This window comes from Phoca vitulina, unplaced genomic scaffold (genome assembly GCF_004348235.1).
Source record: "Phoca vitulina isolate PV1807 unplaced genomic scaffold, GSC_HSeal_1.0 scaffold9, whole genome shotgun sequence".
NCBI classification, from domain to species: Eukaryota; Metazoa; Chordata; class Mammalia; order Carnivora; family Phocidae; genus Phoca; species Phoca vitulina.
Window position 1 is genome coordinate 58,983,621 of NW_022589712.1, and position 144,179 is coordinate 59,127,799.

Genomic DNA, 144,179 nt, shown 5'->3' on the forward strand with positions numbered 1-144,179 from the left:
CAATGATGAGGTGTTAAAATGAAAATGGAAATGGAAAGTACACCCAAGCTGTAATTACATACATGTTTTATAAGTTCAGTAGACAGAAAAATGAGATCTGTTCCACCCTGGTGAACAGTGAGGGAAAGAAAAGTAGCAACTGTAATTAAAAGTCAAATGCCTTGCATTGGACTTGGCAGTGATTTCTTGGGTATGACACCACAGCACAGGCAACAAAAGAAAAAATAGACAAATTGGACTTCATGAAAATTTAAAACTTTTGTGCTTCAAAAGACATTATTAACAGAATAAAAAGGCAACCCACAGAATGGTAGAAAATATTTACAAATCATATATCTGATAAGGGATCAATATCCACAAAATATAGACAACTCCTAAAACTCAACAAAAAAAAACAACCTGATTCAAAAAGTGGGCCAATGAACAGGCATTTCCCCCATGAGATACACAAGGAGCCAATAAACACACGGAAAAATGCTCAACATCACTAATCACTAGAGAAATGCAAATCAAAACCACAATGAGATACCATCTCATACCAATTAGATTAAAATAACAGAAACTAACGAGTGTTGGTGAGGATGTGGAGAAATTGGAATCTTTATGCACTGTTGGTGGGAATGTAAAATAGGTGGAAAAATAGTATGGAAGTTCCCCAAAATAATAAAAATGGAATTACCATTTGATCAAGTAATTCCACTTCTGGGTATATACCTAAGAGAATTGAAAGCAGGGCCTCAAAGAAATATTTGTATGCCCATGTTCATAGCAGCATTATTCACAGTAGCTGAAACATGGAAGCAACGCAAGTGTCCATGAACAGATGAATGGATAAGTAAAATGTGTGTGTACATATAATGAAATATTACTCAGCCTTAAAAAAGGAAGGGAATTCTGACACACTACAACATGGATCAACCTTGAGGACATAATACAAAGTTAAATAAGACAGTCACGAAAAAGACAAATACTGTATGATTCCACTTATATGACGTACCTAGAGTAGTCAAATTTACAGAGACAGAAAGCAAAATGGTGACTGCCAAGGGCTGGGGGATTGGGGTAGTGCAGAGTTAATAGGTATAGAGTTTCAGTTTTGCAAAATAAAACAAACTGAGGAGATGAATGGTGATGATGGTTGCATAACTATATGAGCGTACTTAATAAACTTGAACTGTATACAAAATGGTTAGGTAGTAAATGTTAAGTGTTTTTTTGCCACAATTAAAAAAGGGTTATTTTTGCAAAGTCAAATATCTTGGATCAAAGATGAAAAAATTATAAGAAAACCAAATGACACTCAAAATGTTTATTAAAAATTCAGGACAATGCACTATGCAGGCAGAATACTGTAGAGCCCAAAGTAAACATTCAAAATAGAAAACTTATCAGATCATTTTACCAATTTATTTTATGGAAAATATATTTGAAAAACAATTAAATGCTGCATTTGGAAATCTTTGTTTCTAGACATCTTTTTTTAAAAATGGAGTAGACACAAGTAATTTCTATTCACTCATCCTTCACTACTCCTTTTCTTACCAGAATCCGTACTCCTGAATTAGGTCAGAGTCAGGCCTTCTCCGACTAAGAAGGTAAGTCAACATCCCCAAAACTCAGCCTAAGACTTTGCACCTACAACACACAAAAAGTTATTGGTAGGTTGATTAATGGTCCCTTTGTGACACCCACAATTTCTTGTTATCAAGAAGTCAGGCCTTCTCTTTCCCCCATCTCCCACATCTATGTTTGTGAAGTACCCAAACCCCACTCTTTGAGCCCACAGGAAATAATCCGAAAGGGTTTTTATTATTTATATTTAGCTCATTCTTTTTTATTACAAAATGTTTCCTTACCCCCCCAGCTCACCAGCCTCTCTCCTAGGACACTAGTTCACCTCACACTGCCCCTGCATAGCACATGGCCTCATTCATTAGGGGTGTTCGAGAAATATCTGTGGAACACATACAGATTAAAAAAGAATAGATTAAAGACTTGTCTGATATGGACAATGACACTAACAGACTGAAGTGAACTTCATAAAGGCTTCTTGAGCACCCACCTACGGTCATTGTCCCATCTTCTCTTAACGCCATTGGCTGAGGCGTCTCCAGTGAAGGTCAGCAGAACAAAGTGATGTTGCAGAATATCCTTCCTGCTTGCAGGTCATTAGGCAGACAAATGCCTTCCTGTGGTGGGAAAGATGATCTGAAAGAGAGCAGAGCATGAGCAAAATTTAGGAAATAAAAGGTATTTTTCAGGCAGTGGGTTCAGTGGTAAAAGCCCCTGACATCTAACAGACCCTGACGGAGAATATTTTACAGCTTCCATCCTAGACTGCTCTTTATTTAACATGTCCCCGACTAAATGTGTATTGTCTAAAAAAAAAAAAAAAAAAAACTAACTAAAAACAAAAACAACTCAAGGCTCCCCATAGAATAATTCTGGAAGGCTAGACGAGGAATTTTTTTTCTTTTACCTGGTCCTTCACAGTACGTTTCCATTGAAAAGAGATATTTTAACCTGTCTGATAAAGGAAGGAAACTCAAAATTATCAACGGCTTCAAAGGAACAAGCCCGAAAGGTTGCCCTTGGTACTGCCTTTACGAACTGATTCGACAGCTGTGTGTCTAAAGACACAGGGGTTCCATGGAGGGTTAAGGAAGAACCTCTCCGTCAAGGACAACTCTGCCAGAAACCGGGGGCTTCCCCGTTCATGCCCGTGAAGAAAGCCTCCTCAGGGCAGCAGGCGTTCTCGGCGTATTCCCCGGATGCGGAAATGGTGCAGCGGGGGGGCGGTGCTTCAGCCCTCGAGTCTTCCGTGAAGCGCCAGGACCCTGAGGGGGTGGTCACAGGGCAGATTCTTTACTGAGGGATGATTAAAACAAGGGCAGAGTCAGGGTATTATTTAGGTCGGAGATGAGGGATTTACTTAGGGATTTTTCTGGGGAAGGGGTTTTATTCTCATGCTTTTTGTACTTCAAAAAAATCTCAAGGTGATTTCTCTCCTTTCATTCCTATTATGGGTTGAATTGTGTTCCCCCCAAAAGATATCTTGAAGTCCTAGTCCCCAGTACCTGAGGGGACTGTGCTTGGAAATAGGGTCTTTACAGAGGTAATCCGGTTAAAATGAGGGCCTTTGGGTGGGCCCTAATCCATTATGACTGCTGTTCTTATTAAAATGGGAATTTGACCACAGACAGAGATATACACAGAGGGAAGACAACGTGAGGAGACACAGGAAGGATGGCATGAAGAGAAGGAGGCAGAGACGGGGGCCAAGGAACCTGTGAGGCTTCCAGAAGCAAGAAAGGACCCTTTCCCTACAGGTTCCAGAGGGAGCATGGCCCTGTGGACACCTGGATTTCAGACTTGCAGCCAACAGAACTGTGAGGCAAGGGATTTCTGTTCTAAGTCACCTAGTTCTTAGTACTTTGTTATGGCAGCCCTAGGAAACTAATAGAAACCTTCCCTGGATCTTCTGGGCTTCCAGACGCTCAGCAACCCCTGCCAGGTCTCACTGCCTATGGCCTCTGGCCTCAAATCTGACACCTTGCTTTTTGCCTCATGTTGCCCTCACCTCCACGACTTGGCTCAGCTGGTCTCCACACTGGCCAAGCTCCCCTCTCCTCCTCAAGTCTCAGCCGGGGGGCTTCGCCTTGAACTGGCAAAGCACCCCCTCCCACCCCTCCTCCTCCCTGTCGGCATCCCAACCCCCCTCCAATGCTGTGCCTGCCCATGATGCTGAAAGTATCTATGGGTCCATCCAGCCCAGTGGAGACTTACTCCCTCCATGGCAGACACCATGTCATCTTCACCTTTTATTCCCAAGTGTGCCACAGGCCTGCCACAACTCCATGAGTTTTCCTGGGCTGGACTAGCCTCTTAGTACCAGAGAACACTTAGTACTTAGAACACTGTCAGGAGAAGCAGGTCGTTTCCAACCACCTCCAAAGAGCCAACACCCAGAATCTAAGCAGCCTTGCGGTGGACTAGAAAGGAGACACATCATGGCAAGGAGAAACAAGGGCATCTGGTCTGCTTCTAGCACTTTCTATAACTGTTATTCAGCCCTGTTCACAGGCCCCATGAGATAAAAGAGCCCAGAGCAACAAATGGGAGCCCAGGAATGGCATCAGGCCTGGGTGATAAATCTGCACTGTCGGGTATTTTTACCTCCATTATCTCTCATTTGGCTACATGTGCATCTGCCTTGATTGCATTTGGTCACAAGTTTCTTTGGGCTGTCACCCCCACTTCAGACAGTGTCATTCAGTGTCCTCTGGGATCTGAATAAACAATAGCTGAATTGAAACATAAATCCATGAGACTGAACAACTGGGCAGATGTGAAAGAAGTTTCTGGAAGAAGTAGGTGGTCTCATTCCCCCACCTTATTATAAGACCAAAAGAACATGTTTAAAAGACTAATGATTTTGAAGGAATAAAAAAAAAAGAAAAGTGGGAAATAAAAGCCCTATTCCCATTTTAATAAGAACATTTTCTCTTGATCATCCACAAATTATAAGATAACATACATTAGCATGCTATTTCATTAACAAATTACAGTCCATTCTCCACAGTGAAGGAATAAAGAAAAAGTTCACCTAATAAGAGAGGTTAGCTCCTAATTAGGATCAGGCTGCAGAATTTGCCGGGTGTAATTTTCCACTACAAATTGTTCTCAGGTTGACCTTGGCTGGTATTGAGGACATGGGTTTGAAAACACATCTTTCCTTTGCCAGCACGTCCCTCCAAAGCACCAGTGCCTTCCACAGACCATTACTGAGTCTGTCTCCATTCCCCAGCCTCCTGCTCCCCCATTGCCCTGCCAGTTCCTCTAGCTTTAAGGAATCTTCTTGAAGAGAAATTAACATTTACTGAGTACTGCGGGGTAGCAGAAAAGGCACAGGACTTGGACTCAGGCAGGCCTGGGAGCGAACCACGTCTTCACTACTTATTTAATACCTGTGTGGCTTAACTGAATCTCGGTTCCCAGCTGCATGATGAGCTGCTGTGCGGATTCCATGCCAGGGGTGTGTTGGTATAAAGCAAGGGCTCACACATGTTATTTCCCTTCTGTTTTGAGTACTGTCAGCAATTCGGTGAGGCTGGCATTCCTCCCCACTCAGCAGTTAAGGTACCCAGAGAAGCTAAGTAAGTCTCTCAAGCACATGCAACCAATATGTGGTGAAGGCAAGATTTGAACCTCTGACCCTAAAGCATTCAATTCGGCCACATTGTCCATCCAAGCACACTGACCTTGAAGATTGGCTGCTTCAAGCTCACATGTGGAATGCGGACCCCGGAAAATGCTGGCGTTGAACACAGTGGCCGTCCATGTCTGCTGCCCTTTGGGGCTCAAAAAGTGAGTCTGTGGTGGAGCATGGGGCAGCCAAGGCAACCCTGGGCATAAATCTCCTCTCTGCCTCGAATCCTATCCCCATCATTGTGCTGTCATGGAGGATAGCCTTGTTACCCCAATGGCTTCTAAAGAGATTATGTCAAAGCCTTGAGAGATAAAAGCTCTTTATTTCAATGAAACCACCACCACCCACCCTCCCACTCCATCCCACCTCCTCCCCGCAAATACCCCATGAGGTCCCAGATGTGCTTGATCTGTGTGTAGCTGAGGTGGTGATTTCATAATGAGGCAAAGATCAGAGTTTATACAATAACTTCATCCATATTGATTGCTTCACCACATGAATAGGAAACCTGTGGAAAAGTTCTATAAATGCACACCAAGCAATCCAGCTTCCTAAGTCAGCACTTTGGAAAACTTTGGGGCTTTGAAAATTTTCCAATGGTTCCAGAGATGTCAATGTGACTTTCAGAGACAGGACAATGGTGGAAGTGTAGGGAAAGGATGAGGAAAGAATGATTTTGAGCTCAGGCCACTTTTGCTCTATATTACTACAGTTAATAGATATCTGGAAAATTTTATCTGAAAATATCTTGAAAATAGAATTAATAGAATCTCATAGGACTTTGGACTTGCCTTAATTCCTTTTAGGGTTTTGTTTTTGTTTTTGTTTTTGTTTTTTTGCCCTAAATGGGCTGCGCTGTTCTGGCTGCCTGAGAACTATCATCAAGAAAGGCATTTCAAGAAAATCAAACTCAGTTAAAATCTCTAAAATTTAGAGATTGAAGATTGCAATAGGTTGTGGGAGATAGAGAAACACAATGAAAAATCTGCTTTCTTAGCCAGTACTTAAGACATGACAGATGAGGGTGCCTGGGTGGCTCAGATGGTTAAGCGTCTGCCTTCGGCTCAGGTCACGATCCCAGGGTCCTGGGATCAAGTCCCGCATCGGGCTCCTTGCTCAGCAGGGAGTCTGCTTCTCCCTCTCCCTCTGCCTCTCCCCCTGCTTGTTCTCTATCTGTCTCTCTTGCAAATGAATAAATAAAATCTTTAAAAAAAAAAAAAAAAGACATGACAGATGATATAAAGTCTTTTCAAAAACACTAAGGACCTAAAAAACAGGGTTTTTAACATGCCAGTGTGTTTTAAAGGGGAAGAGAAAAGATTTTCTTCTCTTATATTTTACAAGGAATTGTACAAATTTCAACAATCTTTCTTTGGTTAAAAATGATTTCCATGAATCTGGTTTTATAAATACTCAAATTTATAAGGAATGAGCATAAAGCAATCTGACTTTTAGCTAATACCCCAAATAGCACTTGAATGAAATATTATTTCCTTCAAAGTAATCATCTTGGTAGACTGTGCTTATTTCAACAATGCAGGATTATTGCCCACAAGTTTTTGAAATTCCCTCTCAGAATTCCCTTCAAAACCTGAGGTACCTTTCTCCTCCGTGGTGGCAAACATTTCTTCTCTGAGAGAGAATCTGATTTTTGGAAATGGCCAAGAATTAACCCAGTCAGTCCAGGTAAGAACAGCTTTTGTCAAAAAAGGATGAGATTATGATTCCAGAGCAATGATTTTTTTTAAAATATTTATTTATTTATTTATTAGAGAGCGAGTGAGAGAGAAACAGCATGAGAGGGGAGAGGGTCAGAGGGAGAAGCAGGCTCCCCGCTGAGCCGGGAGCCCGATGTGGGACTCGATCCCAGGACCCTGGGATCATGACCTGAGCTGAAGGCAGTCACTTAACCAACTGAGCCACCCAGGCGCCCAGAGTAATGATTTTGAAACCAGTTCCCAAAGAGGCGTTTGAAAGGTGTTTTACACAATGGCAGCCTATTGGAATAGGAGTTTGCCTTCCCCAAGATGGATGTTCACTCAGCTATATGAAAAGTCATTCTCTTTTCTTTTCGAGCCTAAATCGCAGTATTCAGTTTTTGCTAGTTTTTATGTTTTAAGCAATCTCTACACCCAACGTGGGGCTCAAACTCACAACCCCAAGAGTTGCGTGTTCCTCCACCAACTGAGCCAGCCAGGCGCCCCCACAAAGTTGTAATTAGACATTTACAACTTGATGATACTGTTTTCCCTTCCACCTGGGATCAGTCATTCTTCTTACTTCTGATGTAGAAAATTGGTTCTCTAGAACCCATATAACTAAGTAGCTCGCAGAAGGGCCACTGTGGATTTTCTTGATAGACTTCTTGTTTTGTTTACAACATTCTCTGGCATTCACAAACTGTTAAGATTAGTGCTAAATTGAAGCTTTACCATGTTTCTGATGCCAATAGCATGTGGGGGTTAGCCAGGTCTCCTCTCCTCTCTAATTTAAAAGCTCATTAGGAGACAGTTGCCTACTTCAAAAGTGCATGAGCATCAAGGTTATCAAGTGCTGGTCTCTGCCATCCCATTACAAGAGCTGAGGAACAAAATCTCTCTACACCCCCAGTGTTTGTAAATGCTTTTTGCTCGGTTCCTATAGCACTTCTCCATATTCTGGAAAAAGATCAAAGCTGGTACCTCTGGGAAGAGAAATGATGCTCTCTGTGGACTCATTTGTGGCATCGGTACACCCCCTGTGGTCCACACTGCCCCTTTCATCCAACCGAAAAGAAAGCAGGTGGGCATCTTTCCTGGTCCATGGAATGCTGAGGCTCCAGGCACAGCAGGCTGAGATGGCGTCCTGGTGTTTGGGAACACAGTGGAGTCACCCAGGCTACCGGGGTGCCTGTTCAACAGAGGTCAGCTGTCACAAGCCCATCTAAAGTTGGCATCAGGCTATGACAGGGTGTGTGCTCCCGCGGGCCGTGTCGGAGGAGAGCACTTCGGGGAGGAGCCTCGGGCATCTTAGAAAACTCCAAGTGAGGAGGCACAGGGACCTGCCTACAAAGAGCCTTTCAGATGGCAGCTCCTAAGGTCCCGTGTTCCACCTACTGACCCAACCTGATATTTGGGGACCAGAGGGTCCAGGTTTCCCAGCTCCCCACCATCCCCCCACCCCCGACAAGAAGGAGGATGAAGGACTCTACGCCGGCCTACTATTAATGTGAGTGCTTACCTTTGTCACTGATGTTTACCTGGGGATTCTTATTTGATTCATAGAACTTAGTTCTTAATGTCATATGTGCAAGTGGAGCTCTGATGTATATATTCTTTTATTTCTTGAATCAAAGTTTTGTGCCTCTAGATGAGAAAAAGATACCATATTTATCCCTTTTAAATGGTCGTTTGGAATTACTAAACACCCAGGATAGTTTACCAAAATGGAAAGTAAAGACAGGCTATTCTTTCTAACTAGTATCAAGTGAATTCTGGGCTCAGGAAGACGAAGAATGTCAAGTTAGATTCTCAACTGAATCCCTAAGTTCGAAATGATGATTCAATACGGTGCATTCCACCGGCAAATGCGCTGCCGCTCTGGAACACGCAGAACCTGCTTCGGAAGATCGGTTTTGCGTGGAGTCAGTATTTTCCTGCAGGATCATGTGACTCGTCTCTGGCGGTTGGTTGCCTGAGAGGTATAGAAAGAGAAAGTACCAAAGAAAATTAAGGATAAACTAGAAGGTTATACCCTGTGGCCCTTCCCTCCTCTGCCCCCTGTTGCTTTATTTCTCAGTCCTCACCTGTGAAGCTGCCGCTAACTGGAACAGACATTGTTTGTGTAGGTAACTCTAATAATTTGTCACGGTAGTGTGAGCACGGAGCAAATCTTACGGAGAGAAATCTGCTTGTAAAACACCTCTCCTCCCACTCTACCCACACATCAAAATACCCTGTTTCTGACACATAGAAATGGGACTGTAATCAGGTAATACAATATAGACCCAGCAAGCATTGCTGCATCCTTCCTTTTCCTTTCTTTCCTCAGCCTCTCTGTCTCTGTCACTCTCTGTCTCTGTTGCCATCTATCCTCTTCATTTTTTATTTTTGAGTTTGCTGGTTTGCTGGGGAAGAGTAGGGGTGAGCGGGTCTTCGGTGGAGACAGTAGTGATGAAAATCTCTAACTCCCGAGTGACACAGGTCAAATTTCTCTGTACACTGGCAAAGAAACCCATGGTCACTGCCAAAACCACAGAGTAAAGTCTTTTAAAAATCCCCTCAGACAGTGATGTTTTAGAGTTAAGCCTTCTCATTTATATTTGGACAACCACCTGTTGACTTCTAGTGGAGCTAGTCAAGGGCGGATAGATGGCGGGAACCTGGAGCCGAATTAGCCCATTCAAAGGGCTTGATATTCCCCTTTGAAGAGGTTGCCATTGTTTTCAATGGAGCCTAGTCCAAGCTCATCAGATCAAAACATGAAAAGCAAAAAGGAAAGCGTTTCCTTGGGGCAGGGTCTTTCTCTCCTCCTGTGATTATCACAGCATTCTCAGGCCATCCTTTTTAATCCAGGAATCGATTAGGGCAGTCTTTATAATGCATTTCCTAGTCCTGCAATGCAGGGTTGAGAGCCAGAGAGAACACAAGGGAGAAGGGAGGAAATCCACGCTGGACATGCAGGGCCTGTCGGCGGGGCTGGTCCCACGGCTCCTGCTATGCCTGCACGTGTTCCCGGGCAAGTTCCGCTTCTGCTACCATGACAAACAGGGGAGGATGAAGGCAAAGTAAAGCCAAAGGAAAGGGGACAAAGTGCAGAGTATGCTTCACTTTAGGAAAGTCTCATTTAAATCAAATCTCAGGCGCCTGGGTGGCACAGTGGTTGGACGGCCGTTCTTGATTTCAGCTCGGGTCGTGATCTCAGGGTCCTGGGATGGAGCCCCATGTCGGGCTCCACGTTCACCCGGGAGTCTGCTTGAAGATTCTCTCCCTCACTCGGCCCCTCCCCCTGCGTACCTGCTCTCTCTCTCTCTCTCTCTCGCTCTTTCGTTTTCTCGCTCTCTCGTTCTCTCACTCTCTCTGTGTCTAAAATAAATAAATAAATCTTTAAAAAAATTTTTTTGAAAAAAAATTTAAATCAAATCTCAGATTTGTGATGGGAAAGTTGACCATTATACGGTGGACTCTCTGGTGAGATGTGGATAGTTCTAGGCACGACAGACTTGTGTGATTTTCCAGCCTGCCCAGATCAAGCCCCTTCACAAGTATTTTGTATCTACTATACTCTCAGCCCTATGGAAACTCAATGATAAGCCCATCCTAGATCCTGCCCAAATGAAAAGTGTATGTTGACCCTTAACAATCTCTAAAAGAGACAAGAAGACAAAACTCAAAACTATATGTCTGGTTTTGATGAATAAAATATTCCAGTGTCTCTCTTTGGAAATAATGTCTTGGCCAATTCAACAGCATGAATATGTCCTTTATTTACCAACATACCATTTATTGTGTACCTCTACAGGGCCAGAATCACGTGAAAGACTAGGAGAAAGACGAAAGCCAGTCCTACCCTCCTCCCAGGTGCACTGTGGCTTCTCGCTGAGCCCCACCACTTCCCTCTATGGCTCCTCTCCCCCCTCCCACGAGCCACTCGCTTCAGAGCCATGTCTGCCCCCTCCCCCTGGCCATGGACCATGCGTGTGCTCTGCCATAGCTTAGAATTCAATGCCCTTGACTTTCATCCACACCCATCCCGGCCAGCTCCCCAACCCAGCACCCAACTGGGCTTCGTCAGAGCCAGGGCAGGGCGAGCAGGCTCTGGACTGGGGACTAGGGAATGAAAGCCAAACCCAGATGGTTTGTCCTTGCCCTCAAAGTCAACCCAGTCAGCCCTAAATTTGGGTGTCTGTGAACTGCTATGGGAATACTTAGGGTATGTATTTGATTTTGCTAGGAAAGAAACAAAGACAGAGTCCCAATTGAATACAGCCTCAGCTGCAACTAGACGTGAGGCAGAGCTGGAGCAGACAATACAGGATGAGGGCTTCCGTGGCTGAATGCCTTGGGGGCAAAAGATATCACCTAGGAGGTTACTGGTCAAAGATCAGACAAGGACCCAGGCAGGGCCTTCCAAGACCCCTGCACTGAACAGTTCCTCCTTACTGGAAGGGAATTTTGTATTGCCTAGTGAGGCACAAAATGCCCTCCTCCATGAGGCCCCACACACGTCAACATTCCTTCTCACTGGTTCCAGAGACAAACCAGCCTCTCTGGTTAAACCTGCCTGCATTACCCCAGCTCTTTCTCCTTTCCCACACTTGATGCCTTGTCTTCCCCATGCCCCACTCCTCCTCTGCCAACGCTTTGGCCTGGCTGATAGCTCCCTTTTGCCACCCCCGGTGGTCCCTACAGCTCTACCACACAGCACATGCTGTCTGACAGGGCTTGTGGCTTTGACTCCATCCCATATGGAGAGTTCGGTGCTCCATATAGGTGGGATGGAGATGGATCTTAACACTTCTGTTTTGGAAGTGGCCAAATGTCGGTAAGGCCAACTTTTCTTGTTTGATTCAAACTAGCTCAACTCGTTTGTTGGACTAATTTGTTATTTCTAAAACAGCTCTCCAAACATAGTAGTGACAGCATGATTGGAATGTATGGTTAGACTTCCAACGGGGCTATATGAAAAGGGACAACACTTATTTGGATATGTAGTACAGTGGCTAAAGGCACAATGGGCTTGGGAGTCAGGTTGTCCATATTCAATTCTGCACCTAGCACTTCCTTCGTTGTAACTGGGGGGCAAGACGTTTAATTTTTCTAAGTCTCAGTTTTCTTGCTTGTAATAGTGGTACCTAGTTCATAAGCTTGTCACACAGATCAAATGAGATAGTGCTTTAGCCCAGGACCTACAGATAATATAGGCCTTGATAAGTGTTAGATATCACTGTTATAATTACTTGTAGCTCATAAAGTCTAGCTTATTAGAGCTAGAAGAAACTGCACAGAAAATCTGGTCCAATCACTTCACTCATAGATGTAGAAATTGATGCTCAAAGATCAGGCCGTGATCAGGTGAAGATCAGATATCACAAAACAAGGCTGTGTTCTTTCCTCCACTGACTGCATTATTCAAGTGTTATATATGATGGTTTATAACTATACAGACCCATGCTTTTACTTGTATTACAAGTGGTGGGGCAGAGTGACCTAAATCTGTTTTTTTTTTTTTAATTTTCTAAAGAAATACAACAGTTATCTTATCAAATCCAAACTACCTTGATCAGATGGAAAAAATACAATGAAGTATTTAAGACAAATTTTCATAAAGCAAAAGTTAGATTGGTCTTTAGTCACAAAAATCATTGCTGGTGATCCTGATTAATACCAATGCTTATGGGAATAATGAAAGCAAATATATGGAGAGTACACTTGGAGTAGAAGTCGTGGAAGTGTTTTGTGCCTGACAGTGTTTTGGTTTTGTTTTGGTTTTGAGACCATTATCTAGGTCACAGGAAAATAATTGTAATGAAAATGTCTGCCGATAGGTGGCAAACTTAGACTGCTAGCATTCTGTCCTTGAGCGTCCTTGCAAATGTCACTGGGGATGGAGATCAAAGTGAAATTTAAAGAAAGAAAACAAGAAACCTAAATGGTTTCAGCAGTAACATTCTCACCCAAACTTGCAATTAAAAAAAAGAAAAAACAACCACATGATTTCACAAAACAGTCTGATTTGTCTGCGAAAACCCCTCATGAAATTGTGCCAAATACATTTATTTTAAAATACATTTTCAGAGGTCCTAAAAACATAGCACACCCTGGCCAGGAGTCAAAGAGACGCAGATCCCTGCCTGGAGAGCCCTGATAGCCCAGTGGCCCATCTGGAGAGCTTCCAACTACAGCTCTCATTTCCCTGGAGCTGTCGTCCCTGATTTCACAGATAATGAGACAAGCTCAGAGATGCTGGGCAAGCGGCACTTGAGACTGGAGCCCAGCCCCTTGGATTCCAAGTCCTGTCTCTTTCTGCTACTTTCTACTGCCCCCATCATAAGGCAGAAAGTGACAAAATGATCCAGGATTTGGGGATAGAACTAATTCTGTTCAGGTTTATCTCTCAAAATGGGTGACAGCTGGTCCCTTCCAGAGCCTGTTATACTAGAATGGTCTTAGCTGCCCCAGACCCTGCCCCTTGCTCTGGCTAACCCAGACTCACTCCCTAACCATGGAGGTAGGGCTGTTTCCCAGACTGGGGGTCTGGATTTCCTGAGACCTCTAAGGAAGATAGTAAAGAATCTAACTACTTAACAAGAAAAAAAATCCTTCTACTCTACTATAAAAAAAAAAAAAAAAAAAAACAATTTTTGGATAAAATTCAATCTTTTTAAGTGTGTTTAATTAGAACAGTATTAAATGTCTATTTAAACATATAAAGAGAATAAACTCCTTGCTCCTTTCAGAAGCTTCCCCCATACCATTCCAGACCTATTCCTGTGTATTTCCACATATTTGGGTATGTAAGTGTGTGCACATAGAGCATCTTCTTTACCCACTTCCTATATCATTCGGCATCTTGGTTTTTTTTTCACTTAACAGTGGACCTTGGAGAGCTTTATGTAGATATGTCACTTGGTTTCATGTGGCATGGGGATTTAAGGTTTGGATGGACCGTGGTCTATAACCCATTCCCCCACAGGCGGGTTTTTGGGTTATTTCAATCTTTCATTATTACAGTTCTGTGGTGAAATCCCTTTACACATAACAGTGCACATGAGCAAGTACCTCTGAAGGATAAATTGCTAAAAATGAAAAATTGTTAGAACAAAGCATTTATACATTTAAATTTTTTATGAACAGTGTTAAATCGTCCCCCCCCCCCCTTCCCCCCCCCCACCCAACAAAGGCTGAACTGACATTTTTGTCGACTCTTTCCATTCTTCTTTTCTCTTTCTCTCTTGTTAACTTTCGGTTCTCATCCTATCCTTGGGGTTACTTTTACCCGATGTTCTAACTTCAACCCTTAAGTCTTCCTTCTCCCTCTTTCTCTCATACATAACTCATCAGAAAGCCCCGTTGGATTTACCTTCAACTCAACCACTTCTCATCTCCACTGCTGTCACCTGGTGGAAAGCACCGGCAGCTCTGCCCCGGATCCCTGCAGTAGCCTCCCACACATCTCCCTGCTTCTGCTCCTGCCTCCCTCAAACTGTTCTCAGCACAGCAAGCAAGTCAGATCTTTGAGCCCCTGCCACTCCACAGCCCGCCATAACTTCTCACTTCACTCAGAGTGAAGTCCTCACAGTGGCCTCGGAGTCCCCCATGATCTGCCCCTCTTGCCTCTTCTCCTCTATTCTCCCTCTCCCCGCTCCGCTCTGCTCCAGACACTGACCTTCTTGCTATTCCATGAACCCCGCAGGTGCCTCCACCTTGGGGTCTTTGCTCTGGCAGTCCCCTCCATGCAGACACCTACTTGAATAACTCCTTGTTCAAGTAGGCTTAAGTTGCACCTTTCAGCAAAGCCACCTGCACTCTTACTTAATACTGCACACATCCCCCTCCAGGGCTCTGCACCGTTTGCTCCTTTTTAACTTCCCACAGCACTTAGAATCCCCTTACCTACTATGTAATTTTTTTATTATGTTCATTGTCTATCTCCCCTCATCTGCATGTGCCACATGGATGCAGATCCTTGCTGTGCTGTTCACTGAAAAAGCCAGAGTACACAGAGCAGTACCTGGGACACAAAAGATGCTTAATAAGTAGCAGTGGAATTGGAATTGCCATTTCTCCTCCTGTTACAATTACGAAACAGCTTCACAGAGCCGTGGTTTTGACATGGAGACATTCCCTTGTGGATGATGTTGTCCCTATGGCTTTTTGAAAATAAGTTTCAAAAAGGAAAAATGGAAAAATTGGACATCATGAAATTTTAAAATTTTTGATATGTGAAAGACCCTGGAAAGGGGATGAAAAGACAAATTTGTAAGAAAATATATTTGCAAATCATATATCCAACAAAGGACTTGCATATATAGAGTACATAAAAAACTCTCAAACCACCCCAGTAAAAAAAAAAAAAAGAATCCAATTGGAAAATGCACAAAGGACATGAACAGACATTTCATCAAAGGGGATAGAGAGATGGCACATAGCATATGATAAGATGTTCACCATCATTAACCATTGGGGAGATGCAAATTAACAATATAAAGATATCAGACCTATCATAATGGCTAAAGTAGAACATAATGATAACACTCAGTGCTGACAAGGATCTGGAGAAACTGTATCACCCATACACTGTTGGTGGGAATGTAAAATAGTACATTTAATCTAGAAAACAGTTTGGCAGTTTCTTTTAAAACCTCAAAGTAGACATCCCACACAACTCAGCAATTGTATCCTTGACCATCTGTCCCTGAAAAATAAAAACATATAACTATAGGAAACAAACTGAGAGTTGCTGGAGGGGAGGTGGGTGGGGGATGGGGCACTGGGTGATGGGCATGAAGGAGGGCACTTGATGTAATGAGCACTGAGTGTTATATGCAACTGATGAATCACTAAATTCTACCCCAGAAAGTAGTAATACACTATATGTTAACTAAATTGAATTTAAATAAATAAGTAAAGTTAAAAAACAAAAAAAACCATGTAGTTACACAAAAAAATTATATGTAAATGGTCATAATGGCTTTATACATCTATCAAAAAAAAAAACTGGAAGCCACCAAAACGCTCTTCAGCGGATGATTAAATAAACTATGGTACCTCCATACCACAGAATATTATTCAACAATAAAAAGGAATGAACTACTAATGTATGTAACCACTTGGATGAACCTCAAGAGTCTTATGCTGAACAAAAGTGCCAATCTCAAAGGTTACATATTATATGATTCTCTGTATAAAACATTCTTGAAATAAAATAACAGAGACAAAAAGGTTAGTAGTTGCCAGGGTTTAGGGATGGGGCAGGGAGGACGGGGTAGGTGTGGCAGTAAAAGGTAGCGTGAGGAAGGCTTGTTGTGATGTTCTAGCTCTGTATCTTAATTATGGTGATGGTTACACTAAGCTATGAGCGTGATAAAACTGCATATAACTACACACGCGCGTGCACACACACACACACACACACGAGGGTATATATAACGGCAGAAGCCTGTGTAAATTCTGTGGATTGTACCAATGTTAATTTCCTGGCATCAGTATGTACTAAAGTTATACAAGATGTTAACACTGGATCAGGCTGCGTGACAAGCGCACCAGACTTCCCTGTACGTTTCTTTGCAACTTCCTGTAAATCTGTAATTATTAAGAAAAGTTTCAAGAAGAAATCCGGGCTCACTGGTAAGCATCTCTTCTTTCCGCCCAGAGATGCTTCTGCTCCCTTGATTTCATGGAGATGTTTGCCCCCTGGGTTACACTATTTTCTTTTTTTTTTTTTTTCCTTTTTTTATTATGTTATGTTAATCACCATACATTACATCATTAGTTTTTGATGTAGCGTTCCATGATTCATTGTTTATTTTCAATACACTTTTTTACTTGGTCTTTTTCTAAAAGTTTGAATCACTTTTTAAGGGAAAGTCTGGATATTAATTGGGTGAACATTATCCCTGTGTGATTCTGGGGAAGCTACTCAGCTCTCTGTTCTTCAGCCTTCCCTCTGGAAACTTGGAGAAATATCATCTGTCTCCTTCCTCATAAGAATACTGAGCATTACAAATTCACAGAGGTTCCAATGAACTCCTTCTATGCTGAAATCATAGAGCAAGTGAGAATTGGGTGAGCCTCCCCTCTACTGAGTGCTTTCTACATTCTACTCACTGCACAGATGCTTCCAACACCCTGTCTCATTGGTCAGATTTCAGTTCATTCTAGAAAGATATGAAGGTCCTCTATAAGCTACAGCCTCACTGACCACTGGATTACTGGTAGCTAATAATATTATTAAATATTATGGACCTAGTGTGTTTATATTCTTCCTCAAATTTCCAATTAGTCAGGGACGCCTGGGTGGCTCAGTCGGTTAAGTATCTGCCTTCTGCTCAGGTCATGATCTCTGGGTCCTGGGATGGAGCCCCATGTCAGGCTTCCTGCTCAGCAGGGAGTCTGCTTCTCCTTCTCTCTCTGTGCTTCTCCCACTCCCGCTGATGCTCTTCCTTTCTCAGATAAATAAGTAAAATCTTTTTTAAAAATTTTACTTATTTGAAAAAGAGCAAGCAAGAGAGAGAGCACAAGTTGGTGGGGAAGGGAGAGGGAGAGGCCAGCTCCCCGCTGAGCAGGAAGCCAACCACAGGGCTCGATCCCAGGACCCTGGGATCATAACCTGAGTCAAAGGCAGACGCTTAACCTACTGAGCCACCCAGGTGCCCCAATAAATAAAATCTTTAAAAAAAATTTCCAATTAGTCAAAGCAAGTGTGATATTTCAAAACTTACTTTTTAAAAAAATGCATAAACTTATTAGTAAATACAGTTTTAAAATAAATACATTCAACTATCTTAAAGCATTTCCCCCAGAATTTGGTCAATAGATTTTTCAACCCATTTTGCTGCTGCATGTTGATGTCAATTTTTTTGTCAAATTCTCCCTTCCATGCGTCCCACCTGCACATGCTCCTCTCTTTCTTCATCCCACTCTCCCACTTTCCCTGGAACATGCCCCCACTAAACAAATTTTCTGTGTCACTTCCGGTCTCACAGTCCCCTGGGATAAAGCGTTACTTGCCGGTCACTTACTAACCACTGAAGCCCCTGCCTGATTATTTCCAATGCATCACGATAAATCTTCCTTGACGTGTGTCACACAAGACTACTACCCACAAGGAGGGAAGTGTGGGCAGGGTGAGCTCTCCACCGTGCCAGTTATGAAAAGGTACTGTCCCCGGGGAGGACACGGGACAGCGTGCTGGCTCAGTTCCAGTCCTGGCCTGCCCGGGCGTCACACAGCCTCCTAGCTGGACCAGAGCTCCGGAGCAAGTTCGGGAGCACAAGCTGGGCTCCCCCACACCTCTACACTGACTCCATCACTGACTGTCAGTGTTTCTAAGAGCAATCTCTCTCTCTCTTTTTTTTTAACCATTTTTTTTTAAGATTATTTATTTATTTATTTGAGAGAGAGCGTGGGAGCTAGCACGAGGAGGGGGAGGGGCAGACTCCCCGCCGAGCAGGAGCCTGACATGGGGCTCCATCCCAGGACTCCAGGATCACGACCTGAGCCAAAGGCAGACGCTTGACTGAGCCACCCAGGTGCCCAAGAGCAATCTCTGACCCTTTTGTGACACATTTCTCCCTGGGTCCCAGCAAAAATCATAAAACACTTCATCCTGAGGTTTTACCAACCCATCCTGTTCCGGGTTTCTTTTTCTGTCACCGGGACAGAGGTGCCAATACTCTTTGGGAGGTGAGCAGATCACTCAGCTCTAGGAAAAGCTCCGACTATTTTGGTTTTCTTTAATGAGGAAGGGGGCCCTCTGGCTGGTCTGTGACTCACGGCCCAACACGCCCGACCCGCCATCGGGGGCCTGATGCACGCATTCTCTTGAGCTGAATGAGAACATCGGACTCTGTGTGTCAATTAGCAGTGGGACACACTTTCCAGATTTTCTACACTATGTGAGACCAGCTCTGGACACTTCTCACTCAGTGTTCATCTCCGTCAGCTAGTCTGAAAATTGGAACCCGGAACATGTGACAAATCACTGGCCACATCATGGTTGCAGGTGGTGACATATTGCTGTTGCTGCTTATTCATGAAACCGGAGGTTAAGACTCCGTGTCTGAGCTGTAAACTAGGGAAAACCCCACATAAAGCACCAGTGTTGGACAGAATATCACACAGACAATTTCCGACCAAAATGCCGGTTATTAGAAGTCATGTGGAGTCAGGAGTTGCCATGGAAGCCATTTGTTTCTAAACCAGCTCCTCCTGCTGGAATAGTTTCTGATTATCATGTCTTACGGTAGGAAGAGGGGCACAGGAAGAGAGAGGAAGCGAGGGGGAGCCATCTGATATCAAACCATGTGTTATAATTCTAATACACTCGAGCCCTAAAATGAGTAAGAAATTAAAATGTGTAAGGAGACTTAATATCAGCTTGAACACACACTTACGTTCCTGTCTGGTTTGGAGTGAAAAAAAAAAAAAATCACATTGCCATCATGGTTTCGTTTCTGGGACTTGTGATTATTCAGGGAGAAGATACACAATGGCTTGTCAGATGACATTTATCTTCACAAACAAGTTATCAGATCTCCAGGAGTAAAAATAAATATCAAAGCAGATCTAAACCACCACAGGCTGCACATTTGCAGTACACTTGTTTTCTCCCATGTATCATTTTATTTAGATTCTTAACCAGACCATTACAGCTTTTCCTCCGGTGAAACGGCTGCCAGGAAGAATCTATCCCCTGTTTCCTCCGAGTTATTTGTTTAAATCATGAGAAGTGATTGGCTGGCCTATGTTAATGCTTGAGTTGTTTTTGTGGTAAAGTCCCCGTGTGTTTGTAGGTAAAACACAAAAACAGGTTGATCAAATATCAGCTTGGGACAACTGAATTTCAAAACATACAGAATCCATAAATTAACCACTATTTTAACATATGTACAATATAATTGATTATAATTAGTCAGGAGATCTGTTAGATGAAGACACATTAAAAATATATTTGCATATTTATCTTCTGTGTTTTGCATTAAACAGTATTAAATGTTTCATGGGAGGAAAAAAAAAATGTTGATAGATGATGCTAGGACCTTGACCCTGTATTTCTCCACCAGGGCTTCAAGAAACCCTCATCTTCATTAAGAGCCAAGTCCCAGCTTTTCCTCCTGCCCAAGGACCTTAACTCACTTCAGAGCCAAGAGGGTCCCACCTTCAAACGTTTCTGGACAATCCATAGGAGAGAAACTCAAAAGGCCCTCAAGGTATGAAAAGATGTTCAACCTCCATAATTAGAGAAAAACAAAAGTAGGCTGATTTTTTTTCACCTATCAGATTGGCCAAAAAAAAAAAAAAGTTACAACGTGGTTCACTGTAAGCCTGGGAATCAGTCATCCTCATGCATTGCTGGTAGGAGTGTCAATTGGCACAGCTCTTGTGGAGGGCAATTTGTCCCTATCTATTAGGAGTACCAATCTACGTGCCCTTGCTCTAGCAGCTCCACTTTTGGGGATCTGTCCCGTGGTTGCGTTTGTACACAGGTAAATGAAACCCGTGCAGTTTATTTATTGCTGCATTTTTTGCAAAAGCAATGATGGGAAACAACCTAAATGCCCTCAATGAGTGACAGGTTAAATAAATTACACGGATATATTCTTAAAATGGAATAGTGTACAGACGTTTAAGAAAGGAAGGATGAGGAAGCCGTTATGGAAAATGAAAATACCAAGGTGCAGAACAGTATATAAAAGATCAATCTTAATGTTTTCTTAAATATGCATAAACAATCTAGAAGATAATAAGAAACTAACGAGTAGCAGAGCAGCGGACACCGGCAGGTAGCCCAAAGGTGCACTTGCTTGGTTTGCATAGCATTTTAAAATTGGATTTCACTTAATAATCTGATATCCAAGTAACGATAGAAGTGAAGCTGGCCGGATGTTTAGAAATGGTGCTGATAACCTGTTTGCTTTTTCCACCCTGTTTTAGGGTACTACCTCGGACATAACCAAAGCAGGGTGGAAGGGCTCTGCAGTGGGAGCACTGATGAGCCAACCAGTTTCATACCAGGAGTAGAGGTATGGCTCATAGAGAGAAATCCTCGTACCAAGGCTCTCGCTAGGTTTCCTAAAGAGGCTTAGGAGCCATGGCTGGGCAAAGGCACTCGAAACATCCTCATCCTCCCCGATGTGCCCAGGAACAGCACTGACTTATCCATTTGTCACAGTTGGCACAGTGCATCGCGCCCATGATAGTTTTAGAGGCTCATGGAATGTTTTAATTTTAATTTCTTTTACAATCAGAAAAAAGATAAATATGAGAATAAGGAATATATGATAATGAATTCAGCCTGAATGACACAGTTGTAAAATATAACCTTTAATTTTTTTATGGAGGAAAGGACCCATAAAAACATGACAGAAATGCCCAAGGGCTGACAAAGTCATAATGCCCTAATGAAGCCGTGCACGGGAGGGAGCCCTTGCCACTTGGGGGGAGGCCTAGACGCCACAGACCCAATGGGTACAGGCAGGGCCTCTTCCTCCAGGGACAGCCCCTCTGCACCAAGGCCACACACATCTTGGGCCCTTTATGTTTAAAGTACTCTGGCACAATTAAGGAACAGTTTCTGTGCCAAAAGGAGAACCAGAACTTATCTGCTATTTTTCCAATATGCCCTACTCCTGGTCGATTGACCCAAACCCTTTGGACTTCTTCTCTGTAGCCCAGCTAGAACCCTGGAACCCTGGAACCTTCTGGGGATGCCCTGAGCACTTCCCTGCCCTTCTGAGGCCAATCTCCCCACTGAAGTGTGGCCTGGTTGGGTTCCTGGGTCTCCTTCCCTTCATCCTGAGGCCCTTATCTCAGGATCTTTCCTAAGGAGGCATCCTAATGAACTATCTTCAGGGACCCTATCCTATCACAGCTATGAGCCTCACCCCCAGACCTCAAATAGACAGTCATATCATTTTATACCATATGCCCAAGGTCCTACTTGGTACAAGGCTATCACTTCAAATCTTTCCCTTCCAGTCTTCTCCAAAAACAAACTGAGAAAAAGCAGACTGAGGCAATGGTTCTCACCTGGGCACTTGTTAGAAGAGCAAATTACTGGGTCCCAGCCCATTTCTGCTGAATCATAAACTTTGAGAGTGGGGACCAGCAATCTGTGTTTTAACAGGCCCTCCGGCAATTCCCATGCAAGCTGAAGTCCCAAAACCACCCAGTTAGGAGCAAGGGTGGCCAGATTTTTGAGGGCAGATTTCCATGTTCCCAGGGCTCAGAGATGATGAGTGGCTGGACGGTGGGACTCACGAATGTGCCCCAAATGCCCGAGGCACTTGGTCCCTGGCCCAGGCGAGCGCAGAGGTACTTCCCGGGGATCCCCGGAGGACGTCAGGAGAAGGGTAGACGCAGGCAGCACTTACTCGAGACCCCAGACCTAGGGCCTGGAGACTCAGCGACTTCTGTGGGGCCGCGCCCCGGCCGAGTTAAGCCCGGGCGTCTCGGAACCGGCCCGCCACCCTCACTGAACCTTGGGAGGCGGCGCCCGCGTCCCTCGCTCTGAGGTCGTTCTCATCCCTGCTCCTGCAGCTCTCAGAGCTGCTTTGTCTTTGGGCCACCCTCTCCCCTCCTACAATTTACGGAATGTCAACTCCAGAGTCCAACAGAGATTTCCAGTTTCTAAATCGGAGCGGGGTCCGAAAGTCCTTATTTTTAAAGCCACATTCGGCCACCACCTCCCCCCCCCCCCCCCAAGTGACCCTGAGGCTCGGCCCGGGCTGGAAGCCGGTCATTTGTGACAGATTAGCGAGATCAGTCTCACAAGAATACCTTACCCCCTCCTCCCAGGCAGTGCAGGGCTAGGGGGTCCTCTTTAGGCGCTCGCAGCATAGTCCCGGGGTTCATAGGTGCCAGGGAATAGACGCAAAGCTGGGGCTCAGAGAAGGGAAAACTCTACAGAAGCCTAATTCAAAGGCTCTCAAAGCCAGAGGAGGGTGAATCACATGCTCTCTGGGTCCACTCAATTCTGATGCCCCTCACCCTTTTGGAGGCCACTGACCCCATTCCGTCCCCGTTCGGCCTCCCGCCTCACCCCCGCCCTCCCCACCCCCTCCCCCCCACGCTGCATCTTGGCCGCCCGCTCTCCAGCCCCGGCCTGGCATGCGCTCCTGAAGTGCAAGCGAGCATATTTTGGCCTGAAAATCAGAAACCGATTTAGGAATCAAAGTGTCTTTCAACCCAAAGTCACAAACCAACGTTCATCTTCAGCTTTTGAACATTTTGGTCGTGCTCCTGTGCCCAGCTGTGGTGAAATATACACACACATCATCCCCAGCTAAGAACAACAGTAGTGTAAAAAGTGCTGGCACCCTTAAGGCAGGCAGCCCCCTGCTCCTGTCCACAGAATGTGCATCATCAGAGTTTTCCAGCTGTTAATGTTTGAATAATCCATTTCTTTTAAAGTGGGCATAGTTTAAGAAATACTCTTGTTTCTCAGCGATCAACTCAAGATTCTATTAGACTATGGTTTCAAAACCTGAGTGGAAAATATTATCCAGAATACTTAGAAAAACTACATAAATTTCACCACTCTCATTTTTCAGGCTGGTGCCTTTCTTTTTCTTTCTTTCTTCCTTTCTTTTCTTCCTTTCTTCCTTCCTTCCTTCCTTCCTTTCTCTCTCTCTCTCTCTCTCTCCCTTACCTGCCCTCCCTTCCCTCCTTTCCCTCCCTTCCTCCTTTCCTTCTCTTTCCTCTCTTTCTTTATTTCTCCTTTCCTTCTTTTTTTCTTTCTTTGTAAATGTGTATTCATTGAAGCTAATTTTTTGGACATTTCAATGGTCAATTCAGTTAGGCGACCTCAGAAGCAGTGTCTCAGAAAAGGGCTGTGTTGTTTTGCATAAAATCTTACACTTTCCAAAACGTCCTGATCAAACAAGTGATATATACCATAAGTTTTAGAAATATTAAATATGGCTATTTTTTGGAGGTTCCTTCTCTTCTTTGTGTTCTAGCTGACTTGTCCCATCAGGTCGAAGTTGTAAGGGGCCCTTGTTTGCTTCTCAACATCAGAATGTCTAAATGTGATAATAAAATGAGGCTACAGCAGGATTCACTTACATACACCGAAGAAGAAAAGTGTTAGTATTTCCCTAGACATTAATATTCCCTAGATAAATTCTCCTTCTCAATGGTAGGGGGTGAACATCTGGATATAACTGAGATATTCAGGTGACTATCTTCAGATTTTGCATCTTGATTATAAATAAATGTATCATTCATCCTGACCTTGGCCAGTGAGCAAAATCCGTGCCTGTGTGCTTTGTACAAATGTGTATATGTGATGTGGAAGCGAATAAGAGTACATGTATGCGTTCCTAGCAGTCTGTAAAAACAAAACAAAAAAGTGTGTTATGGGAGCAAGGAAGGGGCGACAGAAACCACTCCAGTTTTGCTAAGATGCTGAAGCAGCTGGGCGCAGAGAGGAGTTACCAGAAGGCAAGATAGAAGTCCGTGCCTGGGCACGGTCAGCATCACAATGCGCCCAGGTCGGGGCCAGTACGCTGAAACCCAGCTCCGTAGTTTGCACTGGAATTCCGCTGAGCGTTCTGGTTCTTTCCCAACCCAGAGGTTTAGCTTCTCTAGTCTGGACTTTGCCTGCTGTTGGGAGGGGTCCGGCGGCCCTCGGAGGCCCCCTCCTCTTGGTTCCGGGAGCGCGCGGCGCGCGGGACTCCGCACGCACAGGCGCGTTGGTTCTCAGATCCGCCGCAGCGGGCGCGCCTTGCCCCCTAATCTAGAGCCTTGGGCGCCCGCACGTTGTGGTGTCCGAGCGGACTAAAAAGGAGGGCTCCATGCGGGCAGCATCTGGGGTCGCCTCCGTGGTAGAAGAGACGCCCGGGGGTTCAATTTTGCTGTTTGCCCTCCTTGACCGAGGAAAGGAGGAAGATATTTGTTTACAAAGAGGCCCCGGTTTCTTCCCGCATTAGGAAATCGTTCCGTGGTTGCGTAGACAGTGCCCCAGCGCCAGAGGTACTCGCACAAGGAGGCAGCGGCCTAGACGCCCTTAGGGTTCTTGTTTGGTGTTGCTGGGTCGCATGCGCCCATTTCTTTCTTTCCCGGGGCTTTCCCCCTTACTTTTTGGCAAAGAAGTGGGTAGGACTGGCTTCTTAAACTCAAGAAATTATTTTAAAATTTCTCACGCTAGAGGCGAACGCAAATTCTCCGAACACGTGGGAGGCACCTGAGGTCCCGGTTCACGCCCCTCGCTGGCGCGATGCTCCTGCGGGGCCGGCGGGCGGGGTCGCCGGGAGGGTGCGAGGCCGGGTCCCCGCACCCGGGCGGGGGAGGGTATGCAGGAGCCGCATTCCGGCTTCAGCCTAGGTTCAAAGATTAGAAAAACAGGTGTTACGTCGCCATGCTAATTCACTCACTCGGTAAACGCGGCTCAGACAGTTGTGTGCGGAGGACTTAGCGAGGGGGCCGTCCCCACATGGCCGTGCATTCACTTTGTTTATTAAACATCTACTCGGTTCATCGACTACTGAGTTTCACTGGGACGCAGGAACAGCCCGCTGGGCCCCTCAGGACGTCATCTTTGGTGTGAAGACCTACCTACTCATTTTGCCCATTTTGCTTCTGAGAGGAAAATACTGCCTTTCTTCCGGTGAAACGCTCTATTGTATGGGGAGCGGGGCACCTCCTGACGCCCCAGGGTGTCTCTGCCGTGGGCAAGGGTTTCAGATCCTAATGAAGCACTAATACACCTGCACGTTGTTGAAGGAGAGGTAGCGTTTAAGTAACCAGTGACTTAACCGACATCCTTTCCAGAACATAGTCGGAATAGAAAACTGCTTAACTCTAAAGTGCCATTGCTGCGCCTGGCCCCTCCATTTACCCGTAAGATGTGTCCAGATTTTGGGGGGGGGGGAGAAGGGTCACAGAAGGTTTTTTTCACCCTTCCCAAACACACACCCTCTCTCTTTAAATGCAGTAGTTAACTTGATCTTATCTGGTCTTCCTGGAATGTCGTGTGTAAGAGAGCCACACTACATCGCTCTCAGTATTCTTACTCCTCTCTTGTTAGGAGTGTATCACTTGGAGGTCGGAACCCTCCCAGAGCCGGGTCTCTTAAGTGTCCACAGCCTCTGGGGAAATGACTCCTTCTAGATTGGAGCCTATCAGCTTGATTCCAGTTTTGAAACACCTGTAAAATCTATATGTTTCGTTTTGTCTTATTCTTTCTATCCAGACCGTTCACCTCTTCTTGCCAGGTGCTTCCCAGATGTGTAAATATCCCCAGAAAGCTCCCGTTGTCGTTCTGTGAGCTTACTGCCATTGGGCAGCAAGGAAGTTGCAGATGTCTGTATTTTTGAACACTCTTAAAGTTGTTCCGAATATCAGAGAAAATGGCACAACCCCTCTTCAGAGTATATGTTTTCTTGGCGGCAGTTACGGCCACAAAGGAGAGGATGAGTGCAACATCACTGGTGTTCTTACTGTCTTTTACCGCCGATGAAACAACTGCCTCCAAGTGCACCTCCAGGAGGAGAATGGTGGTCACCAGCTGCACCAAAAAACAAGCGGGGAATCGCCTTTGTAGGGAGTGATTCCAAGTAGTAGTAATTATTTGGGGGGGGGGGCAAGTCAACTTTCCCCGTTGCTATCTGCTGTCTTTCCTCAGATGACAGAAGACAAGAGATTCAAATCAGAGGGTCTCTTAAATATAATTTGTCAGCGATAGTACTTACAAGCGTTTGTTTAAATGAGTCCTGTTGGGGAAACTGTGAATGTTGTAAATTTATTGATGCAGAATGTATCCTTTCGTAAGGAATATCACATTGGACTTGTGTTTCCTGAAACAAAACCCAACAACAACAACAAAAATCTTCGCTCACGTTTAAGATAACAGATTGTTGTGAGATATCTATCTATGTATCAACCACTCTACCTAACTCTATTTTGTGCTGAAATGTTCACCTCTTTTCCTCTAGAGTCCCCTATCTGCTCCCCATAGGACAACTCCACCGCTGAGCTTTCCACGGTGAACAAATCAGCCCCCAAACTCGAGCCATTTCGAAAAAGACTCTCCTCTTTGGGATTAAAGACAGGTATATATATCTTCTCTGGCGATGAATTCAGTGTCGCTGTGGTTTCAGAGAAACGTGAGAGAGAAAGCGCAACACTGGCCCCGCGCAAGCAGTGGGCCCCGCGACTTGCCCCATGGGAATGGCTCGGCCGCCAGGTCGGCCTTTGGGCCGCTCGCGCCCGCAGTCTGGGCGACTCCAGCCTCGTCGCCAGGAACCCAGACCCCGGCCAGACTTCTGCGGCCTCAGGCCGCAGCCCGCCGCTTTCGGACGCGCCGGGCACAGCGGGGCCAGCTCTCGGGGCTGGGAGCACAGCCACTCGACCCCGGGGAGAGCGGGAAGCGAGGGTCCTGCACATCACCCGCGAGGCCCCTGGAGGCCGGGAGCAGCGGCGGCTGCCGGGCAGCGCCGCCACCCGTGCCCAGGGCTCGTCGGGAGCGCTGCAGCCACGCGGGTAGCAGAGCGAGCCCCGAGCAGGGGCGCGCAAGGGGTGGTGCGGGTCGTGCTCGCGTCACTCAGCCCGGCCGGCCAATGAGAGCCTCTCCCCGGGGCAAGCCGAGCCAATTGGAGGCGAGGAAGTTTGTGAGTGGCATTAAGGGAGGGCGGGAGAGAGGGAGCCCGGGAGTGAAGTTGAAGCTAAACCCGGTGAGCTATAAAGAAGTTACAGGGGGGCGTTTTCGGCTTCCAATTAGGAATAATACTGGCTTCGTAGCAACTACCGAGGAGGAGGATTCTAAAACCACCTCACCCGTGCCAAATCCTGCATCCCCCTCGTTCTCCCACGCACCCCTTCCCCAATTCATGACCAAGAAAAGAAAAGGGAGCCTGGGCGCTCTCTGCTCCTCTCTGCCGGTGGGAAGCCGAGAGGCCGGCGGAGTTGGATGGTAGGCATGAGTACAATTAAGCGGTGCGCGCCTCTGCACCCTTTGCCGCCAGCGGGGACTGAAGGTAGGTGAAGCGGAAGACACCTTGCGCCCGCCCAGAGGCACCCGCGGCTCTGCGGCGGAGGGGGAGAGGCCGGGACGCCTCCCACCTCCCCCCTCCCCATGCCTGCGAGGGGCTGTCGCGAATGTGCCACCTGTTAACCTGGCGCTGCCGTGCCCGGCGTGTTGCCGCCCCCGCTGGGCAGGGAGAACCCTGGGTCGCCTTGGGAGTCCCGAGGGACTTGATGTGTAAGTGCCACTTTTTGAGGAATCCCTGAGACTTGAGACCCAAGTTAGAGAGGTAGCCAAATTCCAGATCTGCCCAAGTGGGGGGACTGAAAGGCGGCCTCGGCGCTGTGGAGGAATTCTGATTTCTGGAAACCTGCTTTCCTGGGACATGCGCTTGGCCTGGGCACAGGCACGGGGACCGGCGACTGAGGGTCTTCTAAGGGTCTTCAAAAATATGCATTTTGTTATTTGGGCAACTTCCCGGGGGGCTGGAGAATGTGGCTGGCATGGATGAGGGAATGGGAGCATTATTTGCAGGGGGCTCAGTCTCGCCCCTTCCTCCATATCTTAAACAAACAAACAAACAAACAAAAACACGGAGCCTGGAGAGGCGCGCTGAGGCGCGCTGAGGCCTTTTCCGGCCGTTTTTCGGAATTCGGGCGAGTGCATGAGTGATTGCGGAGCTGCAGATCTCTTACGCTCTGATGCTGTTGTCTTCACAGTGGCCTGAAAGAGTTGTCCGGCATTCCTGTTCTTCCCAAAGGGGCTCGGAGCCGCCTCAAACGCCGCGGGACTGAAGAGCAAACGTCGGGGATTATTATGTCGATTTTCTGGGGACCGGGGTTTGCCTCGCCGAACAGAAGAAAAGGCTGGCTTCTCAGGGGTCCCGCGGGCATTTGATACTCAGACGCCTAGGATTGTCCAGATTGCCGTGGATCAGCAACTTTCCTACATTCGCGTCCCCTATTTTTAAAGAAAATCATTTTCTGTTTGCTGCGTTGGTCTTTCACTGACATCAATACACTGAAGCAAAGACTTCGGTCTTTTCATTCCAAGTGTGCTTTATATTTTTGCCAAATATGATCTCTAATTGAAAGTTTATTGTTGCTTTTGGATGAATCTGTGGAGTTTATGTTGTAAGAAGAAAGGGAGAACAAGACACAATGAAAGAGAAGTCCAAAAATGCTGCCCGGACTAGGAGGGAGAAGGAAAACAGTGAATTTTATGAACTGGCTAAATTACTGCCTTTGCCCTCGGCTATCACCTCGCAGCTGGACAAAGCATCCATAATCAGACTCACCACCAGCTATCTCAAAATGAGAGTAGTGTTCCCAGAAGGTAAGTGACTCTGCCCAGATGGGATTTCAAAGGCAGAAGGGGTAAAGGTTTGCCAGTGAGTGAGCCTACACCACTGAACAGAGGCGTACGCTCACACATACATACACACTCTCTGCAAAGGGAAGTTTAGCATGGCTGCTTGACTAAGGACCTCTCTGAACTTAGAATTCCTGTTGCCTTTTTGTGGCCCTTTCTACTCCCCCATTACTACTTTCTCTCCAGTCCATCGGATATGTTTGGTTGGGAAGCAGCCCAACAGTGCTTTTGTCAACACTTCAGATACTGAGTTCCACTGAAAGTACAAGTAATCCAAACATGACTTTCTTTTCTTTTCTTTTTTTTTTAATTCCTCTTGTTAGAATTGTATCTAGCAGAAGGCAGGAACATTGCCAAAGTCTTGTATTTTGCTACATATAGACAGACCCATGTACATGGAGCTAGCTAAGCTAGAAAATAATTTCTCTCCAAGTTTATAATTCTGCAGAAGAGAAGCAGGCATATTTATGAACAAATTTGTCCTGAATTTACCAGTCTCTTGACTACTTATAGCAAATTTATTCTGAGTTTTTGAGACATTCACAGATTCTGAAACTAACTCTGGGGCTTCATGATTTGCAACTCTGAGTTTGATATTATCTCTGAGATAATAGGCTAGGACCCAAATACTTAAGGTTGACTCAAGAAGACTAGCCCGCGTGGAAAATATCTTCTAGGTGGCAGGTTGGCAAACGAGTCCTGGGAAAATTGTCTTTTAAGGCCTAGAAGGAAGAACAGCTGAGCTGGTCATGATTTAAAACATGTATTTAGATTATCAAGATTCACTGTGTGAGGACAGAGCAGCTGTCAAAGAACACTGTCCTGTATAAAATCATTTATACTCACTAGGAAAAGGATACTTCTCTCTTCCATCTCCCCATCCTTTCCTTTACCCACATTCAAATAATATGTACAGATTTTTTTAAAGTATTTAAGATACATCTTTGCTAGAGGAGAGAGATTGGGGAATATAAAGGAGAGAATACTAAACAAACAAAAAATTCCAAGAGAAAGAACCCTGTTTATTTACAAACCAGAATGTCTTATTTGACCCACAGAGGTTTATGTTATTGTTGATTTTGGGTGTTTGGGGTCTGTTGTTTTCTTTTAAGGAAATAGGGGGAAGGAAATGGCCATTATTGGGCATGGAGTTTCACTTTGTTTGATCTTGACTAGAAGTTATTATCTGAATCAAAATCTTGCAAAACGTGTCGACAAATTAGCCAGGGGCACTAAAGGAAAACTTTCAAATTATAGTTCAATTTTACCCCAGAACTACAAGTAGTGTTATAGTTGCTTTGTCTTAAAGCAGTTCCTTGAACAATCTCAAATGACCCTGGAAACCACAGGAAGAGAGGAATCAAAACCTAAAGTTCCTGAAAAGTTAAAAAAAAAAGAAAGAAAGAAAGAAAAGAAAAGGGGGGAACTTATATATTAAAAAACCATATTTCCCATTCAAACTGTGCTGAGAAATGCTGGTGGGAAAAGTACTATTATGCTACACTGCCTTCTGTTTAAAAAAAAAGAGATTTCGTTGTCTTTTATACTGTCAGCGCCTACTTTATAAAAATAAAGCTATTGCGAACTCGGCTGGCCGCGCTGTTCCTAACAGGATTATTAGCAGTGATTTGTCAGCCCCTGCGGTCTCAGTGGGTTCCCTTTCTGCGTGATTTCTAGCGGGTCTCGTCAATTATCGGTGCCGATGTCGCTCGCTGTTTGATCAGAAGAAGCATATGGTGCTGCTTGTGGGGCTGCGAGTAATCGCGGGAGGAAAAGAATAGGGGATCGGCGTTCCCGGGCGGGCACAGAACGAGGGCTAGGAGCGCCCAGGGAGTTGCCGGGCCGGGGGCGCTGGTCTTTGTCGCGCAGACCCGGGCGGGCGCGGCCGGGAGGGTTGCGGGCTGGTTTTTTGTTGTTTTGGTTTTGTTTTCTAAGAGAGCAAGCTGTCTTAAATAAGTGCTAACTCCACAAATTATAAATCGCGTGGTAAATAGGAGGAACAGAAGGTAAACTCTCTTAGCCAACTTCTTATTTTTTTAAAGAGAGCACTGGCGAAGACCCCCCCCCCCCACCGCCCCCTGGAGTCCCCTTGGTGGCCGGGCGGATCCCCTGTGGCTACTTTAACCACGACTGTGCTTTCTGCAGCCCCCTTCACTTTCCTCCGGAGCCCCGGGCCCCTCCCTCCTCTCCCTTCTCCGGTGGACGAGTGTGAGTTTATGGGGAGGAGGGGATGGACGATGTGTGAACTCTGGGCACATCATTTATTTCTCCAGCTACTGTTGAGCTCATAACTCACCCGCAGTCTCCACCCGGTGAGTTAGAAGGGTTATCCGAACAGCTGGCTCCTAGGGATGAGGTTTTAATTTTAAGGATAGATTAGCTTCAAAAACCCAAAACCCAGACAGCCTTTAAAACATTAAAGCCCTTTAAAATATTGAAGAATAACAACAACACACACACACACACACAAACACCAAAGAAAACAAAAAAACAAAAAACCCAACGTCTTTCAAAGGAGTGAAAAAACCACAGGCAGCAAAACCAGGCACAACCTGCAGAGGGTGCCAGATTTGGGTTCAGCTGTGGACTGAAGGCAGAGAGTAGACCAAACTGGGCCCATGACAGTAGGGGAAACTGGGCACTTTATGTGGAGGTGACCTTTTTTTAGTGATGAGAAATAGAATTTGAAGCTGTAGTTCATGTTTACACCTATCTTGATGCCATTCCAGCACATAGTAGGTCTTAAATTTTGTTCTAAGGATTGAGTAAAAGATAGCTATTTCATCATGGTAAGCATTCTGTCACATGTAACATATGGATTTTGCAAGGTATATAATCTAAAATAATTATAAATCTGATGACATCTTAGTTATAAGCACAAGGATGACTATAAAACTCCACTGTTTTGGCTCAGATTACATTTCATCTACAATACCCAGGTAATATCAAAAGGCTTAAATCAACAAACAGCAATCTTTCCATACTTACATTTGAAAAACATAAGAAAATACTTAAAATATAGCTAATTCCCCATCACTAAATATAGCTCCCCCCTCCCCCAGGTTCTGGTAGATTCCTGGTCTGGGGACAAACTTCAGTTTTTACTTATCTGAGCGGATAAAATTGAGCTGTTGAAAGAAAAATGAGAGAGAAAGAGAGATTGGGAACACAAGAACGGGATATGGGTGCCTGGAATAATTAAGAATAAAGCATTAGATTGGAGACTTCATACTTAAAAAAACACAGGGAAGATTACTGTGAAATCATTAAAACTGCGTATCTCCCATTGACAGCATATTCCATTCTAAAATAGCCTTGCAAAGAAAAAACTTGAGAAATGTATGAGTCTTTGGTGTTATCAAAGCTAGAAAGGCAGGATAAAAAAGAGAGATGGTGTGCCTTGTGTGCAAAATAAGACAAATTCAACTAAAAAGAAATATGTATTTGTTATCCAGATATAATACAGGTTTTAGCTGGGGGCGTAGTGGCTTGCTGAATAACCTTTGAAAGGATCAGACATGTTCTCAAATCTATAGCCATTGAGAATCTTGGTAACATCACACTACCATTTCATTGTCAAGATGTCCTGGGAAAATAAAAATAATCACAGAAATGATATTAGTCACTGTGCAGGAAAGCGAGTCTCTACAAAGGCTGGAAGGACAAGGATGATTAAACAAACCTCCACAGACCCTTTCTATAATATTCACCTCAAGATTGAAATCCTTAATCGCCTTGTATTTTTTTGAGGCCGAGAACTGAAAGAGAAAAAGAGGCCCCATTTCCCACGTGGATGGGTGATTTAAGGTTGTTTTTCTTGCTGCTCGGGGAAATGATTGAGCATTAGGTTTCCATGTTTATTTTCTTACAGAAGTTTTTCTCATTTAAAAGCCTTTAAGCCCAGTTTACGCTCCACGCTGGTTTTCTCTGTTTAATTCCAGTTTTGATGTTGACTTAAAATGTAGAGGGCAGAACTAAACTCCACACAGAGCATTTGCAAGGCAGATTTATGTGCTAGAAATTGTAGATTAGATCAATGAAAAAAATACTTTTTTTTTCTTTAAAGGGGACGGTCACTAATAAAAACAATAACAACAGCAAAATAGGGCATTATAAGCTATGGCGAGATGCTTTTAAGCAGGGTATAATCACACACCTGAAGCTAAAATCAGGCTAATTTTCCAGAGGACAAACATGATTTCTAGGGGAGTTATTTTTCAATCCTGGGGGAAATCTCGGCAGCTTGGAGATTTGCAGACGCAAATGTGGACACAATTCGAACCCATGGATTCTGGCTCTATGTCGGCCCAGGTATTTCTCAATAGAATGAAGTTTAGACCCAGCTAACACCTTATGATGTTAGCTGTCCACCCATTGCCGGTCTCTGATTCATGGAATTTTAAGTTTTGCGTGGGGAAGGAGAGCCCTCAAGTATTTAGCAAGGGGCCTGCTACTTAGTACTAAAACATAGCTGGAGAAGTGTGGAGCAAACTTTCTGCAGGTAGTCCCATCCGGGAGGCGGGTCCTGCGCGGAGTCGCTCGACCTCGGTGGCTCGGGCCAGACCCGAGACAGCGACCTTGTAGAAACCTCTACGGCCCTCTGGTACGTAACGAAGCACGCAGCTGGGAGAAGCCTGCTTGCTACCGCTCGCAGGCCAGGTCGGCCCGGCGAGGCCCATTCTGTCCCGGCCGCGGGTGGCCGCAGCCGAGAATGCGCCAGCTGGAGTCTCCGCACGGTCCAGACCAGGTCTCTGCCCTCCAAGGTTCGAAGACGTCCCAGCGCGCCTGCCCCAAGCAGAGGCCGGGCGGGTGCGGGAGTGCTCCCTCTGTCATTCGTGCTGCCCGGGTCACCGCCCCAAGGACGGGCCGTTGTTTAAACCTTAAGTGGAGATCCCGCCCGAGCGGACAGTAGTGCGGCGGTCGAGTCCCGGCCGCCAAATGGAACACAAGCGGGATACGCCTGAACAGCGGGGCAGTCTTGTCCGCCCACCCGCGCCTGCCTTTGGGGCGATGGCATTGCACCTCCCGGCCACGTTTGAAGACGTGGAGCCCTGGGGCGACACCGCCTGACGTTTTTCAGCGTCACGCGTGCACTATTGTCAACTCCGCGTGCATTTCCGTCCCACAATTTAATTGGGACAAGGCTGAACCCCGCCTGTCCTTGGTTCCTGCAGCTCCTGCTCTCTTCGCGGCGTTCTGACGCCGGAGACCAGCGTCGCCGGCATTCTCGATCCTGACCTGGAAGCCCTAGCTCCAGGGCCAGAGCACAGCAAGGGTGCAGAGACAATCAATGCTGGGACCATCAGGCTCCACCCCAGATTTATAACTAATATTTGCAGATTCCCCGGGCGCGGCCAGGGGGTCTCAGAGGCGCGCAAGGGAGAGCAGGGCACACACCGCCACTGTGGAGTGCAGAACACACAGGGGAGTGCAGGACACACACTGTAGGGTTCAGGCTGCTGCGCGGCCGCGCACAGCTACCGTCGCCCTCTGGAGGTCGGCCACACCCTCCAGGTGGCCGGAGGGCGCCTCGAGCCGAGAGGGCCACGGCGCCCGAGGCGTGAGGGTGGGTACGCCGAGCCGCGGGAAGCAGCCTTCTACCCAGTGACCGCTCCGGGCGCTCTGTCTTGTCTAAGGGCGCCCAATCTCCGTCCCTCTCTTCCCCAGAGAGCACAGCTTCTGAGGCCTCCGGAGCCCTCACAGGAAGACCGCTAGATTGCTGGACGGGGGTGGTGGAGGGAACCTAGATGGCTGACACAAGTCCCAACGGGACCCGAAGTTAGGAGCGCGGTCTCGGAGGGCTTTTCCCCACCGTAGTCACCAAATTGTGGTCAGATCCTGGGACAGCTCTTCCAGTCCCCTTCCCATCCCCATATTCCTAAAAGGTATATTGCGTTCTGTCAATCAGATGAAGCTTTCTGCGAACTACTATAAGGAGGACACATTTCTATTGAGATATAGTTTATTTATTAAAGGGAGGGGGGAAAGACAGTAGAACAAGCTCTTCTCTTTCTCCTCTTCCTGTCTGAGTGAAGGAGGTGATGATGCCAGGTCTGTAATCTATATTTTGTCAAGGGTATGAAATTCATTCCGAAGGAAAAGCTCGATCAATTTATTTTTGCTGCTTGTAATAACACAGCTGGATGATGCTTTGAGCTCACGCTAGACTGGGGCTCATCATTCATTCGCCAAGAACGGGCCTAAATTGTGCCTGTGGGATTAGGTCAATTTTAGTGGATCTACTTCGCCTCATTTGGTTACTAATTGGTTTCTTGTTTTATAAATCGAAATCTCATTTTCAGGAAATTACAAAACCCGTGCAGTCAGTCCATTGAGGTAATCCTTGGGTCAGGGGGTATTTAAATGGAAATGGCTCAACCGAGCACTGAGGGTAAGAGTGAAACTTCGCCCGGGTTTTCACATGAAATGTGAGCTAGCCCTTCAGATCCATAATAGATACATCCCTTCTAGTACTACTTATGTAAATATGATAAACCAGACTTTAAGGGTAGAGGGGGGCGGGGAGAAGCAAAATTTATCTGCTAAGGTTAATGTGGCATATCTTGGAAATCTTCCAAAATAGATTATGTTTTCCTTTGTCTTCGGCCACTTTAGCTGGGGAAAATCCTTTTGTCTAAAACCCGATTTAGTTATCGCCTCCCTCACAGAGCTCCTTTTCTCCTTTGCAAAACCCTGTTCCCTCGGCCTCACCGAATTACAAGAGAATCTTTAGATCTTGTTCCCACTGTAATCCTGCCGCAAAGGGAGCTGGTTTCCTCCTCATTTTAAACAGACAATCAAAGGATTTGTGAATTTTCTGCGGTAGGTCAAGTGCAGAAACGAAATCTCAGCTTACCCCCCTCGCCAACTGAAATTGGGTGCGGGAGCACGTCACCGCCTGCAGGAGGTGAGGGGGTCCGGGGAGAGGGGTCTCTGGCCCACTCCAGGATTTTCGGGAGGCCGAACCTTTGACCGGGGCTTCAGAAGGTGTCCTGGGAAGGCTGAAGGGCGAGCTCAGCCCTAGGATTAGGTCAGGAAAGCCTGGCAGGTAGACGAGGGCAGCCAGTCCCTTATGAAACATTAACCCAGACAAAACCGTGTGACGGAGATTTCAACCGCAAACATAGAGGAGGCAATGCTCCGTGAAAGCAAAAGTTTCCTTAAAAGGTGTGGGGGTAGGGGCAGGAGAGGGCGAGGGAGGCCCCAGTTAACCTGCGCCAGGCCGGCTGTTTATTAACCTGCGGGGAAGTCTTATTTTTCCCTCGTAGGCGCATACTAATGAGGCCGCAACCCGAGACAACAAACAGCCCAGGCTGGCGCTGGGGTTCGGAACCAGTACTTAACCCCGAGCCCAGCTCGGGGATTTTCAAATGATTCGGGTCGGGAGGCCGTTCCCGGGCTGTTTCCAGCCGACTTGGGAGAACTTCACAGTTTTTAGAATAAAGGCGTTTGTTGGCCCCAAGCGCAGGCTTCGCACCCTTCCGGAAGACAAGATTGCAGACGCGAGGAGGCCTCTGCCAGCTCCCAGGGCGCCGGAGCGCGCCGGCCCTTCGCCCCCGCACAGCTTGGCGCTTTCAGGCCTCGGCTGCGCCCTGGCGTCCCCGGCCAGCGCCACCCGCGTCCCCGGCTCTCCCAGCAGGTTCCTTTCCCCTTTCCCCAGTTTGCCCTCCTAAACCAACACCCCCGCCCCTTCCGCCACTTTTGGGGGTGTGTGTGTGTGTGTGAGCAGCGATGAAAAAATGAACGCGTCGTGCCGGAAACCAGGGAGGATAGCTTGGCCGAGACCCGAGGAGCAAAGGGAAGGTGACACGGAAGGGGTGTGTACAGGTGGCTGTGGCGGAGGCCCTCCTGAACAGTCCAGGAGGACCAAAGCGTCTGGGCAGTGGAGTCACTCAAGGGAGGGAAACTGGGGCGGGCTGAGAGGCAGGAGGGATTGACGGGAGGCGAGGGAGGGAGAGGAGTCCGGCCGCGGGCGGGGAGCCTCAGTGTTTGCAGAGCGGTGGGGAAATCGTTAGATTTATTTAGATGTGCAAACACCCAGAAAGACCCGATTCGAGCTTAAGGGGCGCTCATGGTTACTCGTTACCAGGGTTTTGATCGCTTGCTTAGGAAGCAGCTCCTGGCCAACACATTTTAAGAGTCCAACTCCATCTTTTATTCTGAAAGATCCGCCCTCACCCCCATATTACAATGCGAGTGTGTCTGTCATTGTGTACTTCATAGTGATTTGTACTTTAATGCAGTAAATCAGTAAATCATCCGCCTTTTTGTCATGTTAAACCTTGTTTATTGGTGTAAGAATAAAAGAGTTTAACTACCTAGTTAAATCAGCAGCAACACTGTTAAAAAATATTACCTGTAAGTAGTTACAGGTAGTATAACCTCTGTCTCCTCAGGTTTCCTCTGCCTTTTTTTTTTTTTTTTCATTTTCTTTCTACAAACAGGTACTATAGCAGATTCCATATTAATTTTTTTAAAAAATCAGCCACGGGTATTCAGAGAATTTTATTTTTTAGGCATCACCGGAGAAATGATTTCTGGCAAAGCCTGGAAAGATCTTAACGTGGTAGCATCGAGGAGAGAAAGGGACTTTGTTAATAGATGGTACCTGGAAAGTAGAGAAACGGAATGATTGTCTATATCCAATAAGGAACGGGAATATTGCTAAGACGGTATTAGAACCTGAAAGTAACTTCAAAAGAGCGTATACCTTTTTTTTTTTTTTTTTTGGAGTCAAAGTTAGGACGTGTAAGTCGAGGGCTGGCTAGGGGTGGGGAGGTGGGGAAGCAGAGGAAGGATTGCTCTGGGATGTTGGTGCTGGAAGCCATTCGCAAGCAAACGGATTTCTACGGAGGGAATCAAAGTCAGAGGCCTAGGGGAGGAAAACACCTGGAGAGCCCCGCAGCCAATGAGAAAGCCCATCAAGGGCCAGCTGGACCTGGCTCGAAGCCTCAGGTATTCGCCGCGGCATTCCCTTGATGTGTGGACATCCTTGGCCTCCTGATAAGGAAGATGATGAAACTTTGGGAGAGAAGTAGTGTCCCTCACCCGTCTAAGCACACTAGTGAACCTACCCAAAAGTTACCGCGGGGGTTCGGTGTCGGCCCCGTCGGGGCACAGGTGGTCCTCAAATTCAGCCACTTGGGGTACCGCCAGGAAGGGCGCTCCGCCAAGGCCCTGCCCTTCCTGAGAAGCGGTCCGGGAGGGGGAGTCTGACCTCTACGCAGTCCTTTGTAAGTGGAGAGGGCGGGGCCGAAATTTACCGGCTCGCGTCCCCCGCTGTCCTGGTGCCGGGGATCTCGGATGGTATCCAGTCATGGGCGCGAACTTGTGTGTGTGACAGAACCGCGAGATTAGGCTCAAACTGCTAGCCAGGTCGGAGTCCCATTGCTAAAGGGTGTCTCTGTGTCTCCACAGGGCTCGGCGAGGCGTGGGGCCACTCGAGTCGCACCAGCCCCTTGGACAACGTGGGCAGAGAACTGGGCTCCCATCTGCTCCAGGTACCGGCGCGGAGGCACAAATGCTTCGAGGGCTCGGGTGCCTGGCACCGGCGCCGGGCTTCTTGATTTTTAGGGAAATGGGATGAGGCCCAGACGTAGCCTTCTCGCAGCCCCTACAGCTTCTTCAAAATTAAAAAGTTGAGTTCTTAACCTCGTTGGGTGCTGATGGCACCTCTCGAGGTAGAGAGGAAGGCAAGGTGATAATGGGTACGTTGGGTTTAGAAGGGAGTCCTGCAAGGCCCCAAATCAGGATGGCTGAACCGAGGGAGGGAGCGCCATTTGACACCATTCAGCTGAAGGAACCGGAGCGCGCCGGGCCAGGCTGCAAAACCGCCAGAAATGAAGGATTTACACAGGAATAACGGGAATCTGGTAGAAATGCCCATCAATGCTTTAAGCCCCCACATTCCGGATCCAGCTGCGTCTGCAACTCTTTCGTCTCCTCCCTGTAGTTCGCGGGCCCTCTCCTCTCTCTCCATGAGCTCTCACCCCAGGCCAGCCCAACCCGTGTACAGACCCTCGCGTACAAACACACAGCTCCCCAGGTAATGAGTTTACCCAATGTGGAGGCGCCCATTACCGCCTTGTTTGCAGTGTACACCGTTTTAAATTGCCCGTTGCCCGCTTAAGTCGCATAGCAAATATTTAAAATAGCAAAACTCCCGGTGGCATTTTTAGGCTTGACACTTGTCTCCCACCCTCCACCCCCTTATTATTATCCATGTCCACCGCCAGCTCCTCATGTGGGAGCCTCAAACCTAAATAGCATGGTGGGAGTCTGAGCTGGTTCTTCCTCCTGGGCCCGGCAGGAGTGCTGTGGCTTCCCCTGTCCTACGCTGTCCCTCCCTCAGTCCTGGAGGCCAAAGAGATTCTCCTGTCACAGAGCACACAGAAAGGTCCATGTAAGCATTCCCTCACAGGCCTGGCCTCCAAACCTCTGAATTAAATAGAAAGGCCTTGTCCCTCTCCTTTCTCAGGGACACCTTTCATCAGTTGTCTCTCAAAAAGCCCACCCCCCAGTCTTTCCATGCTCCCAGCTAATTTCCCTCATCAATATAAAAAAGAGAATGAAACCCAAACAATCTTCCACTCCTAGTTCTTGCCCAGTCTTTTCCCTCTTCTTCATCCCACACTTCTGGAAGGACTTAATTACCCCCTCAGTTTCCATCACTCTGCCTGCTGCCCTCACTTCCACACCCTTGCAGTCTGGCATCTCTCCTAACTGTTGTGCTCTGTCTTGGCCCCACCACATTTTGATATCCAGCATAAAGATGCTCATCTCTTATCCTACCTGACTTTGTTCATTCCACAAATATAGGAGGGCCAACTGTGTGCCAGACAGAATGTCCTGCCCACATGGAGTTTACATTCTAAGGAGAGCAGCCTTGCAAACCCACACAGGTGCTTTACATAGTATAACATAGTAACAGGTGGTGTAGGTGCTGTGGAGAAACATAAGAAGGGCGGGGGGGGGGGCTGTGTTTCAGTAGTGCCACTTAAAATGGGGACATTATAGAGGACCTCACTGAGAAGGGGACATTGGGGCAAATACCTGACAGAGGTGGCACTGCTTACTTGACATTCACCCTCTCCCTTGGCTTCTAAAGTAGCACAATTTCCTGGATTCTTCTCCCTCTCTACTTGCTCCTCTGGTTTCCCCCATGCTGTCTGGCTGTAAATGCTGGCATTTCTCCAAAGTTCTACCTCTGTTTCTCCTCTCACAACTTCAAGGCCTCATGGGTGATCTCAGCCAAAACCATCACCTCAACTTCTTTCCCACATTTGCATGACTCCAGCTGGTTTCTCCAGTCTAGACACCCTTCTGGAGCTCCAGACCTTTATTTCTTACTGCCAACTGGAAATCTGCATAAACGTGAAGTTTAGCATCTCCAAGACAAGAATTCATTTCTTCCCTCCTCCAGACTGCCACTCATACAAAAACTCACCATGCTTCCCTAAATTTTCAATCTTGGTTCATGGTGTTAGCTTCTACTCAATGACCTTGAAGTCCCTCTCAGCTTCTCTTTCTGCCACTATAAATTCCACAGCTAGAACCATCTTTGACTTAAACTCTCCCTCTTTATCACCAACCGGTGACCACCCAGATTTAGGCTCAACCATCTCTGATCTCTTCATCCCCACTTGTTCCTCCTGTAGGTCACTGTCCACATTCTGCCATTAAAAAACAAAACAAAATGAAACACAGGCACACACACACACACACCCCTAAGTGTGCTATTTCCCTGCTTACTTGTGTAGAAACTGTTGGAAACCTGATGCCTACAAGAGCATCTCCAAATTCCTCAGACTGATATCTCAAACTCTCCAAAAACCCAGCAGTGGTGTACTTTCTTAGCCCATCTCTGGCACACTAAATCCATCACACTTGAGTAGACCAGATACACCCTCCCCCCAGTCCCTGCCTTTCTCACGTCATTCCTTCTGCCTAGGATACCCTTTCTCCCATCTCCAGTTCAAGCTTCCTCTTCAAGGCTCTGCTCAAATAGTTCCTCTGAGGCCTCTCTGCTTCTCCCGCAGGCCTCTGGCCACTCAGCCTCTGCGGCCCTACAGCACTGTCTACTCAGCTGTGTGGTCATCATATCTGTCTTCAGCCAGTCACTGCTGCGGGACTCCCAGCAACTTGAGAGCAGGATCTGACTCATCTTTATGTCCCCACTGCCTGGACTGAAGCCTCATTCACAGAGATAAAGGGATATTGAAAGTCTAAGACTTTCTTTCATGGAAAGCCTGTCAGTTTGATGCATCAACATAAACACACATATGTACACACTATACCACTACTCTTACAGACTTGCTGCCTGGAAAGCCTCTCATTTCCTAAACCCTCTCCCAGATTCTTTCTGGAGCTATTGGGCAGCTGCCTTCTGTCTACAAACTTTTCAGGCTACCAGCCCTTCCATATGGTTCAGTGCCCATTTCCCAGCCCTGCTGGTACTCTTTCCATTATAGGATGCTGCCACTATGGAGTCCTCCAAGACTGACACAGGAAACCTTTCGTTCTTTCAGTGACCATCACCCCAAGAACCTACCTTCTTATCACAGGCTGTGACCCCCTGCCCCCTGTATTTGTGTGTGTGTATGCTATAGATATGTCTGTATTGTCCATTTTGGTGAATCCCGAGTCTCAGAGGGCAGTAGCTTTGCCAGCTACTTCCTCCGGGCATCTCCCAGAGTGCTGCATGTCCCAGATGCTTACATATTTGGAATGAACAAGAGAGGGACTCTTGTGGCAAGTTTTCTACGCCCTATTTCCTATCAGCCTCTCTCTATCCCCTCTGTCCGCTCTTCCTGACTGAACATCTCTAACTTCTGCCCCCAACCCCAGTTTCTCCCCATGGCCCCGGGAGGGGGGGTCTCCATTCAACTCTGTTTCTATCTCCCTAGACCCTGGATGGCTTCATCTTTGTGGTGGCCCCAGATGGGAAGATCATGTACATCTCGGAGACAGCCTCAGTCCACCTGGGTCTTTCTCAGGTAGGTGAGTGGTCCACACCTCCAGCCTTCCATGTTTACACTGAGAGCTGGAGGCCCGCGGTAAGGGTGGGGGTGCTTTCCCACAGCTCTTATATGTGCATTTCTGGGACTGGAAACATCTCAGCTGGCAGGTCTGCATCTCCCTTTTCCTCTACTTCCCTTATCCTTACCCCTTATCCTGCTGCCTTTTAGAGTCCCTACCATAAGTCCAACACCATGGGTGTTGTTTACTTACGAATGTCTGATGTGTTCACCTGAACATTGTCAGGGCACTGCTGTACTGCTACTCTAATTACTATTATTATGTTATTATTATTTCCTTTCATAGATGAGGGAGCTGAGGCTTAGATAGACTGCAATAGGTAGCCGGCAGCAGAACGGGAATTAAAACTCAGGGCTGACTCTAAAGTTCTGGCTCCTGTCCTCACAGTCCTGTAGACTCCCTGGTCCAATCTTCTAGCCCTGCCTGGGCATTCCACCACCTCGGAGAAGGTGATACCCCCCTCTTTACAGGTAGAGCTGACTGGGAACAGCATTTATGAATACATCCACCCGGCGGACCACGACGAGATGACCGCTGTGCTCACGGCCCATCAGCCCTACCACTCTCACTTCGTCCAGGGTAAGCAGTGCGGACTGGCGACACTTGGGCCCATCTCCCCTCGCTTGTGGCTTTTCCCCAATTAGCCACTGCAGGGGCAGGGACTGGGTCGCGGCCCCACCCGTCTCACCGGCTCACGACCTGCCCCTCCCCCCGCTCCTCTCTCCCAGAGTATGAGATCGAGCGCTCCTTCTTCCTGAGGATGAAGTGCGTCTTGGCCAAGAGGAACGCGGGCCTCACCTGCGGCGGCTACAAGGTACGTGGCTGAGAGGGGCGATCCTAGCCGCGTGTAGCGGAAAAGGGCAGGACAAGGGGAGCTGGCGGCGTGGGAGGGACATTTCGGCGTCCCTGACTGCCCCGGAGGGCATCCCCCTGCACGCGCCACAGCGCTGTCTGCCCGGGAGCACCTCGAGAGTTGTTGAACTTTGTGAACACTTGGGGACTACTAAGTTTAAAGACTTAGTTTCACTGTGTCGGGTTACTGCCCGGCCGCTGGGACTCTTAATCTGGGGCTCATAATGGGCCTTGGGGGTGTGTAAAGCATCTGAAATAGTCGGTCATTTTGGCGGATCCTGGAGTTTACTCACAGCGTCAGATTCCGACCCCCAGAGGGGTTAAGAACCAGAGCTTTAGGTCGAATCCATGGTTCTCTTGTTTAATGAGAGGAAACACGATTAGAAGGCAGGTTCCAGGGCCCCACTTCCCGATTTTGAGGAGTTAGGGTTGGCAGGTGTTGCCGAGCCTCTGTATTTTTACAAGCTCCCAGGTGAGTTCCGTGTGGCAGGACAGTCATTCCCTTGAGACGCTGGAACACCAATAACTTTGGACACCTCAGTGCGGGGCGTGGCCCAGAGGGCCTTTGTGGCCCCGGGGGAGTCTCAGAATGTTTCAATCCCTTACCCACCTTTTTGGGGATGTTTCCTGGCTGTGGCTGAGTCTTCCCGCCCCCACCCCCCACTACAGGTCATTCACTGCAGCGGCTACCTGAAGATCCGCCAGTACAGCCTGGACATGTCCCCCTTCGATGGCTGCTACCAGAACGTGGGCCTGGTAGCCGTGGGACACTCGCTGCCTCCCAGCGCCGTCACGGAGATCAAGCTGCACAGCAACATGTTCATGTTCCGCGCCAGCCTGGACATGAAGCTCATCTTCCTGGACTCCAGGTGGGTGGCTCAGGCGGGAAAGGATCACCCGAGCGGGAGGGCGGCCCTGCTTAGTGGCTGAGAGCTCTTTCTTGACCTTCGGAGCCCATTTTGCAGATGAGGCGACTCACCGGGCTCTGCGAAGTGGGGGCGGGCACCCAGGTCTGAGAAGGCTGTCTGGGGGTGGGGGGCATCCCGGCACCCTGAGTTCATGCCGCGAGGATTGCTCTCCGCAGAGTAGCGGAGCTGACGGGGTACGAACCTCAGGACCTAATTGAGAAGACCCTGTACCACCACGTGCACGGCTGCGACACCTTCCACCTGCGCTGCGCCCACCACCTGCGTAAGGCGCCACTCTTCCCGGCACCGGACTAACCCCAGCGCGACCCGGGGAGGGGAGAGGGCGTGATTTAAGTCCACAGTAAGCGGATGGGTGGAAGCCCTGGTAGCGGGGGGGTGGTGCAAGGCCCTTGCCAGCGAGCGGCCGCTCCAACGCTGAGCCCCACCTTGTTTCTCTAATATCCGCGGGAAGAGTTTCTGAGTTTCTGGGTAAATTCCCCCAGAAGGGGTTTTCTGCTTCCCTCTCCTGCCCTCTGCAAACCTCACTGAAGACGTGAATAAAAACTGAGGCTAGGCCACTTGCTCACGTGCACTGACCTGCTTCGGCTTTTGATAGAGCTTTGCTTTGAACTTAATCTCCAGAAACAGGGACCATGAGCCTCGGAGTTCAGCTGCCCAGACACTACCTTCCTTAGTTAGAAAGTTGAATGGGCGAATCCCCCTATTTTAAACGTCCTCCACCGCTTTGCCAATCGCAAGGGACTGGAGGACTCAATGCAAAGTAACAGGACAATCGATTCCTTTGGGAATGCACGGGTTGTCTCTCCCTCCTACCTGGGCGCAGTTCTCAGGGCCCATAGGGACCTGCACTCCCACCGCCAGGGTTTGCATTTGAGCGGGCTCCTTCACCCCCAGCTGCCTCCTGTCTCTCCATCAGTGCTCGTGAAGGGGCAGGTGACCACCAAGTACTACAGGTTCCTGGCGAAGCACGGCGGCTGGGTATGGGTGCAGAGCTATGCGACCATCGTCCACAACAGCCGCTCGTCCAGGCCACACTGCATCGTCAGCGTCAACTATGTCCTCACGTGAGTGCAAATCTGGAACCCTTCGCCCACCCCAGGCAACCCTGGTCTCCAGGAGGGTGCGGGTGGTGGGCACTGCGGGTTAGAGGAGGCTGGGGTCCACTGGGACGCAGGTTCTGACCCCGAAGGCAGGCTGTGCTGGGAGATGGCAGCTTGAGCACTTTCATCTTTATGAAGAAGCTTCCTTCGTTATATTCTAGGGCAAGACTTGGGAGTTTTTCCATCCACAGTCTATATTTGCTTTCTGCTCTCTCTCTCTTTTAACTTTTTAAGCGAACTCTGCATTAAATAAAACTTAATGCGGCAGAAAGAAAAGAGAGAGAGAGGAAAGCGTCTGACTTACGGAGCCATTTATGGTTAACAAACAGGACATCTGTTTCACTTTTTCAAATCTGGGTTTGAAGTTCTTAATTTTAACCAGAGTCTCCAATCAAAGTTAAGAGTTCTGAGAGAGTGATTCTCACGCTGAACCACAAAGGGGGTTTAAGTGACCAGGAGGGTCTGAGTTTAACCTCCAGGAAGCAAAGGGACCCGAGCTAATGCTGCAAGTCGTGGCCGGTGCCCAGGCCCCGCGCGTTGTGTGACCGCATCACGAGGTGAAGAGCCGGCCTCGCGGTGCCACCTACGGGCACAAATGGCTGGACAGACGCGGTGGCGGCATTTGAGCCTTATTGTTTCTAGAAACAATAATCGTTTCTGTGGCCCTGCAGGCTGATCACGTGGTATGGTGTGTGGCTGGTGAAGAAAGCACCTTCTGTATCATGTTTGTGAAGTCGAATTGCTCAGGTTGGAAGCCTTTATGAAGAGCCCTTTTGTGTGCACAGTTGCTGGGTATTTTTGGTAGTCACTGACATTTTTGTGATTTTAGGGGACCTCAGGAGTTTACTCTGGAACCATTGACACACCTGGCACTTACTAGAAATGCTGTTTTCACATTAGGAGTTGGTTAAGGGGTACTATTTGGAATCACACTATACCACAGGCCATGAGGACTAGATTCCTTCCACGTTGTTTCAAATCGCCGAGTTAAAAATGTAGTACTTGAAAATATTGTGCTTGGCAATAGACTATTTACTCTGTGTCCTGTTTAATAAGATAATTTAATTCAATAGACTTGGGAAATGAATTTGGTGTAAATGAGGATTCAGTATTCAAGAATAATAGCTGGTTATTAAGAAGAATCTTTTTATTCCTTTAATAGATGGTACTAAAATAAATACTGTTAGGTTTTTGTAATAGCAAGAAAGCTGTGGATTTTAATACAGAGCAGAAAACATACCAATATTTTGGGTATCATGAAACAAAACCATCTATTTTATGAAAGCAATTTTTTATATTATTAAAATAAACGTAAGAGAAAATGGCAAAACATAATTCATAAAATAAGCCACTCTGTGAAGCAGAAGTATTAAGGAGTGAAAAATTATGTCTGCTTACCATGGAAAGGAAACGGACATTCTTTAAGAAGGTGCTTTGTATGTCTGAGACATCACAAGCATTATATATACACTCTGTTCTCTGGTGGGTGCCTGTGGTTAGTAATCATTTTTTATCAAACAGCAGGGTATATAGTCACACAGACCCATATAAATGATCAGAATGCAAGTTAGACCTCCCAATGGGTAAGCTTAATTTATGTTTGGAGTCATTTTGAAATATTCTGTTTTGTTTTCCAGTGGATAAGTGTACTTCCTTTCTTCTGTTAACTCTGTCATTCTTCACTTCACACACTTCTCCAGAGCTGCAGGATTAGGCTACCAACTTTACATCAGATTAAAAAGATGTAATGAGGATAAATGATTTACAGAAGGAAAAATAGCGTGGCTCATATTTTTCTAAATGTTTTCTACCTCCGAATGAAAATAGAAATAAACACACAGAAGCACACAAGATGAAAAGCTGAAATTGATTACCCTTTTATGAGTCTCAACTCCAATTCTTTGTATAAAAATTCTTAGGACAATTTTTATAGCTGCAAATGTGAAAGATGAAATGTCATCAAGTGGCTCTGTGTGTGTTGACGGGATTTTCATAATGAACAGGTTGCAGTTTGTTTGATGTGTATATCACACATCTGGCTGGAAGTTACTAATTTACATTGTCTTAGCAAATTAAATAGATGGCTATTGATTCTCTATGGTAGCAGTGAACTACCACATACATTTGTTTTCAAGGCTAGTTCTCTATGAAGCCTGAGAATGATAAGTGAATTCTTTCCAAATATGCCACCTCAAACAATGTACTTAAAACAACAAGCCCCCCAAATAATTTGACAGATCAGATGTTTTCCCAATTTAGACATGTTTTTTTTTTTTTTTTTAAGATTTTATTTATTTATTTGACAGAGAGAGACATAGCGAGAGAGGGAACACAAGCAGGGGGAGTGGGAGAGGGAGAAGCAGGCTCCCCGCTGAGCAGGGAGCCCCATGTGGGACTCGATCCCAGGACCCTGGGATCATGACCTGAGCCGAAGGCAGACGCTTAACAACTGAGCCACCCAGGCGCCCCCCCAATTTAGACATGTTAATAGCATACATTTTGAAGGGATTATCATATCATGAAAGTAGAGAGAATTTTAAATAAGCATTGGTTAAATGAAGGTGTGACATATTGATGGAAGCTACATTCATAAGAAACTCATTTTTCAAATTTCCTGTTGGCCAATTTATTGTTGAAGTTAAAATATGCCTAGAAATACCCGTCATTATTATCTGACAAAAGTGATGATGAATAGAAATATTCAGTAATCTTGTTCTAATAAGCAGCTGCAACTGCGAATATAGGAATTTTAGAGGCAGGGGGTAACCGCCTTTGTATGACCATCACACAAAATGTTGGTGTTCTGAAAATCTAGAGGGGAGAGGGAGGGGACACTATGATTAAATTTTAAAAATTCTCTTAGTTTTTCTCAGGGTGCTTGAGGGTCTCTAAAGCTTATACAGCTCTTCATTAAAACTCAGAAACAAAAACAAAAACAAAACAAAAAACTCCTTTCAAACCAAAAGACAGACCAGTTCATGATTTTCTATAAGACACACATATCCTGTTAGCTTTATGTTCCACCTTAAAAAAAATCATTCTTATAGGTCTTGAGTGCCCACAGGCTTTGAAATAAGTGTTAAGTATGACAGGCCACACTCCCTGATTATTTCCAGGAGGATAGATGAATGGAGATAGTGTCTAGTAATATTGAATATTGGGGAAAGTCCAGACAAGTATGGAGAGTACAAGGAATTCTGTATGAAAACTGAGTAGTTTTCCTGAATTCATATTTCCTTGAGTTTGTTTAATTAGTAGTGTTAATTATTCATTGCCAGTTCAGATGGAAAACATTAGTGCTCAATGTGAAGAAAATTGAAAATGTGGAACACCCAATAAACTACGAAAAGTAATTTCTAGAAAAATGAAGAAGAGTCTTGATTCTTTTTATGTTTTTAAACTTCATATGTTATAAAAATAAAACTTTTAAAATCTACTTTTAAGGATAAACCAATGAAGTATAAAAATCCCATTTTAAAATATTTAAGAACAATAATTTTTCAAACATACAGAAAAGTTGAAAGACTAGTACAATGAATACCCATACACACATCATCCATAATATAAGCCGTTTTTGTTTTATCTCCATTTCTACCTATATGTCTGTCTATTTGTATGTGCATTTTTCTCCACTGAATTATTTCAAAGTAAGCTACAGACATCATGATTCTTCATCCTAAATAACATTCTCCTACATAGCCACTGTACCATTTATGATGGCACATTTAAAGGGTTCAAAATTACTGTGTGTAGAAGGTTGCAAAAACATACATGAGATCTAGTTTACTGATACCATTAAAAACAATCTGTCACTGACATTCATCAAGTACTCACTGATATATGACCTCAGTAGATTGATTGATAGATGATATTTTGTGAGGGGACTTCTGTGGGACATAGTTGTAAAAGCTACTGTATTTTAAATTAGACTTCTCGTAAGAATTGTTAAGTTAATAAAATTCTGGCATTTTTTTTCTGGAAAGTAAAAGAGATTTTGAGAGTGATTTTGGTAACTTTGGAATCAGACAGATTTAATATTCTCAACCATTTTTGTTTGTAAAGAAGGCTTCTCTGCTTATATCCTAAGTTTAGGATAGAACATTGTTTTAGTGGAAAATCTCACATACTGTTTTAGAGTGATTCACTGAACACATAAAAGGAATTTTCTATGCTAAAATTTCTATTTCAGTGTTTCAAAAAGCAGAACAAATAGACAATTTACCTTAGTGGTCTATGCAACACCATCTACTATATAACCCTTTGCATTTGTAGAAGAGTTTGGGCAAAATGCCAAAGGAGACATACTTCCTTCATGTAAAAGAAAAAAAAAAAAGGTCTCTATATTGTAATTATTGCAGGTCCAATATTTTTGCTTTTCTTTTTATAAAACCGCTATAGTTCCCACATTTAAAAAGGGTCTTTAAGTGTTAACATATTCTGTGAATGTAAAGCCTTATGGATTCTTATCACAAAGCAGCAAATGTTAAAATACGCTCATGTTAGTTTGCTCTTTCAAGTGTATTAATAGTGCTGAGTTAATTTGGGCATTTAAATTAAAAATTATTTTTTTATTAATTTAAAGCCCCAGTGATATTATTGTTATTACCACCAGGAAATTTTAGAAAATGCTTTTTAAAAACTTGACCAATAATATATATAGTTATAGAAATAGATTTTATTTTTCTGGCTAGCAAAACCATTTTTAATATTATAAATAATGTCAAATGAAGTGCCTTTTGACTTAGCAAGCCATAGCAAAATATACTCTCGTGCCTTGGATCTGTGGAGCACTCGTTGCATAGAATTAATTTTTTGATCATTAAAAATAATAATCATGCACTAATGTATACCCATAAATTAGATTTGAACCTTAATTGTGTTTAATCTTTATCATAATAATATTGAACATCAAAGCCCCAGTTGTCCTTTTCAAATGATCTTTTAAGTAACTGAATGATTATAAAAATGAATTGAAGACACATTTCTATGAATGGTAATTTATAACAACTAAAACTAGTTGTTATAATAGTGATTTTATAACTACTAAAACACTTTATTAAAAGAAAGAGCTGGGACATTTAGTCTGTTTTATAGTTCATACCACCAGTACTCACTTAAATAATGTTATCCTTCATATCCTTTTTACTTATTGTAATTTTTTTTATCAAAATGAGCTGTATTTAGTTTTGAATTCATCATTTATGTTAAAATTTTGTATTATTATTACAAATGTTGATTGCAGCATCATTACAAAAGCTGAATATTTCTTTCAAAGTGCTGTCACATTCATTACATAGCTCCTTTGACAGCTCTGTATGAGGGTTAGGGCAGGGATTTTCTAGGTGAGGAAACTGACATCAGATATGCTGAGTAAGAGTAAGCGGGGAGGGGCGCCTGGGTGGCTCAGTTGTTAAGCATCTGCCTTCGGCTCAGGTCATGATCCCAGGGTCCTGGGATTGAGCCTGGCATTGGGCTCCCTGCTCAGCAGGAAGCTTCTCCCTCTCCCCTTGCCCCTGCTTGTGTTCCTGCTCTCACTGTCTCTCTCTCTGTCAAATAAATAAATAAAATCTTAAAAAAAAAAAAAAAAGAGTAAGTGGGGAAGCCAGGATTAAAGCCTGGGGTGTTGACTCCTACTGTATGCCAAGTTTCTCTACATGGAGGTGGTAGTCAGGCGTGGCTGCAGGGGAGAAAATGTCTGGGAGAGAGGGATGGATTTAAATGGGTGAGGCCTGTGGTGTTCAGCCCACCCAACTTCTGGAGAGACTTTCATCTGATCTCATGATGGAAAATTAAAAAGCTGTTTCTGTGTTGCTGCTTCATAAATATGTACAGATATTGACAATTTAGTGGTTTAAATTTAGCAATGCTAGCTTCTCAATAACATTCAATTAAGAATATATCTTTTTCCCCCCATAAGTCTCACTAAGGACATTTTCATTTTGTAAGAAAAAAAATGTGGCCTTGCAAACATTTCAGTTTCTCACTGAGTTGCTTGCCTTTAGTTTACATAGATACATTATTGCTATTCCTAATTATTTCATTTCTGCAACCAGATTTAATATTTTATGTTTTTGTTAAACGTGTTAAAACAAATGTCAGTGGATTGGCAAGCTAAATCATCCTTTTCATCAGACTAGGCACAAATTACCTCCCATGGCAATGGGGTATTTCTTAGATGGTGTTCTGCTTTTGAGAGAGAATGGCAGGAGAGGTTGTCCCCTGGGGATTCTGTTGGTGGAGGGAGGCTAGGGATGGAGAGCCTCCCAACACACTCTGAGCAGGTGAGTCATCCTTGGCCCTTTGGCAATGCTGCTCCTGGGCTTCTTCGCTCTCCCCAGTCCTTTCTGGCCTCCATTCCTTTCTTTGTTGTGGCTCTGACCTGGAGGGCATTGAGTCACAGGACCTCTTCTTTAAAAGGATCCTATGTGGAGGCCACTTGGTATGTGCTAAATGACCAGCCTGACCACTATTCTCTGGCTGTTGGGACAGAAAGGGTTCTGATCTTTGCGTCTTATCATGGAAAAACATGATCATTTTTGAATGCTCAAAAACCATACCTTCCTGAAGGCAGGGATATACATGTTATTGTGAATGGACAAATTCAAATGAAGCTTTACTTGAACTCCGGAAAAGTATGTTTTCATCTTTTGACTTCATCTATTTGACTTCACTATTTGTGTTGTGAGCACTGTTATGTTTGATTCAAGGTGTGTGTATGTGTGTATGTGTTGGGGGGGGTGGATTATGCATATCTTGATGATTTAGTAAAAGGCTGCTACTTGTTTCCACGTATCCAGTGCTTTCCGGTCTGTCGTCTGTTCTCATGCCATACTGGCTTGTGGCATCTTTCCAGGCGAGCAGGTAGTGATAGAACATTCATCTGGGTGGAAGTGCTGGTGTCTATGCCCAGCTAGTCCAGCAAAAAGGATTGGCTGGAGTTTAGATGAAACCTGGAAATGCTTGAGTGCTTATCAGTAGAGGAATTTCGTTCTGTCTTATCTGAAGGGGTAACTTGGCCACTTCCTTTCCCCTGCCTCAGGCATTCTGAGGTCTAGGGAGCTGGCTGGGGTGAGAAAGGTGGTCCATGGTGATGGCAGGGCTAAGGGGGATGAGAAGAGAACTTACTTTTATAGGGCATTGACAACGTTTAGGGTCTGGCTGAGTCTGGGCCATCTGTTTACCATCTGTGACTTTTATTCTGGGAGGTTATGTCGCAGTTGGACTGTGATTTTGTCTTTATAAAAACCCACAGTATCATTTGAAGCAACCTGCAAGGGAAAGGCATGGGCTTTGGTGTCAGATGGATCTGGTTTGAATGTGCTTTACTGCGTTATAGCTATGAGACTTTGAGCACAGCTCTACTTCTTTGAGACTGTTTCCCCATCTGTGCAATGGGGATATTTTTACCCACCTTTTAAGGATTGAGGAGGATTAAATGAAATAATGTGTATATAGCACAGAATCTGGCAGAAAACAGGTGCTCAAAATAACTGTTGTTATCAGCTCTTGCCATTTATGTGATGTCAGCTGAAATAGTTTGAAAAGAGAGTAGTTCCCTTTTTAACTTGAATTGCTAAATCTTCAAATTCACAAATTTAAGTGTTTATCTTCCTCCCCCTCCCCAGTTCCTCAACACACACATCTCCAAGTATTGTGCTTTTTGTGGGTGGTGGTTTCTCTACTTTGGTTAAGCTCACCCTGTTTTTCATTGCTGTTGTTGTGTACTCTATAGGGAGCTGAGTTTTGTGCTTGGAGGGAAGGAAGCCAATATCTATTGAGCACCTTATTTGTCCCAGGCAAAGTGGAAGGTGCATTACATGGTGCTTTGCAGGGAAAAAGAGGGATCTAGGAAACCAAGCTTTTATCACATTTCTCAAGTTAATTTAGTTGGAGCCAATGTTTTGTCGACTTTACCAATGTCAGTAATTATAATTTAAAGTGAAATAAAACATGCAGTACTGACATTTTTGATGGTGTCCAGTGGAACCCTTTGTATATTTCCCTTTACTCTGTATGGACTGGGTATGGCTAAATCAAGTGTTTCAGAGAGTATGGCAGAGTGCAATGATTTATTGCATGAATACATGAAGCAGAGGTCTTGGCGTCTCTTGAGTAGTTTACAATTTAGTTTGAAAAGTAGAAGAGTTCCATTTAAATATTTAAGAACTCAGATTAGCACAGTTTGAAATGATATGGCACACCTGGGCTATTTGTTGAGAGCAAAAATTCAGAGAAGCTTGAATGGTGGAGCTATTAGGGAAGGAGTAGAATGTAGGGGTGGAAGCAGAGGTAGGGTCTTTTGAGATGGAATGGTGACATATGCATATGCACATTTGTCTCATTGGTCTTTTTTCCATGAACATTATAGCACAATTAGTATTGCTCTTCAAATTAGATTCAGTGCCTGTCTCGTTGTTCTTATCTGACCTGGTTTTCTTTCCTTCTCTCACCTTTTTACCTTGAACTTTTTTGTTGGAACTGAACATGCTTCATCAGGTTTCGTGATTATTTTCTCTAAGCCTCTTACCTTTCTCAGATTAGTACTGGTATATATCTTGAACATGTTCACCCAGCCTTAGTAACATATATATAATATATATTTATATATATTAGCATCTGGTATATAGCATCTAGACCTAGAACACAGTTTTTAAAAAATATTTTATTTATTTATTTGAGAGAGACAACACGAGTGGAGGCAGGGAGAGAGGGACAAGCAGACTTCTCCAGGGAGCCCGACATGGGGCTCGATCCCAGGACCCTGAGATCATGATCTGAGCTGAAGGCAGACGCTTAACTGACTGAATCACCCAGGCAACCCAAGGACACAGTTTTTAAAGTTGGAAAGGATGTCAGTATTCTGAATGGAATGTAGAATCTTAGTGAAATGAATACACAGTATTGCCACATGTATAATGGTTGTATTTTAAAAATTATTTGTAGAAAGCAATGTGAGGTATACATTAGGACAATGAACATCAGCAGACTGGAGGAGAGGGAGGTGCAAAGAACCTGATTCTTTGGTTCCAGATTTGCAGGGCCAGCCAGAAGGCCTCCCCAGTGCTGTGTTTGACATCATAAGCATAATGCTATTAGAATATGATGCAGTCTAACCCCTAGGCTTTTTAGTTAGATGTTTCAACCCTGATAACCATAGGAATGCATTACAAGATACTTGCAAAACATATTATGAAATGAGATATCACTACTTTATTATGCAACATAGCATATTAGTTAAGAGCTTGGGTTATGGGTCTATTGCCTATTCAAATTCCAGTGCTGCTATTGGCTATCTCTGTGACTGTGAGCAAATTGCTTACCTTGTTGTTTTTTTTAACCTGTAAAATGTGGGTAGTAGTAATATCTATTTCAGTAATATCTATTTTATTGTGAACATTAAATCAGGAAATGTGTGAGGTTCTTGGCCCTGTGCCCTACACAAAGTAACATTGAGTAAATGTGAATTATTAGGGTGGTTATTTCAGTGAAATTAAATAAAATAATTTTTGGCTTGCCAATAAACACAAAATAAATGTCTGTGAGTCTTTGGGCTGGAGGAGGGAAAGCATGAGTCTTAGGAAGGCAGAGTGTTGCCCAAGAATGAGAAATCACCAATCATGCTGATCCATCTGGAATGGATTGTTAGATCCTACTTCAGATGATTAGGACTAGTAGGCCTTTAAGCATTCATAAATGTTTTCTTGAGCACCTATTATGTGTCAGGCACTATGCCAAGTTCTGGGGATATCAAAATGAATGAGACAGTACCTGCTGGAAAAAGAAATAAGCACAAATACAAGCTCTATCCCAGTGTGATTTCCCTCTAGGCTTGCTGATGACAGATTCCTTCCTGGAGGGAAGCACTTCCATCCACAATTAGAAGAAAGCCCAAAGTGCCTTGGCACTCTTAAGGTCACCTGGGGAATAAGCTTGTGGGTATGGTCAGACTCCCCTTGGTTAGATGGCGGGGAGGGAGTGGAGCAGGGAGAGCAGCTGAGCCCCCGGGGAGGGCTGTGCATATGTGTGTGTGAGGGAGATCAGGATGGGCTGCAGGGTAAGGAGTCCATCTTAACTCTGACAAAAACGCTGTTGCCCACGGTGGGTCCTGTGTATCTCATTATGTCAGCCAGAGAGAGCAGTTGTGTGTGCCAAGTTGATTTTTATCCTGTTGGAATGATATTGAGCTGCTTTTTGTTCTGCTTTGAATGGAGTATTTCGGTGTTTTGTGGGGTTGACTTCTAATAGGATTAGGAATCTTAGTGAGTTTTAAAATGAAGAATCACATGAGAGTCAAAATAGTCTTTGCAGATTTATTACATTAAAAAAAGTTTCTAATGATTTTTAGGTCTTTGTAATACTTTTAACTTTTCTTTTGTAAGGGGTCATTCCCTGGCTGCCCTGCCCTGGAAAGACTGTGTGATTGTCAGGTGCAAGTGAGGGAGGGTGGGAAGGTGCTCTGTTGTTGCCATACTTAGAAAGGTCAGGGAATAAGAAGGACTTACATTTGAGGGGCTGCTACTTTGTTCCAGAGGCTCAGAGAAGCCAAGTAACTTAGCCAACACAACACAGCTATTGAGTGGACATGCCAACCCAGGGACGGGACTCCAGGGCCCACCTGATTTCCTCTTTGGCATGCTATCTTTAAGTTGGTAACATTGTACTAGGGTGAACCGTATGTAATTGCCATTTATGTACATTGAAGCAGTCCAATATTGGCAATTTCATATGATTCCACCTAATACTTGGGAAGTAATAGGACACTTTGAAGAGATTTTGCAAAAGTCTATGGATAGTTTACTAAAAGAGTTCAATACGGGGTCTCCACAAAGTGACCTAATAGCTTCACAGAAGTTTTGGCATACTCAGAACCTAGTCAGCTGCCACGCAATGTGCTTAATCCCTGGGCCCGACCCCACCTCCCCTTCGCCAGTTTAGGCATCAACAGTTATGACATTCTCACAGAATAGCGATCCATCCCCACAGAACACTATTTTATTTGGAACATCTTATATTTTACCAGGATTCAAATGGGCATTGCTGTCTTTACTGGAAGGGTATTTTCCCCTTTGATTGATTGTTAAATGGATAGAGACTGTGAAAGGATCTCTCTCTCTCTCTCTTTTTCCTGGGGATTTCTTGTTCAAACAGAATTTGTTGTATCCACATCAGTAAAGCCGTGTTAATATGGGCTGCTGGCCAGACCATGGAAATAGCCTCATTATATTGAACTGGATGTCATAATGGTACCCATTAAGGTGGGATTCTCTCTCTGTTTGTACTTTTAAACCCAAGTCCCTTGCCACTTTTTACATCTCTCTGAGAATAGCAACACTCTCTGGTAATGCAATCTGAGAACGTGCTGTCTCTTGCCTCCTCCTACTGAAAACCATTACAAAAATAGAATCCCTGGTTCTGAGCATTTTTAGGGGTTTACAGCTTGTTGCTGCTCCTTGGTCATTCATTTTACTCTCTGCACTTGGGATGATTATAATGTGTTCTGGTGGCTGAAGGTAAGAACCCATGAGATTTACTTCTTTCAACACTCCCATTAATTGATATTGGTGTCCAAATGTACGACAGGAAAAGAGCAGCTTTTTTTTTTTTTTTTGAAATGAACCAAATGCAACACAAGGTTTTGCATTTTAAATTTTATAAGGCATTCAGAGACTAAGACTGTTGAAAGTCATAGCATTTCTATTAGCTGTTGAAATCTTACTACAGTCCTGGCAAAGTGAAGCATTTGTTGTGCTGGATTTGGGTAATGGAACCCTGCAGGGTTCCAGCTCAGGAATGGTGGAAGGATGAAGCCCACAAGCAGAGGGCAGAGTGAGTGTCAATTTCATTCCTCCAATTAGAGCAGTTAAAGAAATAACAAAATGCAGGGTAGCATTTTATTGTGAGAGCTAATTGAAAATCAGGGGAAAATATTTAGATACGCTACATTATCATCTCTTTTCTATTTGTGTCTCTTCCCCGTTGACTCAATAGGACCTTCATTATAAACAAATCTCTCTCATTAGAATTAGCTTAATTTTTGTTGCTATAATTAAGAGGATGGTAAGAAGTGTTGTAGAGTATAGTCCTTCCTTCTGCAAATGGGATGGTTCTTGCATTCACTCAGCAAGTCTTTCCCCAGTGCCTAATGGGTGCCAGGGTCTGTAGGACGGTTGTAGCGTGACCAACACGGACAACGTCCCTACACTTGTGGAGGGTAAATTTTAGTGGGAAGAAACAGATAGTACTTATAAACAAATAAATATGTCCTACAATATCACGAAATGAAAGGAAAAAATTAAGCAGGACAAAGAGTGGTTGGGGAAGACCTCTCTGAAGACTCCTGAATGAAGGGAGGGAGGCAGTCATGCTGAGACCCGTAAGAAGAGTATTCCCAGCAGTGGGAAGCAAATGCAAAAGCCCTGGGGTAGAAACAAACTAGGTAAGTAAGCCGATGAATGAGAAGGTCACTGTAGCTGGAGAAGAGAAAAGGAGGGGAAGGGCATAAGAAGTTGATGCTAGAATAGGCAGGGTCAGACCATGCTGGGTCTTGAAGGCTTTGGGAAGTCACTGGATTTTTGAGCAGAGGCATGGCATGAACTAATTTAAGCTATGAAAAGGTCATCTGGCTGGTGTGGAAAATAGGCTTAGGGAAAGATGGAGGGTAGAGGCAGGGGGACCAGTTAGGAAATGATTGCCATTGCCTAGGTGAGGGAAGATGATGGCTTGAAAGAAGGAGGTAGTGATGGAGGGTCAGATTCAGGATGTGTTGAAAATAGACAAATAGGGTTTGCAGATGGACTAGATGGAAGTTGTGAAAAAATGAGGAGTCAAGGTCAGCATCTAAGTTTTTAGCCTGAGGGGCTTGGGTGAATGGTGGGAAGGGGCAGATTTGTAGACAGGGGCAACAATCAAGGGTTGTGTGTGGACATATTTAGTTTGAGATGCCTGTCATTCATTTAAGTGATAATGTCAGGCAGGCAGTTGGATCTGGGTATCATGGAGTGGGGAGGTCTGGCTGGAGATGGTGGGTCATCAATGTATAGGATTTAAAGCCAGCAAAAGTGCATGAGATCCCTGGAGAGTGAGTGGTAACTGAGATGCAGCCTAAAGACCAAGCCCTGTAGCTCTCCATGTTGTGGGATCTGCAGGAGCAGGCAGTGTCCCCAGAGGAGGCTGAAAGGGCACGAACAGGGATCTGGATAGGAATAGGCTGGTGAAATATGCAGTAAGGCTGAGCCCTGGGGAAAGTGTGAAGTTTGTCTTTGGAATGTCCCCTCCCTTTACAGTGGTTTTCCATCTTCTCTTTGGGACCCTTTCATCTGATTTCTTTAGTTTTCTTATCCCACATAACAATGGCTCCAGTTTTCAAAATATGGTCCCCTGACTGGCAGCATCAGCACCATCCCCCCCCCAGGAGCTTGTTAAAAATGCAAACTGCAGGCTCCTCCCGAGACCTGCAAATAAGAAACTCTAAGGGGTGGGGCTTAGCAGGCTGAGTTTTAATAAACTCTTCAGGGGCTTCTGATGCATGAAGTTTGAGAACCACTGCTCTAAAGAAAGTAGCTGCTAAACTGAACCAATGAAAAATAACAGATGAGACTTACTCTGTTAACCTTTTCTGAGCCATCTGCCTAAAGCCAAAGAAATAAATATCTAATAGTAGATTTTAAGTATAAACCAGTAGACCATTCTTGAGATATCTTTGTGGGGGCCAAGGAAACTTCTCAAGCCCTACAAGTCATAAATGCAGGCAGCTGCCTATTGTATCTCTGGTAATGAACTCTAGTAATAACTTTATAGTCTGTGTAGTATTGTATAAGCTCTCTGATTCCAAATATAAAGGCAATGAAAATTTGGGCATTTTGGTGGGCAATCCAAAATCTCTAGTGATAATTCAGAACTTATTTTGTTTAAACACTTACTTTGTTAAAAGTTGTTTATTTTTTTAAGATTTATTTATTTAGGGGCGCCTGGGTACCTCAGTCGTTAAGTGTCTGCCTTCAGCTCAGGTCATGATCCCAGGGTCCTGGGATCGAGCCCCGCATCAGGCTCCCTGCTCCATGGGAAGCCTGCTTCGCCCTCTCTCACTCCCCCTGCTTGTGTTCCCTCTCTCGCTGTGTCTCTCTGTCAAATAAATAAATAAAATCTTTAAAAAAAAGATTTATTTATTTATTTTAGAGAGAGAAAGAGAGAGAGACAGAGAGAGAGCACGCACAAGAAGTGGGGAGGGGCAGAGGGACAGGGAGACAGAATCCTCAAGCAAACTCCCCGCTGAGTGTGGAGCCCATAGCAGGGCTCCTCCTGGGGCTGGACTTGGGACCCTGAGATCAGACCTGAGCTGAAATCAAAGAGTCAGCTGCTCAACTGACTGAGCCACCCCGGTGTCCCTATTTAAAGTTGTTTAAACACAACTTATCTACCAGGCAATTTAAAATGCCTCAACAGCAACGCATATAATAATAATAATAATAATAATAATAATAATGATAATGGCAGAACATTTGTTGAATTGTGAATTTTTATTCATAAAATACACCTCAAATTTATTTTAGCCATTTAAATAATAGAGTTTAATGTATATTTAGTCAAGCATTACAGTAGTAAGGGCTTAGGGAGATTAGAAATAAATGAATCCAATTAAAGAACACGTCTGTGAGATTTGATATGTCATAGGTATGAATGAACTGTTTGCACAGCAACTGTAAAGAAACCGTTAATGATTAACTGTCTAGAAGAGGTTTAATCAAGAATAAATGCTATAGGACATATTTTAAAACATTTAAGTTAAACAAATGAAGATTTGTGCATTTGAAAACATCACATCATGCCATCATTTTTGCTGTGTCTTTTCCTGGGGAGTTCAAAGCCTGAGGTTCTACTTTTCTATTATCTGCAGAAATGCCGTGCCTTTGTGTTGTGTTGAAAAGGGCAGAGATTTCAAAGGTGCCATGAGGTTTAGCCTTGTGGGGTCTCTCCACAAACTGTGGGAGTTTTGGGACCCTCTGGTCTTGAGTTTAGAATGCAAATTTCTCAGTGTTGTGGGAAGACTATTTCTTTGTGATTACAAGTATTTTTTTCTGTTCTAGGAGTTTGTGTGAAGTTGAAAATAGGAGGTGTGCTTTTTCACCCTCTATGCCAGGGGGTTATTTTTAGGGTTTAGGAAGAAGCTTTGTAAGAGTCAGAACTGGGTGAGAAAGCTATTCCTGTGGAGAACAGAATCTCAACCAAATATAAGGTGTTAAGTGATGGGTTCCCCATTACTTATCTATCTTGGGTATTGGCAAGTTCTGAAGGGAACATACATTTGAAAAACGTCAGCTTAATAAAATGACAGTGAAGGTGAGGGGGATGGACACAGAGCATGGGGAGGTGAAAAAGAATGGAAAGACATGGAAAGCAGGGGCGGGCAGAATAGCATGTATGCATTTTATTTGCTATTTGCGAACATTCTTAAAAGTAAGAAAAACTCCGTTAATATTAGTATCATTTTTTTCTTTCTTTATATTTGGCCTTTTTTTTTTCCCCTAGAAGAGGCCTAATTAGTGGTCTTGACTGTAGAAAAGGAGATTGGCATTTTTAAACTTATGCCTTTGGTGAAAGAGGCATCACATTTTCATTTAATTTGTTCGGATCTAACCTTTAAAGACCAATACCTCCCTAACTGCCCCCCATCCCTGGCCAAACTTTGAGAAAATAAGAAACAAAAAAAGCTATAATATCAATAGAATTTGGAACTTAGATCTGTAGGATTTACAAATACATCTAAACTTTACTAGCTATAGATATAGAATGAATTTCTGAGCATAAAAAATTAAGTTTTTCAGAACAAAAAATGTGGCCCCCAAAGTAAGGTTTACTCTATTTAAACAATGATGAATATGCCATCCATAACTCACAGGAAGCTGAACTGTTATAAGAAACTACATGGCAAGACTTTCTTTTTTTTCAATTATAAGTAATAATTTAAGTTATATTCTCCAACAAAGGAAACATAGAGTCATAGAGTTCACATGAAAGTCTTCAGAGACAGATAATTCTGTAAGGTAGGAAGGGTGGAAAATAGATCAGAAAGTAAATGAAATGTATAGGCACCGAGAGAGCGTATGAACATTTGGACATTTTAAAATTATAAATGGTGTTCATGAGAAGTTGAGCCTATGGGAAAAGAAGTTTAGGGGTGTTGTCTCTTCCATAATTCAGTATTATTCACAAAGAAGAAATCCTGGAAATACAAGGAAGAGAAATTGGGGAACCATTTCAATATCAGGTGGGAGTACCTGAAGTTTGCCTCAGTTAGAGTTTCTTTTTCACGAAATATTTTTGATTATGAAAGTCATACATGTTTATTATAGAAAGAATTAAGATAATATAGAGAGGAATAAAGAGAAGATAAAGAACATCTTTAATCTATTTTCCAGATAGTCACTGTTAACATTTTAATTTTTTGCTTCCCACTACATGTATGTGCAAATACGTGCATATATGGTACATGTTCATTTTAAAAGAGATAATTTTTCACTCTATCAATAGTATTTTTCACATCATTAGAGTAAAAAAATTAATGACTGCATAATATTTTATCACATGGGTATGCCATAGTTAAGTAATGGTTCTATTGTTGGTTTTTATTTACTTATTTACAATTAAATGTAAGAAATTATGCTAAGTACCCTTGTATATAGACTTTTGATACTCATCTCTGACTATTTTCATAAGATATATTCCTAGAAGTGGAATTACTGAATTTAAGGAATGAACATTCTTAAGACTCTTGATAAACACTGATAGTTTACTCTTTTTAGCATTAGTATATAAGAATGCCAATTTATTTCACCTTGTCTTCATTGAGATTTATTGTCATTAAAATAAAATCTTCGTTGATTTGAAAGATAAAAATGACCAGAAAATCTGATAGTTGCCTTAATTCATATAGGTTATTACAAGTGGGCTAAACTTTAAAAAAAATTGTTCCTTAGCAATTTGTACGTTGTTTACATCCTTTTCACATTTTTCTATTTCAGAGATATTGTATTATCAATTTGTAGAAGTTATTTCTCTGAGGTTTAAAGTACTATTCCTCCTCGCTACTTCAATACAGTTATAATTATTCTGAATAAATTGTTGAGGATAAAATTAATTTAGTATTTTAGTTTGTTTAAGTATCACATATACCATGCCTGAATTGTAACTTGACGAAAAATAAGTGCATTTTCTTAATTTGCATAATGCTAAAATAATAACATGATTTGTTTCTTTAAGGTCTCACAGGATATCAGAATGATCATTATCAATTATAATCTTGGAATTTAAAAATCCCTCACATAAACTTGCTTACTTAGTAGGTATTTTTTTTTTCTTACTTATGTAGAAAGGTTTGCCAGTTTTTGAATTTTTGGTCATTTGGTCATTTGGATTTGAGATGAATAAAAGTTTATTGCATTGAGAATTATTTTGTTAATCACTTGCAAGTGGGCATCTGTTCTCTGTAAGATATGGTGCTAGGCAGTCAATAGAGACTATCGTAAGAGAAGGAATTTAGGAGATTGTTGTCAGATACACCATTCACCACACTGTGTGACAGGACCTAGATGTGCTAAATGAGTGTTGGAAGCAGTGTCTGCGTAGGAGCTGAGAGGGGGGAGCAGGAAATCACTGTGGCCTGGGAGGGGAAGAAATGAATTCAGATGCATGTCGTGGCAGGTCTGGACTTAGCTATATTGCAACTTGTGTCATGGGTTTGTGCAAAGGTATTCCGTAATCCCTGCTGTGAGGATGGTTGACTTTGCTACATCTTACCAAAATATTACAGTTTTTTACTTCCTTTTTAGTTATTGTTTGCCTATTGTTTACACCCCCCCCCAATCTTTCCTTCTTGAAATTACAATGTGATGGCAGACTTTGTGCCTAAGCCATCCCTCCCCCTTGTCCTGCTATCCACTCCATAGCATGTTGGATGAGACCTACAAAATAGAGGAGAAAGATGTTTCTAGGCAGAGGCAGTGTTTATGTAAAACCAAAGACTTTTGGGGAACTACTGAAATCACCAAAGCAAATGGAGAAAACCACAAGGAGCAAACATAAATCCACTTATTAGTATGAGACTATTATATTTCCAAGGGTGCCTTAGCCTAATTTCCCAGCAGATGTCTTCGTTTGTGAGCCTCTCACAGTATGGAATCCTCCTTATCAGCTATTTCTGCTGGGCTCCATGGGAGCCTGAAAATGAAACATAAACTAGGTCTCTCTGCTGCAGAGGTTTACCCAGTGGCCAGGCGGTAACTCTGCCAGAATATAAAGAAGGTCATGCACTTCGTGTGACAGTGATTCGAGAATCCAATTAAAAAGTTTAGTATAAGACGCAGTCGTTCCTACTTAATCCGATCACAGTTTAATGCAATCCTCTGCTTATTGCAGTCAGCGCCTTTGGAGCTAAATCAATTGTATGTCTCTGTTTCCACGTTTTCCTCTGTAATTTGATCACCTTCAGCTGTTTTTTTTTTTTTTTAAATAGCTCAATTGGGAAATCTGGCAACATCTTTTAAGTATTGCCCCATAACATAAAGCCAGCAAAGACACTTCACAATAGCCAGCTTCAAAACTGACATGACAGAAGCAAAAAGTTACTTGTCTAAAATGGAAGCGCAATAGGATATGGCAGAGTTGAAGAGGAAAGGTTCTTGTGAAGAATCTTGACTCAACATGAGCTGATCAAATACTGCTGATTGCTTCTCTGTGCAATCATTCCAACTCACTTGAAGGTTGTAAATATAGTCGTGCTGCTGTTGACATCATGGACACCAGTCTCCCGGTCAAAATGATAGAAATTATATTAATGCATTTCTCTGAAGCTAAAAGTACTCTTTGTGATGAAGATAACTCTTATTTGCTTTGCAAGGGTATCACACTGAGGTTCCCATATGGAACTTACCTCGTGGGTGGTCATGGCATATTGCTGAAGGGAAGGCCGAGAAGGCCAGTGATGCAAAAATGGCCCCTTTTATTCTATTGGAATTTGAGTAATTCCAAATATGTACATGACTATTATAAAGTTTAGAGTAGACTCAGATGGTTAATTCTGCAAATTGAATGATTTCTGACTGTCCATAATGGAATAAGAGGATTACTTTGGTCTGTGCAAATACGAGTGAGATTGACAAGCTGCAAGTCCTAGTGACTGCAAATTACCCATTTCACATTGCTTTCGGAGCTGAGGTACCTGATGTCTGCAGCTCTAGTACAGGTCACTCAAGGGAGAAAAAAAAATGTAAATTGATATCAATAACCATTTTGAAAAATATGCCAAGAGGCATATGCCACAGTTCCTCTTTTGATATGCCGATGGTATCTGGGAGAACAGCATGAGCTGCCCTAGTGAGGGGAGACTGTGGAGTCCTGAACAGGGTCTAGGTGGTACTTTTCAGGAAAGCTTTAGAAGTAGAGTAGGGCTGTGTCCTGTCCCTCCTTTATTAAAGTCAGCTAAGTCAAATTCCTCCCTATACTCATTTCAGAGTCCAAGGGCTGTGCACCCAAGTATTTTATTTTGTCCCGCTCCACAGGGGAACATTGAACAGCTTTACTAGGCATATACCTAACTTTGAGGATGTGTGTGTGGTGTGTGTGTGTGTGTGTGTGTGTGTGTGTACGTCTGTGTGTGTGAGAGATACCAGAATATGCCTCACTGAGGAGAAGGGAGGGAGTGTCTGAGTTTGGAGGAGGGAAATGGAAGCCATAATGTGATTCCCATCAGCATCTAGACCTTTAATCCATACAAATGAAATGCTCCAATTTAATAGAATTCTAAAAGTAAAACAAATGCTTTGTTCTTAGTGAATCTGTCATTCAGAGCTGCTCTTGGCAGCACATCAACTGTACTTGAAATGTCTTTAAGTGGGTTTTTTTTTATTGTGCTTTTCGTCTTATCTTTGAGTTGGTAGAGGAATAGGAAGGCTGAGCTCCTCTCAGCATGTCAGGTCTGTGCAGCTCTGAAGTCCCCATTTGCTTACTTGGCCATGAAGAGCTTACCTTACTTAGTAAGTATTTTGGCCATAGTGCAATAGAGTTTACAGACTAAGAAGCAACAGAGCAAATTAATGTGAGTTAGCGGTAGAGAGGAAAGAAATACACCATAAGGAGGTGTTTGTAATAAAATGTATTACAATCGCTACCAAAGTGGAACTATTGTTTTGGGGAAATCAGGTGCCAAAAAAGCACCACAAAGTAAAGAAGTAAAGAAATAATACTTAGTATTTATTGAGCATTTACTATGTTCTAGGCACTGTGCTATGAATTTTTCATATAATACTTTTCTAAACCTTAGCACATCCATCTCTATGAGCTATAAAGAGGAAATTGAGGTCTAGATGGGTTGTTACACAGTAAGTGGCTCAAACCATGGTCTATCTGACCTCATGATCTTTTGCTGTTTTGGTGGATTCTTTGTGGCCTTTTTAGATGTGCACCAAAATATTAAATTTTTTTTATCAAAAGTATTTGCATAACTATTCTTATAGTTCTTAACATTTTCATGTGACTGTGTAGAATTTCAAATCGTTTATTGGTTTTGAATTTTTATTTAAGCCTATTCAGAGTATTTCTATCATTGGAAACTATGCAAAAACTTTGGGAAGACTTCTTCAGTAGTTGAGATACATATTTTGGGGGTCTGATGGTGTACATGAGAGAAATGAATCCTTGTTTACTCTCTATTTATCACCATGAAGTCTCTGTGCTGAAATGTTGCATTAAGAGTGTGTTTTAAAAATTATGTGGCCATATGTTCAGGGGTGCAGGGTTTTTGTTTTCAGTCTAGGTCCTGTTGGGAAGGGACTGAATGGATATACTAGTACCCATTTGACACAGGAGATACCCAAGCAAGGGAGCTCTACCTCCTGTCAGAGCCCATCTTGCTCACTGTCACATGCATGTGATCTCGGGGCAGGTGGTTCATGGGACTCACCGCCCAGGGGGGTCTTTTCCAACAGAGACATACTGTTGGGCTGCTGGTTATTAATAGTCACTGAGGAAAACAGTCCTTTCTGAGTTGCGTCTTTATCTTCTTCCTCTTCCAAATGTGTGAAATATTATGCAGTTGCCATTGGAACATACCAGAATGTCTCTTGACTCTTGCCCTCTAGGAACTTAGAACCCCTAGGAAAGATTAGACATTATCACTTGAAAAATAAGGTTGGAGATAGTTTCTGGTCCCCTCCCTACTTCCCTCAGGAACTGGCCCTGGTGTCTTCTTCATGAGCACAGCAACTTAGTCCTTCTGTTTATTGATGTCTCCCCAGGGCCTCCACAGAGTCACTCACTCAGTAAACATGTGTTGAAGGAATGAATGGGGTTAGCAGTTGGGAAGGGCTTCAGAGGCAAGTAGGATTTAAGACAGTTCTTTATTAGAGGAGTTCTATAGGAATGTGTTGGAGGTGGAAGAGAGGAAAGTATGAGGTTAGTTTGGGGAGAACTATTTTGGGTAAAGTGAGGGGCTGATGAAGGAAAATTTTCAGATACTGTCAGAAAAATAGGTGGGAACCACATTTTGGAGGGCATTGAATTTCTGATCTGGGAGTGCAACGACTCTGTGTTGTGTGTTTTCCTTGGGAGATGATTAGAGTAGTAAAGCAGACCAGTCATATGATTCAACTTCCCAAGCCCGGAAGACAAATTGCATGCCCACCTTCTAAATTTTTGTTGCTAACATAGGATAATTTTTTTTTAACTTGCACTGAGTAGATGCACTATTTGATATAAAGTCATTGTAACTTGCTGACATATACCAGCACACTGTAGTTTGTGGCAGTGATATTATTGAACCTGTTTTAGCTGATTTCTATCCCTTGTCACTTGAGGGACTCCTTGCCTGAATTATCCTTTTGCCTTTGCCTGATCTCTCTGTAGAAGAACAAATAGGGAAAAGAAAGAGAAGATAAATGAATCTTTGCTGATCCCTGGAAATCTACCAATCACTTTAACATATCTAACTTTATTAGTTTATTACATTTAATATACCTATCTTAGTATTAAAAATGCATGTACATTTTTTAGAAAGGTGAACCCATTAGAAAAAAAGGAAAAATAAAATTAGGAAAATGAAAGAAGCCAGTAAGGTTTGTTGCACAAAATGCCTGCCCTGAGGACTCGTCCACTTGTTAGAGGTGGTTACCAATCAGATTTGGGGCTCAGGGCTTTTTGACTTCCAGGGCAACGGGGGAAACATGATGGGTTATATGATTCACAGTGTCTGTGAGAGAAAAAGAAATCAATTACCCAGGAGCAGCCCAACTAGTTCTAGAACCTGAAAGGAAATTCTCCCACGAGTCCTCATAAAGAAGGCTATGAAACATTTTATTTTGGCTGCCAGTGGGAAAGGTTGATATCCTCTTATGAAAACTGAGGAGTCAGTCAAGATTCTCTGCTGCCTGGAGCGGGCTGAGGTGATAGCTGTCATCTTCAGTCACTAAATACCTCATACCACATACCTTTGTAAAGAACTCTCCAAGACATACTCTTTATCCTCTTCACATCACAGTCTGCAGTGATTATGTTTAATTAATATTTGTTCATTGTTTCTTCTTGGAAATAGATTGTAATCTGCGGAAGGGCAGGGACTCTAGGCATCTTACTCATTCTTTCATTTCCAGATAGCACAAAACCTGGTATGTACTAGGAGCTTAATAGATATTTATTGAAGATGAAGTGGAAATAACTGATGGTAAAATGTACCCTAATGTAACTGATTTAGTTAGCCTGTTAAAAGGGATTTTTAACTACTTAGTAGCCTAGTTTCACTGGTTTGCTAGCTATAAAAATATTAGGAATGTTTGCCACAATGATTGACCTTGGAACAGCTGACCTTCTTCTTGCCAATAATCCGATAGCATCAGATGGTCAGTTGTCTGTTGAATTCACCCTAGACAGAAAATCCTTTAGAGTCGATTTTATAATCTATACCTCACCAATGAGGACACAAAAGCTCAGAGAAGTTGAATTATGGATTTATTTTCTACTTATAAAAATAATCAAAAATGTGTTTTAAAATCAAAACATTTTCATGAGCATATCATAATTTGGCTGTATACAGCTACCTCTGTATACATTAGTTACATGTTAGGCGTTTCTAAAGTAACCAAGGTGTTCGTGGCGACCAGTTATATGGCTAACTTTTGCTTGCTTCCTTTTCAAATATGGATTACTGCCTTTCCTGGTGAGAGAACACATGTAGCCATTTCCTGTGGTGGCAGATTAAGGGCTGTGTCCTCTCACCCTACAGGGACACGGAATACAAAGGGTTGCAGCTCTCCCTGGATCAGATCTCAGTCTCTAAACCAGCCTTCTCCTACACCAGCAGTTCCACTCCTACCATGACTGACAACAGGAAGGGGGCCAAGTCCAGGCTTTCCAGCTCAAAGTCAAAATCCAGAACTTCCCCGTATCCTCAGGTAGGTGCACTGCCATTTTGCAACTTTCTTGTGTGTGTGTGTGTGTGTGTGTGAGAGAGAGAGAGAGAGAGAGAGAGAGAGAGACTTGGTTTGGACTCAAAGTTGAGGAAGTATTAAAACAGTTTGGAATTCATTATCTGGTTGTAATAAATTTAAAACTTCTATGTATCTGGAAAGCTTTCTAAAACTATCTTCATCCTGCTCTTCTCCTTTTAAAATAACTATGCTAGTAAAAATTTGAAATGATCTTGTGGTTTGCTGCTTTCATACGAAGACGGTGAGAGTCTCAGTTGCAGTTGGAGCCGTAACTTTGTTTTTTCAAAGAAATTGATCCTGACCAAAAAGATGTAGCCAGCATAGCAAAATACGGAAAACAAGAGCTTAACATAGTAAAACTGATTCTTAGGACAGGAACCGAAGTAGAAGGAAATGAAGAGGCAGAGGCAAAGAATCAAGGATGCATCTCGTCATGAGATTTGTGCACAGGAGGACTATCTGGGGAAGGAGGGAAATAGAATCTACCAGATGGGAGGAATGATAGGAAAAGCAACTCTCTTCTCATCTTTACAAGGTGGTGAGCTGATGAGACCCAGAGGAGATATTCCAGAAATACTGCAAGGCACAAGGATGAGTCTGTATTCTTGGAAGGAAAAAATTATTTTTCTGATCAGTCACCGAGATATAGAAACTAGACTGTGCCAAGATATGTGCAGAGCTCTCTCCTGGCCTGAAAGAAGTAGGACAGAACTGGGGATTCTCTACTCCTAGGATCTTGGGACCATCTTACCTCTATCCTTTTCCTTATAGCACCACATCACTAGAGTAACCCAGGAGATGATTCCTAGGCTTATATAAAGCCAGACTGGATTTGGAGTTATTTTGTCTAAGTGGTCTTTATCATTTATGTTTTAAATATATTTTTTAGAGTAAAACTGGCCATCTACTAGTTACAGAAACTGTTATTTCCTTACTTCTCAGAGCTATATTACTCTGTTGATTTCTACAAATGTATATACTGTTTGAAGAAATGTCATTTATTTAACCAATGATTACTAAGAAGCTACTATTTGCTAGATTATTTTAGCAGCTTGGTATATAAAGATGAGAAGATCATGGCCCCCACAAGAGACTTATGTCACACAATTTAAAATCTCCCACAGAAGGCTAGATCTCTTTACTCTGACAAAAGAGAGGGAGTTGATATGTGATGTCTAGACAGTTTTCAGTGTCCACCCTCTGTTATTAGGACTGAACACTTTACTTAAAAAGTACATTTTAGTTAAAGTCACTGTGGAAGAGGAGTTGCTTCTTTTTATTGAACATCTGAGAAGCTTTTCTTATTATAATCTTGTACCTTGGGGAAAAAGTTTTACTCTCTCTTTTTATTACTTGGAAGGATCAATTATGCCTTCGGGTAATTTTATCCTTAAATATACAGGAATGTTGAACACATAGATGAAAGAAGAATTTAAATTAGGAAATACTAAGTTAAGAAGGAATTTATCTGTTGTTATGCAGAAATTAAGCCACAAAATATCTCCCCACTGGACTTCTTTTTTTTTTTTTTTTAAAGATTTTATTTATTTATTTTACAGAGAGAGACACAGCGAGAGAGGGAACACAAGCAGGGGGAGTGGGAGAGGGAGAAGCAGGGTCCCCGCAGAGCAGGGAGCCCGATGTGGGACTCGATCCCAGGACCCTGGGATCATGACCTGAGCCGAAGGCAGTCGCTTAACCGACTGAGCCACCCAGGCGCCCTCCCCACTGGACTTCTAAAAACTCACTAATTCTGTCTTCTTTCATGCATAGCTCTAACATCTAAAATTTCTGTTAGTTTGCTCTAATGGTAGACTACTCATTTTTTTAAAATATTTATTTATTTATTTATTTATTTATTTGAGAGAGAGAGCATGCATGAGTGGGGGGAAAGCAGAGGGAGAGAGAATCTTAAGAAGGCTCCATGGCCAGCATGGAGCCCAATGTGGGGCTCGATCTCATGACCCTGAGATCATGACTTGAGCTGAAATCACAAATTGGACATTTAACCGACTGAACCACCCAGGTGCCCCTAGATGACTCATTTTTTTAAAAATGTTGTAATTGTCATTAGACTGCTCTTTGTGCATGTGGTCATACACAAAGGAGGAGGAGTTCCCTAGTTTATTTTATTTTTTAAAAGATTTTATTTATTTGAGAGAGAGAGAGAGAGGGAGGGAGAGCACATGCAGGAGCAGAGGCGAGAGGCAGAGGGAGAGGGAGAAGCAGGCTCCCCGCTGAGCAGGGAGCCCAAGGAGGGGCTCAATCCCAGGACCCTGGGATCATGACCTGAGCTGAAGGCAGATGCTTAACCAACTGAGCCACTCAGGCGCCCCACATGTTCCCTAGTTTAAAAAAAATACAGAAGATTGTCTACCTTGGACTGGCTGTTTCTGCCTTTGGTAACTCCTATATATAAATTCTCCAACCTACCAATGTTGACCCATAGGTAGGGACATCTCTATGCACCTATTTAGCAGGAAGAAGTTACAGAAGATAAGACCTTCCATCCTCAACAACTTTAATGATTTAAGGGTCAAAATTGTTCAGGGGGGAATGATGTGGAGAACAAAGGCAAGAAAAGAAATGTAGATAAAATTAAATTTCCTTATAACCTGCCGCCCATCGACAAATACTCGAGGCTGGTAGAGTAGACATTCCTCTAGGAAACTCCCATCTTAATGTTAATACTTTGCTAGAGGGAAAAACAACCTTCCTTGACAATAGCAAGGCCTCCAGGATCCCTCGCATCTTCTTTAGCATATGAAAGTTCTTTTGGAAACTTCCCTTTTTCTTTACCTTCCTCAACTCCAAAGTATATAATCAATTCCTCCTCACAACTCCAGTGCTGCCCTTTCTGCCCATGGGTCCTGTCCCCCGTGCTATAATAAAAACACCTTTTGCACCAGGAAAAAATAATAATACAGAAGAGTGGAAGGTAGAAAAAACACCTCTATTCCCTTATTTTCCCTCTCTAAAATTGAGCTTTCTTCTAGAAATATTCTAGGATGTATAAAAATCATGCACATGCAAACACGTATGTCCATATAAGATTTCTCTTGATGTTTGTGTGTTCATTTTTGTGCTTAGTACTTACATATATGTAGTCCTTAAAATTTTGGCTATATGTCTCATTTGAAATCACACAGTCATGAATTAAGTTTACTTAATGTTTATGTGCCTAGTAAAGGTTATTCTTTAATTGTGTTTACTTTAGACAATCATGGTGCTAGGTCAATCATTGACTGAGTTCCTACTATATGGGCTACTAATATGTAGAGATCAGAAATGGAACATACTGCCTTTGCTTTCAAGGAGCTACACCTATAGACAGATGAGGGAACAGGCATTTGTCGTGAATTGTCATGGGGTGAGCAGAAGGCCCTCTGGGGGCAAGCACATTGGCAAAGCATGAAATCCAGGGCAAACTCATCACTGTATCTTCTGGAAGAAAGCAATTTGGTAGCATCATCTTGGATTCCAAATCCTTAGAAGTGTTAAAGAAAAAAAATTAGCTACTCAGAAGTCTCATTTGTTTCAAATTGTCCTTGTATTATGAAGGGATACTTAACCTTTAATTTTCATGCATCATTGCTATTATGTGTCTTTGACTCAGTAGATGCTAGCTGAGCACCTCCATTGGAAAGATGCTGGCCATTGTGGTGAATGAGGGTAGGGGTTGGGTGGAAGGTGCTAGAATATAAAAAAGTGGTATAAGAAATGTCCTTAAGTTTTACGGCACAGCTGAAATGATAATTTACACATTAGAATCAGTAGTGTATAGGAAAGAGATGGTGTACACAAAGGGCTTTATGAGTGGTGTCAGTTGCAGGGACAGTGGCCTGGATGACTGGAGGAGGCATTGTGCCCGACCTGGCTTTGAGAGTAGGATTCAGGCACACAGGCATAAGGGAAAGGAGAGGACACTTCAGGAAGACCAAGATTATGAAGAAATGCAGGGATGCATTGTTACTGGAACTGGAGTGAAGTGGGGGAGAGTTTGTCCCTGTGGATGAGGACTAGGGATGATATGTTGGGAAGCATTGATTGGTACCAAATATCTGCCAGGCCAAGGAATTTAGAGTTTGTTTTGTGAAGAGCCAGTAAAGGCTTTTGAACAGGGAATGAAAACATAAGGTGGTTGAAGCAAGGCAGACTCCTCATGTGAATAGTCCCGGCGTGCATCTGTGAAGGTCTGAACTAAAGTTCTCTCTGGAAGTAGAAGGCCTTATAGAGGAAAAATGGATGAAATCCTTTTTGTCCTTGGCTGCTTGCACCAATTCTCCTTACAGAGTAATTTGATCACTTAAAGATTTATCTTGAAATTATACTTTAAAGCTTATTTTTTGTAGTTAATGACAAACTCATACTGAATTTTCCTTCATAGGTTAATAGATCCATAATAAATGCATTTTTGGTTCCTAAATGATCAAGCTTTTGCATTTAATTTTAAATACTTCTGCCCCTTTTCTCAAAAATAAAAAGAAAATCTTGTCTGTTATTTCCATGGTTACATGCTTTTAGCGTGCAAATTCTTCTCATTAGAATTTTCAAGAGGCAGTTTCCAGAGCAAAGCTGAACTCACAGGGTACTGTCTTGCTCCTCTTATTAGTTATGCAAATGGAGATTTAATGATTCTATCAATGTTATTTATTAGGCTCCTTGCTCTATGATGTGTTGGGCATATCTAGAAATTTCTCAAAGATGTCTGCTGAATGGCAAATAGTAACGCTGCTTTTTGGAATTATTTAGGCGCCCTTCTTTGAACATGTGAGACATGCACAAATTGTAATTTGCTGTCACACCCAGTTTGCAGTAATAGATGAACCTTCAGGTCCCCTCCTGATATGAGATGCTCTTGGGAATGATTTTAGACTTGATTATATTATAGCCACTTAATGAATGACTCAATCACCTTTGTACCTCTATGTATTACTCAGGACAAGAAAGGTCAAAACAGAATTGTTTTTGAATGGTTTTGGAAAAATTGTCGTAGGCACTATTATAGTTGATTTCCAAAGACTCTGCACAGAGCTACTGCGCTTTTCTGTACAGCGGCAAAACTGTTAAGGCCTGGGGATACATTATGACAGTTGTATTTTATTGTTATTGGGTTTATAGTCATGAAAATAGCAACTTGTTTTTATAGTTCTGTTGAATCAGAAATGTTGAGTTTGTAGAATTTATTTTTCACATCTTATCTATTATCGATTGTGACAATATTTTTCACCTGTTTTTATGGAAGGAGTCATGGCTACTTTAATATAGTTGGATGTTATCTTGCTATGGTTTAATCATGTCAATCATGAATAAATTGCCTTCCTATCCCATAGCCCCCCCATTCCACCTTCTGATTCCTGTTTCCTTTTAAACTTCTCATTATGGCATGTTTATAATTGTTATGTTTATTATAGACAGTGCATGCCCTCTTGTTTTATTGCATCATCCTGCCCTCCTCTTGCTTTTTCCCTAGTCAGTAATAACCAATACACCATATAATTCTGTAATAACAGCGCATGCATAAGACTGTGTGTGCTTCTGAAATCTGAAAGTATTTAATCACTCGCTACAGATACACTATAACACTTGTAGGTTTTACTACACAGCCGTTACCTTAAATAATCCCACAGAACCCTCTGAATTTTCACTGCCAGCAATCTGGCTTCCTTTTGGTGAAGGTAAAAACTCTGTTTCTGCAAAGGTTCTTTCTGACCTCAAAAATACACCAGTGACTGCTACGCTAAGAGCCTAACTTTTTAAGTTCCAGAGAAAAGAAGGACCAAGGATTTCTCAAATATAGTACTTCTATGACTACCAGGAGAGACATCCCCTCATTTCATGTTTTATATGTAGCATGAAAACATGTAATCCTTGATCATTAACCACAAGAAAAGTTTTTGATGCATCTTTCAAATAAATGAAGTTATCTTTTCAGAAATTTTATAGGCTTGTTTATATTTTCTGGTCATGTATAAATTTGAGATTAGTGTCCCTCTCCTACAGAAATATCGGGAGATTATTAGAGTGGTCCTTTGTGGTTTTTTAAAAACATCTTCATAGATGAAACTCTGAGTATTATTTTATTTTATTTTATTTTTTATTTTTTATTGTTATGTTAATCACCATACATTACATCATTAGTTTTTGATGTAGTGTTCCATGATTCATTGTTTGTGCATAACACCCAGTGCTCCATGCAGAGCGTGCCCTCTTTAATACCCATCACCAGGCTAACCCATCCCCCCACCCCCTTCCCCTCTAGAACCCTCATTTGTTTTTCAGAGTCCATCGTCTCTCATGGTTCGTCTCCCCCTCCGATTTCCCCCCCTTCATTCTTCCCCTCCTGCTATCTTCTTCTTCTTTTTTTTTTTCTTAACATATATTGCATTATTTGTTTCAGAGGTACAGATCTGTGATTCAACAGTCTTGCACAATTCATAGCACTCACCATAGCACATACCCTCCCCAGTGTCTATCACCCAGCCACCCCATCCCTCCCACCCCACCCCTCTGAGCATTATTTTAGAAAAGATTCTGCTCAATAAGATGAGACCTCTGTGTTATGGGTTTGTTCTTTGTTTTTTGCTAACTGTTATATTTAGTTAAATAACTAGTATGTACACTAAAATGCTAAAGGTAGGTCCTTAAGGAACCGTGTGCATGGTCTTGTTGGGGAGGCAAGGCAACATTTTAGAGAAGAATTATAAGATGTGGTCATTCGTGGGACCTCAAGACCACAGCTTCTGCCTTTTTATTCTCTTGGCACATGGTTGAGGCAGGGGCACAGTGGTGTCCAGGATTAATGGATGGATGAGCCCATGAAGGGGGTAGGGGAGATAGAGAAAGAAATAGGGCAGTGATGAGATGTATTAAGTTCTGGAGATACAGTCTTTGCCCCAGAGGGTTTACAGATTCATTGGGGGAGATAAAAAAGTAATGGTAATTTTTTTTAAAGAAACAAAACAGATGAACATAGGGGAAGGGAAGGAAAAATAAAATAAGATGAAAAGGGAGAGGGAGGCAAACCATAAGAGATGCTGAGCTCTAGGAAACAAACTGACGGTTGCTGGAGGGGAGGTGGGGGGAGGGATGGGATAACTGGGGGATGGGCATTAAGGAGGGCACTTGATGGAATGAGCACTGGGTGTTATATGCAACTGATGAATCACTAAATTCTGGAAGTAATAATATGCTATGTGTTAACTACAATGAATTTAAATAAAGAATTTAAAAAAAATAAAAAATGTTAAAAAGGATTTAAAAAAACTGTAAAAAGATCATTGAAACCCAGTGTAGTGGACGTGTGATAAAGGCCTGTGGTGCAGGTATGGTGGCATGGGCTGGGGGCTGAGCTGCCCGTCTAGCAGTGGGCTGGAGGTCGGAGTTGGGGGCTGACAGTGAGAGAACCAATGGCCTCGAGGCCTAGAGACCTCACATGTCATGGGGAGTTATCAGCAAGTGCAAATTTATCCCTGTTTGCAAGGTTTGCAGTGGGACTATGAAATGACAGTCAATAAAGCCCTTTAGTTTGTGGGTGCTCCCTCAAGGACCAGACTCCATGCTTGCTCTAGCAGCTGTGCTTTTTTAGCTTCCCACCCACTTACCCTTCTCCCATTGCCTGTGTCCTAGAAGTTCTCTCACTCTGGAGGATTGCAATGGTATCTTAATTTTGCCCCCACTCTGGGACATTTTCCTCTACAGTTTGCCCTATTTCCCAGATGGACCTTAAAAGACCACCAACCATGTCAGTGCGTGGAGAACTGCCATGGCCCTAGCTGTTACTCAAGGTCATCTATAATTGGGTCCTTAATTGCCTGAACCCCGTGATGCAGCCAGATCAGTCTGCTCACTATTTGCTGAATCCCTTGTCCTTCCCTGCCTCCATGCTTGTGCTTGTGCATTTATTTCTGCCTGCATTGCTTCTATTTTTAAAAATTCTGCCTATCTTCCAAGGCCTAGATTGAATGCTACATTTTTCATGAAATATAACTGGATTATATTTCCCCTTGGTTCTCTATTTAGAATAATCTACCTTCTACTGCCTTCTAGTTATGTTGTGTCTCCTCTCTTGGATTATAATCTCTTTGAAAGTAGTAACCGTGTCTATTTCATATCCACCCCAACCCCACCCCAGCATCTAGTATGGTGTCTTCCACATATTTACTCACTAAATGTAAGGGAATGAATGAATGAATGAATGAATGAATGATTACATTAAAGTGTGAGAATACTTTGTTCGTTGCCTTTAGAGATATAAAAACTCCAGGGAAGGAAAACATTCTGCTACTAAGGAATTTATATAACCTATGTAAAGAGGCAAAAAGTACACACCAAAAACAGCCTGGGAATGGTTTCACAGGTGCAAAATCCTGCAGCACAAATCAAACACCTAGGTGCTGAGGAGGAATTAGATGTGGTAGTGTAAATTAGATGTGTTGTAAGGGTGTAACTTTGAATAAGCATTCTCTGTCTCTTACTCTAGGGGCAGAGAACCATCCACATCTCAAGTGGGCTTTCTATTCTCCATGTCCCCACTGCATCTTGAATGCAACAATGGAGATGTGACAGCTGATATTTGTGCACGCGCATGTGTGTGTATATGTGTGTGTGTGAGTGTTTTGATTACAAAATAATTGCATTGACATTTGAGTGTCTGTGCATGAAATGCCATTTTGGCATGTCTTCCATCTCAGAGACCTGTCTTTGTTTACAGATTCAACCCTAGTTCTAGGGCTCAGTTCCATGATCCGTAGATACTTTCTAGATCACTCCTTTATTCTTTTAATAATCTATATGCACTTTTTGTATTATACCTTTGGTAATATTATGCTCTATGTGGGATAGATTTCTTCTATAAGAAAGGGAAAATTCTCTTAAAACACTTTTTTTGTTTGCTGGTTTGGTTTGGTTTTTGATCCTTTGAACACAAAGGGCCTTGTGAGGGTCATGTTGCTTCATGTTTCTTGGCCCTTGGCCCTTCTTCTACCTTATTCCTACTGTCTTTGTCTGGTTCCAGGCTCTCTGGAGTAGGACATCACATTTAGACTACCTCCTGTGCGTCCTTACTATTCTTTCAGTCTCTAATCATTCCTGCCAGAGCAAATCATTTTTGGCATATACCCACCTCATTACCCTCTGCCCCTGGCCCTACTTAAAAACCTACAAGTGGTGCCTGGTGGCTCAGTCGGTTAAGGATCTGCCTTCGGCTCAGGTCATGATCCCCGGGTCCTGGGGTCCAGTCCCACATTGGGCTCCCTGCTCAGGGAGCACCTTCCTACCACTCCCCTCCCCACCACTCGTGCTCTCTCTCTCTCTCTCTCAAATAAATAAATAAAATCTTAAAAAGAAAAAAAACCTACAGAGGCTCCTTGTTGGTTATAGTATGAGGTCTAGTCTCTAAATGTGGCCCAGGCTACATCTCCACCTCTGTCTGCCTTACCTGCACGGGCTCCAGCTTCCCCTACATCAACTCTCCACTCTAGCTGGAGTCCACTGTATGGACACCTTGCCTGTGGGGCCTCTCAAATCCCAGCTACCCACAAAAGCCCAGCTGCAGACTGCCTCTCATCCCCATAGATTCCTGATTATAAGGCATAATTCATGTTACACACATCTGTGCCAAAACATAGGATGGTGTGAATCTGGGGGAGAGTTAGTGTCAAACATCAAGTGGAAAGCCTCTGCTTTTGGCTTAGTGGAAGTGATAGCAATTCTGGAATTAGCAATTCTGCTCCCCAGCTGAACAGAAAGAGGGGAATGGCTGAATCTACCATCAAAATGTATCCAGGGGAATTTATTTTGACAAAAAATTTGTTTAGGGGCGCCTGGGTGGCTCAGTCGTTAAGTGTGGGGTCCTGGGATTGAGCCCCGCATCGGGCTCCCTGCTCTGCAGGAAGCCTGCTTCTCCCTCTCCCACTCCCCTTGCTTGTGTTCCCTCTCTGTGTCTCTCTCTGTCAAATAAATAAAATCATTAAAAAAAACCACAAAAACCTCTTTAAAAAAAATTTGTTTAAATAAAAATTATTAAAACTAAATAGTGAAATTAAAGACAGCAGTGCCTTATTTGACAGTTCATGGTGGGATTTGACCCACTCATAATGGGAACCTTCTAGAGTTAAGAAAGTTAGATTTGGATATCTTTAAGAAATCTAGATTTAACTCTTCCTTCTTTCATAACTTTTAGGAAACTCCTGTTGCATATTATACTGCATCGAATTGCTATGATTTTCTGGAAGAGTCAAGGTTCTGATTTATATTGTTTAACAGTTTGTGCTATTTTAATTTTCCTCATTATTTTACTGTGTTTGACTTAGCAGAAGAAAAGCTAGAACCATTTTTCCTTTTACAGATACCACTTTGAAACTGATTAACTTGGTAGAGGGCCTTTGAGCTCCAATTTCTTTTCACAAAATTACAAAGCTGATAGATCTTCTCTTTTACCAGGCAGAAAGCAGGTAATACAACTGCCAGTCTGTTGGCCCAGTTCTAGGACACTGCCAAGAGTAGCGTGGGCAGCCAGTCCTTTGTCCAGACCCAGAACAAACCAGTAGAAGACCCAAAAACACTGCACGAAGGGGTTGGAGCAGGTAACACCACCTGTACCCATCTAATTCATGCCCATCTAAGCTGCCACTTCCATGGGAAAAGTCAGAGGCTGAGTTAGAGCATTGATGAAAGAATGGAAGTGGTTCTGGCTCATGCCCGAAGCCCATCACGGAAGAACATCACCATTAAAACTAATGTTACTGGTCCTAGAAATCCAGGATTTACCCCATGGAATAGAGCTATTTCTGCATTGTCTATGCAAGTTGGGATATTCTTGATCATTTACAGCTGCATATGCCATGACATAAGGGGCTTAATTAAATGCTGCTTCTATGTTCATTACCTGTTTTAAAATCTTTGGTGCAATGAAAATGCCTGCAAGCCTTTAGGACTTTACCTTTGGATTTACAAAAGGATGTGAATTGTGGATTTCATGGTTTGGGAACAGCTCTCTCCATATGGAACGCTATAAGAGATTCCTTACAGAATTACATTGCAGGAAACCTAGCCTCGGGTCCGGAGTGCAGATTCCCTTCCAGCTGCATATCACTCTGACAGCTAATGAGATGTCAACTATGGTTACTTTTCTGTGAGAAAAAATGAGTGAACCAGATCCCAGGAGCATTTCTTTAACCGGGGGTGGGGGGGTGGGGGGGGGTGGATTAAGAGAAGGCCTATGATGTTTCAAACCATACTTGAGGCACATTAAAAAACTTCCCATGTTTCTACTTCATGAAATGTATCGGGGAACTTACAGGTATGAAAGATTTCTCACCAGAATATTCTTTGAGCTAAAAATAACTAAAATGTGGATTAAAGCTAAAAGCAATGTCACAGTAAATAATAGTTGTAAGCGGAGCAAATCATAAAAATAATGGGAGAAAATCTTGTGAACACATTTTTAAGCAGTGATTATGAGAAGTTGACAATTAATACCATTTTCTAAGTGAAAGAAGAAATGGCCAAAATATTTAAAATTGCAAATAGTAGAATTTTGAGTCTGTATTTGCTTTCTAATTGTTTATGGTATAAATGGAAATATTTATTGCTCGGTTCTTTTGGTAAAACCATCCTTGACTCTGGGATGTGACTCAATTGATTTTTTTTTTTTCTTTTAAAATGCATTCTCTAATTTTTCTTGAGGAAGTTTTTTTTTTTTAACTTAACTCTTTAAGACCTATATGTAATTTAACTGGATTTCATAGAAAAACTCTTGAGGATTCTTTTCCAATGCTAAATATTTTGCTACTTGTGTATAAATTATACTTAGCCTCTCTTAATGTGTAGCCTGTACAGAATTACTCTTGCTGTTCATTAATAAGACAATAAGTTAGAAATAAGTGGTGCAAGAAATCTCTACCTACTACTAGCAGGAATTCAGGAATGTAGAAAGTAATGTCTACTTGATATCCTCTTTGCCGTTTCAGTTAGCTATGACTTCTAGGTAGTACAATTTTTTAAGTTAGAAATGGACTCTTATTTCACTGCTGTTCTCTTACATTATCCCAGGCACGTGTTTTCACTCAGCTTCTCAGATTAGCACAAAATAACCTGCATAATTGTTTTTTAAAAATGCATTCGATTTTGATGTTAGTTTTTCTCTTCCCCTTCTGTTTATCCTTGAGAAAACCCCCGGCAATCTCCAATTTGTGTAAGCCAAAGTCATACTGAATAGTAAACACAACTCCTGTCTGAGGGAAGCAGCCCCAGCAGTGGGGGTTATTTTAATGGACATGCTGCATTACTTTAATCTAACCCTTTTACCATCTGTTCTTCCCAGAACAGTGAATGAAAAAAAAAGAACGTATTTTATGTTTCAGGGTTACATTAGTAAAAAGTAAGATAAAAGTGATTTAAAAGCATGCATATGTTCTTAGTACAATGTAGTCTGCATCTGTGATGTTTTTTCTCATGGTTCAGACACAAATCAAGAGGAAAGCTGCTCATGCCTGATAGAGTGAAAGTTTTTCATGGAAAACAGGACTTTACCATAAGAGGGTCTCTCTCTATATTTTACAGCTAAAAATGATAAAAACCTCAATGAGCTGCCAGAATAAAAATAGATAACTGTAACATCTATTGTTGGAACATCTGGCATTTTTCCTGAGTTGGGTTATTGCTGCCACATCCAGATGAATGCAGAGCACCTGTCTGGAACATACTGTGGAGGCAGGAATGAACCTCCTGACTGTTACTGAAGGAAGACTATCTGTGGGTGTAATTGTGGTGGAAGAACTTTCCTGGGTTGGGAGAATACCACCCAAAGGCGTGTGGAGATAGTTTACTGTAGCGTAGGGCTTAGAGAAAGCGTCCTTTGTGAAAACACGCTTGGGGACCTGGCATCCATTACTGCTTAGAGAGTAGGACACTGTTGTCCTCGGTATCTAAATACACACATCTAGATGAGTCTGGGGAACCGGAAGGAGCAAGGGCTCTGGAATTGAATCTCTCCTCTTAAACTCCAGTCATGTGAACTTGGGCAAATTTTTTGTTTGTTTTTTGAGCTTCATTTGCTGCATCTGTAAAGGGATTAATAATACTTTTAAGATGTTAGCATTTAATAAGATAATGTCTGTGGGATCTCAGCATAGTGACTAGCACATAGCAAGTATTTGGTAATGGTAGCTATTGTTATGGGTATTAGTTAGCATATGCCAATCATATAGTCAATTGCCTCTTAATCAGTCATAAACTCCTGTTTACCTTCCCAAGCAACTACAGTGTTTAGAGAGAGAGAGAAAAATGGCTCCCTTCTTTGAACTCCTAAACTATATTGGTTTTCTCTCTATTCAGGCCAATGCCGTTTTCTTACTTGTATTAAAGTTATGTTCTGTGCACTGTTTATGTTCTGTTCACTAGTGTGAAGGTGGAGCTGCATTTCTCATATCACCAGGCATACTGCTCTGCAAATAGTAGGCACTCAATAAATATTAGACTGAATCACAGGATGAATTATTGCAAAAAGTTCCCATTGGATGCATATTAAGCCCCAGCTGATGGTTTAAACCTGTAACCAGATGAGATATCGGTCTCTTCTGGAAGGGATGATTCTTTCGTGAACTGAATCCCAAAGGGAAGCTGGGGTACGTGGATGTCATTGACATCCATTTCTGGCAGTCATCCAAGCTCTTTGCCTGCCAGCTTTAGCCCAACTTTGGTGGGTGGCATTTGGTTTCATATTTCGTGAGAACAAGGGCATCTTTCATCTGACCTACTTTTTAATTTGCCAACATGAATGCCTTTTTTGAAAATTAAATTTTATTTTTTTATTTTTTATTTATTTATTTTTTAAAGATTTTATTTATTTATTTGACAGAGAGAGAGAGCACAAGCCGGGGGAGCAGCAGGCAGAGGGAGAAGGAGAAGCAGACTCTCCGCTGAGCAGGGAGCCCGATGTGGGGCTCGATCCCAGGACCCTGGGATCATGACCCGAGCCGAAGGCAGATGCTTAATGACTGAGCCACCCAGGCGCCCCTGTGGTCTTTTTTTTAAGTTGACTTTACTTATTTTATACTGAGAGTGGTTTCTTAGTCTCCTTGCATTTTCTCTAGTTTTTTTTTTTTTTGTACATAAGTGGTATTGATGTGTTCTTTGATGCATAGACAGAAAGACATAAAAAAAGAATGGTTTTAAGCAAGAGAGTGGCATGATTAGATAATAGTGCCAGAAAGATCTGCGAGGTGGCTAGGTTCTGGGAATACCCAGTGTTAGGGCAGTTTGGGGGTTCCTGGGATTCATTTGGTTTTCCTCTGACAGAAAGTAGAGTGGTGGTTTCCAGGGGCTAGAGGGAGGGGAGAATGAGGAGTTATTGTTTGATGGGTATAGAGTTTCAGTTTTGCAGGACACAGTGTTCTGGAGGTGGATGGTGCTGATGGTTGCACAGGAATGCGAATGTGCTGTCACTGAAATGTACGCTTAAAAATGGGTAAGAACGAAAATTTTATGTGCATTTTACCACAGTTAAAAATAACTTAAAAAAAAAAAAAGAGCACAATAACAAAGAGGACCAGATGGGCACCTGGGTGGCTCAGTCTGTTAAGCATCCAACTCTTGGTTTTGGCGCAGGTCATGATCGTGGGATCAAGCCCTGAGCTCAGCTCTGAGTCTGCCTGAGATTCTCTCTCTCCCTCTCCCTCTGCCTTTCCTGCTCATGCTTTCTATCTCTCTCTCAAATAAATAAATAAATCTTAGAAAAAAAGAGGACCAGGAAGCGGAAAAAAAGATACTGTTCTAGACATTCATGTGTAGGTTTTTGTATGAATATAATTTTCCTTTATCTGGAAAAATGTCCAGGATTGCATATGGTAGTTGCATGTTTAGTTTTTTTTTTTTTTTAGAAGCTGCCAGACTGTTTTCCAAGGCAGCTGTACCATTTAACATTCCCACCAGCAATGTATGGATGATCCAGTTTTCCTGCATCTTTGTCAGCACTTGTTGTTGTCACTATTTTTAATTTTAGCCAGTCTAATAGGTATATGATGATATTTCATTGCGGTTTTAATTTGCGTCTCCCTAATTGCTAATGATGTTGAACATCTTTTCATGTGATTGTCATCTGTATATCTATTTGGTGAAATGTCTCTTCACGCCTTTTGCCCCTTTTTTTTAATTGAGTTTCGAGAGTTCTTTATATATTCTAGATTCTAGTCCTTTTGTTGGATATGCGGTTTTGAAATGTTTTCTCCTGATCTATAGCTTGTCTTTTCATCCTCTTAACAATCTTTAACAAAGCAAAAGTTTTCAATTTTGATCAAGTCCAATTTATCAAAAAATGTTTAATGCATTGTGTTTTGGTATCAAGTCTAAAAAATCTTTACCTAGTCCCAGATTTTAAAGATTTTCTTTTTTTTATTTTCTAAAAGTTTTACAATTTTATATTTATATTTTTAATTTAAGTCTTTTATATATTTATATTTTATATTTAAGTCTGTGATCCATTTGAGTTAATTTTTGTATAAGGTATGAGACCTGGGTTGAGGTTCATTTTATTTTTGCCTGTAGATGTCCAATTATTTCAGCAACCATTTATTGAGAAGTCTGTCTTTCCTTTCTTGAATCGTTTTTGCACCTTTGTAAAAAATCAGCTGGGCATATTTGTATGGGTTCCTTTATGGGTTCTGTATTCTGTTTTGTTGATCTATACATGTATTTCTCCATCAATACCACACAGTTATGAGGGTAAGTCTTGAAGTTGGGTAGACGGATTCTCTCTCTCACTATATTCTTCTTTTTCAAATTGTTCTAAAAATTCTAGTTCCTTTACCTTCTACATAAACACTATGCATATATTGAAACTTTTCTATCTTCTTTCAACCACTTTGACCTTTTAATTTTTTCTATCCAATTTTTTTTTTAAGATTTTATTTATTTATTTGACAGAGAGAGACACAGTGAAAGAGGGAACACAAGCAAGGGGAGTGGGAGAGGGAGAAGCAGGCTTCCCGCGGAGCAGGGAGCCCGATGCGGGGCTCGATCCCAGGACCCTGAGATCATGACCCGAGCCTAAGGCAGACGCTTAATGACTGAGCCACCCAGGCACCCCTCTCTATCCAATTTTTGTATCCTTACATGTTTTCCAGCTTATCTTCAATTTCCCTCATTAAATGTTCATTCAAATCTGTACCCTTTTCACAACTTGTAACTTATTCTTCACTTATTCAATTTCTGTGAGTTTGGTCAGTTTTCACTGCATTTTTTCCTGTTTTGTTGTTGTTGGGTGGGGTTTTTGGGTCCATTTCTTAGTTTTAAAATTTCTGGTTCTGAGTGTGTGCACCCAGGTATGTCGTGTGTGCTTGTTGAAGGTACTTATTTTAGGTTGGTGTGTTGTCTTACAACTTTCCTTTGTGAAGTAGTTGGTTATTTGATGAGAATTTTTATCAGCTGAGATGATCGTATTTCCATTTCATTTTTTTTTCCTATAGGAGTTTTATAGCGAGTTTAATTTTTTCCCCTATTCCTTAGCATTTCATGGGTTGGGTTACTATTTAAAGAGCACCCTATCTTGTCAGTTTTGTGAAATACGGTTGTGTAAATGGATGACAATGGTGGTAGAAAGGGGGTAGAGAGGAAAGAAGGGGTTCACCTGTCTTTTGTTTTTCTTTCCTGTCTTCTGGATCCTTAATTTCCCCCTTTTCCTCCTTTCCTTTCATGCTCTCTCTTCTATGGACACAACCCATTCTTGATTTACATTTTTCTCTTATGAAAATGACTCTTGTCCCAGGCTGCTACCTTAGATTTTGCTTGATTTTAAGCCTTTTCCTTGTGGCCAGTGTCGTGAACTACCAGACACTGACTTCTGTTCTTATTTTGGCACTTACTTGTGGTGTATTTTTTCTTTCTGTGGACAATTTTGTCTGTTTTGCCTTTGTCCTAAACTTTTCTCTCTCTCTCTCTCAGACTTCTCTCTCTCTCTCCTCTCTGTCTCTGTCTCTCTCTTGGAGTCTCTTATACCTGCCCTTACCCTACCCTCTGGACCCACAGGTTCATAGTGTTTGCTGTTTGACTTTTTATTTTTATTTTTCATAAATTGAAATTTAGCATACTCTCTACCTCCCAGTAATGCCGATAGCATGGGTCATGGGTGATTCCATTTGTGCTCTTTGTTCTAGGGTTAGGATTTGTGAAGAGGTACAGATTCAAATGGCTGCTATTATCCTGCCAGAAGCCTCTAGAATATAATAATTTATTGACCAAAAGACATCATGTAGTCCCTATAAAACTTGTGCCGTAAGGGGACACTTGGGGAAAAATTTACGTAATAGTAAAATAAAACTTACATAACAACTTTCTTTTTATAACCATGACAATGAACATTCTTGGACTTGGATTATAGTTCTAAATAATTTACCTCCTTTAAATCAATGAAATATAAAGGCAGGCATAGGAATCCTATGTTTCAACACTAGAAATGATACCAAATAATGATTCTATCGTATAGAATTTTAAAGCTGAAAGAAAAGTTAGAGAGCATCTAATCTAATCCAATGTATCATTCTATAGGTGAGGCTAAGAAAGGTAAAGTAATTTGCCCAAGGTTACCCTGAGAGTTACTAGAAGGGGTGGACCTGGAATCAGGTTCTCTTGGCTTCCTGTCCCTATTTCCTCTTCTGTTAAATGGCCCCCATTCTGGTTTGGCCTTTGGTAGGTTAAGTATCATCACGACCCTTTTCCTGTTGGTACAAAAGAAATTAAATCACTTGCCCAAGATTGTTTATGTAGTAAGCAGCAAAGGTAGGTGTGAGGAAGACCAGGAGCCTTCTTATGCAGCAGTCACTGATTGTATGGCACGGTCTGCATGTATCGGCTGCCCGCCTTCCCTTCTGCTCTCTCTCTTGCCTCTAAGACTTGATGAACACCTGAAATTTTTCAGATCAATGTATGGATCTATAGGGTTCTCAACAGAGTTTACATCCAGTGCAATTCATTTTAAAGAGGTGAATGTGGCTCAGAGAATTGATGGTACACACAGGTGCAAGTTTACAGGTCTTGAAAAACAAAGGTTTGCATCTAGGCTTTTCCTCTGTACCAATCTTCTTGGTCTAACTCAACCACCCAACTTCCGCCTGCTTTAAGGGCAGTGTGCTTGCTGTTATAGTTTCCTGACTATTGACAAGAGGCTTATCCATCAAATTCTTCTTTGGGTGTTCTTGAAACGTGTACCTCATGTCTGCCAGGGTTGCCTTGTGTTGAATTTTCTTTGTGAGCCAAGGACAGAATGTTCTTCTCTGCTGCGCCAATAGCACTTTCCCATACACACTCAGGGAAAGCTTTTTCACTCTCAACAGGCTCAAAAGTCTTGACTGGAGTACTTCAGAAATAGGCCTGGTTTATACTTTTATCAAAACAAGCAGAGCCTGGGCAATTCCTGGCTTGGAAGAGCACTGATGATCTGAAATTCTCCTAGGCAGGTGCACAAATGGTGTTACCAAAGGGCAAGTGTATAGCACTCTGATCCCCCCTCGATAAGGAAGGGGGTGCCAACGTTCACTTGGTGAAAGTGAAGGTGGTGTCTTATAAAATGAGAGGCTGGTGTTCACGGGGAGAAAAGGCCGATGGCATGTGGAGGTGTGATGTAGGGAAATGGCACTCGGGATACGTTATGGTGCTCATCTTACAGTTCTGCAGGGAGAGAATTTGCATTTACTATTTTTTTTTTTTTTTTTTTGGTGGAATATACTGATAGTCCATATGTACATTTGGAAAATAATTAAAGTAATAATGAGATATGGTAACAGAAAGATCTCGAGCTCGGAATTCATGTAGAACTCCTTCCTGAACATGCTATGTTATTGGCATACTTTGGAGTTCCCCCAGAGGAACCTCTGCACCTCATCTCTCTGGCTCTAAGAGCCCCTAGGCAGAGCTGCCTGAATTTCTCCTGGGCCTCCCACACACCACCAGCACCATCCCTCTTTCTTCTGAGATAAGAAAGAAAATGTAATGGACTCATATTTTGGTTCCAGAGACTGTATTTTGGTCCCTGCCGCTTTTCTGGAAATGTCTCTAACACTGGATCCTTTTTTTCTCTCTCCGCTCTTCCTTGACAGTGTTTTCTCTCGAGTGTAAAATCAAGGTTGGAGTGCGGGCTTTGAGCCAGATAGACTGTGGGGTGGCCATACCATCTTATTAAAACTCTCAGTGATGCAGTTTCCCCATCTGTAAAATGGAGATATGTTACAGTCCAGGGGGTTGTGAGGATTCAGTGATGTAATATATGTACCATGGTTAGCAACTGCCAGACACAATGTAAGTTCTCAGTAAATGGCGTCTGTGATTATCATAGCAGGTAATCTCTGTATGGTACCTAGACTTGTGTTTGGCCTTAGTTAGCTAACCAAAAACTGGTAGAAATTATATTACTAATTTGAGTGGCTCGTGAGGAACTTCAAACTGAGCATACCTCCTAGGGAGGTCTGCTAAACCTTTTGCGTTTTCTTTCAACACCAGATCAAATAACTCTGGCAACAGGTGAGCAGCGTGATTCCAGCAAGGCACATTGTTGCCTGCAGCTGTTTTGTCCTATGAGCCTGTGCATACTTGGAAGTTTTACTTTGGGAAGCAAGAAACGCCTCCTAGTGAATAGGTTCAGCCTATATGGGCAAGTCTTTTTAACCATTGTATTGCCATTGAATTAGTTAAACCTTTATTAACATGGCCCTCAGAGAGTTACCAGTCTAGTATAAAGAGTGAAGATGCAGCACTTTGGGCCTTAAACCTAATTTTTGTCTTGTTTTTAAATTGAGAAAAAGAAATCTGAACAGCAAATTGGAATAAAATACAGAGCTTTCTTGGACTCTCCTTTTGGCAATACCCTGTGGGTAGTGATGGAGGACTTGGGTTTGAATCCTGCCTCTGCCGCCTGCTCACCTGTGGCCTTGAGCAGATGATTTTCTCTCTTGGGCCTTAGTTTCTCTCTTCATGCAATGGGTTACTAATCTCTTCATTAAAGGGTTGATAGAGGAACTACGTGAGGTCACTCACCTGAGGCGCTTCTGCAGCCTGCTATTTAGTTCCTCCATCTCTGGTATCATGTTTACCTCCTTTCAGCAGCCAAAAGGATTTTCTTTTGAGGCACCACGACTGATTAAGTGGTTCCAAGTCAGGGGTGCCCAGCGTGGTGCTAGAGTTTATAGAGCTTATTTTAGTGCCTTAAAGCTCACGTGACCGTCGTGGTGCTTTTTTTTTTTTTTTTTTTTTTAATGTACTTTTCTCACTCTCTTGGTTTCAGTATTCGGGATTCCACACGGAAAGATCTGAATCTGATCACGACAGCCAGTGGGGTGGAAGTCCCCTGACCGACACAGCCTCTCCGCAGCTCCTGGACCCCGCGGAGAGACCCGGCTCCCAGCATGACGCGTCGTGCGCCTATAGACAGTTCTCTGACCGCAGCTCTCTGTGCTACGGCTTTGCGCTGGACCATTCCAGGCTGGTGGAGGAGAGGCACTTCCACACCCAGGCCTGCGAGGGCGGCCGGTGTGAGGCAGGCAGGTACTTCCTGGGAACGCCGCAGGCCGGGAGGGAGCCCTGGTGGGGCTCTCGCGCAGCCTTACCCCTGACCAAGTCTTCCCCAGAAAGCAGAGAAGCCTATGAAAACAGCATGCCTCACATCGCTTCCGTCCACAGGATCCACGGTAAGGGCAGTTGAAATGAGTCCCGAGCTGGCAGCATTGGGCCCCTGGGTAGGTCTCTAAGAGTCTAGGTTTGACACTGGAGGGACCGAGCCAGTGGTTTTCTCCTTCCAACTGACAAATCAGGAACTCACACCAGTGGGATTTTACAAACCACATCCACTCTTTTTTTTTTTTTTTTATTAAAGATTTTATTTATTTATTTGAGAGAGAGAGAATGAGAGAGAGAGCACATGAGAGGGGGGAGGGTCAGAGGGAGAAGCAGACTCCCTGCCGAGCAGGGAGCCTGATGCGGTACTCGATCCAGGGACTCCAGGATCATGACCTGAGCTGAAGGCAGTCGCTTAACCAACTGAGCCACCCAGGCGCCCGACATCCACTCTTTTTAAGTGTATTAATTTTGCTCATGCTTGCTACATGCATTTATTTTTGACATGTGAGTAAAAATGATTCCCATTGTAAACATCATAAAAAGTATAGAAATTAAGTCAAAGTCAATTGTTGAGTAAGTCTATTGAACTTGTAATATGTATGCATTTAAATTTCTTGTGCATGATTTTCTTCTGTATTCTGATGGTTCAAAAGTGGACCTCTGTAGTTTTGGGGCTCATTTAGTAATGCTTCTCAATGAGGGCCCCACTGACCTGTTGGGGAGTCCAGGCTTTGCTTTATGGTCTATCACTCACTTCATAGGTGGTTTAACCCTCCTGGTCCTCTGGGCATTAAATACTGGTAACCACCCCCTTCCCCCATTATTATGACAACCCACAAAGTCTTCTGTGGGTGAAAGATGGAGTGATATATAGAACCCATGGAAATTTTCACCTTGGGATTATTATACAGTTCTATGACCACATAGAAACGGGCACTGTGGTTGAAGCCTTTAGTCCAGTAATGCTCTTATTTGTTCATTTCAAAGTAAACTGGTGAAGGAGAGCCCGTTCTATCCATTCCAGGCTTGGGTCCGGGCAGGTCTCTGACACCCTCCCTGTTTCATTAAAAGTCAGTGACATTAAGATTGATCGAACAGGGTGATATTACTCTTCTTGCTGGATCTTTAGGGTGGGAAAGGGGCTAGACAATGTTGTACTCATCCATGGTCTCTGTCAGATACCACCCAGGCACTAATGGCCTTCCACGAAGGATTTTAATTTGTTTCTGTTTTTGCTTTTTATTTTTCTACTTTTGCTTTGAGTTTCTTCAGTATGGTAGACTGGTAATGGAAACCCAGGGCAAAGGGCAATTGCTTGCCAAAGAATGGAGTGAAGCGAAAATCCTGGCTTAACCTACACGGTTTGGAAGAAAATATTAGAAATAAAATAAGAAGAAAGAGGAAAAGGAAAGCAATGAATAGTGTGATCCAGGGCTTCTCTTCTGCATTAAGCAGTTTACAGCTTTCATATGTCCCTTCCTGCTTTTCCTTTCCCTTTTTATATTGACTTCACACTGCTTTAAGAATAATGTAGCTTATGGAATATATTTTGGATGCATTGTTCCTCTGTATTAAATCTCTCTCCTTGGTTCAGAACAGATTGTTATTAACATTTTAAGTATTTATTTATTCTTCACCTTCAGAAACTAAGATACCAGAATTACCATATGAGTATATGTAAAACTGAGATTTATATCTCTAGATTTGAGGAGACAGTATTTATATTTTTGATTGTGACAAGATATATATATATATCCATGCATACATATACATATATATGTATTTATGAATATATATATGTTGAACCCTCAAATAGTTTTAAAACTAACTCTAGAGCTTTATTGTAATTCTACTTATGATACACTTAATAATTTTAACATTTTAGATGATTTATTTGGAATTGGGAAAGTAGTCCAGTCTCCATCATTGTCTTCCTCAAACCCAGTGGAAAGCATTTTCAAAGCATCAGTTTAATGTAACATTTCTCTAGAAAGTATCATAAACCAAATGCTATGCATTTTTCTTTTATGATTATTTACAGTCAGACAGGTCCAACTATATGCATACACGGAGAAGTATAAACACTCTACCATTTTGTTAATTGGCATCCAGGACCCACGGGCAAGGTTTACCTTCTAAAAAACTTGTGATAAACTTCATCTGCACTTAAAAGCCACTGAAAACGAGGAATGCCAGTACGATACATTGACGCTTTGTCATGTGAGCCTGTGTCTGTTTTAAATATTGGTGCATACATTTAAAAATGAAAGATAAATGTTTCTTTTAATAGGAAAAAGAAACACACTTACAGTTTTGGGGATGAATTTTGAGACCACTTACTTTTTACTTTTTCTAATTTCTAGGGCGAGGTCATTGGGATGAAGATAGTGTGGTCAGTTCTCCAGACCCTGGGTCTGCCAGCGAATCAGGTGACCGATACCGCACTGAGCAGTATCAAAGTAGCCCACACGAGCCTAGCAAAATTGAAACTCTGATAAGAGCCACCCAGCAAATGATTAAAGAAGAAGAGAACAGATTGCAGCTAAGGAAAGCCCCCCCAGACCAACTGGCTTCCATTAATGGAGCTGGGAAAAAACACTCCCTCTGTTTTGCAAACTACCAACAGCCCCCGCCAACAGGGGATGTCTGCCACAGCTCGGCTCTTGCCAACTCTTCACCATGTGACCACATCCAGCAGAGAGAGGGAAAGATGCTGAGCCCCCACGAAAATGACTATGACAACAGTCCCACTGCACTGTCTCGAATAAGTAGTCCCAATTCGGATCGCATTTCAAAATCCAGTTTGATCCTAGCTAAAGACTATCTACATTCGGATATGTCTCCACATCAGACAGCGGGAGACCATCCTGCCGTCTCTCCAAACTGCTTTGGTTCTCACCGGCAGTATTTTGATAAGCATGCTTACACATTAACTGGATATGCCCTGGAGCACTTATATGACAGTGAAACCATTAGAAACTATTCCTTGGGCTGTAATGGCTCACACTTTGATGTAACTTCCCATCTAAGGATGCAGCCAGACCCGGCACAAGGACACAAGGGAACATCTGTTATAATAACCAATGGAAGCTGATGTTTTTCTAAAATATTTTGTTCTTTAAGGATCTCTGAAACATATTTATAGTTTAATGCCCCATTACCAGCATTTACTATGCCACAGATGGTTAGAGAGGATAATTTAAGTTACTGGATATTTGACATGTGTTCCTGCAAAATCAAAGAGCACTAGCATTCAGGGTTACACACAGACAATGGAGTTAAAATGAATACATAAATTGCCCATCTAATTATATGGAACCAGAATAGATAAATTTTGAATTGAAAAGTACTCTTGTAGATTAAGTGAGCATATATACCACATGAAAGGACTGGTAGAAGACAGTATTGCATTGTGATGTAAACCTCATACACACAGACCGCTTATCCACAAACTGCTATGTACACTTTACATGCAGAAATGTCGACTATATACCTTAAATACAACCCACAAATGGGTAAGTTTTCTTAACCCTAGCACATTAAGCTTATTAAAGAAATTTCCATTCCTAAAATAACTAAGAAAGAGAGATACATCTTGTAAACTGGTTTCTTCGTTGTGATTTCAACCAGTCAGCTCATTTGGTTCAGGCATAAATTAGGGAAATGGTCCTGGGTATGGTACAAGAATGAGTTTCCACCTGGTATCCATTTTAAGCAATCAGGAAGTGGTGATTTTTCACTTTATTTTTGAGTTAGACAAGGAACAGGATCACACTGACATAGCAGTAAGGGTTTTCTAAGTAAAAGCACCGAGATGTTGGGACACACATCAAAAATCTGGCGTGCCCAATTGGAAATAGTTTAGTAAAGATGGAAAGGCCAGAGACAGAGAGAAATGAAACAATATCTCAACACAAACAATTTAAGCCTCCGAATATGTAATCAACATATTTCGGGCTATAAAACCAACCAAATTAAAAACTCAAACCGATTCACCAAGAAAAAAGGCTGCTAAGTGCGAGAAAGAACTAAGGAAAGCCAATGGAGGGCTATATGGCAGCAGTGTAAGTGAGAACATTTCAGAGCACAGATGTGCAAATGCGACAACATGTGGAAAGCCTCAGGAGAGAGCCTAAGATAAAAGCTCGGGCTGATGGACAAGTGGTTAAAAGGGTAAGAGTTACTTCAACTGAAGGAACACGCAAAGCGCTCGTTTTCCTTATTGTCTGTGAATGACAAAAACAACAAACTTGGTCTTAAGTTCGGGTGAGAACGGTAGAAAAACCAGCAGACTAGAAAGCAAGATCTCTGGGTTCCAGTCCTGACCCCCCTGTAACTTAGTTTGGGAATATCGATGCATCACTCACCGTGCCTGGGCCCTAGTTTCTTTGTCTGTATTGCCATTCCGACGTGCCATGGTTCTGTGGATCATCGGTGCGACAGAACTGCACTTATTAACCAGTTAACTCTCTGCTGTCAGTTGTCAAGACCGATCATTCTGGCTTGTCTGCACTCCTACAGAGGTCCAGGTCCTTTGTAACTTCAGCAGGTGCATGGGCTCTTTTAGGCATGTGTAGTTACAGTCAACTTTCTGGTCCAGCCAGAATGTAGATGGTAGAAACTGATGAGGGAGTAGGAAAATGAGGACAATTTATTTCATGCACTAGTCTCTAGTAATCAAAGCAAAGTGACACAAATGATTAGAGAAGTTTCTTAGGCAGTCTTTTCTAGGCGCCGCATGCCTGCAACTCTTGCCATCTGCAAGGAGGGGAATGTATTGGAAGAAACGGACTCATGATTTTCAGGACAGAACATGACACTGACCACTCAGGGATTAGAACTCTAGTTTCATCACTTAACAGTTATTTGGCAGTTTATAGGCAGGTGACAATCTGAATGATGATAGTCTGAGAGATGAATGGGGGGGTCATTTGTATATGACAAAAGAGGTGACATGAAATTAAATAAGTATTTCTTGGGTATGACATAGCAACATTTGTGTCATAAATGGAAAAAGTGCAAGTGAGAAAGTTAGTAGTTATCATATATACTTTCAAAAAAGTTCAAAGAACAAGAAAAACTACATATTAAACCACAGAAGCGAAAGTGCTCAGTGACTTTGAGAAAAATACTCATTAAAAACCCCTGGAATACTTAAAATAGATTTTTGATCAATTTGAAACACAAAGTCAGGTTTTAGGAATGCTAAACTTTTTGGGGAATTCTGTAGGTGGGTTAATGGTTCAAAGACACAAACATCTGAAGAATATGGTGTATTTTGGAAAGGAAATCCATACAGATGGGTTTTACTGATGGATATACATCCTACCAAAAATGTCAGGGACAGATGCTGTAAAATAAATAGAATCTTCAGAATCAAGGAAAATGAACTGATATGAAAGAAAAGAATGTCATTGAAGAGACTTCAGTGAAATCTTAAAATGGCAGATAGTTAACTGGCAAAAAATAAATTACGAACTCTACAAATAAGGGGTAATCAGAAGAAATAAAGCCCTGTAAGGTGGTATGACCAATATTTTTAAGTGAAGACAGAAGTAACTACATTACGTCCTAATTAAAAATTTTGGTAGGCTGACCCAGTTTTAAATACAAACCATTTATTTAATTTACATGTCAATAATTTTATAGTGGCAGATTTATTACATTACATATAATGCTTTACAGGCCCACAGTATTATAAGCTTACATTTTTGGCAATGTGGCATGATTATTACAAAATGCCCCCAAAATAAGATGAGACAGTTTATGACAAAGTACCTTTTTAATATACACAAAAATGTATTAAAATGTATTTATAATCTACATTATCTTGTTCTGTCCAGGAACATATTTCCTCATAACGAAGATGTAATCTGTGTCTTTTTAAAATATGGGATGTAAAATGCGCATGTTACCAATAACTTAAAGTTAAATTGGCTTTAGTTTTAATCCTGATTTCCATAACTTTGCTAAATGTTGAGAATCATGATACTAGATTGAAATAGAGAAGTATGATTTTTATATCACATTGGGGATTCATAAAAATGTGCTATATCCAATTGCTAGTATAATATGTAGCAATTCATTAGATGATACAAAGTTCATGCTTTCTAGTAATAGTAAGAATATCTTTATTGCCCATTTACCTACCTGTCATACCTAATTTACCAATTTGGATGACCAAATAAATAAATAAATATTTCCCCAATGTTCCTTGAGAAAATTCTATTAAAACTATTGAGAATATACAGATTTGATGTATTATTTTTGGGTGCATACTATTAATGTCCTAATCGCTACAGGTCGGACATTTAGGTGTCCTTCAGTTTCACAAGTCTTTTGACATACTATGCTGAATATAATGGGCTAGCTTTTCTACACTGTAATTGCCTGATCTAGGGTAATATGATGCCGTGCTGATGTGACATTCAAAATGAGACAGGATGCAATAAGTAATTAGCTTTCAGCGTTTACACAGAAAACCCACTCATTCTCTCTTGATTATATTTTATAGGGCTAGAATATTTCCATTGGGCACTATTCTTAATTCTCTCTACGCCCGGCTGCCACATGGTGCCTTTGGGCAGAGAATCCCACTTAAAATAAGCTTTAATGGGATCTTCCAGAAAAGGATAATATGCTCCATTTTCTTTTCTTTTTTAAATGGGGGATAAGGATCTATCCAATAAAAGATCATTTGGAAAATATGCATAGTTATCTTAAAATAAAATGAAAGGCTTTTTACCCCACAAGACCTAGACCAAATAAGTTTGCTAGAAGACACTGCAGCTAAAGAGACATTCTGAAGACAGGTATGTTTCTTTATAGCTCTCTCTGCCTCTCAAGAGCAGGATGTTACTAAGATATTCAGTACAATTCTATTAGTACTAGTAGTATTTGGAAGTGACAGAGTGAATGCCGATATTTGGAAAAGGGAGGGTTTGGTTATCTGGGGGTTACTTACCTTGCCCAGTGGAATAGCTTCCACTTTAATATACTTTCTTTGATTTAAACCAGTTTGAATGCCCAAATTTGGTTCTTCAGTTCATTCAAACCATAGAACATAGATCCACATTCTATTTTCTGAATGATTTAAAGAATGTAAATTCAATGGCTCTCCAAATAAGTGATTCAACTTTCACATAAATGTCAGTTTTTGTGAATAGGGATCTGACTCTAAGACAGCAGAAGCTACTGGTTAGTTCTTACTGGGACATGCATTGTGGATAAAAGATCATTCTAAACTTTAACAACTATGGACACATGCAAAGGGTATCTTACGTAGAAAATGTTCTTGGGGGAAATTACCATGTGGTGCTCATTTCTTGTGCACAAGAGTTGTACGGGTAGTGCTTAACTCAAAAGGTGATATTGTGCTCATATTCAAATGGGGGTTTGTTCAGAGTTCCTTCTCTAGGGCTGTACGCAGAGAGGCTATATGTGTGTGTATGTGTGTGTGTGTGTGTGTGTGTACACACACACACACACAGTTGTAAAGCAAGTAACAAGATTCTGTTCCGCTGTGCTCCTTAAAAACCGATGGTTCACACAAGAAATCCTAATACTTTTGAACCAAACACTTATAATTTTATTTATTGCAATTTTGCTGCATGGGACTTTGCTTTCATATACCTATACAGTGGAGAGTTTGTCCTAATTTGCTGATCTGGAACACATTTAATCACAGTTGAATTTACACCAACAACCCTGGTGTGTTTACATTTCAAAAGAAATGAAATTGGCGTGGAAAAATTTTTAGAAGTACTGTAACTTTTTTCCGTTTTTTTCCAAAGGGAAATATTTCAAAAAGTGAAACTTATGAGTAGGCATTTCAAAAAAGATAAAAGTATTTTATGTTTGTTTTTTGACTGACATGCTATAAAAAGGATTATATTTGTGAAAGAAGATACTGATTGCCAATATTTCAAATACCATCTTGCGATGTATAGTTTTTAGTGACATCGTAGTATAAATCTGTAATTTGAACTTTTCCTTTGGAATGTAAAGTAGAAGATATTAGCTATGTCAATGATATCTTGCAAAGTGTTCCCATTTATAATTATTTATATTGTAAATAGCTTTCTGAAGTAAATTTGAAGTTAATGTGCATAAAATGTATTTATTATGTGAGGAATTTTTTTGGTTTAAAATATAGTTACCAATATGCAGTTTGAGTCTGAATTATTCATTGAATGAAAAGTTTCTATAGGACAAAACAGACTGTCCACTAGAAGACTGGAACTGTAAAGAAATAAGAACCATTTTAGCTCTAGATTGTGTTGGAATAGGTAACACACACACACATACACACACACTTTGAGGGACGTAGCAATAGAAGCTTACGCATATACACAGTTAATATTAAGTAATCGGTCTGATTTTCATTAGATACTAGAAAATGGTTTCTCAATTTAGAACATCTTAGGGAGGACTCCTTTGATCTCTTCTTTGCTAAAATAAAGCAAGAAATGTAAAAGTACAGATTATATTTTTAATACCCAAGGGAAAAGAAAACCTATAATACGAGATTTTTAAATTTGCTGTCATTCAAAAACACTTTAAAAAACACATCTTGAATTATTTATTTATTTATTTTTAAGATTTTTTTTTTTTAATTTATTTGAGAGGGCGAAAGAGAGAGAGAGAGAGAGAGCAGGAGCACACGGGAGGAGCAGAGGGAGAGGGAGAAGCAGACTCCCTGCTGAGCAGAGAGCCTGGACTCGAGGCTTGATCCCAGCACCCCAGGATCATGGCCGAAGGCAGACACGCAACCCACTGAGCTACCCAGGTGCCCCACATCTTGAATAATTTAGATTTTGGAATCCAAAGTAGTTTTTAAATCTAGAATTAGTAATTTAGGTCAAACAGAAATAGATTTCTGGGTAGTTCATAGCATCAAACATGTTTTTTTTTTTCTTCCTTCAGGGTTTTTTGATATACCTTCATGTATTCTAGAAATTGTCAACCATTAGCCAATTTGACAAACTTACACAATATATTTTTAATTCAATGGAAATGTTTGTATTTCATAAAGCTTTTTTGATAAAGCTGCCCCAAATATCATTACCATTAATGTTATAGCATTTATCAGATATTTTTTCACATGATTTTATAAATAATTGTTTTAGTGCTTTAGTTTCTGAAAGTAAAATTGTTTTCACCACTTCATACTTCAAAATAACTGCCCTTTCAATTTAATCTACAACATGTATGGAATACCTATATATGCCTCAAATGGGATAGACACCAAAAATCTTCCTCATTGTAGGACATTATAAAAAAGCACATAGGGAGGGTTCTTGATTTTCCCTTTGTGCTTTGAAAGTGTAAATTCTTTAGATAATCATAAAAATGACAAACATTTATTGAGTTGCCATGTAACAGGCACTGAACCAGGCACTGTCACTGAAGGAAATACCAACATGCTCCATTTCACTAATGAGGAAAGTGAGACTCAGAGTCGTTAAGTAACTTAGTGACACAGCCAACCATGGTGGAGATGAAATTTGAACCCAGCCAGGTTTACTCCAAAACTTTACCTTACTTCATTCTGCTTTCTTTATGTAATTAAAAAAATAAATAAATAAAACAGTGTCTGCATGGCGGTTACATAAAGCAGATCACTCCATTCAGTCAAGGGCAGCTCCAGTAGCCCCATGTATGGTCTCAGGGCCAAGGATGCTGTTTCTCCCTTATTCCACTGACACATGATGGCCAGCCTGAGGGAGACAGAGGCCAGGTCCACTACCCCCTTACATAATATTTTGCTTCCTGCCAAATGAACATTCTGATGTTTCTTTTATATGAACATGATACCAAGAAAAGTCTATGGCACAATTAATTACAGGTAGAGTATCTTAACAGGATCCCTATTATTTGAAAAATTTTTTTGAGGCTTCTCAATAAAATACGAGTGGTTTAAATTGTAATTGAAAACTATACTTAAAAAAAGCTATAAATTTTTTACCCAACGTTTTCAGGATATGCGCCAAAGCAAGTATTGCTTTTTCGTAATTGTCGTTAAATACTCTGCTTTATAAAACTTTCCTTCCTCTTTGCAGAAAGCCCAGTCAAAGCCCACACCACCGAGAACAGATGTGTCAACACTGCCTGTATTAATCAAGGGCCTAGTTTCGAGGGTACTTTGAGAGTAGCGCTTACTGGGCTGTTGCAAACTACCACATTATGGGATTTCCTCATTTGAAGGAAACCGCTCAAAATTTATCTGACAGGAAGGCTGCCCCTATGATGATTCCTGTAAGATGTCTTTAAGCAACAGCAGGAGCCTGCTGGGATCTCGCTGCCCTGGGAACTGTGGTAACTCCTGGGTGCATGCAGCCCAGGCAGGCTGTTCAGCCACCCCCTGGCCCTTGGCATCTGCCTCACAGTGTCAGGAGGGTGGATCCTTTGTAGCACTTCTTGGCCTTTTCATAATTATGCTTTATAACTTAACATGTGCCATATCTACCGATGGAATTAGATCCAGGGTGGGAGAAATGTAAAACAGCCCCCGCTTTGGGAGTTTGTAAATAATCTTTGCTTTGTTCAGCTTCCCCCAGGTCAGGCTCCTGTGTGGGGAGTGATTCCATATGGGAATCTTACTTGAGTGCCATCTAAGTAAACCTTAAAGGAAATCTTGGCAGTATCTCCTGAGCCATAAGGAAATCATTCTCAGTTTCTGGTGAGGATTTTCTGACAGCTTTGTGTAGTATATGTATTTTTTAAAAAGCTGAACCCAAGGAGTCTTTTATAGGTAAAGTCTCCAGAGTTCACTTGGGAAAGAGTAATTGGGATCTAATGTGAGAAGAATCATCCAGGCAGTAATTGAGGTTCATTATTTAGTTCATTTCTACATTTCTAATTTCTAATTTCAGCCCTTGTGTTAGTCACATGGCCCATTAGTTAGGCTAGACAGGTTTATGTATGGTGGCATGCTAAAACTTTTTTCATTTAAAAGGTCCGAGACACATTTTTAATAAACATTTGCTGTTCTGTTATATAACTAAAGGTTATCAATAGCTAAGAAATTTTTTCAAGGTGGTGAGAACAAGTGGAAAAACTAGCAAGTTTTTAGATTACTTAAAAACATCTCTCAGTCACCTGTGTACCTTACTTAGATACCTACATCTGCTATATAATTAACCCTGATATTTTTTCTGCATAAAATTAAGGTATGTAGAAGGTGTCTTTTTTTAAAATTTTATTTACCTGAGAGAGAGGGAGGAGGAGAGAGCAGGAGCAGGGGGAGGGGCAGAGGGAAAAGCAGGCTCCCTGCTCAACGGGGAGGGACTTGATCCCAGGACCCCGGGATCATGACCTGAGCCAAAGGCAGACACTTAACGACTGAGCCACCCAGGTGCCTCTGTAGAAGGTGTCTTTTAATGTAAGACATAGAATGTTTTATTTTTGAAACTCATTTTTCTTTCATGGACACTGCTATTGTTCCACTTAATGTCCCCAGAAGGAAATAAGATGGCTGAAAAATTCTAGCACTCGTTCATATTCCCTTTGGTTAGTTTATGGCCAGGTCTCCTTCTTTGGACAAAGACTTCCTGTCGTACTGTATCGCTCCAAAATTTTTACCTTTTTCTCCAGCTTCCCTCATCTTACAGACATGTTATTTTACTTCAATGACCATCTCTAAATGAGAAGGACTTTTAAAAATATGCATCTATAGCCATCACGCCACTGTCACAGCTACAAAAATTAACAATAACTTCTTAATGTGACACTTTTTAAAAGGAGGAGATGGAGATCAGGCATGAAGTTCTGTCCTTATGTCTTATGGTCTTGATGCCTCTTTGGACCCTTCTTTCACCCATCCACAGCTCTCTTCATCTACTTACCCTTCTCTCCTTCCTTTCCTTTCCTTTTTGGCTCTTCTCAGCTCCTCCCCCCAGATTTTTACATGTACTAGTGTTCTTTGGACACACACCTAGGCTAATAAACACATACATGCACACACACACACACACACACTCCCAGATGAGCCCAGCCTTCAGTGCATCAGGCCTCATTCCTGCTCAGCTGCTCTTGGCTCAGTTCTCACAGCTTCTGTTTTAAAGCCTGAGAGCAACCTGAATCCTGCCCTGAGTTGAAGACCGAGGGCTCTGGGGTCCTTGCTTTCCTGAAATATCTTGATTTCTCTCCCCAACATCTCAAAATACCTCTGTATCTTTGCACTTCTTTTCTGCCTGCCTATCTCGTGAACCAGGTGACTCTGCTCTGTCAAATGAGGATGTTATGCGAAGGCTTCCTATCCCAAAAAACTGTTGTGAGCATTCGAGGAAGAATGCCCGTGGAGCCCTCAGCGTCCAGCAGATGCTCAGTACATGTTGGCTCTGATAATATGCTCCTGCCATTTTCCACTTCCCCTCATTCATCATCCAGGCAGCGTCCAATTAACACTTACCAAGTGCCCCCATGTACGATGCTCAGCTTGCCACTGGCACTACAGATTAAACACATGGGGCCCCTGACTCGCGGGGTGGTGGGGACGGAGAACTCCAGCAGCCCTCCACGCCTCCTCCACTTCCCTGAGCGCTGCCCCTTCCCTGAACCCTGTGCTTGTGGCTGAGGCTTCGACTGACACCTCGACTGACACCACCCCCCCAACCCCCTCCCACCTCAGGACTCACTTTTTCTCTGAACTGCCCTTGCTGATGTCCTGAGCCAGCTTGGCAGTTACTCCCTCACGTTCTCCAGTTCTCCAGGGTGCTTGTCTGGGCTCCTTCATTCGCAGCAAAGATCCTCGATGCAGGGACTGTTCCCTCTCCCACCTTTACCTCCGTGCCCTGGTGCCCAGAACAGTGCCCGACGACTCATCGCAGAAATGTGGCAAATATGCACCAGAAGGGTGAATAAATGCTCCCTCAGAAATGATGATGAGGTATTTCAAGTCATTGCATTTTGTTCTACAGTCCGTATTATTAAGCTTCCCGAGGCTTGTACTACCCAAAATAATACTCTGGATCCTATAAACATGATTATCGTGGCTTTGTGTTTTTTCTCTTTTTTTCTTTGGGTGAGGGGGTTTGCAACTTGCTTTCAACATTCTGATTTTGAGACCTGAACAAGTCTCATCCGTGTTCATGATTTTTTCCTATTACTTATATAGTAAAGGAGTGATATATATGTGACACTTTCTATCAGTTCCTGGCTTACTGCGAGTATGAGCACCCTTGTGTTCCACCTCTCCCCTCCCCCATCAAATCCACTTTTCCCCCTAATTTGCCCCTAAGTCTCTTTTCTGTATTTCTGATGCGTATTACATGTTACATGAGACAGATCCATTTTTTAAAACACTTTTCTCAGATCTTACTCTGTCACTGTGTGAAATACCACCACAATTTGACTTTCTTACTCTCTTTCCAAAATTCTTTTCTTCCCCCTCTAATTTCCTCCTCCTGTTCTCCACAATGTATCTCCCTCACTGTTGGCAGGGTCTTTTTCCCACAGATTTTATGCCACTCACCTGCTTAAAAAGCTCTTTTGTGTCCCTATCGCATCTGAATGAAATTTAAATCCCTTATTTGTCACACGAGGTCTTCACAACTGAGCCACCAACTACCTCCTTGGTCGTTTCTCCACTTGGCCCCCCAGACACCCCAGGGTTCTGCTGCACCAAGTTTTCCCTCTTCCTGGAATGTGCCATGCCTTTTGCTCCCCTCGGTCTTGGCACTGGCTGTTCTCTGGACTTCTTTACAGCCATTCTTTATTGGGAAAATTCCTCTTCACCCTTCAGGGCACAGAGTTCTCATGTGATGCCTGAAGCCTGACTCCCCTTTGGGAAAGTTTTATACTTCCTTTCTGGGCTCGCACAGTACTTGGTTCATATTTCTGTTACAATATTTATAGAACATACTGGGAGTTGTAGGATCTTTATTAAATTATGAAAATATTTCGCCAGTTACAAAATTGACACAATACCGAAATGTGTGCAGTCATAAAGAGAATAACATACAATTTTGTGGCCTTTTTTGTTTTCATTCAACTATGTATTATGGGCAACCTTCATGTCAATTTCTATATATCTCTTTTATTCTCCTTAATGGATATATAATATTTTATAGTATTGATGTGCCATGGTTTATTTATTCCCTTTTTGATAGAGACCTACTTCTTTCCAATTTTTATTTATTATTTTACACTATATACATATATATATACATATATATATATATAAAATAAACATCTCTGCAAATAGATCCTTTTGCATCTGTCACTGAATGGATGACAGTGTAGAACGGATTCTTAGAAGTAAAATTGCTGACTCAAAGGGTATCTTCAATTTTGATAAATACTACCCAATTGCCCTCCAAAGACATTGTAAAAGTGGACTCTCCCCCCAGTAGTATATGAGACTATATTCTTGTCCTTTAATGAAGTTTCATATAGGCCTTGTGTATTTCTTAACTCTATTCTTAGGTATTCAATAATTTAGTGATCTACTAACACATGGATCTTTTTATATAACTTTTTTTTTTTCTAATTTGGTATTGATAGCATATAAGGAAAGTGCTTAATTTTTGTATACCTTATGCTAATGACATTTTATTTAACTCTTGTTGCTTCTAATAGTTTTTAGTTGATTCCTTTGGATTTTCTGGGTAGACAAGAATCTTTATTTTCCTATATTTATAATTATTTATTTTTTTATTTCTATATTAGTAAGTTTGTAAACCTCAGTAACAGATACTGTTTTATCAAATGCCATTTTGGCATTCAAGATGATAATATGTTTCCTTCTTAATTTCCCAACTTGAAACATTCTTTCCTAATGTTAAAAAATCCTGCCTGCCTGGCCAAAACCTGCTCAAATTATTCTTTTACCAAATTCTGTATTCAGTGTGCTAATGTTTAACTTGAGAATTTTTCCTCTATGTTTTCAGTTGTCATCAATTTGTTGTGTCTGTCTCTATTTGAATATGGGCTCTTTGAGGGCAGGAACCGAATGCTGTTCAGCTGTAAACACCCCTCACCTCATAGAACACCTGGTACGTAGTAGATGCTAAAAACTGTGCCTCTATCTGTGCTTTGAAGAACTGGGTTCAAATCCCAATCCTGCCTCTTTCTAATGATGTAGGTGGGTCTCTTACTATCAGCCTGTTTCTTCCTTTGTTAAATGTGATGTTACTTCCTCTGAGGGCCCATGGAAAGATTAAATGAAAGAACATGTATAGAGTATTTATTACAGAGTTTAGAGCATAGAAAGTAATTAAGATTGGTTCTTTCTCATTTCCCTTTGAAATAGAAAAATAATCTGAATTTATCTGTCATGGGAGAGTTATCAGGGCAATCTACAAGTTTTTAATAGACATGGTTATGGGTGACCCTGAGCCTCCACATTCTCACTGCAAAGTGAAATGATGCATGTCAACCTTTGATTACTGTCATTAAATAAATAAATATTTAATATTTAAATAAATATTTGTTAGGCAGCTTATAATTACAACTTGAGAAGAAATTACTATTGGATAGGTGTCGGGGCCAATTTGGAAAACATTTATGTTGAAATTATAGTTCATCACTTCATGTTTCTACTTTACTCACGTGTGTACACCTACCACACATCTTTTTTTTTTTTTTTTACCGTTTTCCCCCCAGTTTATCTCTAACATGTTCCAAAAGGGTAGAATCGATTGCTGATTTGTTAAGTCACCAGTTTAGCAGTAAGCTTGAGAATTTCATAATAAGAATGGTCTAATTTGGGCTTTTTATTTCTACCAGAAGAGAAAAAAAGTAACTGGCCTGTTTAAACCTGAAATCTCCTTCTGCAAACTTAAATATTAATGTTTTATCATATACAGAAGAATAAATTCTATTGCCTATGCATGAAGTTGAATCAATGCCTCAGTAAAGCCCTCTGGTGTCATCTCACTGGATGGTTTCAAATAGGAATACAAAGCCCAAATGAAACTGAGATGAGATCGTAGAAATTGTGACAGGGCTATTTTTGAAATGATGCTCTTAGGAAAAGCTGCTGATTGAAATCAATATCTCAAGACCCGGAATTTGAAAAGACCATTTCTGAGACCTGAGAGGGTCACTGAATAGAAGTGTCAGTTGATGGTATTCAGACCATGCAATTGCTTTCACCAAGGTGCCTCCGTGTTTACTTAAGTGACTTGTGGTAGCTGGTGGCTGAGCATACATTGAGAGAGTATCCCTCTATTCAGGCTCAGGGGAGGAGGAGGAGACTAGAGAGGACATTGTCTGTGGTTTAAATGAGAGGAAGTCCTAGTGCGCTATATTGGAAGAAATGAATTGAACTGGATTTTCTTTTTCATTTATCCCCTGGAAAAAAGAATCGGTGAAGGATATAAAGAACATAAACCTTTTTAGTATTAAGAAAAATTAGTGTACCCCAAACTTTACAATATTCATTTCAGACCAAGTCCTATTTAATAAGTTATCATTGATCCGAAAAAAATCATTTGCACAGATCTCTGCTAATGTTTCCAATTTTCCACAAGGCACATGGAATCATTTTCTTTTTGTTAAGTGTGAGATTTTATTGGTGGTGATGTCCTGGGGCATGGGGTAGCACAGAGGCTATTCATGCAACTTCGAATTGCCTTATAGAGAAGTGGCCAGACCACTTAATTGCACTAAGGTTTGAGATAATTTGGGGGGGATAAATGTAGTTTTTAATGAGGCCATTAACCTTTCAGGTTTTTTTTACTGCATTTGATTTTAAAATTTGTATTATAGGGAAATTTGGTTTGTCTTTTTTATGTAAAAATGAGTAAATTACATTTTAGTGTCCTAGCACATGTGTATCTTAATTATTAATTTTGTTCACTATGTTTAGGATCATTCATTTTGCACAAAATTGAATACTTTTCTTTCTTTCTTTCTTTCTTTCTTTATTTTTTAAATTTTTTATTGTTATGTTAATCCCCATACATTACATCATTAGTTTTAGATATAGTGCTCCATGATTCATTGTTTGTGCATAACACCCAGTGCTCCATGCAGAATGTGCCCTCCCCAATACCCATCACCAGGCTAACCCATCCTCCCACCCCCCTCCCCTCTAGAACCCTCAGTTTGTTTTTCAGAGTCCATCGTCTCTCATGGTTCTTCTCCCCCTCCGATTTCCCCCCCTTCATTCTTCCCCTCCTGCTACATTCTTCTTCTTCTTTTTTCTTTCTTAACATATATTGCATTATTTGTTTCAGAGGTACAGATCTGAGATTCAACAGTCTTGCACAGTTCACAGCGCTTACCAGAGCACATACCCACCCCAGTGTCCATCACCCAGTCACCCCATCCCTCCCACCCCACCCCCCACTCCAGCAACCCTCAGTTTGTTTCCTGAGATTAAGAATTCCTCATATCAGTGAGGTCATATGATACATGTCTTTCTCTGTTTGACTTATTTCGCTCAGCATAATACCCTCCAGTTCCATCCACGTCATTGCAAATGGCAAGATCTCATTCCTTTTGATGGCTGCATAATATTCCATTGTATATATATACCAAATCTTCTTTAGCCATTCATCTGTCGATGGACATCTTGGCTCTTTCCACAGTTTGGCTATTGTGGACATTGCTGCTATAAACATCGGGATGCACGTACCCTTTCGGATCCCTACTTTTGTATCTTTGGGGTAAATACCCAGTAGTGCAATTGCTGGATCATATGGTAGCTCTATTTTCAACTTTTTGAGGAACCTCCATACTGTTTTCCAGAGTGGCTGCACCAGCTTGCATTCCCACCAACAGTGTAGGAGGGTTCCCCTTTCTCCACATCCCCGCCAACATCTGTCGTTTCCTGACTTGTTAATTTTAGCCATTCTGACTGGTGTGAGGTGGTATCTCATTGAGGTTTTGATTTGGATCTCCCTGATGCAGAGCGATATTGAACACTTTTTCATGTGTCTGTTGGCCGTTTGGATGTCTTCTTTGGAAAAATGTCTGTTCATGTCTTCTGCCCATTTCTTGATTGGATTCTTTGTTCTTTTGGTGTTGAGTTTGATGAGTTCTTTATAGATTTTGGATACTAGCCCTTTATCTGATATGTCATTTGCAAATATCTTCTCCCATTCTGTCAGTTGTCTTTTGGTTTTGTTGACTGTTTGCTTTGCTTTGCAAAAGCTTTTTATCTTGATGAAGTCCCAAGAGTTCATTTTTGCCCTTGCTTCCCTTGCCTTTGGCGATGTTTCTAGGAAGAAGTTGCTGCAGCTGAGGTCGAAGAGGTTGCTGCCTGTGTTCTCCTTTAGGATTTTGATGGACTCCTGTCTCACATTGAGGTCTTTCAACCATTTGGAGTCTATTTTTGTGTGTGGTGTAAGGAAATGGTCCAGTTTCATTCTTCTGCATGTGGCTGTCCAATTTTCCCAACACCATTTGTTGAAGAGACTGTCTTTTTTCCACTGGACATTCTTTCCTGCTTTGTCAAAGATTAGTTGACCATATAGTTGAGGGTCCATTTCTGGGCTCTCTATTCTGTTCCATTGATCTATGTGCCTGTTTTTGTGCCAGTACCATACGGTCTTGATGATGACAGCTTTGTAGTAGAGCTGGAAGTCCGGAATTGTGATGCCGCCAGCTTTGCTTTTCTTTTTCAACATTCCTCTGGCTATGCGGGGTCTTTTCTGGTTCCATACAAATTTTAGGATTATTTGTTCCATTTCTTTGAAAAAAGTGGATGGTATTTTGATGGGGATTGCATTGAATGTGTAAATTGCTCTAGGTAGCATTGACATCTTCACAATATTTGTTCTTCCAATCCATGAGCATGGAACGTTTTTCCATTTCTTTGTGTCTTCCTCAATTTCTTTCATGAGTATTTTATAGTTTTCTGAGTACAGATCCTTTGCCTCTTTGGTTAGATTTATTCCTAGGTATCTTATGGTTTTGGGTGCAATTGTAAATGGGATCGACTCCTTAATTTCTCTTTCTTCTGACTTGTTGTTGGTGTATAGGAATGCCACTGACTTCTGTGCATTGATTTTATATCCTGCCACTTGACTGAATTCCTGTATGAATTCTAGCAGTTTTGGGGTGGAGTCTTTGGGATGTTCCACATAAAGTATCATATCATCTGCAAAGAGTGAGAGTTTGACTTCTTCTTTGCCAATTTGGATGCCTTTGATTTCTTTTTGTTGTCTGATTGCTGTGGCTAGGACTTCCAATACTATGTTGAATAGCAGTGGTGATAGTGGACATCCCTGCCGCGTTCCTGACCTTAGTGGGAAAGCTCTCAGTTTTTCCCCATTGAGAATGATATTCGCTGTAGGCTTTTCATAGATGGCTTTTATGATATTGAGGTATGTACCCTCTATGCCTACACTCTGAAGAGTTTTGATCAAGAAAGGATGCTGTACTTTGTCAAATGCTTTTTCTGCATCTATTGAGAGGATCATATGATTCTTGTTCTTTCTTTTGTTAATGTATTGTATCACGTTGATTGATTTGCGGATGTTGAACCAACCTTGCAGCCCAGGGATAAATCCCACTTGGTCGTGGTGAATAATCCTTTTAATGTACTGTTGGATCCTATTGGCTAGCATTTTGGTGAGAATTTTTGCATCCATGTTCATCAGGGATATTGGTCTGTAATTCTCCTTTTTGATGGGGTCTTTGTCTGGTTTTGGGATCAAGGTAATGCTGGCCTGATAAAATGAGTTTGGAAGTTTTCCTTCCATTTCTATTTTTTGGAACAGTTTCAGAAGAATAGGTATTAATTCTTCTTGAAATGTTTGGTAGAATTCCCCTGGGAAGCCATCTGGCCCTGGGCTTTTGTGTTTTGGGAGATTTTTGATGACTGCTTCAATTTCCTTAGTGGTTATAGGTCTGTTCAGGTTTTCTATTTCTTCCTGGTTCAGTTTTGGTAGTTGATACATCTCTAGGAATGCATCCATTTCTTCCAGGTTATCTAATTTGCTGGCATAGAGTTGCTCATAATATGTTCTTATAATTGTTTGTATTTCTTTGGTGTTGGTTGTGATCTCTCCTCTTTCATTCATGATTTTGTTGATTTGGGTCATTTCTCTTTTCTTTTTGATAAGTCTGGCCAGGGGTTTATCAATCTTGTTAATTCTTTCAAAGAACCAGGTCCTAGTTTCGTTGATCTGTTCTACTGTTCTTTTGGTTTCTATTTCATTGATTTCTGCTCTGATCTTTATTATTTCTCTTCTCCTGCTGGGTTTAGGCTTTATTTGCTGTTCTTTCTCCAGCTCCTTTAGGTATAGGGTTAGGTTGTGTACTTGAGACCTTTCTTGTTTCTTGAGAAAGGCTTGTATTGCTATATACTTTCCTCTTAGGACTGCCTTTGCTGTATCCCAAAGATTTTGGATAGTTGTGTTTTCATTTTCATTGGTTTCCATGAATTTTTTTAATTCTTCTTTAATTTCCTGGTTGACCCATTCATTCTTCAGTAGGATGCTCTTTAGCCTCCATGTATTTGAGTTCTTTCCGACTTTCCTCTTGTGATTGAGTTCTAGTTTCAAAGCATTGTGGTCTGAAAATAGGCAGGGAATGATCCCGATCTTTTGGTACCGGTTGAGACCTGATTTATGACCTAGGATGTGATCTATTCTGGAGAATGTTCCATGGGCACTAGAGGAGAATGTGTATTCCTTTGCTTTGGGATGGAATGTTCTGAATATGTCTGTGAAGTCCATTTGGTCCAGTGTGTCATTTAAAGTCTTTATTTCCTTGTTGATCTTTTGCTTAGACGATCTGTCCATTTCAGTGAGGGGGGTGTTAAAGTCCCCCACTATTATTGTATTGTTGTCGATGTGTTTCTTTGCTTTTGTTATCAATTGCCTTATATAATTGGCTGCTCCCATGTTAGGGGCATAGATATTTACAATTGTTAGATCTTCTTGTTGGATAGACCCTTTAAGTAGGATATAGTGTCCTTCCTCATCTCTTATTACAGTCTTTGGTTTAAAATCTAATTTGTCTGATATAAGGATTGCCACCCCAGCTTTCTTTCGGTGTCCATTAGCATGGTAAATGGTTTTCCACCCCCTCACTTTAAATCTGGGGGTGTCTTTGGTTCTAAAATGAGTCTCTTGCAGACAGCATATCGATGGGTCTTGTTTTTTAATCCAATCTGATAGCCTGTGTCTTTTGATTGGGGCATTTAGCCCATTTACATTCAGGGTAACTATTGAAAGATAGGAATTTAGTGCCATTGTATTGCCTGTAAAGTGACTGTTACTGTATATTGTTTGTGTTCCTTTCTGGTCTATGTTGCTTTTAGGCTCTCTCTTTGCTTAGAGGACCCCTTTCAAGATTTCTTGTAGGGCTGGTTTCGTGTTTGCAAATTCCTTTAGTTTTTGTTTGTCCTGGAAGCTTTTTATCTCTCCTTCAATTTTCAATGACAGCCTAGCTGGATATAGTATTCTTGGCTGCATATTTTTCTCATTTAGTGCTCTGAATATGTCCTGCCAGTCCTTTCTGGCCTGCCAGGTCTCTGTGGATAAGTCTGTTGCCAATCTAATGTTTCTACCATTGTAGGTTACATATCTCTTCTCCCGAGCTGCTTTCAGGATTTTCTCTTTGTCTCTGAGACTCGTAAGTTTTACTATTAGATGTCGGGGTGTTGACCTATTTTTATTGATTTTGAGAGGGGTTCTCTGTGCTTCCTGGATTTTGATGCCTGTTTCCTTCCCCAAATTAGGGAAGTTCTCTGCTATAATTTGCTCCATTATACCTTCTGCCCCTCTCTCTCTTTCTTCTTCTTCTGGGATCCCAATTATTCTAATGTTGTTTCATCTTATGGTATCGTTTATCTCTCGAATTCTGCCCTCGTGATCCAGTAGTTGTTTATCTCTCTTTCTCTCAGCTTCTTTATTTTCCATCATTTGGTCTTCTATCTCACTGATTCTCTCTTCTGCCTCATTTATCCTAGCAGTTAGTGCCCCCATATTTGATTGCACCTCATTAATAGCCTTTTTCATTTCTACTTGGTTAGATTTTAGTTCTTTTATTTCTCCAGAAAGGGTTTCTCTAATAACTTCCATGCTTTTTTCAAGCCCAGCTAGTATCTTTAAAGTGATGATTCTAAACTCTAGATCCGACATTGTACTAATGTCCATATTGAGTAGGTCCCTGGCAGTCGGTACTACCTCTTGTTATTTTTGTTGAGGTGATTTTTTCCGTCTTGTCATTTTGTGCAGAGGAGAATAGATTAATGAGAGAACAAAATGCTAGCAGGGTAACAACGTCCCCAGAAAGTATACTCTAAACAAATCAGAAAAGACCTGAAGCAGTGGGAAAAGAAAGGGAAAGAGAGAAAAAAGAAAAAGAAAGAAAAAAAGAAAAAAGAAAAAGATAAAGATAAAGATAAAAACAAACAAAAACAGAACAAAACAAAACAAAACAAAACAAAACAAAAACAGAATGTGATCAAATATGATCAGGCTGGTTTATAGATCAGTGCCACACACTAGATTTTGGATGTATTTTGGTCTGTTAAAAGAAAGTGCCTCCCAAAATTTTAAAGAAAGAAAAACTTATATATGTACAAAAATAAGGGTTGATATGATGAAGGGATGGAATATGATTGTAAAGATGGAAATTATAAAAAATTTTATAAAAGGAATTGATAATTTGTTTGAAAAAAGAAAGAAGAGGATTTAAAAAAAAAAAAGAAAAAAGGGAGAGAATGTGATCAGGCAGGGGAGTAGAAAAAAACCATACACTAGAGATTTAGAGTATATTTGATCTGTTAGAAGAAACTATCTCAAAATTTTAAAGAGAGAACAACTTATATATATATGCCAAAAATACGGGTAACTACTATGAAGGGATAGAATATGACTCTAAAAATGAAAAATAAAAATGTTTTTTTAAAAAAGGGATTGATAAGATGTTGGTTGAAAAAGGGAAAAAGAAAAATTCAAAAAAAGAAAAAAGAAAAAAAGACAGTTAAAAAAAATAATTAACCTTGAAAGACTAAAGAATCATGGTAAAAAAGCCATGAATTCTATGTGCAGTATTCCCCTAGCGCTGGAGTTCTGCCGTTCTCACTGATGGGTAAACCTGGTCTTGGCTGGCTGTTCTCGCTGATCTTCTGGGGGAGGGGCCTGTTGCCGTGGTTCCCAAATGTCTTTGCCGGAGGCAAAATTGCCCCGCCCTTGCCGGTCCGGGCTAAGTAATCTGCTCGGGTTTGCTCTCGGGAGCTTTTGTTCCCTGCAAGCTTTCCGTACAGCTTTGGAGGCGGAGAGTGAAAATGGCGGCCTCCCAGTCTCCGCCCCGGCGGAGCCGAGAACTCGGGGTCCCGCTCCTCAGTGAGCCCCCAGAGAAAAGCAGTCAGTCACTCCCGTCTCCCCGGTCTCCGGCCGCACTCCGTGCTCTCCCGGCCTGTGACCGCGCCTTTCTCTCTCTGGCACCCGAGCCCGGGTGGAGTCTCCAAACCCAGCAGATCCCCGCGGTGCGCTCCCGCGCCGCTCCTCCCGGGGGAAGAAGGTGAGTCTCCCCGGATCTGCCGCTTGTTGGGTCCCTGCTGGAGGAGCAGTGGCCCGACTGTGCCGCGGATCACGGTTTATGGCAACCCCGAGCTGAGAGCCCGCGCCTGGGCTCCGTCTCTGCAGCCGGCTTCCCTGCTCCGATACCTGGGAGCTCTGCCGCACTCAGGCACCCCCGGTCTTTCTGTGACCCCGAGGGTCCTGAGACCACACTGTCCCGCGAGGGTTCCACCCCCACTTAGCTACCAGAGTGACGTCCCTCAGCGGAGCCGACTTCTAAAAGTTCCGATTTTGTGCTCCGTGGCTCTATGACTTGCCAGAAGCGGCCGACGGAGGCCCCTCCCCCGCCGTCTATCCTCCCGAATATCGCCTCGGATTCACTTCTCCGCACGTCCTACCTTCCAGAAAGTGGTCACTTTTCTGTTCAGAGAGTTGTTGCTATTCTTTTCTTCAATCTCCTGTTGAGTTTGTAGGTGTTCAGAATGGTTTGATCCCTATCTAGCTGAATTCCTGAGAGGAGACGAAATCCAGGTCTCCTACTCCTCCACCATCTTGCTCCGCCCCCCGTGAATACTTTTATTTCAAGTACTGAGAACCTAGCTCTCCACTTTACCATCAAGCCATGGCACTGTTCCAGATTCACATGCATGTCATAGGTATATAACAATCCTTCGTCACATGTTGCTGGTCTGGACATGCTCTTCAGGACCATAAACTCGGCCAAGATGGATGCAAATTAAGCTTTGAAAATTGAAGCAAAATTTTAAAATGTCAGAAGAACATCCCCATCAGTTGCCTTGGTTTTATAAGATCATGTTTAAAGGGCAGGGGATGGGGGTGGCTGGGGGAGGGACCCTGTTGTTGCTGCCAGTGTTCTGAGAAACTTCTCCAGTGGAGAAGCTGTGAACACAGAGACAGGATGAGAAGTAAGACAGGGTTGGGTTGTCAGGAGCATTAGGAGGAAAACAACAAGCTGAGTCTTATAGGTCATCCAATTGTGTCCTGTGTACCAACATATTTGATCTTGAATCAGAGCCCAATTCTTGGACATTTACATTACATGATTACTGTAGCCACTGAGACTCTGCTTACAAGACCCAACAGTGTAGGTTTGCTTTCTAGGTCTTTTATATGCAGGTAAAGAAAAAAAAAAAAAAAGTTGATGAGATGGGCTGAAAGCCTACCTGGAGAAATACTCCGCCATCTCCGCTCCTAGCTTTTTTGGAATCTGCGGAATCATAAAAACAAGCAGTTTAATTAATGACCTTGAAGCCAAGTCTTGCTAATTATATTCTATCACACCAGCAATGTGACCTTGAGCAAAGTACTTGATCTCCAAGTCTCAGTGTCCTCAACCATAAAATGGAGAAAAGAAGAATCCTTACTATAAAGAATTGATAAAAGGATTAAAAAGGAATATCTTCAAAGCATGGAAACACTGGGTGCTTAGGACATAATTAGCTCAGTACTCAATCAATATTATTTATTATGATTAGTGCTATGATTATTATAATCATTATGATTTTGAAATTGTTTGAAATTCTGTAATTTGTATTTCTAGGATTAAACTGAAGTTAGAATTAATATTGATGGATATTTTTAGTTCAGGGGTTTTAAAGGACGTTGCCTCCCATCAAAAGGATTCTTCATAAAAAGAAAAAAAAATGTTGGAATGTATGTGATAGTTTTATTTTTATTGTAGTTCTTTAGTGGAATTCCAATATTATTCAGCATGTTTTATGTTTACAGAATTATTTAGGGTATAATCAAGAATGCCATAATACTGTCTTCATAAATGGGCACTGTTTTAAAAACTAGGCATAATTAGCAGGAAGATATTCATAGTGTATGTCTGACATTATTATGACTGCAATATAAATTCCACGAGGTGGAGAAGGCCCAGAGAAAGAAGGCTACAGATTTATCATAGTATGATGCATTTGCAATATGGATTGTACTTATCTTTTTATTTGCCACAGACAATGTAAATTAGGAACATCTGAACGAAGATTCAAATAATTTAGCATCTGCAGCCCACTATAAAATATGCTGCTCTGATGCGTAGAGTGGAAACAGAAATTTACTGTTTCCTACCTCTAATGAAATGATTTGGCTTTGGGTCCCAGAGGTAGCCTGCCACCAAAGATGGACCGGGAGCCATCGTGAAGGAAAAGTGGGGGAAATGGCGGTGGGTCACTTAGCATTGTCTCCTCCTCTTCTCTCTTTAGTGCTCTAAAGAGCATATTGTTCTTTGGTCAAGACGTCAACAACAAACAAAACCCTTTGTGGGGATGACGTTTGGGGTAATGATGTCATCAACCCATTTTCCACCTTCCTGTTATTTATTCCTCTTTTGCTGAAATTAAAAGCAAGTGAACATTTAAGTTCGTTTAAACACGAGCGATTTGGGGGAGTGTCCTTCATGGTTGAACCCCTTCTGGTTGGCTAACTGTCCCAGCAGGTAAGAACTCGACCGTGCTGGGAGCACGTGAGCCGCCATAGTGATAGCCAAGAGCGAGAGGAATTACAACAAGCCTGGAAACCGGTCATGGATTTTCATGTTCGCTTTCCCCCTCCACCTGGTTATCCTCATTTGACAGATGAGGAAGCTGAGGCTCGGAGGTTTTTTAAATGACTCGCTCTGGGTCACTTCCCGTTCCCTAACGGAGATGAAATACCACAATTGGGCTGTGGCTAGAGCTGCGGACACGTGTCCGGGTGGGAGCCTCGGCCCTTCCGGTGCGCTGAGAGCACCTGCGAGCCCAGGAGCAAACGCCGGCTGCGAAGCTGCCGTGGAGAGAACATCAGACTGGGGGTGTGAGGCGCGTGGCCAGAGAGCTGTGAGGGCGAGAACCGACCGGCACGGGAGAGAGAACAGGAAGAGCCCGGTCTCATCGGGGAACGTGCGCGCAGCTTTCAGCCTCGGAGGCAAGAAGACCGACGGAGGGCCGCACTTTCCTCCTGCACTCTGAGCGTCTGGGTGCATTTCTGAAGTGGTTTTCCAAGTTTTCTCATTACACAACAATTCGGAGAGTTTGAGTAAAAGCTGCAGACTCTCTACGGCCTGAGAGGTTGTCTCACTCCTGTTTCATCTGTGTCTGACTGAGCCATTTTTCCCACTGGGGGCAAGAGGGGCTTCTCCTTGCTGCACCCATTTAGCAACAGACAACAGCCGGCTAGTTTTGGTCCAATTATAGCTACTAATTTGCAAGTGGCTCTAAGCGGACCTGAGATATCCCATGACTTTCTCTGAGCTGTGTGTCTTAAGTTCAGAAAGTGGAAACACGATGTCCCTCTGGGCTCCCAGGCTACTATGAGAGACTCGCCTTAATGCGGAACTGATTTCTTTCTTTAAGCTATAATAGCAAAGCAAGCACTTCAAGAAGACCAATCCATCTCCTCTCCATAAAAGGTTAATACCCTTCAATGTGCAAAAATAAAAAGGTACAAGCTCTTAGTCTTTTCATGGCAAGCACCAACTGAGAAAAGCAATAAGGACCAAGAACGTTTGAATATCTTCTTTTGCAATCCATCCACTATCCATTTATCCGATACTGCAAGAGTTGGAGAATGTGCATCCTCCCTGTGGCTTGCCTGTAAGCTTGAGCTTTGCTTACACTTGGGGCAGGGGGGGTGGGGTTGTCGGGAGTGGTGAGGAGGGACAGCATCCTCTGTGAAGCCGCCCCCACCCCACAGCCCTCTCCAGGAGGCTGTGTGTGGGACTCTTGCTCCTGGGCGCTTGCTGTACAACTTCACATCAAAGCCAATCCCCCCCCCCCCCACCTCCCATGGGAATTAGGATCAGGGATATAGGAGAGGAGACGCTGTTTTCAAGAGGCATGTGAACATGAACTTCTGAAGAGGCTTTGGTACTGTCATCATCTCCTGCCCAGTCCCAATTTGGGAGATTACACCACTGGATTATTAGTTTCTCTTTGCCCTCACCAACTTTCTACACTGTTCAGTTAGTCTGATGCTTGGAGCATGCAGTCACTTTTAGAGGAGGGTGTTTCTGGTGAGGAGAGGGGGCAGGAAATAACGAGTAAACAAGTAGCTTAGTCTCATCACTCTTTTTCCTTTGTTCAGGACTAGAGACCAACTATTGGTTTGGAATACTAACTGGTAATTTTTCAACACAGAAGTGGCAGGAGAAATATTTAACACATTTCATCGACTATCAGTTACAGAGTTTGTCACCCCCTGGTTGTTAAGGACTGGTAGCAGTTAACAACTTGCACCCTGGACCAAGGTTCCTTATTCAAATTCCAGCTTTGTCCCAAACCAGCACCAGGACCTTAAGGGAATTTGCTTAACTTCTCTTCATCTCCATTTTCCCATCTGTACAATGAAGATAGTAATAGAGCCTACCTCACAGGGCCTCAAACCTTATCTGGCATGTAGTAAATACTCAGGATGTGTTAGCTGGTATTTTTTTATCATAAGGTATTAGGGAGCTTAATTCAATTTTATTTCGTGATACCATTTTTTTTTCTTTTAAAGATTTTATTTATTTATCTGAGAGAGAGAATGAGAGACAGAGAGCATGAGAGGGGAAGGGTCAGAGGGAGAAGCAGACCCCCCACTGAGCAGGGAGCCCGATGTGGGACTCGATCCTGAGGCTCCAGGATCATGACCTGAGCCGAAGGCAGTTGCTTAACCAACTGAGCCACCCAGGCGCCCGTATTTCGTGATACCATTTTGTCAACATTATATAGGTAGCTTATTCTTCTTGCTGGAAAATGATTGAAACAATTTCTCTTAGACTCAAAAAGTAAAATTTTCTACAAAAACCAACTTGTGCTCTTTTTTGGAGTGAAAATCATCCCCCATTGATAACCATTGCTTCTATAAAATAAACATAATTTCTGACACATTTCTGAGTTAACTCTCATAGGGTATCACCAGGGAAGAAATAATTTGCCAGTGTATTTCGATAGCCTGACAGACACAAGTCACCTTTAGATTTAAATCACATAATATTTTCTTCTTTATAGGTTTATGTTTTGTGAAGGTTAGTTGGTATAAGCTAATTACTCTTTTAATGATACTCCCGGGGTGCCTGGGTGGCTCAGTTGGTTGAGCCTCTGACTCTTGATTTTGGCTCAGGTCGTGATCTCAGGGTTGTGAGACTGAGCCCTGAATCTGGCTCTGTGCTGGGCGTGGAGCCTGCTTGAGATTCTCTCTCTCCCTCTGCCCCTGCACACTGCATGCTCAATCTCTCTCCCTCTAAAATAAATAAATAAATCTTTAAAAAAATAAATAAAATGATACCCCCAATTTAATTGATTCTCAGGACTTTCTGCAAAATAGGTGAAATTCTAGATAATTTTTAAATGAGAGCTATGAGATATATAAATTGTGAAGAAGATCATGTTCTTAAAGGATAACATAGTGGTGTTATCAGGTTACATAAAATATCCTTACACCATTACTCTTTTCCATTTTCAATACTCTCAACAAAATAACTAAGAGAAGCTGAGATGAGGTCTAGGAGAAATAAGCAGCAGGATTATTAGAAAATATAGAACTTAATATTGCTCTGGGACTTTGATTTCATCTTCTTACTGTGAAGGATATTCTGTTTTTCTCTGAGTCTAATAAAGGGAGGATGTGAAATATATACATCTAGGTGGGGCCATATGATTAAATGCTGATCAATAAGAAGTGGTGAAAGCGATATACAGCCTACTTCTAGGCCTGGCCCCTCAAATCTCCTGTACTTACCCGAGCTCTCTTTCTATAGGCTAGATGGAGAGGATCCAGTGATGGACTCCAAGGCCAGAGACTAAGGAGAAGCTACTAGATAGGAAGAGTCTGGGTCCCACACTGGTGAGCAGAATTACCCTCACAACCTGTCCTGTGATGTGAATGAAAACACTTCTGTTGTGTTAAGCTCACTGAAATTTTGGAGTTGTTTGTTATACCAGCTAACATTGCTTTCCCTGACTAAAACAGCTGGTATAAGTGCTTCTTTACCAACATAGAAATGACTCAAAATAATAAATGTAGCTAATATCTATTGAATACTAATTAAATGCAAGGACTGAAGCTTAGAGAGGATAAGTTACTAGACCAAGGTCACAAGCTAATGAGCGATAGAACCAGGATTGAAAGCTGGGTAGAATGATCTCGAAGCTTATGCCCGAACCATTTTATTTTGATATTGTCTGTGAAATATATCATTTATTATAATTATTTTTGCATTATGGAGGTAAATCATGGGGTGGAGTGAGCTTCAAATAAGTTTTTGCCCTAGTCATCATAGAAAATATTGTGACAAGTAGCTACAAGTAACTATAATTTTCATAGCTGAAAAATCTCAGTTCTTGGGTCATTGGTACCTATTTCAGCATGTTTAACAATGTAAATAGATATGCATCATCTTTATAGTTTTTTTTTTCCACTTGGGCCAGGATACCTCAACTGAGTAAGACATTACACAATAGAATCTACCCACTTTTCTGTTTTTTATTTGGCGGGATTACTTTTTATTTCCATTAGTTCCACATCTCCCATGTGACTCTCTGCACCCCAGCTATCAAGGGAGTATAGCCTCTGAATCCCAATGGCCAAGGTCCTGATGATGATGGAGGTAGTCTCTGTGAGCTTGGGTTGGTGGGGGCCTAGAGAAATACCAGATGAGGGGCAAGATGGGTCTGTGTAGCTCTGTACATTTTTGCTCCATGAGAATCCATTCTTTGTACTTGTCTGTTAGGCCTCCTGAAGATCATTATTTATTTCCCAAGTAGAATGTGTACACTCAAACTCCATTGACCTTAAGGAATTTTAAGTCTGATTGTATGTGGTCCTTTCAGGAAAAAAACAAACAAAAAAACCAACACCTTTAAAGTGTTAAAAAAAAAAGTTTTTTTTTTCTTTCTTTCTTTCTTTCTTTTTTTTTTTTTTTTGTAAAGCTAAATTAAAAACAAAAGATCTGAAAACTCTGGAGCCTATACATACAGAAATAGTTTTTTGGGGGGCCATATGTTCCTCTTTGTAATACAAACGTGTCGAAAGAGCAAATATCTGCAAAAAACAACTACAAAGAATACCATGCGAGTTAATGCATATCAAGCCATTCAGTCACGAGAAAAATTTGGAGTAACCAGCAGTGGGTCTGTCCAGACTCACTCTCTGCAGTGGTGATAAAATCCCAGATGCTGTGCCAGCCGTGTGTGTGGAGACTCCAGGTCGGAGGCACCCTTGGGATGTGTGTGCTTGGGGAGAGGACAAGACCAACTCAGCCTTGCCATTTCAAAGCTTTGAACAGCATGTTTGGAATGCTAATGGGTAATACTTTCTGCTTGTAGAGAAGGATGATTTTTCTGCAAAGCGTTAAATCATTCCCTTCCCTCCCGCCCTCACCCCCCTCCCCGCTCAGGTCTTTCCAGTAGTAGTTTTATCAAATTCTATCAAATGATTCTTTCTGGACTGATTTTTACATTCATATTTGGAGAATATATACCATGATCCACAGAGATGTAAGGAAGGCATAATAAGCAAAGCAGGCCAAATTCAAAAGAGGTAATGTGGGAAAGTACTGAAAAGTTTCTTGGGGGAAGAGAAAGGGTGAGAAGGAGCAAGAGAAGGAGGGAGCCGTGGAACCAGCTGGCGTCCATGTTACCTGTGCAAGGCTGAAGCACAGAGTTCCCGAGCATGTAGTGGATCTTCACCCATGACCATGGCAATGTCAATATTAGCTGTGGGTTCAACTCCAGTCATAGCATATTAATTCATATATAGAACACATATTGCAAACAGAAAAGGCTGGGTTTGTTTGTTTTTTTATCTGACAGACCTTCAGAGGGAATCGTGTTAACTAGCAATTTCACACATCTTTAGCTGAATGATAAATAGTGTTAAATGATGTGCCTGAAGCAGAATGAGATTCTCAAGGGCCTCCCACACCGTTAAGGGAAAAAGAAGTTTATCTCATTGAATGCAGGAAGTGTAATGTTTTGCTGTCGTATCTTCGGACACTGATAATCCATAGATAGCGTGTGTCTATGATAACCGGGGTATTTTCTTACCCAGGACTTTCATTTCTAACTAGGCTGCGAATAGTTTATACTCAAGGAACTCTTGAGTTTCTTGAACTTGTATTTCTTCTCATCTTGAAGTGGAGCTCTTTGGGGTGCTTAGTTGTGTTCTCTGGGGTTGATGTCGAGGCTCCTTTGCTGAAGACCAGAGAGGAAGAGTGCATTCTCGGACTTGCCGCAGTTCATTCTTGTCCCTCTTGTGCTGGTCAGGCTCTCCTTGTAGGGAGCCTGTGCTAATCAGCCCCAGGCTTCTGCTCTTACCCGAGGCGGCCTCTATGTCATCCTAGGAACACTCCTTGAGTTTGTTCCCAGTCCTCGTTTCTCCTGATCTTACAACTTGGGTTCTTCCATCCCAGCTGTTGAACCTTTTGTTGCCTTGGCAGTTCCGTAAACAGAGCTGTGTAGTTAAGAGCGGAGTCACCTCTTTGAAAACCAGTGTGTTAATTGCCAGCATATGTGCTGTTGGAAAGCCGTGTGAGGCCATCCATGCGAGGCCATCCATGCGAGAGTGCGCCCAAGTCACCTGGCAGTGTGTCCACAGATTGCGGCAATGACTATGCGAAACACGGAGGAGGAGACCTTACCAGTACCACTTCGGGACCACTTGAACTTGTCTCCCCTACAGCTAAAGCTAGGTGGAAACTGATCCTCAAGGACCTACTATCTGTTGCGAGCGAAAAGGCTGGTCCGGCACCAGACCTGACTGGCCTACACAACCATTGTCTGCCAGATGCCCCCTGTTTGGGAAATCTCCGGATCCTACAGTGTCTATCAGACCTGGCACCAAGCTGCTATCACACAACTGAAACATTTTATTTTTCATGACAATTTTATATCACTTCCAGACTTTCAAACTTTTTTCCATTTTATTGAAAATTCTTGGTTTGCTTGTTGGCAGATCAAACGCTGTTCTTAAGTGCACGTATTTTAAAATTAACTGTCCTTTAACTCCAGTGAACAAACCTGGTGGGGAAGCTTTTTACCCCCAACACAAACTCTTTTAATTCTCCCCCAACTCTTATGAGTAAGGAAAAATCTAATTCCCAGCACCCGCGGGTTGAGTGTCTCTCTACATATGGTGTACAGGGTGTGGGCCTGACTGCTTTCGGAAGCAATAATTTTTCAAGTCTTGTGTTGTTAGTGAATTTTTTATGTTTCCTGGGCTTTGTTAGTGCACTGATTTAAACTGCAGTTTGAAGTTTGAAGATATTTACTTTACCTCATGAGAAAGGTGGCTGATATCTAGATGACGTCGAGGAGGCACTTGGTTATATGTGACTACGGCCCAGGGCGGCGTCAGTTTTCTCCCGGACTCCGGATTGGACAGACTGATTACTCGAAGGCCTCCACTGTGACTCCTTAGGTTGAAAACCTAGCTAGCTGTGTGACCTTTGAAAATTTACTTAACCTTTTTAAGCCTCAGCTTCATAGTTTGCAAAGTGGGGATGAAACTAGGACTTAATTGTAGGGTTGTCAAGATTATTAATTGAATTATTACACCTAGGAAACCTAGAAAAGTGTCTCAGAAAATGTTAGCAATTATTGTTAAGGGGGACCATATTTGAAAGATAATCTTAAAAGCATTTTTTCTTGTTAAAAAATTAGTTCATGTAGTCAGACAAGAGGGGAAGAAGTCTCTCATCGCATCTTCTTCTCTGAAGTGAGGTTATGATATTCTACAAACCATTGCAATTCTGCTCCATTAATTTGCTCCTTAGGCCTTTCCATTATTAGTATTAGTAATGGCATTTGACAATCTTCCTACATCTGTGGGACTGTCTGGCCTATCCATTTTCTCAAGACCCAATGTCAACTCCTTAACCTCTGTGCTCCCTATGGCTCTTTAGGAACTATCTCTCAGCTCCACAGGGTGGGCCCTTGGTGGTCATATTTATATGCTCTTACCTTTAACCAGTGCTGTCAGGACACCTGACCTAAAATGGACCAATCACATTCTTTCTCCCCAAAATTTGGCTTTGGGACTAAGACTTTTAGTCACTATTTGTGGCTGGTTCTGTAACATGTAAACCTGGGAGCCATAGGGCCGCCATATTGGGCCATTGGTGCAGAGAAGTAGAGAAAACCTGTCTGCAGAGAGAGGAAAGAATGGAGCAGACGAAAGAAGCCAAGACGTGATTCAGAGAGATTTGAAGAGAACTGGCCTACAGAATTTCTGGTGGCTTGGCAGTTCCAGCTGTATTCTTGCCCCTCAGTTTTATGAAGCCTCCTCTGTCTATATCATTAATTTCCTGTTTTTACTTAAGGTAGTTGAGTAGCAACCAAATCCCTTAAAGACTCTTAGTTCTGATTGGCGATGATTTCAAATCAAGTTCACAAGTCCATTGCCATCAACCCACAGGCCTCCACCACTCACCTGTGACCTCTGTCATTCTATTGTTTTTATTTACTTATTGATTGATTGACTGATTGATTTTTGGTGCAGTGGTACTTGATCTCCACGTATGTTTCAAACAGTTGTTTTGTTTGTTTGTTTTTAACACTTGGAACACTTGGAACATTTCATCTGGTTTAGTTATACAAATTTGGAATTAGTCTAATTTTATAATTGAGCTGAAAGTTTAAGAAATAATGATTGATTACATTCATTTACTTCTAACCCAGTGTTTGAGAGGTGCCTCAAATTCTGTTAAGATTATTTGTAATAGTGCTAATTCATGTTTAAGAAAGAAACTGTGTAACATTTCTGGTATCAGCTAAAGTTGAATCTCAGAGGAGAGGATTCCTCACTTTGGGCAGCCCAGAAACCCAGACCCAGAGGGTGGTTATAGTCCAATTTCCCCAAGTATATTCCTTAGGACTCTTGTTTTCAGATGTTCATGAATGTAATGAGAAAAAAAGGTCCATGTTCAAATATTATGAAATACTGAATTTAAACACAGTTCAGCTCTTTTCTTTATTGAAGCATTTTAAAGACTTTATACATGATACACATTGTGATTCTCCATTTGTTGTAGACTTGTAGTCATTCCTGAACAAACTGACCATGGAATCCTTTTTCTGTAGAGGACATTTTCAGGACAAATGTTCCATGGGACATATTCTGGGTGTATTGTCGTAAGAGAAGTACTTAGGTAAGATTGGCATTTCCTGGGGTCGCTTGGCTTGTCACCATTGTCTTATTGCTTACACATGGCTCTTTCATTTATGAATCCTGCCAAAATCCCTTGGGAATCATAGGTATTTTTTTATCAGTACCAGCTTTTAGTGACATGGCAATAATGAAACAATACTCCTAAAGGCACATCTGGGGACACAGAGATCACCCTGACTCGATTATAAAATCCTTGCAGTGTCCCATTCATCCTCGGATCTCTGTGACAGGGCCTGTCGATGCCTGTCATATCGGTTGAATTGAATTATTAATTTGCTGAAGATCTAGAATTAAATATTGTTCATTCTTTCAACAATTAGGAAACTATATTTCTTTTTCCAACAACAGACTCCTTTAAAACATTAACTTTGATGTAACAAAGCTATAGCTAAGCTGGCTACCTCAAGTGGCACGATTTTAATTCTTGGAGAGAGACTGCCAGGAAGTTTTTTACAAATTTCTTTCTAATTTAGTGAAATATCTGTTCTGCCTTTGCTAAAGGAACGAACTAGAAATCCTTATGAGTCAGGGAAATCAAGATTTTGTTTTGGCACTACTAAGAGGGCCTTAAGTAACAGACCATCAATATGATAATTTAATAAAATTGTAAGAGAATGTGATGCAGAACAGTTCCCTGTAAGATCTTGTTGTTCTTATATCATTAGCGGAATGGAGTCTGGCAGTATGAAAACAAGCTGGGTAAAGTTAAGATGCTTTAGATAACATAAGTATCCATACTTATAATGCATATAACATATGCCCTGCATTTTAATTTATGGGCTTAAGGGAACAGTGATTAAGTAGGAGAGAGAAGAGCTTTTTAAACACCTTCTGGGGAGTGATTTCTATTCTTTGCTGTCACATCTCCAATTATTCTTTCTCTTCAAATACTTATTCTCATTCTTTGAGTTTTCCTGGTACAGGTGGCTGCCATTTGTAGAGCTATCAATTTTGCTGCCCCCTTTTAAGGCGGCTATTATTTATGCCAGTTCCTGCTTATCCTTCTTTGGATTCGTTTGGACAAAAACAGCTACAAAACATTTTAAACACCTTCAGAAAAAAAAAAAAAAAGGTTAACTTTAAGGATCACATGTTATGATGCATAACCTCCAAATAAAACGTGTGATCGGCTCCAGCACACCTCTCAGGGATTGCGGTTTTAACATGCTTTTAATTGGAGCTACCCTTTTAGGTGTCCGCAGTGCGGGGACCCGGGGACCCGGGGACCCAGGGCCCGGTGCCGCCACGCGGGGCCATGCCAGCAAGGCTGCCCCGCGGAGGGGCCGCAAACCTGAGCTCTGTCCGAGGAAAGTTGTCTTCGTCTTCGAGACAATGTGGAACTCATGTCCCTTGGAAGAATTGCTTTCCTTCTGTTAATTGGCGCTGTGTATTCTACTCTGCCCCATCGTTTGGTTTAAGGTTTGTTATTCAGAATTAATGTCAGGTTTCATAGTCTGTTAAACCATAAATTACCACTCCTTGTCTTGGTACTGAAAGAGATTACTTAGCCATTCACAATTTTCCAGGGGATGTTCTCCAGATGTGTGCCATCTGAAGTCTCCTGGCGCCTCGCTCCAGTGGACGAAGCCGGCCTCTTGCTGAGGAAACAAAGAACTGGGAAATATATACATCAACGTTAAAGCATGCAGGTCCTCAGACAATGTTAAGACGCCTTCACACTTGCACCGAGTTCATTTGCGTCCCCTAACAATGCCCCCACTGTGGGGACCAAGTGCCACTGCTTTACTTGCCCTCCTGTATGGATAATTTTATGCTAATCCCTGAATTGTTGCAGGAGCCTTTAACGGTCAGCTGCCTTTCTCTGTCTTTTGAGGTATCAAGTGATGTTACAACTTGGAAATCCCATAGAGGCAGCTGATGGCGTCTTTAGACAATTCGGGCCCATCGGGTTTTCTAATATGTGAGGTGTTCAGGACAAGGTTCTCTCCCGTCCACCCTGAAACAGGGCGGCGGATTCTCGATTTCAAAGTGGCCCAGAGGAGATAGCCATTAAGACAACGCTACCTCTAATCCAATTTCCCATCATCTCAAACTCTGTGCAAAAGCAAATGTTGAACCTGTAGCTGAACCCAGTCTTTTGAATGCCAAACCGAGACCCGTCATGTATTATCTTAACTATTTTGGGGAGAGGCTGATTGTTTGCAAAATATCTTTGGGTTGCCATTAGTTGGGGTTTAATCCTTTAGAAATATTCAGGGCTCAGGCCTATTCAAGCACGCCGGGCCCCTGCTCCTCGCAGCAGCTTGGCTCGGCCCGCGCCGTGGCTTGTGTACTCAGGCCCCACTTATTTTGTTCAGGTTCACGATCAGGCGAGACAGCCCTGTCAGTTCAAAAAGACATTCTTTTTTCAAACTATTGATCTCCGTTGCTCTTGCAAATCCTTTCGTATTGGCTCTCAGGATTACTATAATGCTATAATCATTCTGTTAAGGATTCAGATTTGTGGTGGGCTAAAAGATGGGAACATCAAAAGGACTGAAATGCCCTTGAAGCAATCAATTTTTGTTCATCAAATACAAATGCTGAGAGGCTGCTTTCGGCTAATAATTTATAACTGAATTAATGACACATGGCTTCCTTCAGTCTTTTTTTCCTTGAGTTCCCCCCCCCCCCCACCCCGATGATCTGATTTTATATTCTGGGAAGTGAATTTGAATCGCTTCGTGTTCTAAACAAGGGGACTGCTTTGGGGAGTGAAAAGCTCATTTCGCTTGCTTTCAAACTTCGAAGGCAGTACAAATCTTTCCTCTTCCTTTGGGCTCTACGAGAAGGTGAGCCCAACACCATATCTGCTCCACTTCCTCTGGTAACAAAACAATGCTCTTGTGGTTACGGTGTAGGTCACATCCTGACAGAAGCTTCCACCAGCAAAATAATTTCTGCAAAATCACAAGCGGTCTGCTGTGTCTCTATCAACTTTTGCATGATAGAGTTTCAACAAACACCGTTTATTAATCATAAGATGATGATGTTATAGGACAGGATCTTCTTTGGTGTTAATAAGCACAGTTTGTAGATCTCTGTGAACACCATGATTAAACCTACTAAATGTTTAAAAAGTCCCGAAGGTTCTAAGTTATTTTCAGTTGCATTTCTCACTCACGACTTGGAGCACATGATGTTCTAGAGGGCAGTCTTCAGCTTTCATGTTCCCTGTTGCCAAAAGACAAAGATGACATAGCTGTACTCTTGCAAGAGAACTGAGACAGACTAACATTTTCAGACATTGGGGGTTGGTTCTCTCTCTCTTTTTTTTTTTAACATTCCAGTTGAAAGTCATCCTGGGGAAATAACCATATAATTTTCACTGAAGTGTAAATAATGCTTTCCTCATTGATGTAGGCCTGTTAATTTGAGACAAGCTATAAGTCACAGAAATAGCTTGTGATGGAGGAATTTTACTTAGCAGGAAATAAGAGAGGTCCTTTTAGCTAGCAATGTCTTGAAATCTTACCAGCCCCGAGCCTGCTACCATCAAATTCACAGTCTTTTAAAGACTGGTCTCGGGGCACCTGGGTGGCTCAGTCGTTAAGCGTCTGCCTTCGGCTCAGGTCATGATCCCAGGGTCCTGGGATCGAGCCCTGCATGGGGCTCCCTGCTCGGCGGGGAGTCTGCTTCTCCTTCTCCCTCTGCCTGCCGCTCCCCCCGCTTGTGCTCTCCTCTTTCTGTCAAATAAATAAATAAAATCTTAATAAATAAATAAATAAATAAATAAAGACTGGTCTCAGTGGCCCAGTTCCAAAATCCGCTTCTCATTGTCTGAGTCAAAATCCACTTCCAGAGGTGTTTAAACACTCATAGCTATACTATTATTTTCTCCAAGTTATTTTTACAAAGCTTTTGACATCTGCTTCTCCCCCCCCAAATTTCCCACTGCTTTTTGCACTGTCAGGAGGAAGTCACATCTTAAGTTCTTTGCTTGCCCGAGTTTCTCAGTGTTGTCTGCCTTAATCTCTGTAAACTCAGATCTATCGAAGGCAATGGTAGAATGTTTGTTATCCTTCGTGTCATGTGATATTTATCTAGCTGCAGCAGTCATACTGTCGGTATTTGGAAAGAAATACCAGGCCACTTGTTTTAAATACCCTTGGCAATTTTATGCAGGTGTGGAGGGTAAGGGAGAGCTTCCTATCTTGGAATAACTGAGTTATCATCTTTTAAACAGAGCCTGGGTTTGTTACTAATGGCACCTAGGAGCTTACTACATGCAGGTGTGAGTACGGGTGGGGGAGAAGAAGACACTCTGCCTGCTATTGCGGGGTCACTAAGTGGCAACGGCATTTATAGATTAATAACCTGCTAGAAACTGGCACCGATGAGGAGTGATGGTTTTCTTCCTTGAAAATAAGAACTATCGCTTCCTGATTCATCATTCACACACTCCACATACTCATGCAGCCAGCTGCAACAGAAGAAAAACACACACAGGGGTCACATACATTTTAGCTACAAGGCAGTCTAGTCCCTACTTATTTGTTTATTTCTATTTATTTATTTATTTATTTCCCTCCAGGGGCAGCAAAGCAGGGAGAGTGACTTTAACATAAAGCATGGTTTCACAAAGTAGGAGCTGACTCGCTCATCCTAACACAGTTTCAGAGAGTGGGTTGCGTTGGAAAAGTAACGCTTACCCTGTAAGCCACAGGATATCAAGCCACACTTGCCAGGTCTACTTGAACTTGGTACCGGGTCTGGTCCCAGATCCTGGGGTGCTGCAGGCTCTGTCTAGACTCAGTACATTTAGCAGCATTGTGGTATAATTACAAAAATAAATAAAATGTGATATCTTTAAAATGAAAATCGCAAGTGGCCTAAATAGAACTGCCAATCTGTTACATGGCACGGACATCATGTATTTGGTCCATTTCTGGCAAACACCACGTTGCTCGCTTTATTGGTTTCACAGATATTTCAGTGAGGGTGGGGAAGAGAGGGGAAGCTGAAAGCACTTCCTCTTTCCCGGTTTGAAGGTTTTTCTCTCCATCAGGAGTTGAAAACAGAATTTTGTTCAGGAAAATAAAATCATTTCCTCCCAATCCGGAAACATTTGATATTTATTATTGTGACTATCTCTTTCTCAATGATAAAAGATTGGATTTTTCTGATGAATCTAGAGAGAGTTTAATACCACTTCATAAAATCAGTGGGTTGGCTTTTTCAAGTCGTAAGGAACAATAACATGTTCTGGGACCTTCGCTGGTGGAGTTGACCTGGAGAGAGTCCATGGGGAAAGGCAGAAGGCTGGGAAGCTGCCTCTGAATTAAAGAGCCAGACCTCAGTGAGGACTGGGACATTTTCTAGAACAAGTTGGCAACTCCATCAGGTGGAGTGGTGACTTTCTGGTGACTTGGCCTTTCCCCTTTACTTTTCTATCTGTTCTCCCTTCCTGCTTCCCCAAGAACTCCTCTCACAGTCTATCTCCTGGGGTCATAGTCAGTCGGTGAGGGGCCATCCAGCGTGGTGTTTGGCTGTGGGCATTGTCCCTTCTGCCAGGTGTTTGCTGGGCTGGGGATCTGAGCCGGCCAGTGTGGCGCGGTCCTAACGTATCAATCTCTTCAGATGTATTATGTACTACATACTTACTTGTGATGGATTATGTAATGTGCATCTTCGACTAATATATATGTTCTTGAACATAGTCTCCTAATTGTGCCGGGCCCACATCAGCTTTCAGTACGTGTTGCTGTAATTTGCAGAGGAATCTGACCTTCTGCTTCTCATGCTCATGGCTCTGTAAGAGCAAAGAATGCCTCCTATGCAGTTTAGGTAATAATACACACGTTAGAATCACTGGAAGCACCAGGCCACACCTCAGGAGTTCTTAAAATTTCCCAGGTGTTTCCGATGGGCAGCTGAGTTTGACACTCCCTGTTATAAAAAAGCATGGAATAGGGCTTACATGTTCCTTGGGTTCTAGAGCCTCTGTTTGCATGCGGCTGTGTGTACATGTACATGCGCATAAAACTAGCTGAATGCATCCACTCTAGCCCAACGCCTAAAGCGGTTGTTTCCTTATTTGGGTCTTCTCCAGTGATCCAGACATGAAATAAGCCAGGGCTTTGGAGTCAGACCCCCTGCGGTTAAGTGCTCATTAGGCTGCTTTGTAGCTGTGTAACCCACGGCGAGTTCCTTTATTGGGGCGGTTCTGTTGTTTATGTGGAATGAACGTGATATGGTCCTTAAGATCCAAACATAGTAGGACCCCCTTCCCTCGCTGTGCTCCTCTAGAGAGATCGGTTTGGCAGTTGTTATTGCAACCAGCCTTTCCCAAAGTGTGGGTGTCTTACTGCTGGTGGCACAAGAGATGATGTTTGGGTCCCAACATGGCATTAAATAAAACTGAATCATAGTAAGAGAAAATTTTTCCCTTTTCAATTTTTTCCAGTTAAGTTATATTAAAGGGAAAGTTTCAACTTGGTGCTAACATTGCCTTTACAGTAACTCTAACCTTGCTAATGATCCTTTTTAATAAAACAGAGGTTGGGCCTTCAGCTCAGAGCCTTGATGGATTACGGCATCTAGCTAGAATTTACTGACATTGAACATATTTAGTTGTATTTATTTTTATGGAAGCTCTCTGTTTATGGTACCGATTTTTCATTTTTATAATGCCACATAGTTTTCTTTAGATAGATATTTTCTTTGAAAATACATAGTTTTCTTTAAGTGTATTTAAGTTTTAAAAGGTGAGTTTCATACTACTATAAAAAAACAATAACATCTGTGGTATGTGGTTTTCTGAGTTTTGGAAAAAGCATCGTGAACCATGGAATGTAAGGTATCCAATGGATTCTTTTCCACTGCCTCTGCATCCTTCCAGAAGGCAAAGTCCCCAGCAGTGCTGGTGGTAAATTTAGCTAGTTATACCTCTTGTTTTCAATCCCAGCACTCATACTGCCCTCCGGCCTCTTACTCCCTGCTCTGGTGGGTTGGTGAGGGTACCTGTGGTACTTGTCCTGAACCTGGTCAGCGTCAAGAACCTTTGGTATCCCAGGCTTGTAGTCCATTGAGGGAACGGAGGGGCATGGCTTACCGTAAACGTGGAGCCACACCCATCCCTAGAAGACTAATTCTGCAATCCAGTTTGCAACCCCCTGGTGTTGGTGGAATTGGATATGGCAGGCTTAATAATGCCCCCCCCCCAAGATATCTATGTTGTAGTCCCTGGAACCTGTGAATATGTTACCTTACATGGCAAAAGGGACATTTTTTTTCCCCCTGATGTTATTAAATTAAGGATCTTGAAATGAAAAGATTGTCCTGGATTAGCTGGGCAGGCCCAATATAGTCATGAGGGGCCTCGAAAGAAGGAGGCAGGAGGATGAAAGACCAGGCAATGTAAAGACGGAAACAGAAGTTGCAGTTGTGCACTTTGAAGATGGAGGTGGGGGGCCACAAGCCAAGGAATAGAGGGTGCCTGAAGTAAAGGCAAAGGAGTGGATTGCCCCATGAAACCTCTAGAAGGACTCAGCCCTGTCAAGACATTTTAGACTTATGAGCTCCAGAATTATCAGTTAATAAATTTCCGTTGTTTTGAGCCATGAAGTTTGTGGTACTTTGCCATGGCAACAATAGGACACTAATATGTGACCCATGGGAGGGGCTTGGTGACAGATGGTGTCTGAGGCTCCAGGAGGAGCCCCTGCTGAAAGATTAGGCAGAACAGCCAGAGGGTCTGGACCCTGTATCAAATCTGCCTGGTGCTGCTCTTCCATGATGCATGATTCACCATGTTTGGGCTTGGTGGATCCAACATCCAGCCAGGCCCGAGAAAAGAGGAGGTCCTATAAGCCTGGGGGGAATGAGGTTAGGTTTGGGCGCAGTCAGAAGCTACAACTGAAGCAGACAGCTTTGGTTGCCAGCCTGACTTCTGTTTTCCCTTTCTCCCACCGAAGCAGAAACTTAATTTTGTTCTAATTTCCTCTCCCCAACCAAGTGATGTTCTCCTGGGGAAGCTGGCTCCATCAGCAAGTTCCAGTGAGAGTCAATCACTAAGCCATTTCAGCACATGGCATTTCCTGATGGCTGTTATTGGTCCAGAAATGGACACATGACCCTAGAAGCCCAATGGGACTGAAGCAAAGGTCCTATCTCCACATGGAGAACAGCTTTACTCTCTCGTGTGAATCTGAAGGCATAGCTCTGTCATTGTTGCAGCCATCTTTTGACCACAAAGGGAAACCAATTTTAGGAGAAGCTGTTACTGAGAACAGCTAGCAGATGGACAGAAAGAAGCTGAGTCCTTGAGAACATAATAGACAAAATAGCTGATATAACATCCGATGTGAGGTACATTATTACTTAAAACCAATTTGAGTTGGCATTACTTATAGCAAGAATAATTCTATTAAAACACTTTCTCATGTCTGAGTCCCTGTCTCACACCTTCCTTGGTGGATGGTAAATGTGGTTTTCACTAAAAGAAACATATCTGTTGATAACACTTAGTACCTAAAAAATAATGTCACTTTTCCCGTCTATTTTCTTCTGTCAAATTAAGTTTGTGATCTAAGTGGTAGGAAATAGGTATTTTTCTTCAAGAGACCCAATAAATGTTAATCTGAATAAAGACAAAAGCCACATGGATTATGAAATAACTTAATTTTTTCCCCAACTAGAGCGTAAGCTCTTAAAATTACCTTGCCCACATCTGGTACTCAAATGTGTTTGATTTTAATAGGCACTTTCTGAAACCATTACTTTATCCCAGGGATGGTAAATAGGTTTAATCTGGTGTGTCATCTCTTACTGATTGTTGTGGATTTCTGAAGATCTGCACTGAGAAGGATTCCAAGGCCTGCTGGCCCCAGTGTGAGAAGATGCTGAGGTTCCTAGCAATGTCCGTCATAGACATGGAATGGGGGTTGCTGAAATTGCTGCTAGTGTTCAGCATCCTCATCTTAATCCAAGAACATTTCTCTTGAATGAAGGGAGTTCTAAGTTCCCTGGAGGCTGATTATGTTTATATATGAAGGTGAGTGGCTTCTTTGCTTATGAGGGAGTCAACCCTGCAAGAAAACATTTCTTGTTATTTGTTGGTTTTCTTTCTTGTGTGTGTGTGTGTTGTTGTTGTTTTTTGGGCAATACTTTCAGGAAATACGGTGGACACATAGAGGGTTAGGTTTAATCTCTGTAGAAATCATCTCTTTATCAAAGGCGGTAGTAGGCAGCATTCTAAGATGGCCCTCAAGATTCTAACACTGGTGCACCTGTGTACGTGAATGTGGGCAGGACCTGTGAATATGATGGGATATCACTCTCGTGATCATGTCACATTTTCACAAGGGTGAAGGGATTCGGCAGATGTAATTAAAGATCCGAATCTGTGGATTGAGTTAATCCAAAGGGAGATTGTCTGAGTGGGCCCAATTTATTTTAAAAACATACTGGACCCTTCCTAAAGAGAGATATTCTCTCTCTATCTTTTTAAGATTTTATTTATTTATTTGAGAGAGAGTGCATAAGGGGGGAGGAGGAGCAGAGGGAGAGGGAGAAGTAGGCTCCCCGCTGAGTAGTGAGTCCCACATGGGACTCAGTCCCAGAACCCTGGGATCATGACCTGAGCCAAAGGCAGACACTTAACTGACTGAGCCACCCAGGCACCCAAGAAATATTCTCTTTTTGGCCTTGAAGAAGTAGGTAAGCCACTGTGTTGTGAGAGGGCCGTGTAGCATGGAACTGAAGCAGCCTCTAGGAGCCACGAGGGACCCCAGATGAAGTCAGCAAGGAAGTAGGGACCTTGATCCTACAATTTCAAGGAAATGAATTCTGACAACAGTCATATGAGCTTGGAAGAGGAGCCCAAGCTCCAGAAAAGAACACAGATACTTAGTGTGCCCTATAAATATTTAATTGAAAGATGACTTGGAAAACATATGGGAGATACAAGGGTTATTTGTGGTCAACATCAAACTTAGTTAATCAAAAAGACTTAATGAGGAACATGGGAGTTATGTTGAACCGTGACAGATGGTCATAAGTGTGTTTTGTTTTAAACTGGTACATTTGTGATAATTTGTAATGCAGCAAAAGAAAACTAATATAATTACCATTAAATCATAAATGATAGAGGGGAGAATGAAAGAAAAAGCCTGTGACAAATGAACTAGTGTGGACATCAGACCATGAAGAGAAAAGGCTTCATGGGTGAATGTGTACAAACTGTACCCTCAACGCCATTGGACACATTGATTTGTCCCTTTCCCAGCTGTATGAGCAGCATGGGGTCCACAAAATAGCTTATGATGCTTTTAAGTCACCTAGAAAGCACTCCTGGTCCTTCAGCATTTACTTGTTAACGTTTTCTATGAACAGGGTAACATAAACAGAAATAAGTAAACAGCCTTGCCTGATATCATTACTTCTACAAATATAAATGTTTATTTCCCCACAGTTCCCTTCACTTGCTGTCTACTTATAAACAAAATATTTTAGATATGTAATGCATATAGACACAATTTTGTATTCTTAAACATTACATGATACGTACTTTTCACGTTCTTTCATGATCTTCAGTTATTTTTAATGGTTGAATATCTTACTGAATTGACGTGCTGAAATTTCTATAATCATTTTCCCATTGTTAGGAATTTAGATGATTCCTTTTTAAAATTTCTACTTCTGCTACTGTAAATAAAATGGATTTTTCCTACCAAAGTTAGCAATTTCCTACATATAGATTTTTTTAATGATTACATAATGTTTTTTTGGCTTAAAGATACAAACATTTCTTTGGACCTAATTGTTTCCCCCAAATTTTGCCAATGTACACCCCGACGAGTAGTGTGAGTTGTGTTCATTTATTCATTTCAGGGTCCTCTTGCCAGCTTTAGAAATTCCCTTTTTAAATATTGGCCATTTATTTTTTTAGGCATAACCTTCACTGAGGTATAATTACATCTAATAAATGCACCTGTGTATAATTCAATAGCTCATGGCAATTGCAGACATCCATGTAACCACCACCACAATCAAGCTATAAACCATTTCCATTGCTCCTCAGAATTTTCTTGTGCCTGTTAGTAGTCAGTTTACCTCCCATTCTGTGCCCGTGCAACACTGCTCGGCTTTCAGTAAATCAGTTTTGCTAGTTTTACTAGAATTTAATATAAATGGAATCATACGGTCCTAACTTTTTTTTTTTTGGTCTGCCTTGTATAATATATTTGAGATTTATACATGTTGTGTGTATTGGTAGTTTGGTTTTTTTTTATTACTAAGTAGGATGCCACTGTAGGGATATACCACAATTTGTTTATTAATTGACCTACCCATTGTTGAACATATGGGTTGATTTTAATTTTTTGGTGTTAATGAATAAAGCTGATCTAAATATTTGCACACAGTCTTTATATGGACATACATTTTCATTTCTCTTGGGTAAATACTTAGGAGTAGGCTTGTTGGGTCATATGAAAGGCAAATACTTAGCTTTTTAGAAAATTGCCAGACTATTTTCCCAAGTAGTTTTATCAGTTTACATTCTCACTCGCCATGGATGGGAGTTCCAATTGCTCCATATCTTTGCCAACACTTGGTATAATCAGTCTTTTTAATTTGAACTATTCTAGCAGGTGTGAATTGGCATGTCATTGTGGTCGGTCGTTTAATTTTGATATGATTGTTATATACAGTTTTTGGGGAAAAACCAGGCTATAAAATTTAATTTCTAATATTATATCAACAATAAGAGTAAATGAGATAAAGAAATACTAGAAATTTAATTTCTCTTTTTGTAATGAAAATAAGAGAAAATTAAAGAACCTGAAAAGAACGCATACTTTGCACAGGAAATGAGAATACATTAAATAGACTTTATCATGTAAGATGGTTTCACAAAGTAGGGCTATTTTGATTTGTTCGAAATGAACAGACTGCCAGACACCATGAGATAGGGCCGTGGGGGCAGCATTAGCATCGCGAGCCGCGTGGGAAAGCTTAGGACAGGCAGGGTGCTTGCAGGTAGCCCACAGCAGCGACAGACATTCCCGAGGCAGTGCACCGAGGCTGCGTGATTGCTTTTCTCATCTTGCTGATAGAGGTTGCATTATTAAATACAGAATGCCGCTTCCCAGGTTGACTCTCTCTTTCGCCTCCTAAACCCAGGGACAAAGGGGGTGGAATTGAATATTTACTATTGTCGGACAATGATCTCCCCTTCAATTTCTGCTCCGCTTTGGTGTGCTGGGATAACATTTGGATTAGGTCTGTGGGAGTAGGAAGGACAACGCCAGTCTACTGGCTAACCTGACCAGGGGTCAAGGAAAAGACAATACTCCCGAATCAGCGATAATCATGCCCCAAACCCTCAGTCTCCAATGGGCTTCATAGATGGTCAGTGGCTTATTTCTGAGTCTAAAATCTTTGTGCAGCTAATCCCCTATACCATGAGAATTAAACTTATCGCTTTATGCAGAACTTGATAAAATGTGGAGACATGAGGGAGACGTAATCTCAGTCAGGTGATCTTTAAAAGATAAGCACAAGATGATAAAAATGACAACATTCAATTTAGAAATTCTCACAAAACCAGTCGTACTCCATTCTCTGAAACATCACTGGTGCTTATGTGTGTGCTGACGTATTTTGTCCTAATGGGATATCAGAAAGCTCACAACCTAAGAGAGATTGCCAAAGAATAGTGATTTTTGAGCAGCTTATCATCTGTGATGGGGGACAAAGTTCAACCAGTAACAGCCAGTGTGGATGAAATTGCTGTTTGGAATTATTTGAAACCACATCATCATCACTACCCACTAATGTATCTTTTTCATTAACATTTATTTATATCTTTAACAAAAAAGGAATTTGAAAGGGCAAATTATATATCTTGGTTTATGTGAGAGTCATAATCAAAGCACACAGATTTAACCCTGACCCACCCTCTATTCCTATTGGGACCAGATTTTCAAAATTCAGTCAAATGAATAATGCCTTACACTCTTATCCTCAGTTTTCTGAGATATGTCCTTTTCCAAATCATCTAAATAAAGACAAGACCACTTTGTTTATTTATTTTTGCCCCAAGTTTTGGTTTTTTAAATTTCAGTGCTGGGCTTGTAATACCATAAACTAATTAATATTCTTTAAAAATATAGTTTAAGTGTGAAGTAATTGTGAGGTTACTCTTGCCACCAAATATGTAACTTGGAACTTAATGCCTCCAAGCAATGAGTACTTCAGAGAAGACTCCTGAGAGAATTAGACCCAGAATTCTCTTCTAGAGCTTTGATACTGTTCAAACCCTACAAATGAAAAGGAATAACATATTGAAAATGGAGATCATATGTATGGTGTAGCTTTTCTGCAGAAATTCCTTAAAATAAAAAAAAAATGGCAATAAAGTCCTATTCCTTCAAGCTGAGAAATGGTGCCATGAAGCATCAATAGGGACCTGGGTTAGATCCAACATGGTCCATCCTTAGTAAAGAATACTGTTCAGCTGTTGAAAAGAAAGAGGTAGACTTACACATACTGGCTTGGCAAGATCTCTAAGACATATTTTTAAGTAAAAAAATACACGGAACAATAATATTGTATAATCCCATTTATACAAAAAAAGACATGAAGTATAATTGCGATATGAACACACATGTATGTAAATGCATGGCATGCATACCAAACTATCGACAGAAGTTACTTCTGGGAGGGGAGTAGCTGAGTATGTGTGAGCATGTGCGGGTGTGTATGGATGTGTATGTGTGTTTGGCAGGTGGCACGAGAGTCAGTGAAATGGAAACTAACATGTTTGGTACCATATGATTCATTTTGTTTGACTATTTTGCAAGACGATATTTAGGCAGATGACAATTACCCCCAAACAGAAAAGGTTTAATTAGCTATATCTTCAATGAATCCAAGGTTATAACATAACACTGGTATATACCCAAATCTTCTACATTTTCTTTTTTAAAGATTTTATTTATTTATTTATTTGACACACAGAGAGAGTACAAGCAGGGGGAGCGGCAGAAGCAGGCCCCCAACAGAGCAGGGAGCCTGATGCGGGGCTCGATCCCATGACCCTGGGATCATGAACTGAGTGGAAGGCAGTTGCTTAACCAACTGAACCACCTGGGTGCCCCAACATTTTCATTAATAGCAAAATGGAATACTGTTCTGAAATTAGTTCTTCAGCACCAAATCATTGAACAGGGAAATACAGACACAATCCAATGATGAATGGTAAACTCTGTAGGTGCCTTGCTCTCTACCCTATCCCTCATGCCTGGCACAGGTCCCAGCATTAAATAGGGATTCAAAAATATTAGTTGAATAAAAGTTTTCAGTGTGTTGGAAGCATATTATTTTTATGACTTAAAATGCAAATATGAAACGAATGCTATTATATTTGAGACACAGTATGAATTTTACTACCTGAATTAATTCAGCTTCCTCCGCAAAGATAATCCCATCACAAACACTAGCAGCCAAGTGCTTTGTGAAGCAGAAGACTGCCAGGAACCAACATGGCATCCAGCTCCACACCAAATGGAAATTCTCTGGTATGACGGTAGTGCCCAACCTTCACTAGATGTCACATCTGGCTTCTTGAGCCCTTCCTTCGGCATCATCCACCAGCCCTACTTAACATGAAACGCAAAGCAGGATCACCCACCACGTGCTCCTGGAACTCAGCCAGGCTGCCTGCCCTGTGGCAAAGCTGTCTGCAACACAGGATCTTTGGGGAGGACGTGTGTGGAGAATGGACGGCAATGCAGGCTGTGCACTGAGCTGAAATGGGATCGCCGCGAGCAGGGTGGGCAGAAGCAACACTGCGATTTAATATCAAATGATAGGCTATGGAGGTGGACTGCTGGGAAATCAGATGCAATGGAAAAATTCCTTTGAGGCCAAGAGTCTTGTTGTGGGGAAAGGGAAGAGGATAAAGAACAAAAGAATTTTTTTTTTTTTTTTTTAAGTTTTAGCTTTGATTGAAGGCATATTAGTGAATGGGTGGGATATCAAATAATCTGCCCACCATTGGCTGTTGTCAGTACGGTCATTGCCAACAGTTCTATTAGTTTTAGGCACATAGGGATTTTGTACGGTTGATAGAAAGTATGTCTATAGATGTTACATTTATAAGGAAAAAAGTGTTTTCACAGTCATGGGGTTTACCTAGGTTTGAGATTTGCAACCATGTCACATTTTAAAACTTTGGAAAATGATTCTATGTTCATAATTTCCAATGTAAAATGAAAACACAGACCATCTGGAAATTATCAAAATGCTATGTAAAGGCAATGATGCCGTTTACTGTATAGAATCAATTTAGCACACCAATAAAATCACGCACACGTATAAACCTCGAGAAAGGAGGCTATTTTTTTTCCATAGAACTTTCCATTTAAATTCTGTTGCCATTGTTGTGCAATAAATTTTGTTGTCACACAGCTATAGCTAAAGTGCTTTTTATTTGATGTAATCCTACTGCATCATTAAAATATCAGTATTTTTTATGTTTTGCAAATATTTGTGGACACTATTAGGCAGCATGAAGCATAGTGCAGTAACAAATGTCCATTTTATGGCCACTGTCAGACTATATATTGTATAATGCCCCAATATTATCAGCAATCTAGACCTAAATTATCACAACCCTAAGTCCATGAAACAGAAGACACATATATAATCTCCTTTAGTCCATGTATTGAAATGCTAGAATTAAAAGGTTGGGCTATCAATTCAGGCAGAAAATGTCATTTTCCAGAGGAATTTTTCACTCAGGACAAAAAAGGAGAAAAGGCAAAGGAATGAAGCTCAGGGCTGATTTTTGACAACTCTAAACCCAAGAGAAGATTTTTATGTCCCCGAAGAGGAAACACAGGTGACAGAGAAGTAAATGTGCAACTGGGAAAGTTGTTCGTTTTTGGTCACTGGGTTTTATTATTATTATTTTAGTTAACAAAGACATCAGATTATCAGTAGACAATGTTGGTTTATGGTGTTAGAGAGTTTTCTCTCAATTCACAATTCTACTTGAAAGAAGCCAAGGAGATTGATGTTTTGAAACGATGATGACAAATTACCCACAACATACGGTTCATTGTAAATACTGAGCAAATAGTCTCTAAGTTGCTGTGGAATGTGACCAGCCAAGGGGCCGCAGGGAATCTGCATGAGATTGGATCAAAATTGGAAATATTTTGTCACATAACTAGGCAGAGTTAGTGTGGGACTTGTTGTAAACACCCCGTGATTCAATCTGCCCTATGACAGAGCTCCCTAACTTACTGTTAAATATTTCCTTTCTTCTGCTGGATTTATCACTTCCGTAAATTATAAAAGACAAATCGCCTCCCACCGGCGGCCATACATCCCCTGGTCTTCTTTTTGTACAGCTTTGAAGGTGATGAAAGAATCGATCTCATTGACTACAAATGACAGTATTAATCATAAGAGTTTGTCAGGACTCATCATGATGAATGTGTCTAGAGGAGTCAAGTTGGTAAAATAATTTGGCCCACTGTAGTTTCCTTTTCATTGTGACCCTTGGTGGTGGCAGTTGGAGGGATGGGAGGGAGGTGCTGGATCTGGCTACCAAAGAGACAAGGCGGGGGGAGAAAAAGCACTTCTAAAAGCAAATGTTATTTTCAATGCACTTGTATTCCAACAGCAAGGGCATTTTGATGGAAGGCAAACCGTTACTAAATTATGAAGGAGATTTCAAAGTCTTCTTCTGAACTCTGCAGACCAAATGCACATAATCTGCTTCCCAAACATACTCTGCAATGCAGTGTTTTTATTTTTAATTGCCTGTTTATTATAAATTTCAGAGGCTCTCTTCCAATGGAAGAGTTGTATCTTCCCCTGACAGAAGCTGCCTTATCTATTAGATGATCAGTTTGAATTATAGCTTCTTCCCCAGGTGTTTCTTAATACAAGTGCCAATTGAGAAGTTTGATTTTCACTCTGTCGTGGGTCATGTTACTGATATTGCCAAGATTTGCTAGTGTTAGAGGAGACATCTTGATCAATAATTTTGAAATAATAAAAAAAAAATCACAGATTTACTTGGAGAGTATTTTTTCCCATATGAGATAAATTGTTGTCAAAGAATTAAATGAGAGTTATATGATTTCTATCCCTAAATAATAATGAAGTTTTTGATAGATAAAAATTCAATTTCAGGTCAGAATATGTTGAAATGAAGGAATTGTTTCTTATTCATGTAAATGAACAAAATTGTGATTTTTTTTTTAAGAACTTAAAAATAAGGAACAGGACCATGAATTATTTTAATTAAAAATATTAAAAATATGTCTAAATGTAGTAGGCAACTGTTAAAATTTCAATTTGATGAGATTTCAAAAAAATTGAAATATTGAGACTTTTAAAAATTTCAGTTGCTCTTTTAAAAATCTAAATGGGAGCTTTTGGCAAGAGAGTTTTACTTATTTTTACATATGATATAAAATAAATGTGAATTTTAGAATATCAATTTTTAAAACATTTGCATTTCTTAATTTCTATATCCTCCTATGTTCAATTTAAGCAGTGATGGTTGAAGTTAGGTTTTTCAGATTGCTTTAAGTAGTGGTTTATAAAAGAAATTTAAAATCATACAATTGGCACATAGGTCTTCCTTATGACGTGTTTCTCTTTTAAGGTTTTTATTTTTTTTTAAATATCAGCATTTGAAGTTTTTGTTGTTGTTGTTGTTCCATTTTCCTTTGAACCTATGTAGAATTATGTGGATAATTCTCCCTATTACTTTTAGTGGAGATTTGGACGTGCTGCATGTTATGAGTCATTAGGATTAGTGACAGGGACTTGAGACAGCAGGAAACAAAGCACAAACAATTGAATTTATTTCAGAATCATGCTTCTTATAAAATGTAGTGAAGTCATCATAAAGAAAATGTTCACATTTTTCTACACCAGTTTTCTCTAAAGCATAGAGTGGAATAGTTGTTGCATTTGTGTTTTGAAATGGAAGAACATTATACACACGCTTGTACAGTGGTAGGTGAGTATTCATAAGTGTGAGTACAAATATAAACATGCATTTCTGGATGGATATATTAGAAAGTTTTAAACAATTTTAGGCAAAGTCCAGGGTAGCTGGGGGTGAGGGAGGAGGGAGATGTTTACTTTTCATTTTGTTTCCCTTCTGAATAGTTGGAATTTTTAAACTATGTGTGTTCTGCTCTTATTTTTTAAAGTCGATGATTATAATAAATATACTAGATGGAATTATGTATTATTTTCTTCATATTTTCCTGCGTTAAAATTTTTTGGCTAGTAATTTTTTCCCAAATACAGGAGATTTTAGTATATTTTTAAAAAGCTTGAAATCTGGCCACCTTGTTACTTGGCTTTTAGGAACAGGCCAAAGAGCAGTTACACAGGGTCAAAAATATCTTTTAAATTGATTTTGTCACTTGTTTTTGTGCTCCTTCTTGCTATACAGTTTCATATCTGGATATTTATGATGATCAGAGCATTGCTTGACTTAGAGTTAGTTGTTTTTCTGTTGATTTTCTTTAGAAAAAAAATTAATATTGAGATCTTTCAGCAACATTGCCTAGATGCCACTCACGGGTTTGAGAACTCACTGCTAAGCAGAAGTGCAATGTCCTGTGTAAGTCTATAGGAATTGCCTGTATTTGGTGTCCCTTAAAGAGATAGGATTTTCTTTATCAGCTTTGTTTCATTTGGAATGTTATGTTTGCTTGGCATATTATTCTGGTCTGACTTCGGTTGTAATATGATAGGTCTGCAGTGGATATTATAGTGTCTTTTGGTTCTAAACATCCATTTGGATGTCGTTAAATAACATCTACTATTGTTTCTTGTTTTCTCCATTTCATCGTTATACATTTAGTATCTGGAAGGAACATTGTGTAATTTTGCCACATGCTAAAATAGGATTTTTAAAATTAAAAACAATGCCAACTTTCCAAGATGATACTCACCAACCCCTATAGCTAGAACTACATACGTGTGAGGTAATAATTCATTTACTTCCAAGGCATATCTGCTGCTGGCAAGAGAAGACAGAATTAAGTAGTGCTAGCTTGTGTCTAAAAGATCCCAAAGCAATAAGTTTGGTAACAAAATCGTTTGAAACAATTGCCAGAAAATTTTTAGCCAAAACAACTGGCCATTGAATATTTCAATTTTTAAGGAGGTTTTCTGGTATCGCATTGAAGCAATAATAAAAAAGTAAATAATAAAACATGTTTCTATATAAAATCTAGTCTACAAAATAAATAAAAATAAGATAATTATTATTAAATGTATTTATGTCTCAATCAGAATGCAGAAAATAATTGGTGGAAGAATTTGATATCATATAGATAATAAGAGTGTGCTAAAGCTGTTACTTGGATTTTAAGGCAGAAGATTTGTTTTTAAATTTATAGATATGCAGATTTTCAAGATTAAGGTTAAAAATATATTTTGCTTTCAACTTTTTGTATTGTCATAAAAGGCCCTGTGGGAAATAATAAACATATCACATTTAAGTTCAGGTTTATTTTGTTATGCATTTTTGTTGGAAATTATACTTTCTGCTTCCTTCAGAACCGCAAGTCACTGTGTTTTTTATACATCTAACAGATAATATTATGACAGAGATTCAAGAGTCTTATCACCAAAAGTGAAAATTGAAGGCCATTTACCATTAAGAAAGCACTATAACACCAAGATATTTTTTTTTTTTTTTTTACTATTATGTACTCCTAAGCCTAAATGAAGTCTAGCTTTTCAGTTGCTGGAAATGGTTATAAGACTATGGTCTATGAAAATTTTATTTAATATAAAGACACAAAGATTAGTACTAAGTACAGGAGGAAAAAGGCATTTATGATTCTGGGTTTAAAAGTTATTTTATTTGCAGATCATTTTAATCAAACCTCTTGTGAATTAATTTTTAAAGTAAAAGGATGGTTTTTATTCTTAAAAAGGTGTCAAACTCTTGGAGCAGCATTTTTAGCTTGATCTTAATTTTATTTTATTTTATTTTTATTTATTTATTTTTTTTTTTTTTTTAAAGATTTTATTTATTTATTTGAGAGAGAGAGAATGAGAGACAGAGAGCATGAGAGGGAGGAGGGTCAGAGGGAGAAGCAGACTCCCCGCCGAGCAGGGAGCCCGATGCGGGACTCGATCCCGGGACTCCAGGATCATGACCTGAGCCGAAGGCAGTCGCTTAACCAACTGAGCCACCCAGGCGCCCCAGCTTGATCTTAATTTTAAAACAATAAGGGCTTTTATACTTTCCAAGACTTTGATATTACACTATTGAGAAAGCAACTAACTGACTCAAATGTTTGAAAACACAAAAGTCAAAAACTTACAGTGTCAATTCCCCTTCATCTTTTTTTTTAAAC

General features: G+C 41.9%; 1 protein-coding gene across 1 annotated transcript; it reads left to right on the forward strand.

Annotated features, from left to right (window-relative positions):
* The first annotated feature begins 29,034 nt into the window (after positions 1 to 29,034).
* On the forward strand, positions 29,035 to 92,333 carry SIM1 (SIM bHLH transcription factor 1). Its single transcript, XM_032407413.1, has 11 exons — positions 29,035 to 29,209; positions 38,663 to 38,745; positions 42,151 to 42,240; positions 42,754 to 42,862; positions 43,012 to 43,097; positions 43,805 to 44,004; positions 44,220 to 44,326; positions 44,981 to 45,128; positions 68,431 to 68,599; positions 88,908 to 89,310; positions 91,603 to 92,333. The coding sequence occupies exons 1-11, from the start codon at positions 29,035 to 29,037 to the stop codon at positions 92,331 to 92,333; spliced, it is 2,301 nt and encodes a 766-aa protein (XP_032263304.1).
* Positions 92,334 to 144,179: the final 51,846 nt, after the last annotated feature.

What these genes read in the sequence shown, in the direction of transcription:
- SIM1 (XM_032407413.1), top strand. Translation starts at nt 29,035, where the DNA reads ATGAAAGAGAAGTCCAAAAATGCTGCCCGGACTAGGAGGGAGAAGGAA. An exon ending in TCACCTGCGGCGGCTACAAG is followed by an intron (nt 43,098 to 43,804) that starts GTACGTGGCTGA and finishes CCCCCACTACAG; the next exon opens with GTCATTCACTGCAGCGGCTA. An exon ending in TTCCGTCCACAGGATCCACG is followed by an intron (nt 89,311 to 91,602) that starts GTAAGGGCAGTT and finishes TCTAATTTCTAG; the next exon opens with GGCGAGGTCATTGGGATGAA.